A 144,179-nucleotide genomic window follows, 5' to 3' on the forward strand; every position below is an offset into this window, starting at 1 on the left:
TGTTGCCTCGCCCTGACCCAGGGCCTGGGCCTGCTAACATTGGGCTATTTGCTCAGCCTCTGCCCAAGGGCCTGAGCTGCTATTTGGTGCCCTTCCCTGACTCAGGGCCCGGACCTACGGTGCTCGTTCTAGTTACCACAAGGGCTGCCGAGGGTGACTCCGGTGGCCGGACAAATTCCCCCAAAGTCAACTGTGTGTAGCGAGCCGGTGTGGCTCCCTGCTGCCCCAGAGAGGGTTGAGCCCTGGCCTAGCCCCTTTACAGAGCCGTTTGAGGCACATACTGTGGACACGTAATGTAGCCTTACATTATCATCCCTATACTACTGTCCAGGTTTTGTGAATCCTATTAAATTATAATATGTAAGAGCATGGAGATGAATCTCCAGTTTGGTGACTGACATTTCTGCTAACATTTTACAATCTACATTAATTAAACTTATGGGGTGATAAGTAGAGCAAGAATCCCAACTACCTAGTATCAGCTAAATGAAAATGAAGGCTCTGTGCACACTGGGCAAGAGAACATGGATAAGTGTTCAATACTGTAGGGTCTTGTAGGAAAGAGATAGGCACTTCATAGAATGCAGAACAGAAGTTATTAATGCCAGGAGTTGTACAAATGAATATTTTTCATTGCCATTTTGATTTTCTCTTCAACTGCCCATTTTGTTACAGAGTTAATTTAAAGAAATAAGGTGGATTAAAATATCTAACCAGAAAAGATTCATTGGCAGGTGACTATTGCTTATAAGTATCATAAAAACCCATCTTTGCTCTGTTACCATCTCATATGGATCTGCAATTCTAAACTCTTCCCCAAAAAGGAAACCTTGTTTAATGGGGACAATTGTTCTAATCTATACTGAATGACAATTTTCACCGGCTTCTCACTTGACTACCAACAACAAAGGGTATATGCTCCCCTCTGCTGCGCAGTATAGAGGCAAAACAAATCGGAGGAAACCTACTAGAATGAGAATGAAGGAGAAGGCACACAAGGCCACTGTGCAGCTGCACTCTCCCTATTTCCCACTGCCTATCTGCATGCAGTTCCTTACTGATATGTCACAGGAGCAAGGATTGGAACACCTACTGACAACACAACACCCTGTTCTTACTTGGAGGACTCCCATCCAAGTACTGAACCTTGGTCTAGTCTTCTAAACCTTGTTCAGGGAAAATGTTATTGAGTCCAGTTTGTGGAGGAGTGGGAGGTTACTTGGGTAAAAAATGCACCTAACTCAGCTGTGTTAACTATAATGTGATTGGAATATGAAGTAGTATGGTCACTATAAGCCTCTTTATGAGGTAAGCATATTTAGCATGCCTTGCCACGTTCACTCAACAGATATAGCTTGGGATTGATAGTGCATGTTCCTGAGTGAATAGAGAATAAGCCACAGGGACAAACAAGAGACTAGAACAGTGACAGAAGGAGATGTTGATATTACACATGCTGTAACCAGGGCAAGAGGAAAACACCATAGCAATGAGGCACTCCATAACCTTTGTGGAAACAATCTCCATAATAAAAGGCTTATGGAGGTAAGCAGCTAGAAAGACTCTGCAAGAGGAATTAAAATCATTTGACATTCAGCTTTATGCCTTACAGCATCACCCAGTAGGCCTGATTCTCTTCCCCATGCACACCAATATAAATCAAGAGAAGTCAATGAAGTTGTAGTGTAAATTAGGCAAATCAGTCCCTACACGTGCGTAATCTCCTAGGATTTGTCATTGCTTTTTGATTGACCACTGTTCCCTACTTTTACAAAAGCATGATGATGCTAAACAGAGGTCTTTCATACACAAAAAATTAGAAGTGTACTGCATAAGTTTATATCTCAAATCACACACTGTGTGAGCATATCCTCAGATGGTGCAAACCAGCACAGATCAATTAACTAGAGTACACCGATTTACACCAGCTGAGGATCTGGCCCCACTGTGCCTTTTACAAAGCTCTTAAATGTAACAATGAGAAGGGGACAAAGTTATACATTTTATTTGTCTAATAAAATGGAGTACCATATTCCTGTTTTATAAGTCATATCCTAAAAGCAGCCATAAAAATCTAAAGATTGAGGTAAGACTTTGGTTACTTTATTAATCTTCCTGGTTTTGTGACCCAGCACTCTCAGACTTGCTTGATTTAGCGTAGCCCTATTATCGTTAACAATGGAGCAGAAGTAGCTTTTTAGGTTATACTAGTGCTGCTTCACTACACACCTGTTTTGCAAATTGGGAAAGGAATGGTTGTGAGTATTTAAAAGAGGTATAGACCAAAATCTAGATAACTGTTCAGATGTGCATTTTTATAGAGTAGTTATCAAAGAAATTATGTATCTCAGGAAAAAAAATACTAATTTCTGAACTTTTTCTTCTTTGCTCAAGATAACACACATAATCATTACCATCCTGGACCTAGTTTGCTCATGTTTGCCTCAGAATCCTCCTTATTTATAAAAAATAAACAAAAGAGACAGAGCTGGATTCTGGATTCTAATCTCAATTTTACTGGTGTAAAGTCCATACCAACTTCATGGACCTCAATGGTGTTCTTTGGATTTAGGCCCTGATTCAGGACAGCATTATGCCCATGCTTAACTTTAAGCATGTGCTTAAGTGCAAATGACTTCAGTGCAACTTAAACCCATGCTTAAGAGCTATCCTCAATAGGGATGTGTAGAAAAGTGACTTACCAGTTGGAACACCCTCTCATGTTGGGCATGGCATAGCAGGCTCTCCTCCTCTGGTGTCCCATGCTGACAGCTTCTCTGACTCTGCTTCTCACGACTCAGCTTTCTGGTCAGATCACTTTTAGTTCCTGCCCCACTTCCAGGGTAACAGATACTCCCACCAAACCATAATCCAACCACCTACTGCCAGGTCTTTGTCCCAAACCTGGGCTCAATGATCATTACATCCCTTATATCTATAGGCTTTCACACCACCTTCTTTGGTGGCTAGTAGGGGAACCCAGACCCTCTGTCTTCTCTAGATCCCAGTCCAGGGATCCTGTAGCAAGCCGTGATGGTCTGCTCCCTCAGACTCCTTGCTCTCCCCCGAACTAATTCCTTCCTCACCCTGTCCGTAGTCCCTTTTCACCAGCCTCTTCCAGGGTTTTCTAAGGCTTTTCACACCTTCCCAAGCTATCCAGAGTTTTCTCTTGCTCTTCAACAGAGCAAGGCCTTCCACAGCTTTTTCCCTTATTTGTCTCTCCTTAGGTTCTTTTGTGATGTCTGTCTGTCCTGGGGTGCTTCCCTGATGTCCAGTCTTATGTCAAGGCTTACCACAGGAGTTCACTCCACTCCTGTCCTTCCCTCGTCCCCCATTCTCTTGCCAGAACTTCCTTCTGAGGGGAGGATTCCAAAGCCTACTCACTTTCTCTCCCTGGACTTCCTACCTCCATTCTACTCCCCTGAAGTCCTTCTTTTATTAATCACTCGGCTCCTCCCAGCTGGGCCTCAACCTAAATTGGGCCTGGCTTGCCCTCCAGGTGCAACAGACTGCACTAAATTGCTCTCTAGCTCCAGTGAACTCTGCCAGCAGGGGGTATACATTCCATCACAGGATGCTTTCCTGTATCACTATTGTATTCAAGATTAAAATTTATCCATTAGCCTTTTCTGCTTGGGAATTCAGGAATTGAGTATCAGCAGAATAATGCATTCGGGAATCCTCCATAATTGTGACACTATCTCAGCCTTCACGTATGGTTATCAAGGTGAAGAAACAAAAATATAACCACTGGTCTATAGATTGGTATTTTAGGCAGCTCATCAAGATGAGAGATTTAGCTTTTATTATTTGGAATAGAGCTTTCAACATTCTCACTTAATTTACAGTATATGTGAAGTGAAGAAAGTCAGTTTGCAGCCCAATTGTGTCTACATGTGAAATCAATTCTCCAGATTTGCATCACTCTGACAGTACTGTAAGAGTATCTGAGCTTCTGTAATTGATACAAGAAACAAAAGGAAAAAACATTAACATAAAAAGGGGGGTTCACAATGCAAAGGCACAAGTGGGTGTAATTCAGTGGACAAGGTGGCCATTGTAACTGGAATGCTTCACAGACCAGGTGAATTTTATTCCAAGAAGCATAATTTTTATCTGCACCCCAACAGTGAACTCTTCAATACCATTTGGTTAGAAAGGTGCGCTGAGAAGAAACACAATGTGGAGCATTCTAATAGCATATGCATGTTTACTGATTCAATTGTTAAACTCTCAATGCCCCTACTCTTAGTACATAAGACTGTCGTTTATTTTCAAACAAATTTAGATCAGGAACAATTTATAATGACATATAGGACAGAACTTTTTAGGCAATGTCTTCAAAGGGGAAAAAGAGTCCAGTACACTTATTCAAAGTGAAATTTTAAACAAGGTCTTTATGATTATGCTAATCATTAGAGAGGTTACTGTGGCTTGCTCCTTGCTGTGAAGAGCAAAAAAAATCCTGAACACTGAGTCTAGCATGCACAGTAGTATGCTGTTTATCTGTTCATTAACATTTTGTACTCAAGGTGAACCTCCTTAAAGGTAGCTCAGGAAGGAGGATTTACATATATTATAGCATTACACACTGTATGGTCTTCAAGAAGTACAGTGCATGGTCTGTTGAACATTCTATACAAAGCCCTTTTAAAAATTCAATGCAAATTGAGAACATTTTTATTACAGAATACTATATTATACCATTATTCCTCTGGCCAAAAATTGCTGGCATTTTCTTAATAACCTAGATAGGTTACCTGTAAAAACTGCTTAAAAATTAAACTGGGCAACAACAAAAATCACACAGGATAGTACACTTTTAATACTAAATTTCAGAGACAATACATTTGGCTTTTTTCAAGTGAAACAACTTGGACATCTAATTCTGTCCACACATTATTGGCTCTTAAACTGTGAGCCACAGGAAATCACTTGTAAAGGGGCAATGGAATTGGACTGGCACATTATAATAGTATATATCACTAAAGTGACGTTTCCTACTAGTTGTAGCTTAGTCCAGGTTTGTTTTCTCACAGGTAATTTTGACCACTCTTCTCAAAGAAGGCAAGCCTCTCTCCATAGGTTGTGCAGCTGCTTCATGGCTATTTTTTTGCCAACAGTGTCTTTGATGTAAATTCAACCCATATTCACACCAGAACTGGAGGTACACCAAAGATAGAAGAGGACAGAACCCTGGAGAGGGTAGAACAGTGGAAGAATCAATGTTAATAAATGTAAAGGCTTACAAATCATCCAGGGGGAGGAAGTAAATAAATTGATCCAAAATGGAGGAAAAAATACAAGCAGCCTTCACCTCACCGTAAATTTGTTTTCATTCTGTTTCCTTAATATGGTCCAAAAATTACTTTTTCATGCAACCAAGCACTCTTGGTGCTGCACGGAAGGTATCAGTAACTGGATCTGAGAGTGCATAGAGCATGAGAGAGCCAGTGCCTAGGTTTTGTCTTTAGTCACAAATAGCCCTAATTCAGGAACTGATAACCATTAATTGGTGTAGTTGCACCAGTGCTTGCCCCTGAGCGTAGAGAAGGGTTAGCTGAGGTCTGTCATCTACTTTCACCTAAGAAGATATGGTAGGACTTTCTTCCAAGTCCATTACATCCACTTCTTATTAACAACAAAATTCACAGGCAGTATTAAGGGAGGAATACTACTTCCCATGCCACAGATCAAGAGATTGAATTCTCAGAACCTGTTATAATCAGTCGTGTAGCTAGCTGCCTTGCTACTGCAATTTTAAACAAGTGTATATTAAAAACTGGATAAGATATCCAGGTTTTAACCAAGCAGATCTATTATATTTTGTATCTTCTAATATAGCAAATTATAAGATACATTATTTCACACCATAATTACATTGGTTAAGTGTCAAAATTGCACATTCTAATGATGTGTTTTCACATGTTAACGACACTAATTGCAAGACAACAATTTCCATGACTAATTTATTTTAAAAAGCAAGGAAAAAATCAGAAGTAAGCATTTTTACTGTCAGGAACTGGTAACGTGCAACACGTCCTGAAGTTAATGTTTCCATAATCAGCCATATTGTGTTTAAGTATTCAAGGTGTAGTAACTACTGCTGTTATCATAAAGCATTTGTGGCTTTGTGAATCATATTACTGCCAATTTACTAAATATCACAGAATCACAGAAATGTAGGGCTGACAGGGACCCTGAGAAGTCATTAAGTCCAGCCATCTGTACTGAAGCAGGATCAAGTAAATCTAGACCACCCCTGACGGTGTTTGTCCAACCTGTTTTTAAAACCTCCAGTTATGGGGATTCCACAACTTTCCTTGGAAAACTATTTTTGAGCTTACCTACCCTTTTAGTCAGAAAGTTTTTCTTAATAGCTAATCTAAATCTCTCTTGCTGCAGATTAAACCCATTACTTCTTTTTCCTACCTTCAGTGGACATGGAGAACAATTGATCACTGTCCTCTTTATAACACCTCTTCACATATTTGAAGACTTATCAGGTCCCTGTCTTCTTTTCTCAAAACTAAACATGCCCAGTTTCTTTACCTTGCCTCATAGGTCAGGTTTTCTAAGCTTTTTATCATTTTTGTTGCTGTCCTCTGGACTCTCTCCAGCATGTCCACATCTTTCCTAAAATGTGGTACTCAGAATTAGACCCGGTAATCCACCTGAGGCCTCACCAGTGCCGAACAGAACAATTACCTCCTGTGTCTTATATACAACAGTACTGTTAGTACACCCCAGAATGACATTAGCCACTTTTGTAACTGCATCACACTGACGACTCATTCAATTTGTGATCCACTATAACCCACAGATCCTTTTTAGCAGTACTACCACATATCAAGTCATTCCCCATTTAATAGCTGTTCATTCAATTTTTTCTTCATAAATGTAGTACTTTGCACTTGTCTTTATGGAAATGCATCTTGTTGATTTCAGATCCGTTCTCCAATGCCAAGTTTGTTTTGAATTGTAATCCTATCCTCCAAAATCCTTGCAACCCCTCTCAGCTTAGTGTCATCAGCAAATTTATAAGCATATTCTCCACTAAATTATCAAAATCATTAATGAAAATATTGACTAGTACCAGTATCAGGACCTAGGACTGACCTGTGCAGAACCCCTCTAGATAAACTGGGAGGTTATGATAGCGAACCATTGGTAACTATTCTTTGAGTACAGCCCTTCCGTTAGTTGTGCACTCACCTTATAGTAATTTCATCTTGACTACATTTCCCTACTTTGCTTAGGAGAATGTCATGTGAGACTATCAAAAGCCTTAATTGCTAATGGTTCCAAGATTAAAGAACTAACTGAAGTAAATACCCAAGGATGAATATCAGGCTATACTACTTGAATACGTCTATCTTATCTAGATATTCTATAACCTGTTTTTTCCCCCTTATTTTGGTTTGCAATTCCTTCCCTTTTTGTTAATATTAATTGTGAAAATTATCTGGCCACCATTAACCTTTTTAGTGAAGACAGAACAAAATAAGTGTTACATCCCTCAGCCTCCTTGATGTCATCAGTTAATAGCTCTTCTTCCCTGCTAAGTAGAAGACCTACACTTTCCTTCATCTTTCTCTTGCTCCTAATGTATTTAAAGAACCTCTTCTTATTGCCTTCTATGTCCCTTGCTAGGTGTAACTCATTTTGTGCCTTAGCCTTTCTGATTTTTTTCCTATATGCTTGTGCTATTCTTCTGTACTCCTCCTTAGCAATTTGTTTCTCCACTTTTTATAGGATTCCTTTTTTGATTTTCAGTTCATTAGAGTGCACGATTGAGCCATATTGGCCTCTTACTATTCTTCCTATACTTCCTTTGCATTGCAATAGAAGACCTTTAATATTGTCTCCTTGAGAAACTGCCAGCTGTCCTGAATTCCTTTACATCTTAGATTTTCTTCAGCTTTTATCACCTGCCTCTAACTGCCCCCTCTGAACCTAGTTCAAAGCCCTGCGCACTAGGCTGGCAAGTACAGAATATACAAAGATAAGAATCATAACAGACGCAGAGAGCACAGTCAGATGCTGGTTACAGAGGTTTGGCATGAAGGATGAGGGATATATCCCTCATTATAGTTTGCAGAGGAGAGCTTGCTTTAACAGATGTATGGGCTAAAAATTGGAGAGCAAAGTTTAGCATCATACTCAAATTACAATATGTTATGAAACACTAGTTTATTTTTAAGTGTGCATATTAATAATCACTCATGTCTCAGGTGACTAGACTAAACAAAGGGCCTAATTCAAAGCCCTCTAAACTCAATGAAAATCTTCTTTTTAATTGAGCTCAATAGGCTTGGATCAGGCACTAAGCCTGTAAAGAATCAAGTACTTTATTTTTACAATATTTTCCCTTTCCCTGATGGGGAGAATCCAGAGAACTACAGACCTGTTAGCCTCACCTCAGTCCCTGGAAAAATCATTGCACAGGTCCTCAAGGAACCCATTCTGAAGCACTGGAGGAGAGGAAGGTGATCAGGAACAGTCAGCATGGATTCACTAAGGGCAAGTCATGCCTGACTAACCTGATTGCCTTCTAAGATGAGAGAACTGGCTCTGTGGATATGGGGAAAGTGGTGGATGATATATCTTGACTTTAGCAAAACTTTTGATACTGTCTCCCACAGTATTCTTGTCAGCAAGTTAAAAAAAGTTTGGATTGGATGAATGGACTGTAGGGTGGATAGAAAGCTGGCTAGATCGTCAGGTTCAAAGGGAAGTGATCAATGGCTTGATATCCAGTTGGCAGCCTGTATCAAGTGGAGTGCCCCAGGAGTCGGTCCTGGGGCCGGTTTTGTTCAACATCTTCATTAATGATCTGGATATTGGGATGGATTGCACGCTCAGCAAGTTTGAGGATGACACTAAGCTGTGGGGAGAGGTAGATAGGATCCAGAGTAACCTAGAGAAATTGGAGGATTGGGCCAAAAGAAATCTGATGAGGTTCAACAAGGACAAGTGCAGAGTCTTGCACTTAGGACGGAAGAATCCCATGCACCGTTACAGGCTGGGGACCGACTGGCTAAGCAGTAGTTCTGCAGAAAAGGACCTGGGGATTACAGTGGACCAGAAGCTGGATATGAGTCAACAGTGTGCCCTTGTTGCCAAGAAGGCTAACGGCATATTGGGCTGCATTAGTAGGAGCATTGCCAGCAGATCGAGGGAAGTGATTATTCCCCTCTATTTGGCACTGGTACTGGTGAGGCCAGATCTGGGGTACTGCGTCCAGTTTTGGGCCCTCCACTACAGAAAGGATGTGGACAAATTGGAGGGAGTCCAGCAGAGGGCAACAAAAATTGTCAGGGGGCAGGGGCACATGACTTATGAGGAGAGGCTGAGGGAACTGGGTTTGTTTAATCTGTAGAAGGGAAGAGTGAGGGGGGATTTGATAGCAGCCCTCAACTACCTGAAGTGGGGTTCAAAAGAGGATGGAGCTTGGCTGTTCTCAGCGGTGGCAGATGACAGAATAAGGAGCAATGGTCTCAGTTGCAGTGGGGGAGATCTAGGTTGGATATTAGGAAACACTATTTCACTAGGACGGTGGTGAAGCACTGCAATGGGTTACCTAGGGAGGTGATGGAATCTCCATCCTTAGAGGTTTTTAAGGCCCGGCTTGACAAAGCCCTGGCTGGGATGATTTAGTTGGGGTTGGTCCTGCTTTGAGCAGGGGTTGGACTAGATGACCTCCTGAGGTCTCTTCCAACCCTAATCTTTATGATTCTATGATACAGCAAGAACTGAATGTTAGAAAGTATACCTTTGTGGTTACATTCTCCATATCCTGGAGCTACTGATTTTATACATGTACATTTAGTGCTACAGCATCTTCACAGAATGAAAGAATGTACTAGAATACAAAAGATTTCCACAGCACAAATACTGAATACCCTTCACTTCCAATGTCAGCTATATAATAGCAGAAGTGTGGCTAAATATCCTGCATCAACACACAATGCCTTCATTTTCTAAGTAGCTCATTTAATTCAGGTACTTGATATATTATCTAAACTAGCAGGTGATTAATTTGTTGCATTAAGTGCACAAGACTGCTTTGTTTGCGCTGATATAGAACAGCTGTAACAAAGTACAATGGAAATTATATACTTTGCTCTTATCATGACACCAATACTTATCTCCCCAATACTTGACTTCTGGTATTTCTATTGACAGTCACTTAAAATAAAGCTAATTTGTGCACCTGTATGGTGACCTGAGACCACTTCAGTAATTTTAAAATGTATTTCAAGTGTCACCGAGAATAACAGCAGAACCAGAGTAAAAGGAGAAAAGAAGTTTCAGATTCCATTCTGCAAAACAGGTCAACATGCATATGACTATTGCAAGACAACTGCCTGAAGTATGGATAGCAAGATCAAGAGGCTAATGAGCAAAGCATGACTCAACTTAGCTATAGAGTGGTAGCCGTGTTAATCTGTATCAGCAAAAAAAAAAAAAAAAAGAGGAGTACTTGTGGCACCTTACAAACTAACAAATTTATTTGGGCATAAGCTTTCGTGGGCTAAAACCCACTTCATCGGATGCATGCAGTGGAAAATACAGTAGGAAGATATATACACTCAGAGAACATGAAAAAATGGGTGTTGCCATACCAACTGTAATGAGACCAATCAATTAAAGTGGGCTATTATCAGCAGGAGTTAAAAAAAAACCTTTTGTAGTGATCAGGATGGTCCATTTCAAACAGTTGACAAGAAGGTGTGAGTAACAGTAGTGGAAAAAAATTAGCACGGGGAAATAGTTTTTACTTTGTGTAATGACCCATCCACTCCCAGTCTTTATTCAAGCCTAATTTAATGGTGTTGCAAATTAATGCCAATTCTGCAGTTTCTCATTGGAGTCTGTTTTTGAAGTTTTTTTTATTGTAGTATTGCCACTTTTAGGTCTGAAATTGAGTCACTCAATTAGTCACTCAATTTCAGACCTAAAAGCTGCAATGTAAGCTTGTACAGACTTTCATTAGTAACATGAAATAAATTATACTGTGATTACAAAAAAAGTGGTATGTGTGCAGACGATTAGTCATAAAATAAAACATAACCTGTAGTGCGGGGTCCCCACAAGTCTATCTCCCAGTCTGTGCAAAACAACCAGGGGAAGCAAAGTCATCCTCTCATCCCACAAACTAAGATGAAGGGAGCAGAAGCTGGTAATTGACTGCTTTTTCAACAATCTTGCATAAGAACATACTGGGTCAGACCAATAGTCCACCTCTGTCCCAGTGTCCTGTCTTCCGGCAGTGGCCAGTGCCAAATGATTTAGAAGGACTGAAGAGAACAGGGCGATTTTGAGTAATCTATCCTCTGTCATCTGGTCCCAGATTCTGGAAATTGGAGGGTTAGGGATGCCCAGAGCATGGGGTTGCATACCTAACCATTTTGGCTAATAGCCATTGATAGACCTTGTGACAGTCTGGACCCTTATGTTCACCTGTTTTATAGAACTATGATAAAGCTTGTACAAAATATGCCTCATAAGGTATCATTTGAAAACGCATAACTTACTGATCATTGTTGTCCTGGTAAAATATGTGTGACAACATTGTATGTAAATTTATAAGATTCTACTGTGTGCTATTAAAGACATGTTCCAAGTCTGGGGGAGCAGCCATGAACCAGTTCCCAAGGCACAAAAGGCTAGCTGATGCCTCAGCCAGGTGTTAAGTGGCCATTCTTTGGCAGGAAAGAGGATGTGGCTGAAAAATCTACATCTTGAAAAAGGAACAGTTGGGGGTTCCCATTCACACAGACTGTTTCCTGAACTTCCGGTGGAAATGATTCTCAAATAAGACAAAGAGCTATAAGAAGGCAGAGCAGATGCCTCAAATTATTTCTTTCTTTCTCCCTATCCACAGCATCCACAACACTTGAACAAAAGAAACAGCATTGGACTGAGGGAATGATCCTGACTGAAGGAGATTCAGCCAGTAAGACTGCTGAAACACATGGTAAGAGAGACCTTTGCTTTGAATTTGCTTAGCTTGTAAAGTTAGGTATTGCTTTTTACTTCTGTTTTCTTGTAACTAATCCCAATTTATGTCTCATTCCTCGTAATCACTTAAAAATCTATCTTTTGTACTTAATAAACTTTTTTTATCTAAACCAGTGTGTTTGGATTGAAATTTTTGGGAAATTCATTTGGGATAACTGGACTTGTGCATATAATTTTCTATTAATAAAATGGACTTTTTATGAGCTTGTCCAGGAGAGCACTTGGCAGTACAAGACATACATTTCTAGAGGAAAGTCTGGGACTAGGAATTTGCTGGTGTTGCTCTGCAGTGTAATCTAAGGGTGGCTGGCTATAGAACTCATACAATATAACCAGGAGTAATTTATATGCTGTAGGCTGTGTTTGAGCAGAATAAGAGTGGTAGCTCTCATAGAAAAGCAGCGTAAAATGCACCTCAGTTTGGAGAATTGCGGGGACACAGCTGTTCAGTCCAGATTGTACACTGGGTAAAGCCACAGCTATCCTCCATGCATTTATCCAATCCTTTTTTGAACTCAGTTATACATTTGGCCTTCACAATATCTCATAGCAATGAGTTCCACAGGTTAACTGTTGCATGAAGTACTTCTTTGTTTGTTTTAAACCGACTGCCTATTAATTTCTTCAGGTGACCACTAGTCCTTGTGTTAAGTGAAGGGGTAAATAACACTTCCCTATTTGCTTTCTCCACACCATTTTGATTTTATTGGCCTTTATCATATCCCCCCTCTCCCCCTTACAAGTTTCTCTTCTAAGCTGAACAGTCCCAGTCTTTAACCTCTTTCATATGGAAGCTGTTCCATACCACTAATCATTCTGTTGTCTTTTCTGTACATTTTCCAATTCTAATATATATTTTGAGATGGGATGAACAAAACTGCAGTGTTCAGGGTGTGGAAGCACCATGGATTTATATAGCAGTATTTTCTGTTTTATTATCTATATCTTTCCTAACTGTTCCTAACATTGTCAGCTTTTTTGACTGCTGCTGCACACAGAGAGAACTACCCACAACAACTTGAGTGATAACAGCTAATTTAGACCCAAGCATTTTGTATGTATAGGTGGGATTATTTTTCCCAGTGTGCATTACTTTGCAGCACGTAACATTGTCAAACACCCATCGGGGACGGTCTAGATCAGTGGTTCTCAACCAGGTGAAGGATTCATGCAGGGTTCATGCGCTTGGGAACATTCAGGGCACACCCTGAGTGTTGTGTAGGAGCAGTGCACACACGACTCCTCTCAAGGGCATGAACTTTAGAAACTCGCCCAGATGACATGAACCGTGGGAAGCCTCCCAGGACTGGGCTCAAGGCCCGAGAGCAAGGAATGCGGTAGATAGAAATTGGTAAATAAGAATATTAAACAAAGCCAGTGTTTTCCTTTTATCTGTTAGAGTATGTAATGCGCAGGAGGAGAGAGAGAATAAAAGAGAGGGTGGAAAGCTGACAAGGCAGACCAGCCTGCTTGCTTGCTTAAAGCCTTGTTCTGTCTTGTATTTGGACCGCAACAACTGGCTCCCAAACATGGGGCCCTCAGCACTCACCTCGCCCGGCAAGGGTTTCAGACGCGTCACTCATCCGCTTCGCGGATCCCGGTGAGTATTTTTCGTTGTGGTAAGTATGGGAAGCTCCCTCTCTGCTTTGCAAGTGCAACACCGCAGTGAGCTACAATATTTGCTGCGTAAGGCTCAGCATGACTGCCCCACTCGAGAACTCACTCTCCTGCTACAGGAGGTGAGTGCCCAATGACCTGTGGTACCCTGAAGCCGGAACCCTTAAGCTAGCGGACTGGGAGCGGTTGGGCCAGACATTGCACAAAGAGCCTTGGGCGCCCGTACAGGCTTTACATGCCTGGCACCTCTGCTGCGAAGCGATACAAAGGTCCTCCCTCGCGCCAATAGAGGGCCTGCCGATCTCGCCACCCCCGTCCGCTCCTGCAGCCATCCCTCCCCCTGCTTCGCCCCCAGTGCCACAATTACTACCGCCTCGTTTGTCTTCTCCTCTGGAGCCGGTGAGTGGTCACCGTCCCCCCGTGGGGCCCCATGCTCCGGGGCCCCCCAGGGGGTCATCCACGTCTGCTCAGGGGCTTTCGCTGGTGCAACAAATGGTTCACGCAGCGAAGACTCGCCCAGATCTTACAGCAGAGGAATTAGCTGATCTGGTCTCAGTTTGCCTGGTGACCTGGCAGGATGATGGCCAGGGCAACCAGCTTGCAAACTGGGTCAGTTTGCCTTACTCGGTGATCAGAGAGGTAAAGAAAGCGATTCGCGAGTTCGGCCTCACTAGCACGTATATACGTGGTCTCCTTGAAGGGCTAGGTACTGGGTACACCCTGGTCCCTGAAGATTGGAAGGCGCTGTTGCGCATGATGCTGACGCCCAGTCAGTATGTTATTTGGCTTAGTGAGTATCGGCAGATGGTGGAACGCCAAGCCCAGGTATATATAGCGCAAGGTGTCACTTATGAGCAGTTAGCAGGGGAGGGCCCGTTTGCTACCGTTCTGATGCAGTCTCAACTCCAGCAGGCTGTCTTCCCCATTATTTCTGCCTGCGCCCAGCATGCTTTCCGGAAGGTCCCGGATTCAGGCAAGCCTACCAAAAGCTTTGCCGGTATCTGTCAGGGTGCATCAGAGTCCTTTATGGATTTTACCAACAGATTGCAGGAGGCTATCCTCCAACAGGTGGATAACCCTGCGGCAGCTCAGGAGATTCTGTTAAAAATGGCGGTTGAAAATGCGAACGAGGATTGCCGCCGTGCTCTCCAGGCGGCACAAGCCGCTGGCGTTCTAGAGCTGTCGGACATGCTGTGGGCGTGCCAAAACATCGGAACTCAAGCACATAAAGCTGGGGTTCTGGCCGCCGCCCTGCGGAAAAGCGGGAAGCAGGGGAAGTGTTGTTATCGCTGTGGTAAGGAGGGTCACTTTCACCGGGAGTGCCGCTCATCGACGGCACCCGCCCCTCAAAGAAGTGCCCCAAGTGTCGGAAGGGCTATCACTGGGCTAATCAGTGTCGTAGCGGGTCGGGAAACCGCACGACGGGTCCCCGCCGAACCCAAGGCCAAACGGGGGTGTTCCTCACTCAGACAACTGTTCCTCTGCCTTAAAATCCATAGACTCCATGAGGGCAGCGACTGCCGGAAGTGCAGGGCTTGATTTGATTATGCAGGAGGACGCTGATTTTCAGTTGCCAGGGGGAGGTTTGCGCCATACCTACACAGGTGACGGGACCTCTCCCTGCCGGATTTGTGGGTCTGGTTCTCCCTCGCTCACACGCTGGGAAACAAGGTTTTTTTGTCATCCCAGGGGTCATTGACGCCAATTACACCGGCGTTAATTAAGGTTCAGGTGTGGACCCATCTTCCGCAGTCACTCCCGTGTGGACGGTCAATTGCACAATTGATTTTAGTCCCCTATCAGGTGCCAGCCGCAGAGGATCAAGCCCGGGGCGGACGCGGCTTTGGATCGACGCTGTCTCAGTCGCTGCCTCACGACACGTCCTCTCAATTTGTTGCTGTAACAATGTTGCTCCACCCCTCGAAACCTCAGTTAACACTTCTTTTAAATAATGTTCCTTTTACAGGGCTGGTGGACCCTGGAGCTGACGTTACGGTGATTCACGATCAGGAGTGGCCGGTCAGTTGGCCAACAGTTCCTTCTAAAGAGTTGTGGGGGATCAGGGGTAGCAAACCTGGGTGCCAAAGCTTGTCTTGGGTCATGGTCTCTAAACCAGGAGGCCGTGCCCTTGCTACGATCCGCCCTTTTGTGCTCCCTGTCCACCTCAATATTTGGGGCCGTGACTTACTTGTAAAGCTGGACACTACCCTCGATATTAATATATAATGGCCCAAAACCCTTCCCCACCCACCTTGCCCTCCGCATTACCATTAGTATGGCAATCCTTAGAGCCCGTATGGATTGACCAGTGGCCCCTCCCCCTAGAAAAGCTGAAAGCGCTTCATTCACTTGTACAACAACATTTGCATGCACAGCGCTTGGAGAGCTCCACTAGTCCTTGGAACTAGCTGCTGTTATTTTGGCCTTTCAATTTTTTGCTGATTGTCCCTTTAATTTGATTGTGGACACGCATTATGTTTATCAGGTAATTGATTATTTACCCCTTGCCCTCACAACCCCTCAGATTGATGCGGACCTCCTCCGCCTGTTTTTGTCCTTACAGTATCTTCTCACCACTCGTACTTTCCCTTATTTTGTTGCTCATATTCGCAGTCTTACCCCTCTGCCTGAGCTACTTACTGAGAGCAATGCGCATGCTGATCACGTGTTACGTGGTCAGGTAAATTCCCTTTTTTCTGACCCCATCGAAAGCCATTCCTTTTTTCATCAGTCTGCCTCTGTTTTGGCCCAACAGTTTCACATTCCTGCTGATTATGCACTTTCTATTGTTCGTTCCTGCCCCCACTGTGCCGCTGCTGCCCGTACCTTTTCTTATGCCGTTAACCCCAGAGGTACCGCAGCGAATCAGCTGTGGCAAATGGATGTCACTCATGTGCCACAATTCCGCCCCTATTTATTTTTACATGTTTCCATTGATACCTATTCGGGATTCCTCTGGGGGACCCACAGCGTGGGGAAGCCACTCCCAAAGTTATTCACCATTTGCTAGCCTGTTTTGCTGTTATGGGTCGCCCAAGCCAGATAAAAATGGATAATGCCCCAGCCTATTGCTCCACAGCCCTCTCCACCTTTTGTGCCCAATGGGACGTCCGTCTCAAACACGGGATCCCTTATAATTCCACAGGCCAAGCTATTGTTGAACGTGCAAATCACATGCTAAAAACCTTGCTTGACAAATAATTAAAACAAGGGGAGCTGCGTCTCCGAACCTTAGGAGACATTCAGCAACAATTGCGTGTCCTTTTGTTTACTTTAAATAATTTAACACTGAATACAGATCAGCAGACCCCCACGGATCGGCATTTTCACAAATCTGAGGTACTGGAAAGACCGCGTGTCTATTACCATCAGCTGCCCGATCCGCAATGGTTGGGCCCAGTACCTTTAATTACTTGGGGGCGGGGATATGCTGCTGTGTCTCTCCCTGCAGGACCGTTGTGGGTTCTGGCCCGGTGTGTGCGACCGGCACTGAAACAGCATGGCGTGGCACCAGGGGCTGTCAAACCCCATACCGGAGTTTCAGCTGACCTTGGAGGAGAACGCGGTGCTTCCCAGGTCGACAATGGCGGTACGGAGACGGAGGAGACGTAGTGTCCCAAGCCAGCCCGTGACATGGGGAGCAGTGAAAGCATTGGTTGCCTCGGCTCAACGAAGACTGGCAGCAAACCAACAGCCAGAGACTCCTGAGACTCTGTTTGTGGTCATTCTCGCCCAAATCACTGCTAATTCTGTATTGATTGTGTGCCTTATGTGCCTGCTATTTCCTGTAGGGGTTGACTCAGGAGCGCCTCCTCCGTTACGGGCCCGAATGACACATAACCTATGGGAAAGATTGGCTTCAATAGCAAATGTTACCCACTTTTGTTTATTTGATTTTGTAGCAGCTGAAGAATTGTTAGGTACGTGCCTTATTCCAGTATGTCATCACCCTGAGGAAATAGGGAATGAGACGATGCTCGCTGCTTACGCAAACCTCTCTTCCCAGTATTCTAGCATGGCTAATTGGGGCCTGGCCAATTACACTTTACCTTTTTGGGCTTATTTTTTGCTGTTGCTGTGTGCAATGTATTTCCTTTTTGTTAAGGCTTTGTCAAGACCCGCGCTGGCAGGCTCCACAAGTTATGACCTTGTCTGTCTGGGAGTTAATGGCTTGCAAAAGCAAATTGATGGCTACCATGAGATGGCCGAGCACAAATAAACAAAAAAGGAGGGGATGAAGGATTCATGCAGGGTTCATGCACTTGACAGCATTCAGGGCACACCCTGAGTGTTGTGTAGGAGCAGTGCACACACGGCTCCTCTCAAGGGCATGAACCTTAGAAACTCGCCCAGGTGACATGAACCGTGGGAAGCCTCCCAGGACTGGGCTCAAGGCCCGAGAGCAAGGAATGCGGTAGATAGAAATTGGTAAAGAAGAATATTAAACAAAGCCAGTGTTTTCCTTTTATCTGTTGGTGTATGTAATGCACAGGAGGAGAGAAAGAATAAAAGAGAGGTTGGAAAGCTGACAAGGCAGACCAGCCTGCTTGCTTGCTTAAAGCCTTGTTCTGTCTTGTATTTGGACTGCAACAACCAGGGGTATGTGTACCCCTGGGGGTACATAGAAGTCTTTTGGGGGTACATCAGCTCATCTAGATATTTGCCTAGTTTTACAAACAGGCTACATAAAAAGCAGTACTGAAGTTAATACAAACTAAAATTTAATATAGACAATGACTGTTTTATACTGCTCTATATACTATACACAGAAATGTAAGTGCAATAGTTATATTTCAGTTAATTTATTTTATCATATGGTAAAAATGAGAAAGTAAGCAATTTATCATTAACAGTGTGCTGTGATACTTCTGTATTTTTATGTCTGATTTTGTAAGCAAGTAGTGTAAGTGAGGTGAAACTTGGGGATACACAAGACAAATCGGACTCCTGAAAGGGGCACAGTAGTATGGAAAGGTGGAGAGCCACTAGTCTAGGTAATACTTAATCCTGCCACACGTGCAGGGGACAGGACTAGATTACCTCTCAAGGTCCCTTCCAGTTCTATGATTCTATGATTGAATTTCATCAGCTATTTTGTTGCCCATCATCTCACAAAAGTAGCACTATTATCAGCACTTTTAATGTTTCAACTTTTACATAAAATCTTCCATAATTGTCAATTTGAATTCTCAAAACGAATGCCCCAAAGAATTTTCTATTGTATTATATAAACCAATTTTAATAATAAATTGATGAACAAAATTCCCCATTAGAGTGAATATATAACCGGTAGAAATTATTGCTGACTTATTTTCATATATATTTGGGGTAGAGAAGAATCAGCTACAACATGGCTGTTCTTTCCACACCTACATTTTCTCTGTCCCTTCCCCACATAAGGTGTCCAAACCCTGCTGAGGGGAATCCATGGGACAATGAAAGAGCATGAGGTGGAATTGTCACATTCCGTTGCTTCTGAGGAAGAATTCTGTCCACTCCCATAAATCCTTAGAGTTTATCATTACACTAAAACAATGTATTCACTGTTATGCTGCAGTTTAAATTATAGTGCAGAAAGGACACTACCTTTACAGACATATTTGACTTCAAGGGGGTTGAACAAAGGATGAATCGGGCCTGAAAGTTTTCCGTGCATTAACTTTGATTTATTTTTTTCTCTGTGCTATCCAGAATTGCAGCCTCTTTCCAAAGTTTAACATAAAATGAACATTTCAGATTTTTTTATTACAATACTTTAGTTCATTAATTTTTTCCTAATGATACGTTGCAATTAATCAAAAGCAAAAGGCACTCAACTCAACTATAATTTAAAAATGACAATATCAGTCGTCAGCCTATGTATCTATGGGTCTCCAAACTCTACATGCCTAGGAGAAAAGAACTTTTGAACCCTTCCTTCCATTTAGTGTTAAGGATCTTTCCTCAATAAATGGTTAAAGGACTGACGGTTTTTCCATGATGTACGTTTGTTTCCATGATGTTTGCTGTGATGTTATTTAAAATGCCTGTCAATTTAGAGGTGCTAGAGTTCTATTACTGAAAGTACGTGGTTGTGTAATGGACACCAAATGTTCATTTCATAATGAGATGCAAAGTGCCTATTCCCTTCATTGGTTTTACTGAAGTGACCACCAGCATCACTGAAGTAGTAACTTTCCTGCCTTAAAGTTTTTTTAAATTTCACGCTATTCACTATTTGTACACCAGGGTCTCACTGATAAGGATGCAAAATATATACCCAAACAACTGTCAAACAGAATTTTGATGCATTAATGTCCATTCAACAAGGAGAAAAATGACTTGTCTCCCATCAGATATTTAACATATCTAGATATTGGACCAGATCCTAGCTGCTGTTAGTTGGGGTAGTTCCACTGAATTAAACATTGATTTAAACCAGCTTAGCATCACTTTATGGCTAGATCTGTGATAAAGTTCCTTTCCAGAAATACTGCTGAAAGAGCAAGCATTAGAATGACGAAGAAAGTACCATCAAATATAATAGCTGACATTTTCAATTAGCTAAGACTTTTCAGAGGAAAAAGTCACTTGAGAATTGATAGACCTGTTAGAACAAGTGGGGGGGGGGAGGGGAGGAAGCAGTCAGTGATATTAGAAGTTGCTTCAAAATCTCAGATACAAAGAATACAATTCTATACAAAAAATACCCAAATGTTAAATGAATTTCCAGGTTACATGGCTGCTACAAGTCAAGATGACCTCTAACCAAAATAGAGCAGCAAAAAGATTCCATATGCTGTCTAACGTCCTATAGTAACCTTTAAAAACAAACAAAACAACAACTTATAACTAGAACCTCTGCTGGTGTAAACTGGTGTAGCTCCATTTAAATTAATGGAATTGGAGCTGAAGATCTGGCCTTTAGAATCAGATTCTGGGTAAGGGGCTCAACTTGGTTTCCATTTTGTTGTTCTAATTTCTTACACACAGCAAATAAATGAAGATGCACATGCATTTATAAATGTCTAATTACTTCATTGTCAGCCATAATCAGGTAATTAGATACAGACCTTGTCTGCAAAAACAGAAGCCTCTTTTTAGTATGGATTGCTCAATGGCCTGAATAATCTGTAGATCTCTTGTAATGTTACTATCCTGTCAAATAGGAAAAAAAGCCAAACAAGAAAAAGTAAAGGCTAGTTCATCACATGCCCTTTGATGAATCAAACAGTTCATCCTTTGTGACATGCATGAAAGACCTTGGCCTCATCTGATGAGTTGAAAAAAGAAAAAAAAAAAGTCCTCGACATTTAAACAGCTAAATGGGAAGCATTAGCTCAAAGACAAAAAACTTGTTCCATTTTGGAAATGTTTATACTTTGTTACTGAATTTACTTTGAATATGTTAATACAACACAGCCTTCAACTGGTATAATTTGAAATAAGGATTGGGCAGGTTGAGACCTGGCAGGGAGGTATGGGAATTCCCTCCTTGAAGATTTTAAAAGCAACCTGAAGCTTGTGAAACAAGTGTCTTCATTGGTCAGCAACAAGAACTGAAACTGTGATCTCCAATGCTAAAAAGTATGAGCTGCCACACCAATTGAGTTCAAGCAGTAACTCCTTTAGATGGTGACCTCTTCTGAAGAACACCCACTGAAGCAGGATGCGTAACAGAGTGCACAGTGAGGTATTCCAAAGCTAAAGAAGTGTGCTCTTCAGACGCATGAGCCCCAGGGGCAAAAGTCATTTTTGGCAGGGATGATTTGGCAGTATCAGGGGAGGGCTTCATCAGAGGCAGGGATAATCACTCTCAAATGACCTATCAGTTAGGCAGCAGAATTATAACAAGGGGCTCCTAGGAACCATTGCCTGGTTGGACATTCCTAGCTACCAAGCTCTGTCATAATGATATAGCTGTTTTTTCTGCAGCAGTCACCAAGTGGGAAAAGCCAAATGACTATATCAAACTCAGTGGAAGGTAAGATGTAATCTTTTCTTTTGTGTTCTTATATTTATGAAAGAAATTATCTTGAAGTAGAAGATCCATCAGTGAAAATTCACCAAGTTCCACTGAAGTTTGCTGTCAGATACATAATTTGAGCAGCATCTTATACTGTACAAATACATTTAATGGAGAATTAAACACTGTTGATGGATCTTTCCATCCCCTATAAAAATTGAAATTTCTTCATAGACTATTGGACTGTTATCCTCAGATCAAGTGAATCTGACTCAGCGTTGGCCCCATATATTGAAGTCTTTGAACACAGCAGGTTCTTCTATACATCCCAAGAATACAAAGATGCATCATTAATTTATATAGCTAGACAGCACATCCCTCTTTGATTAAAGCATCCAGGAACAATAAGTTTATTTGGGATTCAAGTTGCTGCCCTAAATTATGGAGCCAACAGGAAACTAATGACACATGCCAAATTCTGACATGCCTAAGCTCCTTCTGCTCCCCTAGTGATGATTCTTAGTTCTTTTAAAGCATTTTACATCTTAAAAGCATTGTGCAATATTAGTTAGCACAACATACCTGTGAAGTAATCCATCATTCTCATTTTTCAGATGGGAACACGGAGGCTTGTAGCAGTTAAGTGGCTTTCCCAAGGCCACACAGCGCAGGCCAGAGTATGTGAGGGGTTGCTGATTCACTCAATGCCATACATCATGTGGACTCTACTAGAAATGTGTTTTGGAGTAACCATAGGAATGCAGATGCAGGAATAGAGTCTCTCTCCCCCTCAAATACCTCTTTCCCAGAAAAGTCCTGCCACTTAACTAGAGAAAACTGGTGGGGGGAGGGAAAGAAGGGGTCAGAAGAGGACTTTAGTCAAATGATACAGATACAATATGAAAAAAAAGGTAAGGTATTGAACCATATAATAAGGATTGTATGGTGCTAAAAGCATTAGCCACTTCAGAGAAGTATTTTAGCACCCATTTTAATACAATGACTGAAATAATAGAATAGTTACAATTAGAATCATAGAATATCAGGGTTGGAAGGGACCTCAGGAGGTCATCTAGTCCAACCCCCTGCTCAAAGCAGGACTAATCCCCAATTAAATCATCCCAGCCAGGGCTTTGTCAAGCCTGACCTTCAAAACTTCTAAGGAAGGAGATTCTACCACCTCCCTAGGTAACGCATTCCAGTGTTTCACCACCCTCCTAGTGAAAAAGTTTTTCCTAATATCCAACCTAAACCTCCCCCACTGCAACTTGAGACCATTACTCCTTGTCCTGTCCTCTTCTACCACTGAGAATAGTCTAGAACCATCCTCTCTGGAACCACCTCTCAGGTAGTTGAAAGCAGCTATCAAATGCCCCCTCTTTCTTCTGCAGACTAAACAATCCCAGTTCCCTCAGCCTCTCCTCATAAGTCATGTGTTCCAGATCCCTAATAATTTTTGTTGCCCTTCGCTGGACTCTCTCCAATTTATCCACATCCTTCTTGTAGTGTGGGGCCCAAAACTGGACACAGTACTCCAGATGAGGCCTCAGCAATGTCGAATAGAGGGGGACGATCACGTCCCTTGATCTGCTCGCTATGCCCCTACTTATACATCCCAAAATACCATTGGCCTTCTTGGCAACAAGGGCACACTGCTGACTCATATCCAGCTTCTCGTCCACTGTCACCCCTAGGTCCTTTTCCGCAGAACTGCTGCCTAGCCATTCGGTCCCTAGTCCGTAGCGGTGCCTTGGGTTCTTCCGTCCTAAGTGCAGGACTCTGCACTTATCCTTATTGAACCTCATCAGATTTCTTTTGGCCCAATCCTCCAATTTGTCTAGGTCCCGCTGTATCCTATCCCTGCCCTCCAGCGTATCTACCACTCCTCCTAGTTTAGTATCATCTGCAAATTTGCTGAGAGTGCAATCCACACCGTCCTCCAGATCATTTATGAAGATATTGAACAAAACCGGCCCCAGGACCGATCCCTGGGGCACTCCACTTGACACCGGCTGCCAACTAGACATGGAGCCATTGATCACTACCCGTTGAGCCCGACAATCTAGCCAACTTTCTACCCACCTTATAGTGCATTCATCCAGCCCATACTTCTTTAACTTGCTGACAAGAATACTGTGGCAACCCCCATAGTTAACCTTCCCATCATAGGATGTTGTACTAGGTAAAGATTTCAAAATGTATTAATTACTAAATGAAAAGGATATTAAGTAATTGTCATGTAGTTAACATTCTAGCTACAAGTATCATTACAATATAAAAACCATCAGTGTACTGCATTGTCCATGGCATCTGAAAATGCAGTGTAACTACAGTTACTATTATAAATTACAATCACTGTGTTATGAAGTGTAACTATACAGTGGTATGGATAAGTTGAATAATTACTTAGTCCACAGCCCATCATTACCATTCCTCAGTATCAAAGCTTCCTAGCAGATGTTTTACAATTGATCCTAAATCAGTGACCAGCTGTAGTTTCCTCTAATCTGGGTGAAATACTGGCCCCATTGAAATCAATGACATAACACCCATTAATTTAAATGGAGATTTAGATTTCAGCCTCCATCTGGAAGGCATCTGACCTTTTCTGTTAAGTGGAATTAGTCAATGCTATGAACCTGAAAGAAATTTTAATTAAAAACATAGAGGTGTGGTGATGCATTTGCTGAGAATTTAGGAGTTAACCATGAAGAACCATTATTCTATAATGGGAATTGATATGTCCCTTAGTTGAGTAATCTCAAAAAGTTGCTAAAACAGCTATTGAGGTAATTGAACCACTAGCCTCTTGGTAAAAAGGACAAACTCTCAGGCAGAAATCAACCATAAGTTTAAATGACTTTTTTTCTCTTGATTAGTAAAAATGAAAAGCAAGCCCTTCAATATGCCTTTAATATCTCCTGCATTGAAAATTGGTACAAATAATTATGCTCAGTGACTTAATGGTAATCTTGAGTTATTCATTAGTCACGGTATCACTCTGTGGTTAGAATAGGAGAGCCATCAAATTGGTGGCCTTGGTATGGTCCACTTGCATCTACTTTTGACGGTCAAGGCAGATGTTTCTTGTACAGAATCCCATGTTTCATGTGGGATTTCTATACACGGGCTTTTTTTAAACGTTATATAACAAGTGCAGTGCATAACAATAGTGGTGGGGAAACAGCAAGATTTTTCCTCTCCCCTGCAAATGTTACTGCTCTACTGGGAGGCATACATTTCACTCAGAACAAACAATTCCATGTCTGACTAACGATGCCTCCCCTGTGAAAATCACAGGATTGTTCTGAGACTGTTCCTTATTAGCCAGATCTTTACACTTGTGCACACTGAAGTTTAGAAGCCCACGGCTAGTTGGCTAGACTAGAGTGCTGCTGTAGCTGGCACTCTAATATTCTGACATTTTTCCTTGATTGCGCGGTATTTTACCTGCTCCTGACGGTCAGGTTATTCCATTTCCCAGGTTAGGCCGGTTAAGGATTCAGTTTGCCTCCCAGCCAGATTAGGTGCTTTGTAAAGCCGTTCAATTAATGAAAATGTTTCTTCACAAACAATTTACTCAGCCATTGATGGAGACAACTGTTGAATGAATTATTTGCTGAATATTATTCAATGATCTGTAGAGCTGGTCAAGTAAAGGAAAAAAGCATTGAAAAATTTGACAAGTACAGCAGTCCTTCTCCAGATAAGTGATACTTTGACCAGTTCTGGCTGGTGCTCTGACAAAATGACAGTGTATATTTCTGCTTCCCCCAAAAAATATTTAACACTGATGGGCCATGAATAAGGCTGTGTATTTGTCACAGCTGTGGTGCATGTGACAAATCATGAATTTGGTGGGTTTCTACAAAAAAACACTATGGCCTTTGCCACCTGACCAACTTACTACTAAGTAGGGCTCTTCCATGGGTTTTTGCACATTTAGCTGAATGCAGAAGGGTGAAAATCCCAAGCCATATCAGAGAAGTATTTAGCACAGCTCAGAAATGAAACATATGCAAAGGTGGCTTTGAGACTCTTTTACTCTGCTGATCATGGACCAACCTGCATCAGTCTTAGAGCAACCCAAGGGAACTACAGGTAACAGAGATCAAGGAAGGACACCTGCACCATACCCCATTTGCCTGGCCACAGCCTTTCATATATAAGTGGATACTCAAGGGACATGGGGCTGCCCTAGTAGAACCATTGGTGTATCTACCTATGCTGGGAGTTGGTTATGCTGGCTTAAGAGAAATCTTGTAGTTGGTTAAGCTGTTTAAGAGAAATTGTGCAAAGCTGTCCTCATGCAGCACAGGACTGCCATCACTGTGAAGGACTGCTATCCAGTGAAGTGGAGTAAGGAGTTTTTTAAATGGTTTTGAGCTGTTCCCTAAATCTTATACACTGATTTTTAAGCCATTTAATTGAAAATAAAGGATATTCTCCTTAAAATAATGTGACTCGTGACTTTTCATATGTTTCTATATATTGTGACAGACCCAGACCAGTGGGGTACAGGAGTCTAGTAGAAGGCAAATATACTGGACACTGGATGAATAGTTTTCTGTTCCCTGAGTGCCAGAGCAGGGGCTGCACTAGAGTAATCAGGAACCTGCTAGAACCAATTAAGACAGGCAAGCTAATTAAGGCACCTGAAGCCAATTAAGAACATACTAATATCAGTTATCCTATTGGGATCCAGGAAGTGGGCAGGCAAAAGTCCACCCACTGCTAAAGGACGCCCCCCCAGCCTAACGGTAGGATCCACAGGACCTGGAAACCAAATGATTCCGGGGGACAACTAATGAAATAACAGGGACAGGAGTGCGGTCAAAGGGTCAAACAAAGGGAACCTGATGGGGACACCGAGCAGAGAACCCTGGACAGTGCGCAATGCTCCTCGAAGGCGTCAAGGGAGTCAGTGGACGCCGCTCAGAGGAGCTCTGCCCGGATGCATGAGTGGGCGGAGGATTGGAAATAGGCCCCACAGTCATAGGAGACCCCATTGTCCAACCTCCTCTCCCTGGTTTTATAGACGGCCATTTTAGCCAGGGCTAGAAAGAGGCTGACCAGGAGGTCCCGTGACTTTGTGGGGCCACAGATAGGAAGTGCATAGATAAGAAGGTGAGGGAAAAAGTGCAACCAAAAATGTAACAGGATGTCTAAGAGGAGCCGGAATAGGGGCTGCAACCTGGCGCACTCCAGGTAAACGTGCACCAGGGTCTCCCTCATGCCACAGAAGGACAGGTGTCCAGGATGGGGGTGAACCACGCCAAGTATACGCCCGTGCTCATGGCCCCGTGAAGGAGCCGCCAACAGATATCCCCGGCAGGCCTTGGGACCAGGGTGGAATATAGGCTGGCCCACCAGGGCTCCTCGCCCCCCAGAGGTGGCAGGAGGTCCCACCACTTTGTGCCGGGGTGGGACGCCAGGGTGAGTACGTGAAGGGTGTGGAGCATGAGTGTGTATAGACGTTTCCTCGGCATGGTCTGGAAACGAAATGGCTGCAAATTGTGCAGCCGTCTCACAGTGGAAGGGGGGGGGTCCACGGGGCTAGAATCAATTATGGCAGACAGACTAATCGGGATACCTGGCTTAAAAAGGACCTCCCATCAGTTAGTGGAGGGCATGCAAGGAGCAGGGAGTGAGAAAGCGTGCTGTTGGAGGACTGAGGACTACAAGCGTGATTAGGCTTCAGGAGGAAGATCCTACAGTGAGGATAAAGAAGGAGGTGGGGGGAGGCTATGGGGAAGTAGCCCAGGGAGTTGTAGCTGCAGCTGTCACGCAGCTGATATCTGCTGTCTACGTCTCCTGTATCCACAGGGCCCTAGGCTGGAACCCAGTGTAGAGGGCGGGCCCAGGTTCCCCCCAACTCCTGATCGGACACAGGAGGAGTTGACCTGGTCTGTGAGCAACACCAGAAGAGAAGGTCTAATTTGGAAAGGGATCTGGCCTGTCCCCAACCCACTAGGTGAGACAACAGAGAGTGCAGAGATTGTTCTCTATTTCTCCCCATGCCGGCCAGTGATGGGGTTAGCTGAGTGAACGGCAGGTTTGAGCCTCTAGCAGAAGAGGCCAAACTGAGGGCTGCCGTGAACCTCTGAGGTGAGCAAATCCGCCAAAAAATGCAGGACCCACTAAGGCAGAGGAGGAACTTTGTCACAGTATTTATGATTTTTGTAATTTTCCCCCAGCCAGAGCAGGACTTTTCCTTATAATTTTCCATGGTAAAAGACATAATATTAATTAAAACAGTATGTTCTATGACTTCCTTTAAAAAAAACGATAGGAACTTTTGTTTTTGTCAGGACAAAACCTTGTCTTTCCATTTTTCTGACACGATAGCTAGCCAGCCTTAACAGTAAACTTGCTGAAATCTAAAGCTCAGATTTATCCATCAGATCTCTGTGCATTGGCGCAAATGGCATTCTGTAAGAGAAGTCATTTCTCACCTTTGAATCAATGAGGGCTCACATAGAGATCAATGAAGCATATTCATTCCCAGCAGTAAGCATCACCTTCCAAAGCATTTGCAGTGATTATCTTCCTTGGACTTTACAGATCTTAAAAATTCTGAATATCTTGTGCCACTGTAAGGGTGTATGCCATTTCCAAGACATTTTCCAGTGAACACAGATTCCAACATCCCATTTAATATATTCAGTGTCCACATATCTTCAGAATACCATCAACCAAAACCAAACAAAACCTCACATATTTTTGTACTTACAGAAAAGAACTACACTTGATTTTAGGCAGTTTGAAAAACGTGCCCCAATACTGCAAGGAGCTTCAGGTTATTAATTCTTTATTTGTATTGTAGCAGTGTGTAGGACCCCCAGACACAGATCAGGACACCGTTGTGCTAGGCACTGTACAGCCACAGAAGAGGCTGTATTTTAAAATCTCAGTAAGGTGAGCAATCCCGAATATTTTAAAATCTCAGTAAGGTGGGCAATCCACCTGTGCCAATAAGGGGGCTCTGTGTAGTTGACTGCCTGCATGGAGTTCATTATAGTAATAAGGCCTAAACAATGTATGCCATAGCTATAAAAACAGCATGTGGCAGGGAGCCATTATCAGGACATTTCCTTATGCCACAACGCGGCCTTGCAAGTGCACTGCCCTCAGCTTTCTCTGGGGGCTCTTGTAAGATGTCAGTTCCAAGCCAAAATACTTCATACTAAAATTCCCCTGTGAGAGGTCTCATTTACTAAATCTCTTACACCAAATCAAATTACTCCTTCACCCCTCAAGTCCAACCTTTCCTCCCCCGATTCAGGGATCTTACAGCCCTCCTCTGGGGTCTCTTCAATATTCCCCTCCTTGGATCAGGAGTCCCACAGGCCTCCTTCCCAGGCTACTAAATCAGATATGTTTCACCTCCTCAAGTCAAGTACCCCACAGCCCTCCATCTGAAGTCTGTGTGGGTAATTCAAGCCAACTGCAGCCATCACTCAGCTTCTCTAAGCTGGCTCCTTTTAACTCAGTCCCTTCCCCCTCCACTGGGAGTGGTCAGCTGTCTTCCCCTTAAAAAGAGAAGCTTCCAGGGTGGATATCTTGAGGCCTGGACTGATTTAACCACATGATGTACCTGTCCTGTACCATAATTTTCCCCACCTGGAGAGTAGATCTGAATGAGTCACAGGTGGGGCTGGATCCTTTATCTAAGTGTGTTATAACAGACTATATTTGATGGTATACCATCAAATAAAGCTGTACATAATTCTCTGCAGCTGAAAAAAAATTGCTCTCCAAGCTTACATCTCACTTAAGGTCAGACCTACATGTGTGCTAAGCACCGGCTGCCAGGCACTGCCACTTCCCAATTATCTACCTACGTTATACTGGGCCCATCACTTTGTCAGTATCCTTTCGCATCATGTACTCAGCCCACTCCATGGCCACCTCAGCCTCACGACTGAACAATGAAAAGCCAGTTCCAGGGTACCAAACCCCTTGGCAGTTGCCAAAACATCCCCAGCCTTTCTATCTTACAAAATCCTTCTGATCACCCCACAGTGAAGTATCTTGAACCCCTTCTTTAATTGTTAACGCTTCCCCAACACCCCATGATAATTAGCATCCCGGGCCCACCCAACTGCCATACCCAGAGTGCTGTGAATATTATGGAAGCCCACATTAGGTCCTGCATGTCTTGCACAAGGCATCCAAAACTTAGGGCTGATTCTAGCCCACACTACACACCCAAGGCATACGCAAGAGCCTTTATTGTCTATATATACACACACACACTCACACACTATTCTTCCTATTAAAGGATTCTTCGGAGTTAAGTAGTGGGCGCTGATGGGGGACTAACATGAGCTTGTGCCTGTAGCAACTAACACCACAGATCCACGAAGTTACTTACCAAATTTGTACAGTAATTTCCTATGTTTTGTTTTTCCTGTGTTTTCCCCATTTGCATTGCGAAGCTCCTCTCTGCAGCCTACAGCCAGAAGCTAATTTTCTCCCTCAGTGAATCAATCTTTCACACACATCTGCATATGGAATGGCTGTCATGCTAAGCAGTGGGTGTCAAAAAAAACTTGAAAGAGTGGTTTTCAAAAACTAAAAAGCCTTAGGGCTCTTGAATTATTCACTAGAGGATCAATTACAAATGGATCAGTTTTACATCCCCCCCAAGTTTTGAAGATACTGTAGTGCCATGCCATCCTCGCTGCTTGGCGACCGCCATGTGCACGCACAGAGAAGAACCCTGTTAAGTTCTTCAGGCCAATAGATTTCTGAGGGAAATCAACTCTCTCAAAAGACATCAAGCTCTATCTGCTGCCCCAGCTGGAATAGTATCAATGTCAGCCTTCCCGAAGGCTACTGTATCTTTACCCTCTCTGCCAGAAGTAAGATTCCCGAACACGCTTGGGGAACAGTGGTAGGCAGAAAGCTGAATTGAAAGGGATGGGTGGTAGGAAAGAACCACTAGGGTAAATGGTGGACTCTCTGTAACAAGTCTAATCATGCTTTGAGGACTTCAGTAACTCAGCCAGATGTTAGGGGTCTATTACAGGAGTGGGTGCGTGAGGTTCTGTGGCCTGCAATGCGCAGGAGGTCAGACTAGATCATCATGATAGTCCATTCTGACCTTAAGGTCTATGAGTCTGTTTGGGTCACAGTGCAGTAAAAAATATTAAATATAACATGTAACAAGTGATCTTGATGCAGGAATCACTGGGTGAAGTTCTACGGCCTATGTTATGCAGGTCAGACTACTAGGTGATCATAATGTCAAGCCTTGTGACCTTAAATCTAAAAACGGGAAGCTCATTGTTTGGCTATCTAGGGTGTAATTGCTTGGTGGTCAAGCATATCATTAAAAAGGTGCTTTGAAAAAACACCCATGTGTTTGGTCTCTGGAGGCATATTCAAATTTGAATACAGAGTGAAGTAAATGTTAACAAAAAAATTAAAACATAAATACCCCCACCACCTGCCTCTGGCAAAAGAGAATAGCTTTGAAATGCAATATTAATGATTAATAGTATTTATTACGTGTATTAGAATAGTGCCCAGAAACCCCACTCAGCCTCAGGGCCCCACTCTACTGGGTGCACTACAAACATTTAGCAAGATATGATCTCTTCTAGGAAGGGCACACAGTCTAAAAAATATTAGGAAAGGGTATACGCAAAAAGAAAAGGAGTACTTGTGGCACCTTAGAGAATAACCAATTTAGGAAAGGGTATGATATTATATAGGTTCACCAGATTCTTTTCCTCTGAAAATACTGAAGGATAATTTAAAGAAAAAGCATCTGGTAGACAACACTATTAATAATATTACAGTTTAGAGAATTCATCTATTTACTAATTGGTATGTTCAATTCTACCCTAGGCAAATATGTTTGGTTGGGGAGAAAACAAGGCAAAACAGTTTTAACCTAGCGTAATTATATGGGGCACTTATATATATTCATATAACTACCAATTCTGTGCAAAATTAGTAATTATTTGCTTTACTGCAGCATCTCAGGGCCCCAACTGAGACCAGGGCCTCATTGTACTAGATGCTGTACAGACAGATGGTTTCTGCCCCAAAGAGCCTACAGGGTAAGTAATATTTTATTGTACTGCAGTAGTGCCTAATGGTCCCAATCAGAACTGGAGATCTAGGGGGGTGGTAGCATATGACGACGCGGGGGGGGGGGATAGATTTGTCTGAGAATCACTCAATTTATATTAGGCCAAACACAAATGTTGTGTCAAGAAAGCATTTTAACACATGAAGGCAATTTGAGACATTTCTTCACTAATCATGGCTAGATCACATTAGTCTAAGCTAAATGCATATTTTCTGTATCACACAGTGATTGGGCCTACCCAGAATAACATTTAATGGTGTAAGGCTCATTTGATTTGCGTGTGTAGCACTTGAATCCAAGCAGCTTTGACTGTCATTTTTTCCAGCGCCACATGGAGTTTTTCACCTCACCCTCTAGAAACCCTGAGGGTGGGTGTCAAGAGGTTAATACAGCTTTGAGGTTGAACAGAGCATCCACGTGTGTGGAAATCGCTCCCACTTCCACTATGTAGTGGTATCAAGTGCAACTCCCACAGGGAAATGGAGAACTTCAGTGGACAGGAGAAAGCTCTGGCTTCCAAAAGATCTTGGGGATCCAAGTGTTCCATCTTTTGGGAACTTCGTAAGGGAAAGCAGTTTTCTTTCCCCTTGGATCCCTGCCATGGATCTTTCCATGGGGTGAGGAGAGTAACCCTATGTAACCTATAAACAAATATTGCTGTACGTGCTCTATAATAGACACCGATAAAATTAAAATTAAAGAAAGCAAGATTTGTAAGAAAGGGCCTGTGAAAATGAAAAGGCCATAAACCATGTTTCCAGTAGTATGTTCTTGAGGATCTTCAGCATTCACATTTACAACAGGGTTAGCTTTAGTGGCGAAGCCATTCCTATGAGTAATGAGCACTGACTGGGCAGCCATTTTTATATTATCTTATAATTATATAGAGCAGTGGTTCTCAAAGCCGGTCCGCCGCTTGTTCAGGGAAAGCCCCAGGTGGGCCGGGCCGGTTTGTTTGCCTGCCGCGTCCGCAGGTTCGACCGATCGCAGCTCCCACTGGCCGCGGTTCGCCGCTCCAGGCCAATGGGGGCTGCGGGAAGGGCGGCCCGCGCGTCCCTTGGCCCACGCCTGTGCCATGACAAACAGCAGACTAACTCCCACACACATGACTCCCAAGGTGAAAGTTATGGAGGTGCAAATACAAGAAGAAGAGGTATCACTAGCTTTACAGCTGAGTGACAGTGGTTTTAAACAATCTTTGCTCACTGAGTTAAGCTTTGCCTTGGTTGAAACAAAGCCACCCCAGAAATTAAAGTATTGCGAGAAAAAGCAGTTTCAGGAAAACAGAAAATAATTACCTATAATTTTTAACAATAAACAGTTCCCTAGCGTTGAGAAGGAGATGGATGGTTTGTGATTAAGGCACTACACTGGGATTCAGGAGATTTGGGTTCAAACTCCTAGTTCTGCTACAGCTCTCCTATGCAACCTTAAGCAAGTCACTTCATCTCTCAGAGCCTCAGTGCGCCATCTCTAAATTGGGGCTATACTACTTTGCTCTCAACTTTGGTAGGCTTAGAGAAACTTTTAGTAAGAGATTTTGTAAGCCCTGCTCACAAAATGTACATACATCTAGCAACTATGGGGTCTTGATCTCCACTGAGACCTCTAAATGTCACTGTAATAAAACTACTAAGAAGATGGTATTAATACTAATACTAATGAGAGAAAGCAAAAAAATTCCAGCTAAGCTCTCATTCTTGTGCACACACACTTTTTAGGCAAACCAGACACTCATTTAAGCTCAGCTTTCCTAACTGAATACATTCTGATTTTTAAGTGTCTGTGCAAAGGCATAGACACCATAAGAGCATTCCTCAAGAGAATATATGTTCCTTTTGCCATCTCATTTCTTTTTTCCTTCATATTATTAATAGGTCAGATCATTTAAGAAATTTGTTGTACTTCTATAGAAAATAAAAAAGTCTATTATAATTTTCCCCAGGGCATTGATTCACTGTTTTCTAATTGTCTGCCATAAGTGATCTTCGGTAGTAAGCACTAATGGGTAATTCATCAGGTGGAGCACTTAAAGGGAGCAATTTTTCATTATCGGCAGGTAGAAGAGGATAAACCTTTGAAATATTTCAAACCACACACATCTTTATTAAAAGATTTTGAAACAATTATAGCACCCTATAGCAAATGCAGTTTAAGGCACAAAGTAGGTATACTTTTGTTAAGTAAATTCATAGGACTGGAAGGGACCTCGAGAGGTCATCTAGTCCAGTCCCCTGCACTCATGGCAGAACTAAGTGTTATCTTTCTAGACCATTCCTGACAGGTGTTTGCCTAGGGAGGTTGTGGAATCTCCATCACTGGAGATTTTTTAAGAGCAGGTTAGACAATTTACTCTGTGCTTAACCACCCTGACAGTTAGGAACACGGGTGGCAGGTAAAATAGGCCAGGGAAGGCAAAGCCACCCCTGGCACAGCCACCCCCAAGGGACACCTGAGCCATGGTGGCCCCACCGCTTCTTCAAGCCCCTCTCCTGGGCCTGCTGCTGCCCCTGCTGCCTACAAGTGCCTATCTGCATTCCACCTCCCCCACCCCAGGTCCCTGCTGCTCACCAGGTCACTTCTCCTCGGAGGAGGGGGAGTGAGAAGGGATGCTCCGAGCAAGCGGCAGGCACGGGGATCTTGCAGGGGAGTGAAGCAGCTTGGCCAGGCATTGGAACCACTGGCTCTACCTAGCACTCGAGCAGCATCCCTCGCAGGTCATGTTTTGTAGACCTTTAATCATTTTTGCTGCTCTTCTCTGGACTTTCTCTAATTTGTCCACATCTGCTGAAATGTGGCACCCAGAACTGGACACAATACTCCAGGTGAGGTCTAATCAGCGCAGAAGAATTATACTTCTCCTGTCTTGCTTACAACATTCCTGCTAATGCATCCCAGAATGATGATTGTTGTGGGGGAGGAGGGAAGGGAAAGGAAAGCAGTGTTACACTTGACTCATATTTAGCTTGTGATCCACTATGACCCTCAGATCCCTTTCTGCAGTACTTTTTCCTAGGCAGTAATTTCCCATTTTGTACATGTGTAACTGATTACTCCGCTTTAGAAGGAGCAATCAGTTGCACACATACAAAAAAGGAAATGACTGCCTAGGAAGGAGTACAGTGCAAAAAGTATCTGGGGGTTATAGTAGATCATTGGAGTACTGTGTCCAGTTCTGGGCACCACACTTTGGGAAAGATGTGGACAAATTGGAGAAAGTCAGAGAACAGCAACAAAAAATGATTAAAGGTCTAGAAACCATGATTTATGAGGAGAGTGAAAAAATGGGTTTAGTGTGGAGAAGGGAAAACTGAGGGGGGAAGATGGAAAGTCTTCAAATATGCAAAAGGTTGTTATAAAGAGGAAAGTGATAATTGTTCTCCTTAACCACTGAGAAGACAAAAAGTAACAGACTTAAATTTCAGGAAGGGGGATTTAGGTTAGACATTAGAAAAACAGTTTTCTAACTGTAAGGGAAGTTAAGCACTGGAACAAATTACCTAGGGTAATTGCGGAATCTCTGTCTTTGGAGGTTTTTAAGAACAGGTCAGACAAACACCTATCAGGGACAATCCAGATAATATTTAGCCCTGCCTAAGTGCACTGGACTAGATGACCTATCAACGTCCCTTCTAGTCCCGCACTTCTATGTCTCTGAACTAGGTTTTAGAAAAACAGTAGGAGAATTTTCTGATCCTTTCTGAAGATTAATGCAGCATTCAGAACAGAGTGAAAATAGCTTTTAGTAACCTTACTGGGATATTACCCTGGGTTTATAGTCATCTATGGTATGGTGGTTAGTTGACACGTTCACCCTGTGATGGTTTTTAAAGTAGGAAGTAAAACCGATTGGTGTTACAGTGGGGGGACTCCAGTCACCACTAGATGGCACCACTTCCTGGCAGTTCTGGAAATTAGCTCAGTCAGGCTGACACCCCTTCCAGCTGGTTACACCCCATCAGTTGCTCCTCTGCAGCTCCTCTCTCACTCCAGGAACCACAGCTTCCTTGTTCTGACTCAACCCTCCAGCCAGGACACTCAGTAGGTTCCCCTTCTGCAGCAGTCTTTCAAAATCTCTTCTGTCCACATGATATCAGGCAGCCCTCATGTCCATTGCCCTGACCCTATCACTCCAACAGAGACTCAGGACATCTTCCTGTTCACTGCCCCCAAATAGTACCACTCTACAGTGACTGGGAGGGGACCTGAGGCCTGCCCTCTACTCTGGGTTCCAGTCCAGGCAAGGTGTGTAACTCTACCATCTTACTGCTCTCACTCTTGGAGTCCTTCCTACCAGGCTGCTTCTTCTCCCCAACCTCAGAGAGGGCGATTGTAGGTTTCTTTCCTGCTACCCATTCTGTTTCCAATTTTCTGTCTTTTGTAGAAGCCCGGCCTATCCCTCACAGATGAACTTCTCTCTAATTAGCTTCCTCCAGCCTAAAGCTCCCCCGTTTGCAGCCTAATTAGCTGATTGGGCCCACTTAACCTAATTCAGCTCTTGCCTAATTCAGGGCCTGTGTGGAGAACACACACTATCATGCTTGGCTAATGTGTGCCTACGGTTACATGAAAACAAATTTTTATATTAATCATAAAAAAAAATTAAAAGGGGCTCCGTCAGCTGCAGCTAACCACTACAGAAGCTTCAAATCCATAACAACTGGGCCAAAGTGGTATCCAAAAGGTTGGATTAAGACAAGACTCATCCATGAAAAATGTATATGTAGGTGCCGCTTGCTTAAGCAGGGTGACACTAATTCTACTCACACTTCCACCAGTTCTGAACTAGTGTGACATCACTAACTTCAGTTAGTGTAACTGAGCAGCCTCAGGTCCTATGGCTTATCTGTTTGTTAGGCTGTTTATAAACAAGACCATGGCTTTATATGCTAGTGGAATACTAAAATTGCCATTGTACTGAGTATAGTATGGGAAGTTTGACATGAACTCTGCAGCAATCTCTCCAGTGCAGCAGAACAGAGATTCTGAAACAGTGCAAATAAATTATAATTTGAAGTAGTTTCATTGAATTATGTATGAAAAATAATGAAATAAAAACATAATAAAATAATGTAATCCAAACAGTATTTAATTCTCGTGTTAATCTATTATTGAATGTATTTTCTGTTGTCACTAAATTTTTAATTTAAAATATGTGGCAGAATACTGCATTGAAATTAAATAACTCAATGGAAGAAGTTTTCAGGAAGGAACCTGGAAGATTTGGGTGCTGGAGCTTTTGGCTTCTAGGAAAGTGTGGGAGGAGACTTGGATGAGATCTTGACTCCATTAGAGTCAATGACCAAACTACCATTGATTTCAACAGAGCCAGGATTTCATCCTTGGTATTGTGGAATATGCATATTATCTTGGTATGTCCACTAACTCTAACCAGCCATGAAATAGTTAATGATTACATTAAAACTGGATATTATTAGACTTCAGGATCAACACCCCAGAGATATGGTTTTAGGATGTCTGCAGATCCAGACAAGCAACAATACATCAGTTTACACTCTATTCACATGCACATTTGGAAGAATTGTTCGCAACTGTAAGGACTACAAACCTAGAAATTAAAATTAAAAATGAAATTAAATTAGAAGTTAAATGTCGCAGCACAATTCTGAAGCAAGTTTTGAATTTTGTAAGAAATTCTACAGCTACAGAACCATGATGTATATGGAGTTCTGTTAATTGTCCATACAGGGCAATGCAATTGCACTTTTAATACTCCTTTTAAAAGTGGGATGCAAAAGAATTTGCAATGGCTTAAAATAAAAATATAAAGGACTTGTATGGAATATGGAAATTGTGGGTGGAGTGCTATTTTACTATAAAATGCTTTTGGTAAGCTCTCATGAGTAGGTGATCATCATAACTATGTTACTCTTAATGGAGATAAATTGATTTTTTTAAAAGATGGCCTTCATAAACAAAAAAAATCCAAATTGGGTTTGTACTCAGTTTTGCTTGTTTTTGGTAAACAAGGAAGACCTGAAAGGTTTATGAAAATACTATGCATGTGTTTTACCCTAAAGTCTCAGGGATGTAAATCTGGTCTTCCCTACTTTTCCCTCTTGGGAATTATATGTTTGTTGTGAATCCTAGCTAATTAACTGAAAAGCAAACAAAAGACAAGAAACAAACAGAACCCCTCCCCCACAAAAAAACACTTCAGTCCTTTAAACAAGCATTAATGACCCAAAACAATTCTTTTTCCTGGCAGGTCACCTTTAAAATCGTAGGTGGGTCGAAGATAAACGGTGTTTAACAGGACCAAAGAAGAGCCTTCACTGGAGTACAGAGCTCCTGTTAGTGTACCACACATGATTAGGTTTAACCATGCAAGATGAATACTGTAATGGAGACAGAGCCCAGCTTTGCCTGAAATTAACCAAACAATAAAAGGTCACTGGTGGAACAATATTTGCAGCAACTGTTTATCTTCTGGGCACACAAGAGACATTAAAAAGGTAGGAAGTGATGCTTATTTAGGAGGTCCACATCCTCAAGGAATAAGAGACCCATATACTTTCCTCTTTCTTAGTAGATAAGAAAAGGCCCTCCCATGCCCTCTTTAGCAGATAAGTCCTCCCTGTAGAGCTGATAATAAGCAATCCTCCAGACCTAGCCATATGTCAGAACACTTCACCACAGATTCTCTATGCTCACTGTTAGAAGTTCATCTCCTTCCCCCCATGGAAGAAAGGCAGCCCCCTCAAATCCTCTCTCTTTATGACTGTCTCTTAATAAACCATAGATTGAGGTCCTTCCCTCCAGGCCTCATAACTAAAACAGTCCTCATAGGGAAGAGCAGATTCCCTTTCTCCTGTGAAGGAATTTAACTCTTTTTCTGTGCAGCTGAGGGTAGGTCCTACTGTCATCCAGAGTGCTTTCACTGACACTCAGGAGACATCAAATCACATGCTGCTTATGAACAGAGTGGGCATGGCTAGCCATCTATTTGCAAAAAATTTTAGTGACACTTCAGTGGAAAGAAATACTTTAGATATCAGTTCAGTCAAGTGGTGCGATTTTTAACAAGTCAAATACTCTTAAAAATGCAGTTTTCCAATTGAAATATTCAATTTTAACTTAAAAGAATCAAGAGTATTACTGAAAGCCCACCCCCCCTTTCTCATTCTCTTTTTTGATACACAAAACATTTTAATAAATACTGTAATGCTCCAGCAGAATATCTTTTGTCCTCCACTGGGAGTGCATGACAGATTTAAACATAAGCCTACATACAAAAATAAGCAGACTACAGCACTCCAGAGACCCCTAGTCATTGTTAATTACTGTTATAAAGGTATAATCAAGTAGACATTGTGATCATGATCAATTTAAAAAGAACACAAATTGAAGAAAAGGAAATTGTTTTTCCTGTTTTACTGAATTTATCTGTTTATTTATAGCTCTAATGTATTCTTACATTTGGTTTCAGTTTAGTCAAATGGTATATTTCCAATATGTCTTCTGGGAATATTTAATTGTATTTGCCCCCACTGAAATGACATGTTTTGTGCTTTATTCTCTCTCTCTCATCTGTTAGAAAACCAGGAAACTGCATCTGTATAGTACTATGGGTCTAATCAGTTTTGAGAAGGCTTCACCACACTCCATATGAATACATCAGCAAGGTCTTACACAAGATTACAAACAACCATGTTCTCAGGAATTAATTTTTTCATCTATGAGATACCTAGAGCTAAGAAATAGGAGAATGTTTCACTCAAATCCTGAATTGTAATACTCCGCAATCTGTTTGCTATTTTATCTGTTGTGTTAAAGAACTTTGGTAGCTATGGAAACATGCTACAGTTCAATCTGTTTCCTTTTTTTTTTAAATGCCAACTTATTTTTTCTTTTATTACTCCATTTGTCCTTTTGCTACAGGTCAGTAAACTACGTTTTCCCTCAGTCAAAGAAACTCATTATCCGCTGGATGAAATGTCAAATGAAAGGCATTTATAATAATGCAGTTCCAACCCCTCACAGGAGAAAGGTCTGATTCTCTGGAAGGTCACTGCCCTTGTGTGCCCGGACATGTGACCTCACATGTTTGACTTGATTCTCTAAAATATCAGGCACACTTATTTCAATTATTTTGAAACAAGCCAGCCAGCCAGACATACACAAACCCACTCCCCCCCTTTCCTGTCACAGGGAAGTGTTAACAAATGTGACAATCAGTAAAACACTATATACAGCAATTTCTTTTAGAATTGTGGCACTGAGAAAGCCCATGCTCTACTTAATCATGCTACTGTTTGCTGCTTTTCAAACCCCCAGTCCCTCACTTTTACAGCTAGGGCCAGATCCTCAGCTGCTGTCAATCAGTTGACACCACTGCCATCAATGGAGCAATGCCATTAGCTGAAAATCTGGCTCACATACGTAGATATTAATGATTATAAGGTCATTAACCATTGTCATTCACACACACAAAACCCCCTAACATTCACATACTGGAAGGATAAATGCCATGTTGATAAGAAAAGTCTAACTGACATTCACACTGGGTTACTTGAAGGAGTACCTGAAGTTTAAGAGCATTAGTATGAAGACAGGGAAAAGACAGAAAATACAACAAGAGAGACAGAAGGAAAGGTAGAGAGAAGGCTGGAAACAGGATGTGGATAAGCAGAGAGATGTGGACAGGTTATATAGCTATTGCTTGGCAGGAGAAAATCATGGCCTATGTGACGCTTTGTATCAGCTCCCTAGAAAGCCAGGCTATTGTTTCTTGAAGATAATTTTCTCCGTGATAAGTTCTGAAGATATATGCTGCTTCCATTGGTGCTGCAATTCTTTAAGGTGATGAACAATCCCATGCAGCAATGCGTGCTCCCAACTTCAATAGGCTTTGGTAACACACTGCACCTTACAGGATTTAGAGGAAGAGCTTTGGTATTTCCAATGACATAGGAGAGGTCTTTTACAGAGGGTCCTCTAGAGCCGAGCAAAATTTTTTGGACAAAACTAAGTGAAAAATGAAGATTTGGCAACAATGAAACATGACATGAATTCATGTGGATTTCACCCAGTTGTTCTGGTAAAATAAAAAAGCCATCAAATTATTCTGAAAAAAATCAAAACAGTTTGTTTCAACATTTTTTAAAACAAAAAGTTCTGATTTTGTTTCAAAATGTTCTTTAATTTTATTTTTAAAATATTTTAAATGTAAAAAGGGCTCAGTTGAAACAAAATATTTAGTTTGACCCAAAACAACATTTCTGATTTTTCAATTAGCCAAAATTTTCAAAATAGTCTGGTTTTGGTTTGACCTGAAATAAAACTCTTTTCTATTTTTCAGAATTGCCAATGAACCAAAAAATCTGTTGCTCACCTACCTCCAATCATTGCTGCTAAAGCCAGATAGATTTATAGATTATCTTATTAGATAGTAAGCTCTGTGTAGGTTGTCTTCATGCCTGTCAGTAAAGTCATGTCAAGAACATTGTTAAGGACTATACAAGTTTAAGGAGGGGATGGTATGATGGGACTGCCTACAATGGCATGTGGCCCATCGGCAACTGCCCGGAGGAAAAATCTCCAACTGCTGGAGATGGGACACTAGATGTGGGGGGGTTCTGAGTTACTACAGAAAATTCTTTCCCAGGTATCTGCCTGGTAGGTCTTGCCCACAAGTTCGGGGTATAACTGATTGCCATATCTGAGGTCGGGAAGGAATTGTCTGAGGCACGGGTGGTTTTTCGCTTTCCTTTGCAACATTAGGCACGGGTCACTTGCAGGTTTAAACTAGTGTAAATGGGGAATTCTCTGTAACTTGAAGTCTTTAAATCATGATTTGAGGACTTCAGTAACTCAGGCAGACGTTAAAGGTCTATTTCAGGAGTGGGTGAAGTTCTCTGGTCTGCAATGTGCAGGAGGTCAGACTAGGTGATCACAATGGTCCCTTCTGACCTTAAAGTCTATGGAGTATATGAGTCTATTCAAGCTTCAGAAAACGTGTGAAACCTTGCTCACCTTACTTACAAAAACTGTCCCAGTTCCTTCAGTGGGACTTCTCATGGGGGTGAGAAAAGTGCTCTCTGTTAAAATTCAACCAACATCATCCTCTCCTGACAACTAAAGGAGAATTTTCGGTTGAGAAATCCACATCACTGAGTCATTCACATCCCATTCTACAGCTGAGTCATATAAGGTTCCTCCAGCAAAAACAAGCAAGATAAGACAACATGTTTGTATAAAGTAAAAAACAAAAAGTCACAGCCTGTCTTCATAACAAATATCGTAAAGCCTAAAAGGGTACAAACTCATTTTCCCCCTGCAGGTCCCAATTAAATAGCAAGGATCGACTGATTTTAAGTTTTAAAAGGTAACCAGTGCTAAGAGCGGTCGGTACTTTGGCCCAGATCCAAAGTTCACTGAATTAATTGGCGTCTTTTTATTGACATCAAGTAAATAGATCAAGCCACTGGAGAGGACACCAATGGAAAAAGGTATCTACAGAATATGTGTACTTTGTGAAAGAGACTGCTGCTTTTAGGCCTCACATACTGTAGAGCTACTAACAACAGAAAACATAATCTTCTTTATCTTGATAGATAACTCTGCTGCTTCGGATGCAGAAGTCCTCTATTCAATTTCTTGCTGGAATTAATTCTTTACCAGTAAGGATTATTCTTCATTTGTTGTTTGCTCACTTGGATAGTTTCCTGTATTCTGCATTGTCCACATGAGGCTTTATAATTTTTGTTTATTCTTGCCAGAATGCATTAACTTTTATTATTGTAACACTTTCATTCTACAAACCTATTTTCAGTGTCTTATAATTTTCCACAGTAATTTTTGTTGTTGTAGTGGTTGGTTTAGGTGTTCATTTGGGGTTGGGAGGTATTGTAGAAATTTGAAGAAAGTCCATTGATCAATAAGTAAATATACATGCAGGTACAAAATATTTATTGAAATATATTACTTTCCTCTTGGAAATTGATTTTTATCTTAAAAAATAACCAAACAAATGAAATGCAGGGAAAAATACCCTATGTAAATGGGACCCAATCCTACAAAAGTTTTGAGTGGACAAGAAATACAGGAGCAGATCTCTATGATTTAAATCACACAGAAGTCACACCTTAACTCTGCCCCCTTGCATATTTTCATTACTTTAAGGTCTTTTATTATACTGATATACTTATGCTGTTATATTATAAAAAAAAGGCAACACAAAGACTGCCTTGCCGTACTGACACAGCTGCAGTCAGCAGAGATGATTGAGCTGGATCCAACTCATGAGAAGGGTCAGGGTCAGGGTGTTCTCTGTAAGGACTTTGAGACTCTGGCAGTTGCTTTGAATCTTGGTCTGAAGTAGCCCAAATTTCATTACTTTCTTAGCACACTGCAAAATACATTTGTTTGATAGGGTTTTTGGAGAGGGTTGGGTATGCTTCCTAGGTAGGGTGACCAGATAGCAACTGTGAAAAAACGGGACAGGGGGTGGGAGGGTAATAAGTGCCTATATAAGAAAAAGTCCCAAAGAACAGGACTGTCTCTATAAAAATGGGACATCTGGTCACCCTATTCCTAGGTGATGAAAGGGAGAAAGGAGTTTTTGTAGAGTTCCTGTTGAACTGATGATGTAATGCCGCTGAGATTTAATGGCATTGTTAGTAATGTATTGGGACTCCAATGCTTGGATTAAGTGTCTCTGTAGTTATTTAAACTGAAATAAAGTTATATAATATGACAAATTAATAATTCATCAAATTTTATTATAGAAAATAAAGAGTTTTCTTCTATACTGTTATATCAATAAGATTGTTGGTAAGCTGAATTGTGGACTGCTTTGCATCTAACCTTTTTTCTATCATTTTAGATGCACATATGATGCGTGTGTTTTGTGATTAAAGAAAAACATCTGAAAGGCAGCCTCAACCTTTCTTCTTCCTCAACCTCTTCAACTTCCACCTCAAGTTTTTAGCATGTATTTCATTGTAGTCCCCTTTCAAACATGCACTAGGGAACTTTTACTGCATGCCAACAGGGTCCACATGGGCAAGTCAGTGGGCAATACTTTAGTGTGCACTACAATTTATGGTCCTTCAGTGTGGACTAAGGCACCGTATGGACAAGCCCTTAGCAGGGCCCTAGGCGAAACTTCCACCTTGCACCCCTCCCGCCCCAGAACCCTGCGGCAGCTCCCCATCTCCCTCCCCCATCCTGAGGCGTCCCCCCTGCAGCAGCCCCCGCCCCCCGGCCCGGGGAGCCGTGCAACAGCTCCCCCCCTTCCTCCCTTTGGCCCAGGGAGCCATGTGGCAGCTCTCCCTCCCCTCCCTCCCCTCAGCCCAGGGAGCCATGCAGAAGCTCCCGCGCCCCCCCACCTCCAGCTCGGGGAGCTGTGCAGCAGCTCCCCTCTCCCCTCGGCCGGGGAGCCATGCAGCAGCTCCCCACCCCAACTCACCTCTGCTCCGCCTCCTCGCTGAGCATGCCACCGCTGTTCTGCTTCTCCCGCCTCCCAGGCTTGTGGCGCCAATCAGCTGTTTGGAGCCACAAACCTGGGAGGGAGAGAAGCAGAGCGGGGCGGTGTTCAGGGGAGGAGGCGGAGCAGAGGTGAGCTGGGGCGGGGAGCGGTTCCCCTGCGCGCCGCCCCCCTGTTACTTGCTGCAGGCAGCTCTCCCTGCGACCCCCTGCCCCAGCTCACCTCCGCTCCACCTCCTCCCTGGAGCGCGCTTTTGGCCGCCCCCAACCACTTGGCGCCCTAGGGGGCCGCCTAGTTTGCCTATTGGTTGCACCGGCCCTGGCCCCTAGTTACCCGCACATAGACTAAACAACCAATATCATGAAGTCTATGGTTGCATTTCCTGACCAGATTATGAGAATACATGGTAGTTCATGTATTCCGGCATTAAAAAAAAAGATGGACGTATTGCAAGGTTACTTAAGTACACTGAAGTGCTGGGTGTGTCATCTTCTTCTCTTTCCTTACTAAATTGCTCCTGTCAGGATGCAGTTTACAGCACTTCTTTTGGTATTAGGGACCCATGCCATGCCATTTAAGACAGTGGGAGTCTTTTAATTTATTTCAAAGAGCACTGGATTGGGTCCTTAGAATGAAATGCTCCGGCCTATGTAAAGACTGCCATAGTCCCTGAATACAGAGGAGCAAGTATGTCCCACCACACTGAAGATGGGGAAGAATATAGGCCATTTAAAAGAAATTTGGGAAATGGGCACACTAGTTTGAGACTGGGGTATGGACTTTTTGTATGTGTCACAAGTCAATAACTAGATAGGCCGTTTTTCTGCTGCATTACTGCGGATAGCAAGGGATTGCAGTCCATCCTCCAATCTTGTAATTGTGCACTCCTCCTCCACATGCTTTACCATCTCCATTGCTGCCCCGCAGTCCCCACTGTGGACATGGGGCTAAGACAAATACCTGCATTATGGCAGCCACTCTGGCTATGTCTGAGGGACATGTCTACTGCTCTCTCATGATGCCCTTGGTCAGCAGCGTAAAGAAAAATGAATGTAGACAAAATGGGGAACACAGGCTTACATTCTAAGTGACAATCAGCCCGAAAGAGCCATCCTCCAATGGGGTCCCTTTCAGGGCCAGTGCCACAAACCTACCACTGGGGCCAGTTCAAGATGCTATATTTCAATATTGAGGGATATCGGCTTTAAAAAGGGATATCTTCCTCAACCTAGCTACAAACATTGAGACATGCATAATCTTGCTTCAGGAGACACTCCACCACCGATGTGCAACTTTCAGTTCCAGGCTACACTGTCATGGCTCATCACCATCTCAAGTTGTATGGGATTGCAACTCACATTAGAGAAAGGCAGTCCTCTGTCACTATATCAACATCTGCTCCAAATGACATAGTAGAATGACAGACAATAAAGGTGAATGAGCTTATGCTGATCAATGTCTATAAGCCTCCATCTGTTAAATGGGATTCCCCCACTCTGCCATCTTTCCACATCTTTCCATCTACTGTGGCAACTTCAGTTACCACCATGTCAGTTGGAAATACCCTGACAACAACACACAGAGAGAAATAGAGTGGGGATCAGTCACTAACCCACAACTGCTCTACAGCCCAAAACAAATGCCAAGCTTTCACAGTAGCAAATGGGCAACAGGCTCTTCATCCAATATCACTAGGGCCCCACCAAAATCACGGCCATGAAAATTGCGTCATGGACCGTGAAATCTGGTCTTTTGTGTGCTTTTACCCTATACTACACAGATAGATTCATAGATACTAAGGTCAGAAGGGACCATTATGATCATCTAGTCTGACCTCCTGCACAACGCAGGCCACAGAATTTCACCCACCCACTCCTGTGAAAAACCTCTCACCTATGTCTGAGCTATTGAAGTCCTCAAATCGTGGTTTAAAGACTTCAAGTAGCAGAAAATCCTCCAGCAAGTGACCCGTGCCCCATGCTACAGAGGAAGGCGAAAAACCTCCAGGGCCTCTTCCAATCTGCCCTGGAGGAAAATTCCTTCCCGACTCCAAATATGGCGATCAGCTAAACCCTGAGCATATGGGCAAGATTCACCAGCCAGATACTACAGAAAATTCTTTCCTGGGTAACTCAGATCCCACCCCATCTAACACCCCAGATTTCATGGGGGAGACCAGCATTTCTCTAATTGGGGGTCCTGCCCAAAAGAAAGTTGCAGAGGGTTTTTTAGGGGGGGGGGTCATGGTATTGCCACCTTTACTTTTGTGCTGCCTTCAGAACTGGTCCGCAGAGAGTGGCGGCTGTTAGCAGGATGCCCAGCTCTGAAGGCAGCGCCCTGCCAGCAGCAGTGCAGAAGTAAGGGTGTTAATACCATACCCTGCCACTCTTACTTCTGTGTTGCTCCCTGCAGAGCTGGGCCATCAGTCAGCAGCCGAAGGCTCTGAAGGCAGCAGTGCAGAAGGCAGCAGCGCAGAAGTAAGGATGGCATGGTACGGTATTGCCACCCTTACTTTTGCACTGCTGCTGGAGGGGCGCTGCCGCCTTCAGAGCTGGGCTCCCGGCCAGCAGCCGCTGCTCTCCAACTACCCAGCTCTGAAGGCAGCTCTGCCACCAGCACAGCACAGAACTAAGGGTAGCAGTACCGCAACCTCCCCTACAGTATCCTTGCAACCCACGGCAGCTCCTTTCTGGGTCATGACCCCTACAATTACAACACCGTGAAATTTAAGATTTAAATAGCTGAAATCATGGAATTTATTATTTTTAATATCCTATGACCATGAAATTGACCAAACTGGACCGTGAATTTGATAGGGCCTAAATATCAATTTTCATTTTCCGGGCAACTGCTGACAGTGGTCAGAGCAGAAGGTGCTTGAAGCTTCCCAAAATCTCAATATAGGCCATCTTTGATCACAACTGGCCTGCAGATATCAAACAACAAACAGCTTTCAGAAAGTCTGGTGGAATTTTCAGAAAGTTTGGTGGAAGATCTTTCAAGCAGAACTAGAGACATCTGTCAGCGAAGAGCATGAGTTACACCTGACATGTCCGGCCAGTATAAATGACTCCAACCAAATTTTGTGTGAATTAGGGAAGGCAGCTGCTAAGAAATCAATCCCTAAAGGCTATTGCCAACAATAATCCCTGGCTGGTTGTCACAGCTAATTAAGCTCTACCAGCAGTTCAAATTTTCTGGCAATGAACAATTAAATAGAGAAATGAATTTATTCAACTGCTAGATCAAACCAGGCACGTTCTATAGAGAGAAAGAGTCAGAAAGATGGACTTTATTCATTCTAGCCAGAGAGCCTGGGAGATCATCCAAAGACTTTCAGAAGATTCTAGCCTTGGCAAAAGGATTTTCCAGTCACCACAAATACTGTTGCATCCTAGCTAGTGGTTAATGGATTACATAGAACTTGGATGAGTCTTTCAGCTGTGCAGTCAAAACTGAGATTACAGAGAGGTGGCAAGCTCCAAGTGTGGATTCAAACCTGATTACTAATTTTTCAGACAAAGAGCTGGAGCAGACCATAAAGATTATGAAAACAGGAAAGGCTGCAGGCCTGGATCATATCCATATACAGTTCCTATTCCACCTAGGCCTAAACTTGGCTGCTTCGGTTCCTCAAAAGGTGTTTCCAGGACAACTGCATCCCAAAAATCTGGCGCAGGGCAAATGTTGTAGCCATTCTGAAATTGCAAAAGCCTCTGGGAGATCCCAAGAGCTATCAACCAATCCCTCTCCTTTGTGTCACATACAAATTTACTGAGAGACTTATTCTGATGTGCAGCAACAAGATTATTGAACCACAAGTGCCCTTTGTTCAGGCTGGCTTCAGACAAGGACACTGTACCCAGATCAGGTCATTCACCTAACACAAGACATGAAAGATGCCTTTGAGAAGGGCAAGAAAGTTGCACTATTCTGGTCGATCTGTCTGATGCATATGATGCTGTTTGGCATATGGACCTGACCACCAAGTTGTTGCAGACTATTTCTTGTAAGTCCATGATGCAGTTCATCATGGAAATGAAAATGAACCAGAGCTTCAACTTGCAAGCTGGAGACAAAGTCAGGCAGCTTAGGCATCACTCCTTTTCAAAATACATGATTGCAGCCTACCAAAAACTAAGGCTAACAAGTATGTATAGGTGGATGATATCTGTCTCATTGATGTGGATAACAATCTACATGACATTGAAGGCTCACTCAGCCAGGACATGAATGCTCTGGCCTCTTACCTTCATCAGTGGAGACTTACATTAGGAGAGTCTAAGAGCATGGCTACAACATTGCATCTGAACAATGCAACCTGGCCAATCAACCCCTTCCGGGCTGTGTTGAGGATCATCCACTCCCTTTCTAGCCAGTTGTCACTTATTTAGGAGTCAAACTGGACCATAATCTAACATACTAGTTGTTAGGGGGCTTATTCCTTCACCCACTTACTTCCCTGGTCCTTCTCGCATCAACAGAGAGCAACAATACCCGAAGTCCAAAGGTGCAAACAATTCGATGTTTATTGGGGTGAACTTCCAGCAAGCATGATTCCAGTTTCCTTCCTTAGTATCCTCCTTCCCAGCTCTGACACCACAGAGCCTTACACCTGTGTCCCTGTTCCGATTCCTGCCCTTAGCCAAGCATGATTCCAACTTCCTTACTCCCATTCCCTGTTCCCATTTCCCCCTTTAGCAAAACATGATTCCAATTTTCTTACCCCCATTCCCTGTTCCCATCTCCCCCTTTAGCAAAACATGATTCCAATTTTCTTACCCCCATTCCCTGTTCCCTTCTCACACACCCACATGCCCACCCCCACCCCCACCCCGTCACTTCCTCATTGACTACAGATTATATAGTAAAACTTGAGTTCTGCTTAGCTATACCTTAACCAATCATTTTCCTGAAATTTAACTAACCAATCCTAACATATTGTAACATGATTATGTAACCAATTATATCCCACCACCTCAATTAGTTTACACCCAGTAAAATTAATTATACAGCAGACAGGAACAATCACAGAACCAGACAGAGATTATACAGACAAACAACAGCAAAGTGGGAACTATAATGACAAAACAATACAGAAGTGAGGATTTCACATCCCAGCTATTGATAAGTGAGTTCTTGCCAGACAGGATGCTATCAAACTAAGTTTCCTTTTACATTTTCTAGGCACTTCCCTTTCTCTGGAGGTGATAGGGATACAATCCTGTCCTGATAGTGCCTAACAGCCCAATAGCACCTTATTTCAATGTGACTAGTTTGGAATGTGAGGATGTGACCGTTCGCTTCCCAGCTTATGGCTGCCTCTGCTGCTTAGCCAAAGGCCTTAGCCTAAGAACAGGGCCTCAGACTGTCACAGTAAGAGAAGGCCCTTACACCAGCAGACAGTGATTTTGATTCTTTCTTTTATACCTCTATCACTAGCCAAGTGATAAGAATACACCTAAATTCTTAGAGTACAGGCCTTTGCAGACAGGCCTGAATATCTATATCCTAACACTAGTCCCATCTAGAACACAAAGGAAAAGATCACCTCCTACATGGCCTTGATCCAGAAGCTAACAGGAACCTCTTGGGGAGCAAAGACAAATGTTCTGCAAACCTCACTCCTGACACTGGTATTCACTCCAGCAGAATATTGTGCAACAGTTTAGGGCAGATCTAGTTGAATCAGTGCTAAATATAGCCACCTGTATCATTAATGTTTGCTTTAGACACACATTTACATCTAATATATGCGTTGGCTTGTATAGATCCCCAAAACTTTGACAAGATGCCATCACCCTTAAAACTGCCCGCAGGGCTATAACAGATGAAAACACCCTGCTGCACACAAGGCTGACAATGGCTCCAGCAGGTGTAAATAAACAACACGCTTCCCACAAGAAGATCTGCCTCCCTTCAGAAGAAAACACCTACATCTGCAGTTCATGCTGACTTGCCATGATTGATTTCACAATATCTTTTTGCTGCAGCCATTCATGCATTGAAATCTAGTGCTGCCCATCCAGTGCCAGTCTTGGATGAACAGCAGCATATCAGGGCCAACAGCTATGTCCTTGGAAAATGGCAGCAACTCTGGGATGAGGGTGATGGTGGGGGACATGTCCACTGGGTTTATGGCTAAGCAAATTTGCCATACAACACTCTCACAGAGGTGAGGGACACAATGGCTGTGGAAGCTACGTCAGTCTTGTGTTTAATGGGCCTTAAGACTGTATAGGATTGCCATAGCAGTGTGGAGCTCTGCCATAACCACTCCCCTATGTCAGGGCTGAGTACAGGCCTAGGGCCAGGCAGTGGCATAGACAGGTCAGCAGAGGATTGCCCCGCTGGTGATTTGTGGCTGGATTACAGCCCTTTTCTGAAACCTGAATAGCACAAAAGGATTAAGACTGTGGCCCTTTGGCTCTACATACACTATTAACAGAGCAGTGTAAATCAAATATAATTATGCTGGTCTAAAAATAAGCATTAGAAATTATTCAGCGTGCTGAATAGGATTTTGTATCCTCCTCATACTTTGTCATAAAATTCTTTAATAAATATTAATGTTATAAAACTAGGCACATTTCTGCCTCTTGCAAAGGACCAGAGTATAGTCCATAAGGCAAATGTAGTTCTTTATAAATACTCTATTTTTCTGAGGACATACAGTACTTCGTGTTGCTTTAGTTGCCATGGTAAGCATTCATTTTCCCCCCTTCAATTGCAGAGTAAGTAGTTTCTAAAAACCCACATTAATTGCTGCCATGCATTGTAAGGAGCTGAGAAATTCTTCCCAGGAGATAAGGCTCTCAGCCTGCAGTACACTAAAATTGTTTAACAGGGAAGGGTTCAAGCCACAGAATTTGGATCCAGATTGTTTAAAAAATGGTGGTTGTTATTAAGATCCAGGGTTTTGGCTGGGGCCAATTTCTAACTCTGCAATGTATCTGTTTTGTATTTTATATGTTAGGTCCTATTCTACTTTCCCCTATATTTCCCATATCACAGATGTGATGGAAAAGTACAGTAATATCAGTGCTAGTAGTGTTCTAGGGTTCCATCCTGCAAACATTTGCTACTGGGAGTAGTGCCTGCTACTACAAATAGTTCTAGCAACTTCAGTGGGACTATGGGTTGAAGCCTACACTACTGAAATCACCAGGAATTTTGCCATGACTTTAAAGGAAGTTGGATCAGGCTCAACATTCTATGGTGAGCACTATGTGCATTAGTATCTATTGATAGAATTGGATACTTTCTTAATAATTTCCAGTCTTCACTTGGTGTTTTATACAGAGCCAAGCATACCGTCAGGGGTCAAGACAGACTACGTAATAATAATCATATGAGTGAAGAGATGGGGAAACACGGCCAGACAAAATAAGAACTAACCAAAAGCTTTCAAGAAATATAAATGAATCCAAAGTAGACCTTTCCTGAACTCTGAAAATGCTTAGTTTAACTTCTATGCAATATTGTTGTTGCAGTATTGGTCCCAGGATGTTAGAGACATATGGTGGGTGAGGTAATATCTTTTATTGGACCTACTTCTGTTAGTGAGAGAGACAAGTTTCTGAGCTTACACAGTGCTCTTCTTCAGTTCTGTGTAAGCTCAAAAGCTTGCCTCTCTCACCAACAAAAGTTGTTCCAATAAAAGATATTACCTCACCCACATTGTCTCTCTAGTTTAATTTTGGTTTATTCTCCGTTTTCTGCACCTTTCCCTTTAATACTTTTGGCTAAGACTGGTGTAAATCAGCATAGCTCCATTAAGATATGTCCCACAGTAATTGGCATCTTGCTGGAAGCTAGTATCAGAAATCTCATGCAAAGGTCTGTTCCTATGACCTATCCTGCCTGCGTTGTAGCCCAAGGATGCTTTGGATAAACTGGGATAAGCACTTGGGGCCATAATCCTCCATGATATAACTCCACTGACTTCAGTGTATTTGCACCAGAGGTGAATCTGCGGCTTGAAACTGTGGATGCTTCTCCTAAGCCAACCCTCCTAGATTCTGAAACATCCCTGATTCCTCTTTCATTTAAATGATACAACATTTGGTGGTTCTGCTCTTAAGTACATATGGTACAGCAGGGTTTGAAACAGTATTTTCTCCCTCAGTTGCAAGAAGATTTGAAGTACAGGAATAGAGGGGCTGGTGCAAACCAGATTCCAGTAAAAGGCGGATGTGATGGACACTGGAGAGGGACACAGGACACCTTGGTTCAGTTCCCAGAATTTAATCACGGACATCCTTTGTAACTGATAGCTCTCCAAATGTAACTGTAAATGGGGGGTTGTCATGGAGAAGGTGTGATTCTACTGGGGTCCCACAGGAATCTGTTCTTGGCCCTATGCAATTTAACATTTTTATCTATGATCTGGAAGAAAACAAAATAATTGACTTAAAATTTGCAGATGACACAAAGATTGGGGGAATGGTAAATAATGGAGAGGACGGAGGTCACTGATACCGAGCAAACTAAATCATTTGGTAAGCTGGGTCCAAGCCAACAATATGCATTTCAATACAGTCAAATGTAAATGTATATATTTATGAACAAAGACTGTAGACCGTACTTACCAGATAGGTAACTATCCTGGGCAGCAGTGACTCAGAAGGGGACTTGAGGGTCATGATGGATAACTAGCTGAACAAGAAACTTCCAGTTTGACACTATGGCTAAAAGGGCTAATGATCTCTCTGAATAAACAGGGTAATTTTAAGTTGGAGTAGGGAAAATATATTACTTCTGTATGGGGCACTGGTGCTAGAACTACATGAATACTGTGTCCACTTCTGGTCTCCACACTTCAAGAAGGATGGTGAAAAATTAGAGAGGATTCAGAAGAGAATCAAAGAATGATAGAGAACTGGAAAACGTTCTCATAGTGACTGACTATCTCTTTAGCTTATCAGAGAAGGTTAAGGAGGTTGTGCCAGTACCAGACCAGGTGCCAGCTCTTGTCAAAGTTGCCATGTCTCAACTGAACACTGAAAAATGCATAGCTGGAAGCAGTCTGCCTCACTTGTGTGCTGTCAGGGTTCCTTCCCCACTCTGAACTCTAGGGTGCAGACATGGGGACCTGCATGAAAGACCCCCTAAGCTTATTCTCACCAGCTTAGGTTAAAAACTTCCTCAGGGTACAAACTTTGCCTTGTCCTTGAACCCTGTGCTGCCACCACCAAGCGTGTTAAACAAAGAACAGGGAAAGAGCCCACTCGGAGATGTCTTCCCCCCAAAATATCCCCCCCAAGCCCTACACCCCCTTTCCTGGGGAAGGCTTGATAAAAATCCTCACCAATTTGCATAGGTGAACACAGACCCAAACTCTTGGATCTTAAGAACAATGAAAAAGCAATCAGGATCTTAAAAGAAGTATTTTAATTAAAGAAAAAGTAAAAGAATCACCTCTGTAAAATCAGGATGGTAAATACCTTACAGGGTAATCAGATTCAAAATACAGAGAATCCCTCTAGGCAAAACCTTAAGTTACAAAAAGACACAAAAACAGGAATATACATTCCACTCAGCACAGCTATTTTACCAGCCATTAAACAAAAGGAAATCTAAACCATTTCTAGCTAGATTACTTACTAATTTAAGGAGTTCTGAAGAGCATTCCTGATCTGTTCCCGGCAAAAGAATCACACAGACACACAGACCCTTTGTTTCCCGCCTCCCCTCCAGCTTTGAAAGTATCTTGTCTCCTCATTGGTCATTTTGGTCAGGTGCCAGCGTGGTTATCTTAGCTTCTTAACCCTTTACAGGTGAAAGGGTGTTGCCTCTGGCCAGGAGGGATTTTATATTCTGTATACAGAAAGGTGGTTACCCTTCCCTTTATATTTATGACATGTGCTAATATTGTTAAAATAAATATTAGAATGATACGAGTATGCTTAGTGTTTAGACTTTATGGAATGCTTGTGATTTGCTGCATGCATTAACCTCACTTATAACTCAGCATCCCATTTGTAAGGTAATATTTGAGGGATTGTATTGTGAGTCTCTGTGACTGTGTAAATTAACAGACAGGAGAGAGACATTAACTAGTGTGAAGTGCTGATCTCCAAGAGAAAGTGTTACGTCCTTCCCAACAGGAAAAGTCGATCAACACCAGATGGACTATTGTAGGACATTAAAGGGGACAAAAGCATTGGTTGTTCTGCCATCCTTGACCCTTGAAGATGAGTCATGGCAGTGGATTCCTCCCATCACCTGAGTTTGCAGTTCAAAGCACAAGGGAAGAGGGGAGTAAAAATCCCTAACAAGAAGGAACTGGATCTCTGTTCTGCTTGGACTGTGGGGGGCAAGGTTTTCTAGGCATACGCAAGAGAGCCCCAGCTGCTCAGCCTAGGCTAGCCCTAAAGAACATATAGAGTTTGCTTATTACAGAAGCTTCTATTACCTTTTGAAACTTAAGATTGTAACTTATTTGTGTACATATGTTTATCTGCTTTAACTTTGTCAGTACCTCTCTGGTTTCCTTTTCCTATTTAATAAGTCTTTAAATAGTTTATTATAGGATTGAATACAAGTGTTGTCTTTGGTCTTAGATCAAACATGCATCTGACCTGGGGTAAGTAACTGGTCCTTTGGGACTGAGAGTAACCTTGCTGTGATGGTGTAAGAAACCATCTCTCACAAAGGTAGGCTTACCTGGGTGACAAGACAGATAAACCCAAGGGGACTGTCTGTGACTCTATCATTAGGTTGTTACAGTGTCTGAGGGCTATACACTTGATAATTGGTTGGTGAAATCTAAGTATAGAATGCACAATCAATTTGGGGTTTGTGCCCTGGTTCTTAACAGTCTGCCCTGAGGTTGATACTCAGGCTGTTGCGTCACTGCAGGCAGCATTACAGGAGTGACTTAATCACAGTCTCTAAGTACTTACACGGGGAACAAAAATTTGGTAATAGAGGGATTTCAATCTAGCAGACCTGAAGGAAGCTTGAAAGCATGTCCAATAAGAGATACTTCCTCACCCACCTTGACTCTCTAATGGCATAACAAGATCAAATGACTGGAAGTTAAAGGTAAACAAATACAAACTAGAAATACAGCTCACATTTTTAAGATAATTAACCATTAGAACCATGTGGTATATTCTTCATAACTGGACATTTTAAAATTAAAATTGGATGTTTTTCTAAAAGATATGCTTTTAGATATGCTCACCCACAGCTACTGAATCTGAAACAGAAGTTAATCTAGGGAAGTCTGATGGCCTGTGTTATCCAGGCCAGATAAGATTATCACAATGGTCCCTTCTGGCCTAAAGTCTATGAAGTTATGAACCTTTGGGCAAGTCACTTAATCTCTCTGTGACACAGTTGTCCATCTGTAAAATGGAGCTAACAGTACTTCTTTTTTCTAAGCTCTGTCTCTCTTGGCTGTTTAGAATATAAAACAAATGAGGGACCGTCTCGTACTCTGTGTATGTACAGCATTTAGCACAATGGGACTTTGATTTTGGTTGGATTCTAAGTACTATTCTCCTACATACAATTTTTATATAATTACTACTAATAATGTCATTTTCCAAAACCTTTTGTTGTAAACTATGTTTAAAATATTCTGCAAGATGATGCAGCAGCGCAAATAATACCCATTACTGCAATGTGACATTATTGGTATAATCGACAGTTACGTTAAAAGGATGCACCGGTATAAGGGGCACTGCCGGCCCCCTCCCTCCTTCAGTTCTTTCTTACTGCCAGTGTCGGTGCTGGAACGCTCCCCTTACTTTAGCAAATGGCTTTCCTTTCAGTGACTGAATAACTAAGTACACTAACACTAAAGAACACTGATAACTATTTAAAACTATTTACACAACAAAAGTTCAAAGAACCACTGAAAGGAAAGCGACTTCCAGTGAAGTGAGCTGTAGCTCACGAAAGCTTATGCTCAAATAAATTGGTTAGTCTCTAAGGTGCCACAAGTACTCCTTTTCTTTTTGCTAAAGCAAGGCGAGTGTTCCAGCACTGACACTAGTGGCAAGAAGGAACTGAGGGAGGGAAGGAGCCGGCAGTGCCCCTTATATCGGCACATATGCATGCCACTCCAGAGGGCACCAGAGCCTGTCCCCTATGGATACCACTGAGGAGAAAACTTCCAGCATTGGTGCATGTGGCGAGCACACACACCAACCGTGGAATGGACATGAGCAATCACTCGAAGAAGAAGCCCTCATTCAGGTGAGTAGACTCACTGAAGTCAACTGAACTATTCAGGTTAGTAAGGGTTTTGTTGGATCAAGCCCACACACTGGACTTGTAACTTATGCATGACATGTCCACTATTTTGTTTATGAACATTCTCTGATGACTGTTTCCTATCTATAAATAAAAATTCCCACTAAAAGTGATACCTGCTGCACAATACTGATGTAGCAATACTGGATTTGGAGTAAAACACTATTACAAATCATGATTAATTATTCATATAATGGTACAGCATTTTTGAAAAATAATGGCATGGGAGTGGCTAAATTGATGGGTTGAATTCTCTCTGGGACTTTACAGTGGATTATTTGCCAGTTAAAATAGAAGAAGATTTTCAGTGGCAAAAAAATAAAAAGTAAATCACATTTTTGATGGCTATAAAATCTAAGAATCAATTTCATAGTCATATTAAACAGGTTATGAATAAACATACTGAGTTCATTAAAATGAATTTTTTATGTTAACACTTACTTTTACCAGTGTACAGAGTATTCTGCTAAAAATGTAGGAAGTCATGCATCAACAAGTTGCAGCGTGCGTACATGAGAATAATAATACAGGAACTGTTTTCTCTATGTCCACTGTTGGTGATAAGAAATCAGAAAAAGATAAAGCTAGTCCAACTTTACATTTTTGTTACGTAATCGATTTCCTTTGCAATCGAACAAATTGAGAGAGCGAGAGAGAGATGCTATCAAAGAGTGACAGTTCAGCAGATTTTAGAGTAGCAGCCATGTTAGTCTGTATTCGCAAAAAGAAAAGGAGTACTTGTGGCACCTTAGAGACTAACCAATTTATTTGAACATAAGCTTTCATGAGCTACAGCTCACTTCATCAGATGCATGCAGTGGAAAATACAGTGGGGAGATTTATATACATAGAGAACATGAAACAATGGGTGTTACCATACACACTGTAACAAGAGTGATCACTTAGGGTGAGCTACTACAGCAGGAGAGCAGGGGGTGGGGAACCTTTTGTAGTGATAATCAAGGTGGGCCATTTCCAGCAGTTGACAAGAACGTCTGAGGAACAGTGGGGGGTGGGGGTGGGGGGAATAAACATGGGGAAATAGTTTTACTTTGTGTAATGACCCATTCATTCCCAGTCTTTATTCAACCCTAAGTTAATTGTATCCAGTTTGCAAATTAATTCCAATTCAGCACTCTCTCATTGGAGTCTGTTTTTGAAGTTTTTTTATTGAAGAATTGCAACTTTTAGGTCTGTAATCGAGTGACCAAAGAGATTGAAGTGTTCTCGACTGGTTTTTGAATGTTATAATTCTTGACGTCTGATTTGGGTCCATTTATTCTTTTATGTAGAGACTGTCCAGTTTGATCAATGTACATGGCAGAGGGGCATTGCTGACACATGATGGCATATATCACATTGGAGCTCCTAGGCCTGGAGGGTCTCCGTGCACCGCTGCCCACAGGCACTGCCCCTGCAGCTCCCATTGGCCACAGTTCCTGGCCAATGGGAGCTGCAGAGTTGGCTCTCTGGGCGGGGACAGTATGCGGAGATACACACATCCCAACCACAGGGATGTGCCTGCCTTTTTCGGGAGTGGTGTGGAGCAAGGCTGGGCAGGAAGCCGTCTTAGCCCCATTGCGCTGCCAGTGGTGGCAACAGCAGCTGGGGGCCTCTTGGCCCTTTTAAATCGCCTGGGGGCGGCAGCAGGCCCAGGAGACGCTCCGAGGGAGGTGTGTGGGGGCTGCAGGTGGGGCCAGAGGAGAGACCTGGCCCCGAACATTGGTGGAGCCAGGCCCCCGGGCCCTTAGTATTCCTGGACCATGGGCACCACGGGCCCACATAACTTGCCACCCCTCCTTGTGTTACCTAGTCAGTTACAAAAACTGCTCTGGGTTTCCTTCGTTCTTCAACGCCTCAATCCGACACTCCATGTACAACCAAAATTCCCATTGAACTCAGTGAGAGGGGAGGGTTGGCAAGCAATGCAGAATCAGGTTTCAAAGAGTCTATGGTCCTCCAGTTGTAGGTTAGATGAAGTGTTATTATATATTTGTATGCAGGCCAACCAAGACCATTGTGCTAGGCACTCAGTATTGCCAGCCCCAAGCATTCAAAAATTATGAGCCAACCCCCACAAAAAAATCAAGGTTCATCTGAAAATCCTGAGATTTTTAAAAATAGTAAAACAGAAGGTTAGTAAGAATCCAAAACTTTTCAGTCTGTAGGAGTCATATTTTCTAGTTTTTCTCCAGAGCTATCAGGGATAGAAACTTAAGAAAAGCTGAGTTTCTCAAGTAATTACTTGACTCCAGGAGCTGAGGCTTTAAGAAAAAACACCAAATACCAGGAGATTTGCAGTAAAATTGCAAGAATTGGTAATACTGGGCACTGTTTAGAGACACAGTAAGGGAGAGTCTCTGCCCCAAAGAATTCACAGTCTAAATACGGAAGACAGAGAAAGGAAACATTACAATCTCCATTATACAGATAGGGATGTGTCATGGTTACATGGTGCTAAGTTGTCCATAGTTCACACAGTCTGTCCCTTCCATTTGGCTGCAGGCTTTCGCCTTGAGTAAGGGAGTAAGAAAATAGGCCCTGGAGATCGCTCTATCTGCTTTTAGACACATGCCTTCTCAAAGGTGGTGAGATAGGCATCTATACCCCCTACCCTCCCAGTCAAACCTTGGGGTAGCAATTTAACATCTTTGCTCTCTACAGAGTTGACACTCCAGATTCTGTTCCAGTTTACCACACTTATCAGGCCCTGGTTCTTTGGCTGCACGAGGTCCAGATCCTGCTGTTGCTGTATCTGCTTGTGCTGGCACTGTTTCTCTGAGTCAGCAAGTTGCTGGCATTCTAGTTGCAGCATCTCTTTCGAGCTACAGCATTTTCCTCATCAGCTGCAACCTCTGTCACACCTGAGCCAATGGATTCAGGGAACCTGGTAGGGATGGAGCCTGGCTGCCACTCCAGCTGCTGCATATGCTCTGATTTTGTCCTCTACATCTTCTGCTAGGAAGTCATCCTCCTTAGTCTCTCTGTCCCACAGGTTCATTTTTGCCTCTAGCTCCCCCAAATTTTACTGCCGAATGGTGTCTTTCAAGTCCTCACACAGTTCTGGACCACAATTACTTTGCTGGTTTTTGAAGTACAGTAGATTCACTAGCTGTGTCTTTTCCAGCATTTAAGAGGTTAGCTTCCTTTCTCTGCACAACTTTGCTAGCTGCTTTTTCATGAACAGTTCATATCTAATTCTTCTGGTCTATCTTTTCCTACTTCTTCCCCAAAAGACAAGACACTTTTTTCTTCTACAACACTTTTTTCTGTGTTTGTCACTTAGAGGAAATTTACCACTGTCACATTCATCCCACCACATTACCACCAATATTGTCAGGGTTACAGGGTTAGCTTCATCTCTGACCCCTCTTCTGTTCTCACTGTGTGCACACCATCTGGTATCTTGCCTTTACCTGTCCTGGGTGTCATCATGAGATTCTCCCATTCTTAGACCAGACCATGGGCTTTACCACCTGGGATTGTGTACTCTAGACCCAGCTGGGTTCAGCACCTGGAATTTTCTCCTTCAAGATCTTAATACAGTTGACCAGGCAGCTTTCTCAAACCAAAGTAATGTTTAATCTTAACAGCAGGAACAAAGAGAAAAAGTATTTTAATTCAACAAAAGGCTTACATGCTTGTCTGTCTTATCCTAAGCCACAACACCCTGTGTTAGTGGTCAAGATAGATTTTGTGTCCGCAGACCCAGCGGATCTATCTCTGTCTGTTCTTCATGAACGGCCCTGTGATACTTGTCTGTCCTCTCTAGAGAGGGGCTTAACTGTTTTGTTTGTCCAAAGCCTGGAGGCAAAAGATCAAAAGGACACTAGTCTTATAACTTTGGCTGGAGCTTAGAAGTAGCATCTTCCCAACTGATAGCTCAGACATTGTTTCATAATGACCCCTGTCTTGTTTACTGGCATGTTGTTATGCTGGAGCTATTGTATTGCCTTTCTGCTAGTTTCCCAACAGCCCGGCTGTTAACTAGACCAACCTGCATGCCTTAAACTTTCCAATAGCCCAGTAGAGTAACTATTTTGATAGCCAGTTTACATCCAGTGTTCATAAGTTATTAGAGATCAGCCCCGCATCGTTTGCAGAGAACCAAGGCAGCGTGTGAATAAGTGACTTTCCTGAAGGCCATACAGAATGTCTGTAGCAAAGCCAGGAACTGAACCCACCACATTTGGAGACCAGTCCAGAGCCTTAATCACAAGATCATCCTTCCTCACTATGTCAGTGCTGATGCCCTTTATATGTGCCAGTGTTTGCTGAGGGGTAGCCTGTTTGCTCTTGACATTATTTAACATCAGTATTTGATGGATTCATTACAACTATTAAAATAATGCTATAATTTTTCATTAATTATTGTATGTTGAATGTAATAAGTAGGTTGACAATTTCTTTTATCTGCTCATAAGGAGCACAAAAAAGAAGGGTCCCAGTAGATGATAGTTTAGCGTTAAAGAAACATCTTGAATTAAACAGTTCAGTAATGTAAGGATACTCTTGATAACAGAACACTACAAATATATGTTAAAAACATCTGTTTAAGTAAACCCAAAATATATGGCAAATGTGTTACCATGTGAACAGATATCTGGATAGTTTGGGGGGAGGGTGGGCTAGTGAGTGCACCTGCAAAGCGTTACTGCATTTCTTTATTTACTATGAACTACAAGCAGTGAGGCCACTGATGCCCAGAATGCTGCTGAAAAGTAACATCACTTATGACAACAGCAGTGTTTGGGCACAATTTCATAGATTAGAAACTACTTTCCATTTAGCTTTAATTGACAATGTCATGACACAGCTTGGAAATGCCTGTTCTCAACAGCCTTCAGATATTCAAATTGACATGAAGTGTGGTTGCCCATCTATAGAGATGTGCTGTCAGACCCTGAAAGCCCTCCCAGATGTGGACACATTGTTGTCCTCTCAGAGCTTAACCCATCATCCATGTACACCACTTTCCACATAAGAGGCACAGAGTATCAGCAGCAGTTTGGTCAGAATGGAGTGAATTGCTGTGGACAAGCTAAGAGATTGACTACAGAATGGGAGAAAGAGAGATTGTTCTTCATCAGGTGAATCAGGCATATGCTCCATGGTGCTGTAGAAGATCACTGAGTTTCCAAAGCCAGCACTTGCATTAAATTAACTTTGGCTAAATAGGGCTCAAAAGGCACCAAATGTTTTTTTCCTATTCCTCAGATAATATATGGCAGTGTATCCAGGGTCGGTGTTTCCACTTAAACTAGCATGTGAGTTTGGTGGAGTGCTGTCTCAAATAATATTAGGCAGAAAAATGGCAGCATACAGAAACATTCAGCATTTATATAATTTTATCTTTAAACATGTTTAGAATGAAGGGTTTTGATTTTTTTTGTAAAGCATTAGTATTTGAATAAGTTTTCAAACAACTTTTATGGGAAGCATAATCGGGGAGAAGAGATTTAACCCAAAAGAGCCAAATTCAGACAAGGTATAAGTGAATGTCAGTGGAAATGTACTCCTTTACAAACGAGTCTCACTATTGCCCAACACATGCAAAAAGCCAAAAAATACAGAAAATTCATATTAAATAAATATACCTTTAGATAACTGCAGAACATTTAGGACCTCTAAGACAGACCAAATATTCAAACATCCCAAAAACCAACAGAGTTGTACAAATATCTCAAGTTAGGGTGTGCATGGACATGTAGCTCTGCATCTCTATAAACTGCAAATGAAACATGTGCATCACATATTTGCAACCTCACACCAGACTCCAAAACAAGTGTTTGCGCACTTTTGCATCCAGTTGAAAATTTAGGCTTCTATCTGGCAAAGATTTATATCAATGCTTAACTTTATGCACTTTTTGAGTAGACCCGCCAAAGCCATACAGCTGTTCACAGTGTTAAACACATTCTTAAGTCTTTGCAGGATCATGGCCTTAGTCTTCTGTTTTTAAATGTAGCTACTGTATAAGCATAGTAGCTTCTTCCTAAATTTTTACAGCTGAATGTAACTTTTATTACCTGTAATGGGAATTTATATCACAAGCGTTAATTAAAATGCTATTCCCAGATTGAGTGGTGGCTTGTTGATAACTTAAAGTTTCTAAAACTCTTTTATTGGCTTTTACAGTTTTAAATATGAAATCCAGTTAATACATTTAGAAAATTCTGAACATGTCCATGAAAATTCTGAAAATAGAGAAGGAAATGATGGCAAGATTCTGTTTTCAGGAATAATTTTATTCAAGGTGACAGATATGCTCTGTTATACCAATGTACATCAAGAGCAAAATTTGTCCCAAAAGCTAGTTGCATGTGCACACACATGAACAATTCCATTTAGAATAAATACATATAAGGATGTAAGCACTCTTAAGAACCCTTGGGACTAGTTCTGCTCCCACTGACTGATATGGAAGTAGGATCAAACCTTCTACTGACCTAGAACCTCACAATCCAATCCTGTATTCCTTGCACTCTCACTGAGGCTACTATGAGCTGGGAATCACACTCCTAGCTTGTAGAGTAGGTGTAGCCTGAGAGTTCTGTTGCAAAAGAACCCATAGAACAGGTCTGGTGTCATCTTTATGACTTGTCCCTTCCTTTTACCTATTTACTTCCCTGACAAACTCTTCTGAACTTTTTTCAGAGTAGCAGCCGTGTTAGTCTGTATCTGCAAAAAGAAAAGGAGGACTTGTGGCACCTTAGAGACTAACAAATTTATTTGAGCATAACATTTTGTGAGCTACAGCTCTCTTCATTGGATGCAAGCAGTAGAAAATACAGCGGGGAGATTTTGAACTTGGAATTCTACTTCATTGAATTGCACTTAATGGAGGCATAAGACCCAGTTTTGAGTTGATGAAAAGAAGGCATTTTATTTAAACGAACTCTTTTAATGAGGGCTTAGAGGTAACAGAAGCAAGTGCCTCAGTCTTCCTGCCTCCCCCCTCACAGCAGGAAGCAATATCAGAACATTTCTTGCTGTTACAAGTACATGTACAATCCTTCAGATTAAGAAGGAAGAACTCACAGAATTTCCCTATCCCTTCATATTTTGTAGATTCTGAACTATACCCTCAGATTGCATTGATATTCACTAGCTATAAGAATTTTCAGCAATTTTATGCCAAATATTAAAACAACAAAAAAAGGCAGTCTAATAAAGTATTTCAATTTGGCAGATATTCCTGCTTTATATTAACTACAAAGGTACAAAAACAATGAGGAGTCCTTGTGGCACTTTAGAGACTAACAAATTTATTTGGGCATAAGCTTTCGTGGGCTAAAAACCACTTCATCAGATGCATGGAGTGAAAAATACAGTAAGCAGTATATATATGAAAAGATGAGAGTTGTCTTACCAAGTGGGGGGTCAGTGCTAACGAGGCCAATTCAATTAAGATGGAAGTGGCCTATTCTCAACAGTTGATTACTTTTGTAGTGCTAACGAGGCCAATGCAATCAAGTGGACGTTATCAATTTCCAACAGTTGACAAGAAGGTGTGAGTACCAGTGTTGTTGTGAGTTGTTTGTTAGTCTCTAAGTTGCCACAAGGACTCCTCTTTGTTTTTGCTGATAAAGACTAACACGGCTACCACTCTGAAACCTACAAAGATACAATTATTCTACCTTGATCTGTACAAAACTGCATTATATTTTGTTGGCTCCGATTTGTAAATAATCCTTTGCAGGGGGTTCCCTATCTCACTGGTCTAATCTTCATTATTTGCTGTTCATCTTCACCTACAAATGTTGAAACTCTGTACCTCAAAGCAGCACCATGAAACCCCCATATTCACCCATCATATAATTATGATATACTGCATACAAAGCATGCCATGTAAGATAACATATGAAAAGTCATGATCTGCTGAAACCCATTGTTCTGTCAAAATATGCATATCATTAATGTGTATGACGTTATGAGACTTTTCTGTATGGTTGTTATGGGAATACGTTGTAAGTTTGAGAGTCCCCTCTGCTAGTTTTTCAGTGACAACAAAGGAGAGGGTCCACTCCCAGGAGGGTGTTAACCAACCATTTATCAGCAGGGGAGTTGTAAACAAGGGATTTACAATGCTGTAAGAGTGCTGCACAATGGGGGATTGCTCAATTCTGTGACTCAGCAAAGCCCATCTGGACTAGTGTTTTCCAGGCACATGGACTGAAGGTATAAAATAGGGGACAGTGGCATCATGCTTTTGCCTTTCTCCTCCCCCACTTATGCTGGAAACAACAAGAATGCTGGGAAGACAAAGACTGAGACTGCTCCCAGGCTTAGAGGAAAACCCTGTGTATAAAGAACTGTAACTTATCTGAAACATCCAGTTGGGTGAGAAAAACTGCTTGATCCAAGAACCGCCTACTCTAATAAGGTTTTAGATTTATACTGTGCACTTATTTTATTTGATAACTATCTCTGACCTTTTGTGCCTACCATTTATAATCACATAAAATCTATATTTCCGTAGTTAATAAATCTGTTTTATATTTACCTAAAACAGTGCATTTTGGGTGAAGTGCTTGGGAAATCTCAGCTCAGTTTACAAAGGCTAGTGTGTGTCCTCTCCATATTGAGGGAGGTGTATACTGGGTAATAAACTTACGTTGGTCAAGCTTCTGACCAGGGCAAGATTGTATATTTCGGAGGTGCAAGGCTAGGGGCTTGGGAAATTTGCTGGTGCCTTTCTCTGTGTGATTTGTGTGTGGCTCGGGGAGCATTCATGCAATTTAGCTGGGAGCGGAGCTACACATGCTGTTGTACTAAGTGATAACAGCTCCTGAAAGGGTTTGCTGCTTGTCCCTAGCAAAGCATTGTGAGAGACAGCCCAGGCTGGAGATTTAAGGGGGCACAGGAATACCCCAGTTCCAGGTTGTACCCCAGGGATCCCATCACAATAGTGTCATTTAAGTCACTTTTGTTGATAAAAGGCCTGCAAGGCACTCAGATACAAATAAATCCAGATTGGCAGATTCTTTACATTTGGGGAAAAACTCCATCAAAAATACTCTTAATTTCCTCCTTTTTACCTGATTTTCTGTCCAATCAGCTAACTTTTCTCTTATTCTGAGATATATTTGCCTTAGATCCAGTATGAAACTGTCAGGCTTGCAGAAAATATAACTACATGGTACCACTGTGGGCCCTCCTTTGCCTACCCTGGGTGAAATATCTTCAAAGAATCTCCAAGAGTCACTGAGATTTCCTATTCCCAAAAACTACATTGGATATCCCTGATCTAAACTGTGCTTTGCTAGGTGCTCTCTCTCTCTCTAGTTCCTAAAACTTTTCTCAAACCAAAAGTTCAGCTGAATGACCTGTAATATCCTGGTGATTCTTTAGCTTTATTCCCCTCCAATCACGGCACATACTGTATTAAGTTTGGCCACCTGTGAGACCAGAAACTTCCTCTGAGCTCTGTGCATTTGTGACAGTATCTCCTGCATTTCCTGGTCTTTTTAAGATGTATACTTCTTTTTTCTGATTCTAAACCCTTTACTGGGTTTTAAGAGCTGTCAATGGCCATTTAGAGCATGATATTACTTCCCAGTTTCTCCATTTATGCCTCCTGACAGTTCTATTTTTGATTTAGGAAAGAGTCAATCCTTTTCATTTAATATCTTAACTATTTTCTCAACCCCTGCATTAATTCTCCACTTTCATTCTGAAGGATTATCCTTCTGTATTTTTCTGTTGCTTTCTATGTAGACACATACCATTTCTTCAGTTTAATATACAATGCTTAAAAATGAAGTTGAAGTTTAACAACATTTCAACAACAGGCCGTGAGCAATAGTTGTTCAGATACAATGAATGCCACACGGTATGGACTTTATTTTGGTAGTTTGATTCTGCAACATCAGAGCTATTGGCAATTTTAGGTGCTATTTGAGAATGAGCAATGATAAAATGAAAATTGTGATAAGAATCTTCTTATCCCCATTAATATTCTTTAGCCTGTGTTCTCATCTTGCTTATAAGTTTCATTTTTTACCAAGTTTGTCTTTCGCATCAATCCAAACCTCCCTGCTGGTAAAGCCAGTATATTATGCTATTCCTATCTTCAGGTGTAATATTGTTCCTCATCCATATTGTAACACCCCCTCCTGTCTTGTTGAATCTCTTTTTATAGTTTTCATTCCTGCACTTTAATGTCTCACTCATCATCCTGATTTAGACAAATTTCAGCTATTCAGTGATCTATGTCTGCATTCCTGACATCTCACTGCTTATTCTTTTTGCCTTTGTCAGGAAAGGAGAGAGGGAGTTTTAATTTTTCATTACTTTTGCTCTTCTTTGTGGAATATTAATATTTTCCCATCTTTCCACTTACTGTCTTTTCTCCTTAGTAATTCTCTGGTCAACACTAACCTACTGGAAGCTTTCATCAGAGTAGCCGTCACTGTCTTTTGCATCCTCTTCTATTGCACATATATTCAGTTACATAATTATTTTCATAATGTTTAAAGGCAGCACCTCTTCTCTCATTCATTTTCCTGTTGTGATGCAGATCACTACTTTTGGTTCATTTGGTAGACTACAGAGCAGGCAGCTAAGCACTACCTGCAGCCTTTCAGTTTTATTCCCTATCTCTCAGGTAGTAAATTCTATTCAGTTACAGCTCCCATACTCCCCCTATGAAGCTCACAAAACCAGTAAGCACAACTGGTCTTCTGATTGAAGTACGAACTGAGGCCTTGTCCATGATCCCATCCCAATATCATACTTCAGTTTCCCTTTCCCCAGTATGAACTAGGCCAAACTAGTGTTTCCTTTTAACAAACCCCTTGACCCAAGGGCTTCCTTTACTGACAGTGGAAATTAACACAAGTAAAGCTTACATTTAAAACCAGTCCTAGCCTCTAGTCCATTCTTTCTGAACTTTTGCTCTTCTCTCCCCAAAAGCCCCCACAAATCCCTTGCCTTCCAGCCCCAACTATTCTCCCTCATCTGAGCTGGGTTACCAATCTCTTCTTCAGAGTTGTCTCTCAAATGGCTTCTCCCACCTTGGGAGCATATTCCATCAGAGCGTCCTTCTAGTTTCTGCTCCCTCCCAAAAAGCTACCTTTTTTGTTACAGACCTCTTCTTATTCTAGAGGCACTGCCTCCCTTCCTGCCCAGGGAGCCGCTCTTTATACTGCTCAGATAGCTGTCTTATAGGGATCAGATCACCCCTAACTGGCCAATAAACTACCTGGAGTACCCAGGGGTGCTGGAACAATTTTTATATTGGGGTGCTGAGAGCCACTGAACCAAACTGTAAACCCTGTATATGATGGAAACCACTTCAAGCTGCGGGGTGCGGCCACACCTCCATCACACCTACTTCCAGGACCTATGGGAGTACACAGTTGCTCCCAGTTGGAGTTCAGAGGGTTGTCATGGGTAAGACAGGGTCTTAATCCCGTTGAAGGCTGCTTACCCCATGACAGGGCCCAATTCAGCAAACATGCCTAAATTCATCACTATTCAGCATAACAACTGAGTGTTGTCTTTACCGCTGTTCTGAATCAGAAGCTCTGGATACTGTTTATGACTGCTCTAGACTTCTTCTGGGACCTGAGGTAAAAAAATAACTTTATCTCTCTGTATTTCAGGTTCCGCATCTATAAAAACAGGATAATAATACTTAGTGGAGCTGACTGAATATTGAAAATAAAAATAAAATTGTAAAGTTTAACAACTGTGAATTATAAAACTGATGAATATTATCTGACTATCTGAGCTCTAACTGGCATCATGGAGCGGCTGAAAGACCTCATTCATTCATATTTGTAAAGCATATTGAGATCTTCAAATGGAAGATGGTAGAGAAGTGAAAAGCATTATTTTTATCCCATTCTCCATGAGATGTTTTGTTGTCAAGTTTTAAACATTTGTTTCTTTATGCAGCTACAGCTGGTTTCTCGCTTGCCTGTTGAATACTATTTACTAAATAAAATCAGTGTTTTTGATCATGGTTCTTGCAGTCAAATCCCCACCACATTTCTTCATATCCTTTAGGAGAACAGTGTCTAAAAAGTAACAATAACTTTCCAAGAACTGTCATCCTCCTGCTCCTCCTAAATTCTGTAATCTACTTCCTTATCCTTAAATATAACTTACAGGGTTCTCATTGATATTTGGAAAGTCAAATACTGTCACATTTACCTTACCCCTGCCTCAACTATTTACTATCTTTTCCAATTTTTGTTGTCTCTTCTTATAAACTACCTAATTCCTTCAGCCTTTCTTCCAAATTAGAAAATAGCTATTACACTTCTCTTAATTGTCTATCTTCTTCCAATTGCACCTGCAGCAATTATCATGTCCCTTTGATCAATTCTTCATATTCATCTTTAAATATAACCATTAGCACAGCCAGCAATCCTATTTGCTTCTCTTTGTTAGCCAATGCATCACGGCCCTGAGAGCAGAGCATCTGAGCCATACATGTTCTCCTGCTAAAAGAACCTAGCACACTATGATGCACTCAGTCATCTCAAAGACACACAGTGGCTTTTGTCACTTAAATTTCTTATCAGTATGCCTCTTGTTTTAGAGTAACGTTCAGCTACTTATGTTAAAGATAAATATGGTGTAACATGGAATGCTATGACCTACATTTTATGTATATCAGGTCTTTGATGCTGACAGTGAACTGAGAAACCCTGATATATTATCACTTACAGTGCATTACTTTTCACATCTTCAGCCGTAAGCCGATCTATGTTATTTGTAGTGCAGAGATATTTTCTCTTAATTTAGCTGGAACATTCATACCCCATAGAACATTAATATTTTTAATTTATCAGTGCACAGTCTTTGACTCACACCTTATTTTATTTTAATTACAAAGTGCTTAGAGCACTGCAGACATTCACATGAAATGCAACTAGTATAAAATTAAGAGGAAACGTATTCGACAATAACAGAGGTGACCATGTGATCCCTCTGTCTTAGTTATATTATGCTTGTGTCAATGAGCCCCAGCCATGGATCCGAAGCACATTGTACTAGCTGCTGTACAAAAACAGAACAGAAAAACAGCCCCTGCTTCAAACAGCTTATAGTCTAATGGGAGCTGCTAAAACCCTGCACACTGCTTTAAAAGTTTACCTGATCTGCTTTGGTCTCTCTTTTTTAAATCTAAGTAAAGTTTGAGGACCTGATCTTGCAAACTGTGCAACTGGGGACGGGGGAGGGCTCCACATGGCAAGGATTTATAGGCTCAAACCCAAACGGGTGTTGAGTACCCACAGACCTGAGGCTGAGTCTAATGGAGAGATAGAAGAGAGAGACACTTCCAATCCACCTATACACCTTCAAAACATCTCATTTTTTAACTTGGGACAAACTATGCACTTCTTAGTACTCTTGCTGTGCCCCCTACACAGTGAGGAGGCTAGGTCAAAATTTTACTTAGGGCACTGAAAATCATTTTAGCGCAGATGTAATTAACAGCACATTTAACAGAACTCCTCAGACCACTTTAGCTGCCAGAATTTGTGCAGCTCCTGTTTTGGCACCCCATACTGGAGTGTGTACTATATAGCCTGGAGCACTGAACCGCGTCTCCAATGGATTGTTCATCTGGAAGAGTAAATCTGTTCAGATTAGCACATTACTATGGAATGAAGTTAAAGCAAGGTAAAATAAATGTTCCCCCCTCCCATATTCTTTGAGTGCCCCAATGGCATAATATTAACCACTATTGCATGCACAGTCACTTCCAAATTTGAACTGCATAACAAAAAGTGTTTTCCCTTTACCTCTACCTTCCTTTGTATGAAGACAGCCTCAAACTATAAACTAACATTCTGTTTGCTTGTTATTTTTTTTTTATTTTTTATTTTTTTAAGTCAAGGATATTAGGCACTGACTTGCCTCTTTGCTGGAAGAACAGAGGGAGGCTGAAATCTGGAGGACTTAAACAGTGATGTCATACATCAGCTCTCCCTCCCTGATGTGAGCGCTGATGAGTGGAGTGTCTCATATTTATCATCCACTGAAACAAGGCTCACAATATTGCATAGAGAAATAGATTGAAAATAAAGTAATTTAACCATTTTTTCAACATAATGTAAAGAGGACCACTTGCAGTCTGGGTCTACAGACTTAAACAAAATAGAAGAAAGAAATCAAAGTAAGTAAAAAATGTCAGCTTATCTGTACCTGTACTAATGCAGCTGCAGTCAGAATAAGATTGACATCTTTCTCTATTATAGTGGGAGATTTTTCATTTGAGCCATGTCTTGACTGATACTCAGTTTGGGATGGTCTTTTATAGGACAAGATAGTTTTGAGAATCAGCTTGTAGAATGGTGGAAACAATGTCTTTCCATTTGAAGAGAGCAAACAATCTCTGAACAGCCTGATTCATTATGAAATACATCTCTGCATTCCCCAATTATTTGTGACTAGGGGATGAGACTGTGAATAGGAACCTTTTATAACTCAGAATAAAAATAAACAAACTTAATTAACTAATTCCTGAGTAAGGAAGTTCAGGAAATGAATAAATTATTCTCAGTATATGGATTTTACTAGTTGAATCTACATGTGCTATCCCAGGTGCTTTGTTTTTCTTTGTAATTTAATTTGAACAATCTGGCTTTTGAATTCCATTTTGCTGTGCCCTATTTATCAATACCTGTAGTCAGAAGAAAGATTCTGTAGTTTATACTATAATTAATAGGTCCAATTCCTCTCTTTTTTTCACTCAGAATCAGTCCCATTAACAGTGTCTACACTAGCATTTTTTTCATACTTCCAACCTTTGCACTGTCACCAATGCTATCAACAATGGGAGAGTTAGTGTAGGCTGGCTGCTGACATTTTAGCCATCATGTTATCTATTCATGACTAGGTCTAGACAAGACAAGGGTTAAAATGCAATTGATTGTGGGTTCATATTTACATCAGCACTCCCACTATTGCTACATCAAAGGAACTAAATTGGTGCTAGTGACATCTGAAGAAAAAATGGATTAATGAAAATTATGGAAAGACAATAAAAAAACCCCACACTGCTATACACAAGGCCAATGAGGTTAAACTGCTATAAAACTAGTATGAATGAGAGTAGAATCAGGACCAATAAGCAGTGATTTTGTGTAGCATTTATATGTAATCCTGTCCATTTCTATTCCTACTGTATTCTGAAGGGGATGTAACTAGTACAGACTAGATAAATGATTGACAGTGCAGAAAACTCCAATTCCCTATTCATTTCCTGAGGCATATTAAAAAATAAGTTACCCACTCAACATTTTTATATAAATACACACACACACACTCTTAAATAAATGTCCTAATGAAATGCTTTGCCTTTTTCTTTTAGATTAATCACCAGTCAAGCATACAACAGTTTTAAAAGTTGAATTTTAAGATCAGCCATGATACTGAAATGTCAGCTACACTCAGAAAAAAATATCTATTCTCTGGAGATGAAAAGTTCCTTCATTCCTTAAAGTCAAATACTACTGGGTCTTTCTGTTCAACATAGTCAGTGCTGCTAAATACCTTAGGATTTGCATTAGAAACAACTTCATCCTCACCATCCTCTCAATCATTCTCTCTCTGCATCCTGGCAGAGGGGGCAGGGGGAACACTTTCCAAAGGATAAAGCAGTATTAACATGCAGGAGTTAAATATCTTTTCCTCAGTGGGCTGATTACAAACAATGTATTATACTCATCACCATATCTATTTCTGCTCACATGAATGTTAATTAATGAGACAGGTTACCTAAAAGAGCAGTGTAGGAAGTAATACATTTTTAAAACAGCACATACATGAATATATATATTTTCTCTGGGAATGAGAAAAGCGAAAAGTAGAGTAGACAATTCACAAAAGCAAAATCTGGAAGTACCTGCTGAAACCTAAATCATTTACAATTTCATTTCTAGTTCATAAGAATGGCACTAGCATGAGATATTATACAATGTTACATACTAAAAATAAAGATGTGTGAATATTAATTCCCCTAAGTGCCCTGAAGGTTCCCATAAGCATTGAACAGAGTATGAAGCAAAATGTAGCATGGAAGAGCTTGGTAATGAAGCCATTCAATCAAAGCCTGGAGTAAGGAGGATTTGAAAGACTTTATTTAGCACATCATGTGCCCAATTTTCCTCTAAGTTACGCTGCTGTAAATCAGGAGTCTCTCTCCTGAAGTCTATGAAGTTACACTATTGTAAAACAGTTAGTCCTTAGGTTTAATATTTATCCAAGCCTAAAACAACTGCAGACTAGGTGCAATCTTTACTTCAGATTTCAGATATTCTGCAAAAGACAAGAGAGGTGCTACTTTGTGTCTCACAATAACCCCTGTGTTTTGGAATAAAGCTAGATTAACACATTTCCTTAACTCTTTTCTTGACTTTAACAATGAACTGGACAGGCTTATTTGAATTTTGGATTTACTTTATGTATTATCAATTGAATTTTAATCACACAAAATTCTCTCAATGAGCTAGTTTTAAATTTGCACACTCAAGGGCTGGTAGACAGCAAATTTAAAACTCTTACACACGAATATTTGCACAGAAGTGATCTATTTCCTGTAGTATGGGGCTCTGTTTGAAAAAAGCAAGAGGACAGGAGTAACAGAACCCTGGAGCAGGGGCAATTACATAAGCCTGCCAAGGTTCCAAATGCCCCCTTCACAGCTACAATTGCACAAACATGAATTACTCCATACAAATGTCACAAAGTTACATATGTATTTTACAACCAGTCTGCAAATTTTGCAGACGCTTAATTTCTCTAGAAATGTTGCCTCAGGCAAGACTTCTATGGTCCAGAAAAGGTTTAACATTTTCTAAAATCCCCTGTCTGCTCATCCACTCCCCGAGTGAGGCAAAGATCCATTACATTAGTTTAAGTCGTCCTCTTGATTGAGGGATTGATCCAAATCCCACAGGAGTCTTTCCATTGCCTTTCAGTGAGTTTGGGTCAGGCCCTATAAGAGTTGTATTAATTCAATCCCAAAAGCAGTATCATGTGACAGTTCAGCTAAGTCATAACTAACCAGCACAGACTGAATTTTGAATGTTAAATATGAAATACACAAGTGAACTATGTATAATCAATCCACAAAATAAAAATAAATGTAAAAATCTCCCCAAAACTGGTTGAGCAAATTGAAACAACAGCTGGGGAAATCTCAGTTTGTTTACAGGCAGTCCTTGAGCAAAAAGAAAAAGTACATTTTTTGTATAAATTATTTGTTGTGAATTATTGACTCACTTCTATTTTGGATCCTTTTCAGGGGTTTGATTTAACTCCCACTGAAGTCAAAGAAAGTCTTTCCATTGGATTAGGCCCTCACTTAAAAAGGAAGAAATTGAAGAAATAATTCAAATAAAACTTTGAACTTATTAAAGATGGTTGTTTATTTACCCATAGGAAATCATTGGAAGTAAACCAACTATCCACACTCTGGCCTCTCAATTTATGGGGAATAAACAGGATGAATTGGAATTCTCTATAAATTAGCTTAATGATGATTTAATTGGCATCACAGAGACTTGGTGAGATAAGTCTCATGCCTGGACTATTAGTATAGAGGGGGATAGCTTTTTTAGGAAAGGCAGGCAAGGTAAAAAGGAAGGAGGTGTTACATTATGCATTGAGAATATATACTCTTGTTCTGAGGTCCAGAAGGAGTTCGGAGGCAGACCAGTTCAGAGTCTCTCTAAGTAAAGGTAATAGGGGTGACATCAGGGTAGGAGCTACTATACACCACCAAATCAGGAAGAGGAGGTGGACGAGGCATTTGTAGAATAAATAACAGAAATATGCAAAACAATGTGGAGAGTCCACAGGAGAGTAACAAAAAATGATAAAAAGACTTAGAAGACCTGACTATGAGGCAATGATAAAAAAAACTGGGCATGATTAGTCTTGAGAAAAGAAGACTCAGGATGGACCTATAACAGGCTTCATATACATTAATGGCTGTTATAAAAAGGATGGTAATCAATTGTTCTCCATGTTCACTGAGGGTAGGAGAAGAAGTCCTGGGCTTAATCTGCAACAAAGGATATTTATGTTAGATATTAGGAAAAATTTTCTAACTATAAGGTGTGACGGGGCAAGGCCAGATGGCTATAGAAAAGTAGTGGGAGATAGCTATATTAGCTCCAGGCTAAACAAATCCTTGGTACCAGGATAAGTGAAATGGCAGCTGCTCCAGGTCAATTAAGACACCTGGGGCCAATTAAGAACTTTCCAGAAGGCAGGGAGAATGCTAGGTTGATTGGGACACCTGAAGCCAATCAGGGGCTGGCTGAAACTAGTTAAAAGCCTCCCAGTTAGTCAGGTGGGTGTGCATGTCAGGAGCTGTGGGAGGAAGTTGTGCTGTTGGAGAGACTTAGTAGTACACACCATATCAGGCACAAGGAAGGAGGCCCTGAGGTAAAGGTGAAGTGGAGCTTGAGGAAGTGAGGGCTGCTGTGGGGGAAGTAGCCCAGGGAATTGTACATGTCATGTTTCTAAAAGGTCAGCTACCATAGCTGATGCTATTGGGATCCCTGGGCTGGGGACCGGAGTAGAGGGTGGGCCTGGGCTCCCCTTTGCCCCCTGATTAATCACTGAGACTGGGAGACAACAGAGACTGTGCAAGGAAGCATAACTTCTCCTCACCTCCCTCGCTGGCTTATGATGAAAATGGCTCAGTAGACTGTGACCCTTGTCTCTAGAGAGAGAAGGGTTACGTGGAGGGTCACAGTGAGCCTCTGAGACTAGCGAAATCTGCCAGGAAACGCAGGACCCACAGAGGCAAGGACAGAGCTTTGTCATAACTGGTGTTAACGGTGGGATTTTGTTCACAGCGTGGTGGAAGAAAGAGGTTTTTTTTAAAAAAAAGTGCACTGGGGTTTTGGATTTTTTTTTGTTTTGTTTTGTTTGTTTGTTTGCTTTGTACCACAATGGAGGAGGTGGTAAGAGCTCTGGTACAAGCCACAGCAGCCCAGCAGGAGGCCACCCGGGTTCAGGCAATGGCACAACAGGAGTCTATGCAGCTACAGTAGGAAACCAATTTTTGATGAGCCAGGTGACCCAAGATGGTGCCCTCTTGAGAGAGGTGGTGGACCAGCTGAAGATCCTCACCACCCAGGCCCAGGGGTCCGACGGGACGCGAACCCTGAGGGCCACTGGTTGTCTGCCAAAGATGACGTCAGGAGATGACTTAGAGGCATATCTCCTCTCATTCGAAAGGACTGCTCAGCGTGAGGCGTGGCCCCAGGAGCAGTGGGCCAGCATTCTTGCCCCTTTTTTCTGTGGAGAGGCCCAGAAGGCCTACTTTGACTTGCCTGCCATGGATGCCACTGACTATCTCCATCTGAAGGCAGAGATCCTAGCACGATCAGGAGTAACGGCAGTGGTAAGGGCCCAGAGGTTCCATGAGTGGAAATACCAGGAGAACAAACCCCCGAGGTCCCAGCTATTCGACCTCATACACCTCGCGCGGAAGTGGTTACAGCCCGAGGTGTGTAGGCTGGAGGAGATTTTGGAGACCCTAGTCGTAAACCATTACATGCAGGGACTGCCGCCAGATCTCCGCAAATAGGTAGGCCAGAATGATCCGTCCACATACGATGAGATGATCATGCTGGTAGAAAGACAGATGACAGTCAGAAAACTCACCCAACTACCCAAGGAAGGCCCCTTTCGAAGCAAGCACCCGACCCCAACCCTGGAAGGTTGGGCAGCCAAACCCCCAGGGAGTCCTAGGTGGAAGGGGGGGCCAAAAACCAATGGGGACCCCAGAAGGAAGGGATTGGCCTGAGTGGGGGGAACCCCGGGACTAAACCCCCTAACCCCCGGGATAGGGGAGTGATTAAAAGCAATTATAGATGTTATGCATGTGGGGAGTGGGGACACATAGCAACACAGTGTCCCAGCAACGATGTAACTTGGGGGATTGGGAGATCCCATTCTCCCTTATCCACCTCGCAGGGGGTCGCATTAGCCCCGCATAATTACACCAGGCCAGTGAGGATAAATGGAGCACAGACTACAGTGCTTGTGGGACTCTGGGAGTGCTATCACGCTCCTATCAGGTAAGCTGGTAAAAAGTAGTCAGCTGCTACAAGCCAAACGCGTAGAAGTGACATGCATGCATGGGGCCGTGAGCCATTACCCCATCATCCCAGTGGAGACAGAGGTTCAGGGAAACCCCATTGAGGTGACCGTGGGCGTAGTTCCTAAACTCCCATATCCTGTAGTCATTGGGAGGGACTATCCAGGGTTTGATAATTTACTCCCCTTGGAGAGGCTGGAGGGAGGTGGGGACCCTGAGGACAGCGACTCGTCACCGAGGGAATGTCAACCCCCGATGTTTGCTGAGATTTCTCAGGATCTGTTCTCAGCCCCCCGAAAGACAAAAAAAGAAAGGAAGGCCGCAAAGGCCTTGGGAACCCAGATCCTGACCCAGGGCCAGAAGACCTCCCTAATAGGCAGATGGACACGAGCAGCCAACAGAGAAACTTCCACCACATAAGGTGAGCAAGAGGCTGCCCCCAGCCATGATGGCAGCAAGCCGTTGGAAGATGCAGAAGCCAGCCTCTGGGAGTTTGGGCAGGTTAGTCCTGGGAGAGAGACTTTTGGGTGGGACCAGGTGGAAGACCCCAGATATGATAATGCCAGGAAAGAGGTGGCCGAGATCGATGGGATACCCATGGATGGGCCCTGGACCTTATTTTATAGTGAAGAAAGATCTCCTGTACCATGTGGTGCAAATACAGGAGCAAGAGATACAACAACTTCTGGTGCCACAAAAACATCAAAAAGCCATATTGAGTCTCACCCACAGTCACCTGTTTGGAGGACACCTAGGAGTAGAGAAAATCCAGGCACGGATCCTGTGGAAGTTCTTCTGGACAGGAGTACATGAAGATGTCTGGCGATACTGCACCTCTTGTCCAAAATGTCAGTTACATAGCCCTCGCCCACACTTGCGGGCTCCTTTGATACCTCTTCCAATAACAGAGGTTCCTTTCAAACAGATAACCCTGGATCTGGTACGGCCCCTAGAGAAGACAGCTCGGGACCACCAACATGTGCTTGTTGTACTGGACTGTGCAACCCGGTACCTGGAAGCTGTTCCCCTACGCAACACAGATTCCAAGACAATTGCTAAGGAGCTAGTACAGATCTTTGCCCGGGTTGGGCTACCCAAGGAGATACTGACTGATCAAGGGACACCTTTCGTGTCCAAGTTGATGAAAGTTCTCTGTTCATTGCTCCATGTACAACCCCTACGGACCTCTGTATACCACCCGCAAACAGATGGCCTTGTGGAAAGGTTTAATAGGACCCTCAAGGCCATGATCAGGAAAGTGGTGAGCCGGGATGGGAAAGAGTGGGATACCCTATTGCCTTACCTCATGTTCGCCATCGGGGAGGTTCTGCAAGCCTCCATGGGTTTCTCTCCATTCGAACTACTATATGGGCGCCACCCTCGGGGTATATTGGATATAGCCAGAGAAGCCTGGGAAGAGGAGCCAAATCCCGGAAGGAACATAGTTGAGCATGTACTGCAGATGAGAGATCGGATAGCCCAAGTTACACCCATTGTACAGGAACACTTGGAGAGAGCACAGGAGACCCAACGAACCCATTATAACCACCAAGCAAAGCTTCGATGGTTCCAACCAGGGGATTGTGTGATGGTACTGGTGCCCACAGCAGAAAGTAAACTGTTGGCCCAGTGGCAGGGACCCTATGAAGTAATCGAAGCCATGGGAGAGGTGAACTATAAGGTGCGGCAGCCAGGCTGCTGGAAATCGGAGCAAATTTACCACATCAATCTTCTAAAATCTTGGCATGATCGAGAGGCATGCTTAGTAATGCAGGAGACCCTGCCCCAGGAGGATAACTTACACGAGCAAGTGAGGATATCATCCGACTTGACGCCGATCCAAAAGATTGAAGCAGCTGACATGATTAATCGCAACCGAGATGTGTTCTCTATAAAACTAGGGCGGGCGACTGAAACCTATCACCATATCCGCACGATCCCCAGAGCCAAGGTAACACTGAGACCCTACCGAATCCCAGCAGCCAAAAGAGAAGAAATCAAGGCCGAAGTAAAGAAAATGTTAGAATTAGGAGTTACTGAAGAATCTTACAGTCAGTGGTCCAATCCAGTTGTTCTAGTGCCTAAACCTGACAGTACCATGAGATTTTGTAATGACTTTCGCCGACTGAGTGAAATATCCCAGTTTGATACATACCCCATTCCACGCATCGACTAACTGTTTGACCGACTGGGTAGTGCCCGATTCTTGACTACACTGGATCTGACAAAAGGGTACTCGCAGATTCCTCTGACCAAAAAAGCTAAAGAAAAGACCGCATTCTCAACCCCGGATGGGCTATTCCAGTACACCGTCCTCCCTTTTGGGCTACATGGGGCCCCAGCCACATTCCAGCGCCTCATGGATAAGCTGCTGCGCCCCTAGGTGATGTCGTCATCCATACGCCAGACTGGGGAACCCACTTGGAGAAAATTGAGGCAGTACTGGCCCCGGCTGACCCGAAAGAAGCAGGTCCGTGTGTTCCTAGGCATGGTAGGCTACTACCGACGTTTTATTCCCCACTTCGCCACTAGGGCAAGTCCCCTAACATACCTGGTGAAGGCCCGAGGTCCAGCCATGGTAAAGTGGACCGACGCAGCAGAGGGGGGCATTCACAGACCTTCGGACGGCTCCCTGTACTCATAGCCCTGGACTTTAACAGGGAATTTATTTTACAAACAGATGCTTCCGAGGTGGGGTTGGGGGCAGTTCTGTTGCAAATGGTGGGAGAAGAGGAACACCCGATCCTCTACCTAAGCAGAAAGCTTCTCCCAAGAGAACAGAAATATGCAGTAGTCGAGAGAGAATGCCTTGCTGTCAACTGGGTTATGGAGACACTGCGTTATTACCTCTTAGGCCAGCGATTTACTCTTGTGATGGACCATGCACCCCTCCAGTGGATGCAGCTGAATAAGGAAAAGAATGCAAGGGTCACCAGGTGGTTTTTATCCCTCCAACTATTCCAGTTCCGCATATGGCACAGGGCTGGATGCCACCATGGCAATGCTGATGGTCTGTCATGAGCATACTGCCTGACGTCCCAAGTTGCCCAGCTCTATGGTGTTGAGCAGAGGGGGGGATATGTGACGGGGCAAGGCTAGATGGCTATAGAAAAGTAGTGGGAGATAGATTAGCTCCAGGCTAAAACAAATCCCTGGTACCAGGATAAGTGAAATGGCAGCTGCTCCAGGTCAGCTACCATAGCTGATACTATTAGGGTCCTTGGGCTGGAGCAGAGGGTGGGCCTGGGCTCCCCCCCGCACTTTGCCCCCTGATTAATCACTGAGACTGGGAGACAACAGAGACTGTGCAAGGAAGGATAACTTCTCCTCACCTCCCTTGCTGGCTTATGATGAAAATGGCTCAGTAGACTGTGCCCCTTGTCTCTAGAGAGAGAAGAGTTACGTGGAGGGTCACAGTGAGCGTCTGAGGCTAGCAAAATCCACCAGGAAATGCAGGACCCACGGAGGCAAGGACAGAGCTTTGTCACAAAGGGTAGTTTAGCTCTGGAATAGGCTTCCAAGGAAAGTTGTGAAATCCCCATCACCAGAGGTTTTTAAAAACAGGTTGGACAAACACCTGGCAGGGATGGTCTAGGTCACAGCTCAGGGGGCTGGACTTGAGGACTTCAAGGTCCCTTCCTGCTCTTCATTTCTATGATTTTTATGATAAAATTGGTGTTCTTCCAGAAATTGCTTCCACTGAAATGATGTGACACTTATATTGGACATACCCTGGCTGGACAACTGAAGTTCTTGGATGATGGAAGGCTTTCCTTTCTACTTGCCTCTATCATTTTCATCTAAGAGAGAAAGTTGCCTCCAGACTTCCTGAAAAAAGCACCTTGGAGTGCATCATCCCTATGCTGAAAGAGTTTCCCTGGCTTCCAGTGAAACAATAGATACATTTTAGAGTGTCATGCAGACCCTGCATGATCACACTCCACTATATACAGAAGATTTTAACCTGGGTGAAAAAGTACAAAATACCCTTTCCCCACACCTGTCTCTCCCCACCTCTCAGAGAATCTTGAAAGACATCAGTATGTGCAGTTACACAATGCTTCTCACCTATGAAACTCACTTCCTGCACAGATGAAGTTCTATACATCGGTTAGCAGCATTTAAATCAAGCCTGAAGATTTTATTTAGCAGTCCCTTTTTAGAACGTGCTATTTTATTCCAGTTGGATTTGCCTCTGGAAAGTGATCAGATGTTCACAAGAAAGGTGCTATTGCAGTTTAAATGAGTGATTGATTGGGCCCGATAGAAGTAATGTAGTGACTTCTAGACATGTTTAGTCAGTGATCTGAACCTTGAGGCAACTACACAATTCTCTAACTGACTAAACACACAAATCTTGAGTGGGCTAAATCCTGAAGTCCTTATTCAATTTCTACTCAGATCTTACTCTGGAAATATTCCTGTTGATGTCAAAGGGGGTTTGGGCCCATTATTAACAAAAGTGGGAAGCTCTGAATTTAAACCAGTAATGTTTTCATGACACTTAAGTCAGATTTATTCATTATGGGCAAAGTAGTCTTGAAGTGACCCACAATGAGAAGAAATTTTACCCCAGCAGTTTCAGGGTCAAATTTTCTATGATGTGCCCATGACTTAGGTGTGCAAATCCCTGAAGGACATACACTACCCCAGTTGCACATGTATCAGTGGTTGGTGTATTTAAACTGGGCACAGAGGTCCTTGAAACTTTTGGCTTCAGTGTCTCGGTAATTTCTTGTTTTACTCACTTTTTTGCATAGTAGTTGCCATTAAAAAGTGAGATGCCACCATGAATTCCTATAAAACTATTGGGAAAACTATGGTTTCTCACATAACACTGTGTGGTGACTCTTAACAATTTATGAATATTGACTGGCAACAACTATAATAGGAAAAAATAGTCAAACATGGGTGCCTAAAGTTAGGTACCTACATCCGTAGGTAGGCATCTAATTAGGTGGCCTGCGTAAATAAGAAAGATTCCGAGCTCCCCCAGCTCCAGATGACTTCAGTGATGCTGTGACCTTTATATTGCATGTGAATTCAATGGGATCTGTAAGTGCTCAGCACCTTTGAAAATCAGGCCACTTATTTAGGTGCTTAATATGGATTTTGTAGCCTGATTTTAGGCTTCCAAGTTTGATAATTAAGGTCTAGACCATTCTGTCAGATTCACAAAGCAGTAAGTAATAACTGCCACCTGACACTCTCCCCTCATTATTTAGGCTTGTTCATGAGGTGTTTTTTAAATTATAAATGCATGAGTTGACTGATGTTTGAGAAAAAGCTAACGAACTCATTTCCATAGAAATGAAATCACTTGCTGCAATGCCAATTATTGATCTCCTCTGATTACAGGCTTGAAATCACAACAATGGTTCCACAGTCAAGCAAGAAGTCATAATAGTCCAATAAAAATGTTTTAAAAGCAGCACTGTACAGGCTCATGGGAAAGATTCTGGGTGGGCTCTCTGTAGGCAACCCTACCCAGGACTACAGCAAGAGGCGGAACCTGAAACCTTCAGCACTAAAACCATGAACCTTTGCTACTCGAGGTAAAGGGCTACAACGTGTAACTGCAGCAGGATCAGACTTCTGAACCTCTGTGGATCAGCCCCTAGATAGAGACATATATTTGAAGCTGTGGATCACATGTTCATGTTTCAAAGTTTCATTTAGAAAACTGTATATTATTTTTCACCGCTACAGATTCACCTTCAGCAGCAGCACTATGACAAGCTGTGCTGATGCCTCATGTTTATCACTGCTTTCCTCCTTTATCACCATTAGGCAATATATAAGTTCTTGACTCAGATAGTAAGAGATGTCCCCAGGCAGTGAAGAATAGAATGGAGGTAGAGGATGATGAAAAAAGATGTCACAGCTGAATCCTAACCTTGCTTCAAGGTCTTTAATTTTCTCATTTACACTTACAGAGACCAAGTTTCTGATCTGGAATTCTCCCCCCCCCCCCTCCCCAGTTCATCTCTTTCTGACCTTCCAAAATCTCCTTCTGGTTGTCCAACTTCATCTCCAAATCAAACATGGCTAAAACTGAGTTCCTTATTTTTCCTTCTAAACCATCTCCTTTTCTTTCACTGCCACTAATACCACCCTCCTTATCTCCTAAACTCACAACCGTGGGGCTACTTCTGGGGACACCCAGAAATTTTTCACGTGGTATGCACAATTCACAGGGCCTCTGGGGGTTCCAGCCCAAAGTTTCTTCTCCAACAAAACTCCAGACCAGAGCAAGAAAACAAAATAGAGTTACCTGCCAAGGAATGGCGGCTGCTGAGTCCAACACAAGAGGACTGAGGGAGACTCCAGGCATCACCACCAAACCTGATGAAGCTGTTTCTGCCTCAGCCACTGGCCCCAGTGCCTCACCCATTGAGTGATATTTACTCTTCTCTCATTAGTGGCTCCCAGTAGCTGCAGGTGCACTGCAGCGCTACATCCTGCTACATCTTGTTTCAGCTGGCATGCTAAATCTAATGAAGGTAGCTAACAACAGCAACCCTAGTGAAGGGCACATCCAGCTTTTCAAGTGCATGCCCAGGGGATTGTGATCAAATACTTATTAGAATATTAGACCACAGAAACCAAATGAAGAATGGAAAATACTTCTATCGTCCTATTGTAATTGATGAGATGGTGGATGGGAATCAAAGATGACACTGTAGCACTTATATTTATTCATTTACTTCTAAAGTGAAGCAATGGGGTGGTACATCTAGGCTCTAGCAATCAATCCCTCCACAACCATCAATTCATTTTAACTTGTGTCTTCTGGATCTATACAGCTTGATCCCCATTTTCCCAATAATTGCGTCAGCTCTAGAAAAAAAGTTTTACTGCATTCTACTTTGAAAGTACATGCAAGTAAACTGACAGATAACCTTTCAGTTCAGCAAACCCTTCGTAGTTGGATTTACTCAACGATTAACAATTCACTCTGTGAAAGTCACATTAATACTTGAACTTTTTCTACATTTCACTCAGTAGCTGTGTGTGTGGGGGGGTGTCATTTCTCCTCAGAATGCAGAATGAGGAGTTGTTTGATGAAATTGTTCAGCTGTTAAAAAGACTATAGAATAGTCGGGGAATCATGCTCTAGTAATGGATAGGACACTATGCTAGCGAGCCAAACGACTTGTAGTCTACACCCACCTCTGCCTCTGACATGTTGTATGTCGTTGGGCACGTCACTTCACCTCTGTGCCTCCATTTCCTCATCTGTCAAACATGGACAGTTAATGATACTTCCCAATTTACCAGGATTTAGTGAAGCTTAGTTCATTAATGTCTGTAAATGCACACAGACCCTTTCATGGAAGATTCTAGAGACATGCAAATTATTGTGATGGATTGCAAACCAGAAGACTTCAATTCTCATCAGCTCTATTCCCACTCACCCCAAGACATCCCCTTCCTCCCACTAAGCAGATCCTACATTTCCCATCAGGCCCCTCCCCACTGCAATTCCCCTTCACCTGGCCAGGGGAAAGGTCCTGTGTTCTGTTCAGGAGCAGGAGCCACATGACAGCAGGGATAGTTCCTGGAGAGATGCCCCAGCAACTGTGGACAGAGCCGCATGTGGAACTGGCTGTGATTGTTGGATATCACAGCTGCAGCTCTGTGTGGGACTTCTGGGGGAGCAGCAGCAACTGGACAGGGAAGCTGGGTAGTGGGGCCCCAATGAGAGACACTAACTGAGCCTGGCTTGGAAACTCCACAAATGCTTATTTGCTTGAATAGACTGGACAGGAGAGGGTGCCCCAGAAACTAGGCCCAAAGAGCCCGGAATCTCAGCTGGACTGCCCCAGGGACTCAAACAGGAACTGCTATTGCTCATTTGAACTGTAACAGTTTAAGCCTCTGTACCTAGTGTATTTGCAACCTTTCCTCCTTTCCTGCCAGCCCAAGTAAAAACCTTCCCTTAGCCATAAGAACATCATAAGAACTTAAGAATGGCCATACTGAGTCAGACCAAAGGTCCATCTAGCCCAGTATCCCGTCTTTCAACAGTGGCCAACGGCAGGTGCACCAGAGGGAATGAACAGAATAGGTAATCGTCAAGTGATTTCCTGTCGCTCATTCTCAGCTTCTGGCAAACAGAGGCAAAGGACACCATCCCTGCTCATCCTGGCTAATAGCCATTGATGAACCTATCCTCCATGAATGTACCTAGTTCTTTTTTGAACCCTGTTATAGTCTTGGCCTTCACAACATCCTCTGTCAAAGAGTTCCACAGATTTACTGTTCGTTGTGTGAAGAAATACTTCCTTTTGTTTGTTTTAAACCTGTTGCCTATTAATTTCATTTGGTGACCCCTAGTTCTTGTGTTATGAGAAGAAGCAAATAACACTTCCTTATTTACTTTCTCCACACCAGTCATGATTTTATACACCTCTATCATATCCCCCTCTTAGTTGTCACTTTTCCAAGCTGAATAGTCCCAGTCTTATAGTCGCAGTCTTACTGATCTCTCCTCATACGGAAGCCGTTACATACCCCTAATAATTTTTGTTGCACTTTTCTGAACCTTTTCCAAGTCCAATATATCTTTTTTGAGATGGGGCGACCACATCTACATGCAGTATTCAAGATGTGAGCATACCATGGATTTATATAGAGGCAATATGATATTTTCTGTCTTATTATCTATCCCTTTCTTAATGACGCCCAACATTCTGTTCGCTTTTTTGACTGCCACTGCATATTGAGTGGATGTTTTCAGAGAACTATCCACAGTGACTTCAAGATCTCTTTCTTGAGTGGTAACAGCTAATTCAGACCCCATCATTTTATATGTAAAGTTGAGATTATGTTTTCCAATTGTGTGCATTACTTTGCATTTATCAACAGTGAATTTCATCTGCCATGTTGTTGCCCAATCACCCAGTTCTGAGAGATCCTTTTGTAGCTCTTCGCAGTCTGCCTGGGACTTATCTGGAGTAATTTTGTATCATCTGCAATTTTGCAGGCAGACTGTGAAGAGCTACAAAAGGATCTCTCAAAACTGTCTGACTGGGCAACAAAAACCTTACTGTTTACCCCTTTTTCCAGATCATTTATGTATGGGTCCCAGTACAGACCCCTGGGGTCCACCACTATTTACCTGTCTCTATTCTGAAAACTGACCATTTATTTCTACCTTTTGTTTCCTATCTTTTAACCAGTTACCAATCTATAAGAGGACATTCCCTCTTATTCCATGACAGCTTACTTTGCTTAAGAGCCTTTGGTGAGGGACCTTGTCACAGACTTTCTGAAAATCTAAGTACACTATATCACTGGATCCCCCTTGTCCACATGCTTGTTGACCCCCTCAAAGAATTCTAGTAGATTGATGATGCATGATTTCCCTTTACAAAAATCATGTTAACTCTTCCCCAACAAGTTATGCTCATCGATGTGTCGGACAATTTTGGTCTTTACTATAGTTTCAACAAGTTTGCCTGGTACTGAGGTCAGGCTTAGCGGCCTGTAATTGCCAGGATCACCTCTGGAGCCTATATGTCTGAGTGGCTACTAGGGGCCTACGATACCTCACTGCTGAAACACTGCTGAAGCTGTGGTACACCTGGCATGCGATTGTCATCCTATATGTTTGGGGCACAGAGTAACCTCAGGAATTACACTATTCTATTATTTCACCATTTCATAAACAAACTCAACAAATTAACATTTTCCTCCTCACATTGTGCTTGTAATAAGCCACTTTATATATACAAATTATGCTTTAGCAAAGGTAAACAAGTGTTAGGCCCAGTCTGAGGTCCTTCTAAAACCAGACAGAATAAGGACCTCAGGATCTGGCCCTTTGTGTGTTACAAATTACTTTGTTGCTTGTATTTTTTGCAAACTGGTAGTGAGCATGGCAGACTCTTGGCTAATTCTCAATTGCCATTTGTAATGGAATGAATCAAGTGCTTCCCCCATGACTTTTTTGCAACAAACAAGTTTCTCTCCTCAGTATCCCAGTAGGAGAGAAAAGGGGGGGAAATGTTCTAAAGAAATAGTATTGTGTGTTTCGTCATTGAATCCACTCAGTTCAAAGTCAGTCTGTTTCTTTCTTCTAAGAATATATAAAAAGTTTCTTAGCTACAAAAACATAAAACTGCTTATCAGGTAATACATATTGAGCTGTAGCTCCTCACCTAATTTCACTGGTTTATCTTGAAAGCAGTCCTGAGGACCATTTTGATTCCATTCAGTCTAACAAATGTCATTTTCCCCAGTGAAATGCAAACAAGTTTCAAAGTAAGAGAGTCTTTTCCTCTACCATAGTATGATGCAATACTCTTTCTCTCATTCAATAATATCCGATTCTGCCACTATTCCCACTGGCCTCACAGGACTGGTCCTGGTGTAAGGTACAGTTTAGCATGTGTAAGGATAACATGTTCTGGCACAAAACATGGACACAAACATACATAAACACTCCGACAGGGATTCCCCAACACTTCCTCTTATACAGCAGTAATTCTTAATTTTCCAATTTTCCATTAGATAACTAGATGATGTTACTGTCATGGGGCACACTCACATCTCCTGAGTTCCTCCTGTCCCCTGGGTGTAGTGCTGCAGTCTCCTTTTTCTCCTGGAGCTCCGATAGGCTGCTGATCTCGCTAGGCAGGTCTTTAGTGGCTCAGCCATCCAGCAAAGTCACACACCGTCAATGGGCATGAATGAGCCCCTTCCAGGGTAACAAGGTTAAACAAATGGCTGACCCTCTCCAAGGTCTTCAGCCCTGTTTTCTGGGCTTGGTCAGCCCTCACTGGAGTCTTCACCCCATCTCTGGGCCTGTTTAAATTCCCGCCCCTTTCTTGGGCTTTTAGTAAAGAATTGTGTCCCCTTTCTGGGACTCAGGCCACTTCCCCACTGGCTGCTGGGAGAACCTGGGCCCACCCACTACTCTGGGTCCCAACCTAGGGACCCTGTATACAGCAGCCACAAACTGCTTCCCTGAATAGTTGCTGCTGCATTTCCTGGTCTGCTTCTCAGTCGGTCCCATAACCTTCACCCATTGCCTTAGGGCAGTGGTTCCCAAACTTGGTTCACGACTTGTTCAGGGTAAAGCCCCTGGTGGGCTGCGAGACGATTTGTTTACCTGAGCGTCCGCAGGTATGGCCACCCACAGTTCCCAGTGGCCATGGTTCGCCGTTTCTAGACAATGGGAGCTGCAGGAAGCAGCGCAGGCTGGGCCACCGCTTCCCGCAGCTTCAGTTGGTTGGGAACGGTGAACTGCGGCCACTGGAAGCTGTGGGCGGCCGTACCTGTGGATGCTCAGATAAACAAAGCGTCTCACAGCCTGCCAGGGGCTTACCCTGAACAAGCCGCGAACCAAGTTTGGGAACCACTGCCTTTGGGTTACAGTCCTTGGGCTCTGTCTTATCCCTGCTTGAGAGCAGGGTCTCTCTCTGGCCTCTTTGCCTGGAGACTTTCTGTGTCTTCCAGCTTTCCTCACCCTTCTGGTCCCAGCCAGCAACTGACCTGGTCAGGCCCTGCAGCTCCTTTTATCTCAGCCTGCTACGCTCTGATAGTCTGCTTCCCTGCAGCCTTTCTAGGCAGGCCTGGAGGACCAACCTTACTGCTTCTTTCCAGGGATAGGGTATGGTAGGACCATGAGGCCTCCAGCAGGGGGCCTCAAAGCATCTGGTATAACTCACCAGTTACCTCAATATCTGTAGTAGAACTAACCCCCCAAAATTGGTCAACGTTTTTTCCATTGAAAAATGGCTTTTCAACCATATTGAAAATTTCTATGGAAAATTTTCATTTTGGTCAACATTGTTGAATGAAAATTTTCAAAAAAAGTTTGTTTCTTTTTGGTGGGGAAAATCCTCCTCAATTTTTCGCTCTTTAAGGGAAAAAAAGGCTTAATGCGAGAAAATCTTTTTCTCCGTCAAAATGAAAATTTTCAAAATGTTTTTAAAATTTTTTCATTTAGTTGAAAATAATTGATGAAAATAATTGTTGAAAATAACAAAACAAAACAAAACCCAAAAATTTCAAACAAAAAACTTGTTATTCTTTAAAAAAAATAAAAATCACAAAATATTCTCTTTTTAACCAGCTCCTACATGCAGTATTCTCTGAAGAACACTGCTAATATTCATATAATATTATAGATGCAGCAAAATTCATAGATCTTGTGAACACCATCCAGCCCAGAAACTTGTGGCTGAACTGGCGTATACCTTTTAGAAAAAATACCGAGGAGTCCTTGTGGCACCTTAGAGACTAATAAATTTATTTGGGCATAAGCTTTTGGGGGTTAGAACACACACAAAAAAGTTATTTTTCCTCCCTTGGTATCCTGCTGTTAATTGATTTATCTTGTTAGACTGACCTCACACTTGGTAAAGCAACCCCCATCCTTTTATGTATGTATACCTGCTCCTGTATTTTCACTCCATGCATCTGATGAAGTGGGCTCTAACCCACAAAAGTGTCTGCCCAAATAAATGTGTTAGTCTGTAAGGTGTCACAAGGACTCCTCGTTATTTTTGCTGATACAGACTAACATGGCTACCACTCTGAAACCTGTCACCTTTTAGAAAGACATTGAGTTTTGATTTAAAGATTCTAAAATGTTGATTAATTTGTCTAGTTAATCAAATCAATTGGAAAATGATACAGGGTGTCCCCTCTCTTAAAATATTGGGCATATACTGCTTATAATAAACTAGTGTTATTTACTCCTTTTCATAACACAAGAACTAGGGGTCACCAAATGAAATTAATAGGCAGCAGGTTGAAAACAAACAAAAAGAAGTGTTTTTTCACACAACGCACAGTCAGTCTGTGGAACTCTTTGCCAGAGAATGTTCAAAAAAGAACTAGATAAGTTAATAGAAGATAGGTACATCAATGGCTATTAGCCAGGATGCTGTACCTAGCCTCTGTTTGCCAGAAACTGGGAATGGATCACTTGGTGATTACCTGTTCTATTCATTCTCTCTGGGGCACATGGCATTGATCATTGTAGGAAGACAGGATACTGGCTAGATGGACAGTTGGTCTGACCCAGTATGGCCGTTCTTATGTAGTTCTACTACTATAGCTTTTTCCTTGCCTTTGCACAGGGGGCTGGGAAGAATTCCTTCCCCCCAACCTACCAGCTACACACCTGGTACATCAGTTCATGACCCAGGCCTCTCTAGCCTCAAGTTTTATTCAATCCTGGCTCAGACGAAACTCCTATTGACTTCAGGACTTCAGGACCAGAACCTAAACTGTAATTACCTTTCAACTTAGGTGACACATCCTTGAGTACTGCACAAGAGCAAAGGCTGCTACAGTTAAGGGCACTTTAGATATGATTAGATCATTACATTTAGCTCTGTATGTAAATAAGAGATTGAAAATCCCTTAGTTCCTTCCACACTGGAGCGATATATATCTCTTCTCTCAGATTCAGGATGATGCTGAGGGACAAATTCAGATGCAATTCTGAGGCAGTGTAAGCTGGTGTGACTTACATGCCAGAGGCCCAGAAGAGATAAGTATATCAAGAAAATCAAGTAACAGGAGAGCATAAGAAGGTATAAGTTAGAGTTAGGCCCTAAGGGAACTGTAGAGAACTTGTCTTCACCTCACCAGGCACAAATGTCTTCTTTGCTGGATGTGAGCCTAAGGGGTGCTGCGACACTGACAAACAGCTCACTGTACATGAGCTGGAGTCATCAGTTTTAGGATTGACAGGAAGAGATACTAAAAGGCAGCTTGGCTGATCCCTTTGCCCACATGTACCACCCTTCTTCCTCTTTACCGTTAGACATGGGATGATCTGTGGCAATTCAAGCTGAAGCTTCTTTATTATGCACTCATTCTTAATGCAAGACTGTTAGTGTTAATTGCTCCTTTTAATATACATTTTGCCACTTGGAAGCTACAACTGCCAATATGCATGTTCTGACAATACTTTGTCTTCACAGAACCTTTCATTATCTACTTGCCTTTTGAAGGGACACAGAGGGGTGGGGAGGTCAAGTAAGCACAATAGCCTCTCTCCTCTCACCCTTTGCGCTCCCTACACAGGAGCAGGAAGCAAATATGAACTCAAGGACTACTGGTGGCTAGTGCCGCTGCAAGGGCTTGACTCCCCAAAGGGAGCAGGGAAGGAATGAGGCTGCTCTAAGCTTGAGGCAGAGGCTGTACTCCCCCTCCATTACTGGAGGTAATGTGGCTGTGGCTGTGTACAGTACAATTGCAGCTGTGTACAATACAATTCCTCTAGAAGCCACCTCTGGGGTGGAGCACCTCACATCCTCCTCTACCACAGAGGTTATTATAACTGAGCCATAACTGTATAATGATTCTGCCACAATTAAGAGGCCAGCTCTTCTCTGAGCATTGACTACACACAGCAGCAGCTTCTTGCTCAACAGATCTGATCCCTGTGTGCACCAGAGTCAGCCATACTGATTAAGTGTCAGAAAATTAAGTTTTTATTATGGTCTATCCCTGTTGGCCATTTGGAGCTAAGGGAGGAGCCAGTTTCTGCTTTGGTACATGCATCACCAAAACAATTGTTAACTCATTTCCTAGTGTGGGGGCCAAATGCTGCCTTCATTGACACCTGCACAGCTGCATTGAAGACTATGGGATAAAATGGCCTATCCCCACCATACCTGACATCTTTTATTCACTATCAAACTGTCAGCTCCCATCTCAGATAAGCCAACGTCATCACCTTTCATCTGCCACTTGTTCAATTTTTAAACAAGCACCTTTGTGCTTTCCCCAGTGCGGCCATTCATGCTTTGGATGAGCTCCCTGTAAACATCTGCAGAACTAAGGCATTATCCTCCTTCAAGATCTTTTCCATGATGTCCACAAAAAAAACAACAGTTGGGTCACTATATCTCACTGTACTGAGACCGCTGCCTATCAGGATGACCTATACTGTCTCACTGGTTTTTTATACTCCCCCATCTGTCTGTCTCCACCTGTTGTCCTGTAATTAGATTGAAAGCTCTCTGGAGCAGGGACCATCTTTTTGTTCTGTGTTTGTACAGCGCCTGGCACAAGGGGGTCATGGTCCATGACCAGGCTACTAGGCACTACTGAAATACAAATAATAATAAAAATAATTGAAGGAAGAATTCAGTCTACATGTTCTTTTTATATCGGTGGCAACGCACTAGCCAGACAGCTGTACTTTAGATAGCAGATTAAGTTTGCAGGACTGGCACTTACAAATAAATGTCTTCTCACTTGAAGAAACAAGCAAGAAGTTGGAACCCCACAGTAACATTCTAATACAGTCATTTCTCAAAACACTTTAAAAACCAGGAATCTAGGATTCCAATCCCTCTTACTGTGTGCAATCAGGAGGCCTAGTTCTGCAGCTGTTTCAGTTCTGCAACTCCCACCGCAGTCACTGAGAGCTGTGTGCATGCAGAAGTAGCAGCATGAAACCCAGGCCATCTGTCAAGGTAAAAGGGGTTAAAAGGAGAGTGAGACGACTCTGGAAGAGTATGCATACTACTTGCTCTTGCCTCTGTGAAACTTCCCAGTAGAGGTAAATATTCCTGCTGCTTTGGCTGAAATTGTGGAGGACGGTATACTCCCCACCCAGATATTGATTGGCAAATTGCCCCCGTCCACACAGCAAACTGGCATGGGTATGGGTTCATGCCACAGCTAACACACGTACTTACCCACACCTCTCAGGTGCGCTAGCTTGCTCACCCTCTACTTGATTTGAGACATGTGCTCCAGGGGGTTTCAGTGTGGACAATGCGGGGAGGGGTTGGCACAAGCTAACACATTGACTCCTGTACAGTTGCTAGTGGTAGACTATACCCAGAGAGGATTGAGAAAGGTAAAGTCACGCATTTCCAACTGTGGTCCTCAATTGCACTGAAGATTATTTTAAATTGCGCTTTTCTAACATGAACCTTGATGTAAAGCAAAAAATTCTTAGTTCACAAGATTGCCAGCCATGTAGAGATAGAAAGAGCATGACACAAAGATCCTTCTTATGGAGAAGGAAAACTGAAATAAATCAGTTTTAATATTTTACATATAGTAAATAAAAGGAGGAAACAAAAACACTCTTAAAATTCACAGGGCCAAATCTAGCTGTCCTTTCAAAGGTAAACTCCCTTATTCCCTCTGTCTGAGTAACCACTGCAGAATCAAGAAGTCTCATTTATCCAGCCAGGGGAAAAGACAAACAGGACTTGCCGACATTGAAATTATTGCTTCAAAAATCAAGGAATTGCCATTTTACCCCTATTCAAAAATTGATGCCTGCAATAAACCCATATTTATTTTGTCTCATTTTGTGAAAATCTAATGTAATTACTGTGGTGTGATAATGCCAGGCTGAACAGGAGAAAGCAGAGAGACATTTTGTACTGACTCACACTGCAATCACAGAAACATTATCAAGAGTCTAGGAGTCAGGGCTTGCAGTCTACCCTCGGAAAGAAAATTAAGTGCTCCTGTGCAGCCACTGCAGCTTTTGGCTCTGTCTAATACCTTAATCTTCTTTACTGAAGCCCAACTTCTAATTTTTAATTATGCCTCCCTTTTTGCCCTGATTCTTTCTGCTCGCCTGTCCATAACACTTGCAATAGGAGTCTCTTTGTGTAACAGTTGTTTGAATTACAAATGCAATTCTCTTGATCTAGTCCAGTAATAAAAGGATAAGGGTGATAGTCACAGGATGTAGATGGGTCATCTCACAGAACAGCAGTCACACTGGGAAAAACACAACAAAACCTTTCAGCAAAGGTTCTCCAGTCCTTTTAAGACCCACGTTGCACTACTTCCATTTTCTTTTTCCTTTAAAAATTAAAGGTATCTCTTTTCATGCAATACACAATAGAATCATCCTGTTCATTCTGCTTCATGGGGACCATGTTGCATAGGAATATGTTTCCCCATGTGTCCCTAGAATGCATCATCAACAACTCATTTGGGCTGGATGAACTTATTTATGTCTGTCTGTGAATCTGGAAAGAGACAGATTCACCAGCTCTTACAACTCCCCCTTTGGCCTGGGCCTCAAGCTCAAAGGGGGCTTCAAATTTAAACACTTGTTAATTTTTTGGCATTTGATAATTTTGCAACTTCTTTTTATGCGCATCCATATCAGACCAAAATGTGACACACTCTCTCGGCTTGGAGCTGCAAATTTAAGCAAATAAGAGATGTGATTTGGTAAAAGACATAATTTTTTTGTTAACTGATATAGATTTTGTCATATTGAAGAGTTTAAAATGTTCATAAATATTAATAAAAATATATCGGCTCTGATGGCACAAGATTAGACCGTGATGAACGTGTCCTCTCAGATCAGCTGATTATATAAACAAACTACTAGTAATGGCTGGTGCTGGATCAAGTGCATGTTGCAAGGCAGAGAATTGTTACATTTTAGTGTTTTTATAGTTTTACGTTTAGTTGACGAATGAATTATTTATGTGTGAGAATTCCTCATTATTATCTTCATATGGTAGCTAAAAGAGGTGACTGGTTGGTTGGTTGAGCCCTAGCCTGGTAGCTTGGCCTTCATCACAGGCTTTCATAGTCTATAGACCCAGATTCAAGGTGAAAATTTGTGAGGACAATCTTGTACAGTGAATTTTGTGAGGACACATGTTTGAAATTTTTGGACATTAACCCTCTGTCTGTATCCGTGTCTATGTTTACTATATATATGTCATCCCTTTGTCTTCAGCTCAGCCTGTTATATTATACCTTGCGTGCTTGAGTTTTGATTCAGTGATAAGGATAATAACCTGACTGTTTCATTTTGTGTTCTTAATTAGTATTACTTCATTTTAAGTCTTTTCAGCATTTATGTACCATTCAGCATTAGTGTACATGTTTACAGTAGAAGATTCAAGTGTAGATAAGCTACTTATTTATAGCAGAATATTTCAAGTGTGGATAGGCTACATATTGATCACTTTGAAGAGGAGATTTGAAAGTGGTATAAGCAAGAGATGGCGAAAACAACGGAGTGAAGCTGCAGCTAAGAGCTCAAAGCCAATAACTTTATTTCTTAAACCACTGGAAAACACACCTTAGCCAACAAACAATACTACAGATAATAAAAACTGCCCAATTGCAACAGGTGATATTTCAATGCCAATACCTGAACATGAGGATAGTAGTAAAGAAGGAGATGTGCCAACAGTAACAGATGCAGCAGAAGATCCTATGTTCCATCAAGAAACTCAACAGCAACAGGAAGATGTAGATCTTATGCAGCAAGAGCAATTCATGAGTACTACAGGTTTGACTGTGACTGACATTGGAATTATTGACAAGAGAAATGCTGCCCAAATGATGCTGATAATCATGCTTTCCCTACTCGTCTGCTGACAAAAACTCTTCCAAATGGTGAGACCTACACAAGAAACTGGTTATGCTGGAAACAATCTCTGTACTGAGCATCCTGCTTCATTTTGAACAAAAGTGCTGCAAATGCATCAGTTCTCTCTGATCCATCAGGATGGAGCATCAACAGAGGTTGGAGGAAGTTGACAGACCAAATACCATCACATGAGAGTTCAACATCACACAAAGAAAACTATGTTGCATGGAAATCAACCAGTAGGGCAGTATCAGCTGAAAGTTCAGTTGAGAATTTACTTTTGACTGAACTATCTACAGAAACTAATAACTGGAAAAAACTTGAGCGCATCCTGGATGTCATCCTTTTTCCTTCTGAGCAGGGATTGGCTTTCTTTGGTTCCAGTCCATGTATTGGTGATCGTGCAAATGGAAACTTTCTAGGCATAGTTGAGCTCCTCAGCAAATATGACCCACTTTTATCAGAGCACATTAAATGTGTTCGAGAACTGCAAGAGAGTCAAAAGTGCATGCAAGTCCATTATCTCTCCACACACATACAAAATGAGTTTATTGAGCTATGTGGGTCATTCGTACAAACAATTCTTGATGAGATTTGAAATGCCAAGTATTTTTCAATCGTTGATGCCACTCCAGCTTGTTCTCACAAAGAACAGACTACTATGGTTATTTGATATGTTAAGATTGTAGACAGCTTAAAATTTTCAATGAAAGAAATGTTTATTTTGTTTGATAATTTCACAAGAAAAACTGGAAAAGAAATTGCTGCTCGAGTACTAGCAATTCTAGAAGGTTTTAAAGTTAGATTTTCAAGTCTGCACTGGTCAAGCCTATGACAACGGATCTAATATGGCTGGGAAGTACAAAGGTGTACAAGCAGTTCTGCTTGAGCATAATTCAAACTGTGTTTTCTCCAGCTATGGAAATCACACACTAAACCTTGTAGGTGTTGACTGTGCTGAATCATGCAAGGAGGCAATTACTTACTTTGGAACCGATCAGCAAATGTACAATCTCTTCAGTAGCAGTCCACAAAGGTGGGAAATTCTGAAGCAATATCTTCCTGCTTCACTGCATGGGATGTCCAAAACTAGATGGTCTGCACAGATTGATGGTGTTCAACCAGTTGCGCAGCATCTGAATTCAGTGAGAAAGGCTTTAAATGAGCTTGAATCTCTCAATCTCACTGCACAGGCTCGAACTGAACGTCAGTCTATTCAGAAGCACATGTCCAGATTTGTACATATCATCTTTGTGGATGAAGCTACTTACAATGATTCACCAAACTAATCTGGTAATTGAAGCACGCAATGCTACACTTGATGTTGAGAGGGATAACACTGAAAGTCTTAACAATGACATTCAGATTTATGAACAATGCAACACAATCCTGACTGAGTCCAAATTAGTAGCACAGAATATTGGCATTTCATCTGAGTTCTCCACCATTCGCAACTTACCTACTGAATCCAATGCCGAGCAGCATTATAGGGTCAATGTCTTCCTTGTTATCATTGACTCTATTCAATCAGGTCTTACATGTCGATTTGAGTCACTCTGACTAATTTGTACCCTTTTTGGGTTTCTTTGGCAGGTCAACAGACTGAGTAATGAAGATCTACTTTCTGCAGTTGAACAATTTCAGCAACAGTACAACAAAGAAATCTCAAAAGATCTCAGTGACGAGGTCATCTTCCTCAAACAAGTATATTCCACAAACTTTAAATTGGATTGCAAGCCAAAGGAATTGCTACATGAAATACTCTAACTTGGACTCTCTCAGGTGTTTCCTAATATCACAATTGCATTGCGTATTTTTGTCCATTTGCCTGCATCAGTGGCTTCAGGTGAATGCACCTTCAATGTGTTGAAGCAGGTAAAGAACTATCACTGTTCAACTATGGGAAAAGAGCATTTGAATGGGCTCACCATGCTTAATATCAACTGTGACATTGCATGAAAGCTAGATTTTTCCTCAGTAATTAGTGCATTTGCACAGAAAAAGGCTAGAAAAGCATCTGTTAAATAAAAAAATATTCAATTTATGTCTCACTTTTTTGGTGCCTTATTTTGTTTTCATGTGCTGTCATTTTTTATTTCTATTATGGCCTCAAAAGCTGGAAGTGGCCCGGGCCTCTCAGGACCTCTGAGAGGGCCCGTAAAGCAACACAGAAAGAGGTGTTTTCTTCAAAAATGAATTAGAAATACGGAAAACAGGATTATCTCTAAACTTACTGCATCTGTGTGTCTCTCTGTTCAATAGTATCTCTGCTCCATAGATCTTTCTTCAGAGCCACTCCTGATACGTTTAAAGGAATAGTACACATACTCACTCCAACCACCACCATCTGAGAATGAATAGGTCACTATAGTCACACTCTAGGCCAAAACACTGTAGTCCTTACCCAGGGAAAATGCTCATTGAAACCAATGGCTTAAATGTTTTGCCTGAATAAAAGGCCTTGTAAGGACTACAGGATTTGGCTTTTAGGTTGTAGGCTCTTTGGGCCAGAGATCATATTGTCTGTTCACATCTGAAGACTGGCATGTTACCCTATGGTGCTTCACTACCAACTAGTACCTACATTCATCCTGTGTTCTAGAACTCTCAGAATTCCCAGCTAGTGATGTGATCTTACAGTGCTGCTAAGGTGGCATTTTCTTGATTACCTTACAACTTTAGATGAATGTATCCATATTTTCCATAAATCATTAGACATGTGATGGAATTGTTCAAAGTAACTTAAATTTTATGTCCTTTTTTATGCAGCTGCCCTCCTAGGCCTCATGTAAAGCCTGAAGCTAAGTCACAAGCAAAAGATCATTCCAGTAAAATATTCACAAGACCCATCCACACTTTGTCCCTTGCATAAGGAATAGGAAAAGAGGTAAGCACGTTAATAGGTATGTTATACATTATGACCAAAGGCCTGCAGAGGTCACCATTAAGATAGCAACACTTACCTACTATTTAGTTTATACAACATAGTAAAAACACTGTGATATCTTCATTACATAGAATCATAGAATATCAGGGTTGGAAGGGACCTCAGGAGGTCATCTAGTCTAACCCCCGCTAAAAGCAGGACCAATCCCCAAATAAATCATCCCAGCCAGGGCTTTGTCAAGCTTGACTTTGAGAACCTCTAAGGAAGGAGATTCCACCACCTCCCTAGGTAACCTATTCCAGTGCTTCACCACTCTCCTAGTGAAAAAGTTTTTTCTAACATCCAACCTAAACCTCTCCCACTGCAACTTGAGACCATTACACCCGCCCCGCCCCCATTTGAAAAGCATGTTGCAGCCACTTGAATGCTGGGATAGCTGCCCACAATGCACCACTCCCAATGCAGCTGCAAATGTTGCAAATGTGGCCACAACAATGCGCTGTCAGTGTGGACAGACTGCAGCACCTTCCCTACTCAGCTGTACGAAGGTGGGTTTAACTCACAGTGCTGTACATCTGTAAGTGTAGCCAAGGCCCAAGTGTGATTTGGCCTTTCTGATTTCACACCTGCATGCCTGAGCAATATTTTTATACTTCTCCCTGGTCATTTGTCCAATCTTCCACTTCTTGTAAGCTTCTTTTTTGTGTTTAAGATCAACAAGGATTTCACTGTTAAGCCAAGCTGGTTGCCTGCCATATTTACGATTCTTTCTACACATTGGGATGGTTTGTTTCTGCAACCTCAATAAGGATTCTTTAAAATACAGCCAGCTCTCCTGTACTCCTTTCCCCCTCATGTTTTTCTCCCCAGGGATCCTACCCACCAGTTCCCTGAGGGAGTCAAAGTCTGCTTTTCTGAAGTCCAGGGTCCGTATTCTGCTGCTTTCCTTTCTTCCTGTGTCAGGATCCTGAACTCGACCATCTCATGGTCACTGCCTCCCAGGTTCCTATCCACTTTTGCTTCCCTTGCTAATTCTTCCTGGTTTGTGAGCAACAGGTCAAGAAGGGCTCTGCCCCTTGTTGGTTCCTCCAGCACTTGCACCAGGAAATTGTCCCCTACACTTTCCAAAAACTTCCTGGATTGTCTGTGCACCGCTGTATTGCTCTCCCAGCAGATATCAGGGTGATTGAAGTCTCCCATGAGAACCAGGCCTGCGATCTAGTAACTTCTGTTGGTTGCTGGAAGAAAGCCTCATCCACCTCATCCCCCTGGTCCAGTGGTCTATAGCAGACTCCCACCACGACATCACCCTTGTTGCTCACGCTTCTAAACTTAATCCAGAGACTCTCAGGTTTTTCTGCAGCTTCATAGTGGAGCTCTGAGCAGTCATACTGCTCTATTACATACAATGCAACTCCCCCACCTTTTCTGCCCTGCCTGTCCTTCCTGAACAGTTTATATCCATCCATGATGATACTCCAGTCATGTGAGCTATCCCACCAAGTCTCTGTTATTCCAATCACATCATAATTCCTTGACTGTGCCAGGACTTCCAGTTCTCTCTGCTTGTTTCCCAGGCTTCTTGCATTTGTGTATAGGCACTTAAGATAACTCGCTGATTGTCCCGCTTTCTCAGTATGGCAGGAGAAATCTCACCTCCCCTCTCGTGCTCTCCTGCTCGTGCTTCTTCCTGGTATGCCACTTCCCCACTTACCTCAGGGCTTTGGTCTCCTTCCCCTGGTGAACCTAGTTTAAAGCCCTCCTCACTAGGTTAGCCAGCTTGCTTGCAGAGATGTTCTTCCCTCTCTTTGTTTGGTGAATCCCGTCTCTGCCTAGCACTCCTCCTTCTTGGAACACCATCCCATGGTCAAAGAATCCAAAGCCTTCTCTCTGACACCACCTGCGTAGCCATTCGTTAACTTCCACGATTCGACGGTGTCTACCCAGGCCTTTTCCTTCCACAGGGAGGATGGACGAGAACACCACTTGCAGCTCAAACTCCTTTATCCTTCTTCCCAGAGCAACGTAGCCTGCAGTGATCCGCTCAAGGTCATTCTTGGCAGTATCAGTGGTGCCTACGTGGAGAAGCAGGAAGGGGTAGCGATCCAAGGGCTTGATGAGTCTCAGCAGTCTCTCCGTCACATTGTGAATCCTAGCTCCTGGCAAGCAGCAGGCTTCTTGGTTTTCCTGGTTGGGCGGCAGATAGATGACTCAGTCCCCCTGAGGAGGGAGTGCCCGACCACCACCACCCACCTCCTTCTCTTGGGAGCGGCGGTCGTGGAACCCCCATCCCTAGGACAGTGCATCTCATGCCTTCCAATCGGTGGAATCTCCTTCTGCTCCCTTCCCTCAGACGCATCATCTAGTCCACTCTCTGCATTAGTACCTGTGGAGAGAACATGAAAACAGTTGCTCACCTGTATCTGCATTGCTGGTACATGGACACTCCTCTTCCTTCTTCTGGAGGTCACATGCTGCCAAATTTCTTCACTGTCCTTCTGTCCCTGCTGCACAACCTGCTCTGATTACCATCCAATGTGAAGAGTTTAAAAAAAAAACAGTAATTTTTTTTGTTTTTATTTGCCTTCTGGTTTTTGGGCCTTCAGCATGCATCTGGGTCATGTTTTTCTCTGCAATGAAGTGGTCTAGAAAGTAAAAAAAAAAAAGCTAAGATTCAATAGATGCCAGGAAAATCTTAGCTTTTTTTTTTTTTAGTTTCTAGATCTATTGAATCCAGGACATAAAGAAAATCACTGTAAGGAACTAGGGCATAGGCAGACTGGCCTAAAGGCCAGGGTCAAAGTTGGACTCAGGAGTTGAGCCAAGGATCAGAGCTGGAGTCAGATTTGATGATCAGGAGTGCGGCATAGGGACAGGAACCAGGGGAAAGGCAAAAATCAGTTACAGAGCAAGAGCAAGGCAGGAACCAAGATCAGGATGGGTGCAGAGCAGGAGTCATGTTGGAGCCAGATCGCAGGAGACAGGCAAAGAGTAGGATCCAATGCAGTAGCAACAGGACGTCTGCACAGTCACTCAGATAACCTACCCAGTTCTCTTCCTGTCTTAAGTATGGGTGCAAGCCAATTAGGTGCCCCAGGCTGTGGGTATCCCAATAGGATGTCCTGTAGGATCTGATCTTCCAAGATTACTGAGGTGCTGCTTTATCTGTATTCCTTTCTGGTAACAAGGGCATGTCAGAGACCTCAGGCCCTCATGGTCCCAGACCTGCTGAAACCAAGGACCTGCACCCTCAGATCATTACAATCACTAAATATTGCAAGACTCATGATACAATTGTTTGAGTTAGCAACATTGAAAAATTAAATAAATGATCATGCTCTCCAAATAATTTCTTCTCCCCTCTTGTTTTGTCACCCCACAATCCACCTACCCAGAACATGCTATTGTCTTGACCCATTGCACAGGTTGACAGTTGGCATATGCAGGTGGCATGTCTCTGATTTCAGTAGAGTAGCACTCAGTTACAACAATGGTGAACTTGGCCTACAGCATTATCTGTACTTTAGACTGTAAGCTCCTCGGGGCAGCAAAGAGTGCACAAACTGTTTTCAATTATTAGGCTTTCTGATTTGCCTTAAGAAATAGCCAATGTGATTATAAATGAAGCACTGACAAGAATACAATGGCTTCCACTTCCTTTTTCAAGTAAATATGTTTTTTTAAAAAAGAGATCTACAAATTTTAGTTAAAAAAAAAAAAGAACTGAAGAAAACAGCTTAACTAACTGTACAGTTTATCCCCCTGCATTCACAGAGTGGAGCGGAGGAATGAATTAAACAAAAGCATGAGCAATTTCATCCAAGTGCAAAAAGCCCTTTGAGAACCCAGGAAGGCGCACTTGGGAATTCCTTCCTATGGAGTACCCTCAAGCCCTTTCTCACACACACACACACATGGGAAGAGCTGAGAAAGAAAACAAAGGAAATCAGCTGTTGCCACCAGCTAATTAAACATGTGCACAAACCTCTTAGGACACAAAATCCAATCCTGCTCTTTAAAAAGGTAAATTTTATTAAAAACAAAAGGAAAGAATACATTTGAAAAACTTGGGCTATTGCTTGATTTAAAAAACCCACTTCCAAAAATTCAGCATCAAGAATAACTTTCTTGGGATCCAGCTAAAAGGTTACAAGCAAAACAAAAGCATTTGAGGTTAGCACAGAGGAATCCACAAGCCATAAAGAAATAAAGGAAATAAACCTAATCACATCTTCCTAGACATTTCCTGATCTACTTACATATCTGGGGTTTCAAATGAGTAGTTTTTAGGTATGATCTGATGATTTTTCGTACCTGGCCCAAGCTTTTTACAACATAGTTCTGCCCTGTCTGCCTCTCCCAGAGAGCAACACAGACAGACAAAGGAGAAGGTTTTTTTCCAATTTTTAAAAGTTCTAGCCTTCCCATTGGCTCTTTTGGTCAGGTGCCCACTCCCTTCCTTTTACCTATGCAGGGAGACTTTTTCACCCTTTACAGGTAACGCAAGTAGAGAACAACTACTAAGAGGAATTTTTATAGCTAACTGGCTGGCTGGGTGTCCATAAAAGGGAGCAAGCAATTCCCTGCCCTTCATTTATCACAGCCCCATTAGTGTGATCCTGTTGTATTTTAACTGTGCTGAGGCACAGTTTACAGTTTTACAAATCTCGGTGAGATTAATGGAACGGCCCTGGACCCTTCAACTGGTGCTTTCAGTTCATTTAAAATTTCCTAGAAACTTTAAAGGAATTAGCTTTAACTGGTGGTTCACATTAGATACAAAAGGCCTGTCTGAAACTTGAAAGATGCTGAAAATTACATTATCCACATGCATGCCATCAAATACTGGCCAGATCAACTCACAATTGTCAGTTCTGCAAACCATGCTAGGGCAAGAGAGATTACAACATCAGTATAACATCCTTGAAATGGAAATAAGCTCTTTAGTGCATTAAAATGAAGATTATCCTAAAATAAGGAGGTTACTCACCTATTTGCAGTAATGGATGTTCTTTGAGATGTGTAGTGCATATACATGTTCTTCAGCTGATGATTGCATGTTCAGTGCACATACATTATAGAACATTCTAGTTAGCAGTGACTGTGGGGCAGCGCATGCATCTTTCACTGCCTCATGCATTCAGTGAAGGTATAAGGGGCAGAGAGCTGCCCCACTACCCTCACTTCCTTTCCCACTCCCGGAGCCCATGACTTGTGGACTCCCAAGTGACGGGGACAGAATGTGGGTCATGGAATATTACACAGACTACACATCTCAAAAAGCATGAGTATTGTATAGGTAAGTAATCTCCTTTTCTTCTTTGAGTGACAGTCCATATTATTTTCCACTGCTGGTGATTCCCAAGCTGTAGACCTTTCTGGAGGATGGTATAAGGAAGTCACACCAACAGGGGCTGTAGTATGGCCCTGCCAAACTTGGCATCATCTCTGGTTGCCTGCACCAATGCATAATTCTTTGTGCATGCGTGAACAGATGACCAAGTTGCTGGCTTGCAGATGTTCCTGAGGGGTAAGTGCACTAAAGATACCACTGAGGCAGCCTGCATCCTGGTGCAATGTGTTAGCAATGTGCTGACAGGGAGATGTGTCTCTGCCAATCAATATTTCATGCACTGGGCTATCAGTTGAAGATTTCTCTAAGTGGATGTCACTTGTCTCCCAGGAACAAAGAGCCCGTGGGATTTCCTGAAGGGCTTAGTTTGCTCCAAGTAGAACAGAAGACCCTTCTCACATCCAGGATATTCAACTTCTGTTTGGCTCTTCCTGCGTGAGGCTTCAGGAAGAACACAAGTGGATTGATGGTTTTGTTTATGTGAAATTCCAACACCACCTTAGGCAGGAATCTAGGATGGGGTCTCTAGATAACTTGTTCTTATGTATAACCCTTCTGCCCACCAGAGTTGGCAGCAACAAGGGCCGGGTTCAATATCTAGGGGTTCCATTCCAATAACACAATGCAAAACCGGCTCGAGCCCCCACCCAGTGACCTGGGACAAATATATACCACCCCCCGGGCGCCTCGAAGAGGCAATACTTCCCCTCTCGCAAGCACAGAGTCTAAGTGTAGCAAAAGCCTTTTAATCACAGAGAGAAACAATGTGGCATTATGTTGGGGAAACATCACCAACAGGATTCATAACACAACCCATGAGCAAAACCCCACCCCAAGCAAATTGGGGCGTGTCCTTTCCCTTTGGTACTTAAGTCCAGCAACCCAAAATCACCCAAAGTCCCAAAAGTCCAACAACCCAAAAGACTTCAAAAGTTTATCTGCAGAGTTTTACCTCCCAGCCTGGGTGGAGATGGGGGGGGAAGGGGCACCTTACGTGGCCTGAAGCCGACTGCCCCGCTTCTCCGTGGGGCTCCACTCCACTCTGCTTCACCAGCCGTCCCACGAATTGCTCTGCTTCGCCAGCTGCTCCATGAGCCACTCCGCTCCGCCAGCCACTCCACCAGCCACTCCGTGAGCCACTCCAGCCATCCCGCAAATTGCCCACGCCACTCCACCAGCCGTCCCGTGAGCCACTCCAGCCATCCTGCAAACTGCTCTGCTCCGCCAGCCACTCTGCTCCACCAGCCGTCCAGTGAACCCCTCCAGCCATCCCGCAAACTGCTCTGCTCTGCCAGCCGCTCCACAATATATCTTCAGGGGCCCCCCACACTACTTAACACAGCGCTCAGTGATTTCAGCTCTTAGTAATTTTAGTTCTTTAGTGATTTCAGCTTGTAGTAGGGGAGCCTCAGTGGTGGTGCAGAGGGGAAGACATTGATCACTGGCTAAAGCTGCTTTGCTGCTGTTGGTGCTTCACAGGATGGAGCCGGTCCCAATACCAGGTTTCAGAGTAACAGCCGTGTTAGTCTGTATTCGCAAAAAGAAAAGGAGTACTTGTGGCACCTTAGAGACTAAAGTGAGCTGTAGCTCACGAAAGCTCATGCTCAAATAAATTGGTTAGTCTCTAAGGTGCCACAAGTACTCCTTTTCTTTTTGGTCCCAATACCAGTGGCCACTCAGGTGCTCGTGAGATCCATGAAGCCAGCATGGCTGATCCAGTACTAGGCGAGACCTGTGATACATCTGAGTCTCCTCAGCTAATGCTCACATCAGGGAGCTTTTTCTAAGCGTTGAAGCAACCTTGATATTGGATGGCCTTGTAGTTTAATGAGGATTAGCACCTGAGCCTGGGGAAGGCATTCTATGACTCCTCTCCCCTGAGGACTTCTGCTCAGTGTCCCAGAGTTTCCTCAGCACTGAGCTCAACTTGGAGGGCGCCTCCAGACATTTTAAAGATGTCTCCACCATGGACTTCAAAGACCTTAGGTCTCCTGAAGATCTTAAGGTCTGGCGTACAGGGTTGGTGTCTGGATGCATGGACCACACCTGAAGGAAGGCTTCAAGTGAGACCCCCTTGAATGCTGACTCCGTTTTGAGAAGAAGCTGCAAATTTCACACCAGTCTGGAACGTGCGTCTCACTGCGACTGTCACTGAGAGGCATGGCAACCTTGCAGGAGGGGCACTGCCTGAAGCTGGGGGCCATGCAGTCCACTATGCAGAACCATCAGTGGTACCGGCCCCACAGACAAATGATGGTCCTGAAGACTCTGGTCCAGAAAACGTGCTGTAGCAACTTACTAACCACAGAGGTAAATTGCTCTGAATGGAGTTGCTCCTTTACATCCACAGTGGTAAGAGGAAACTGAGGTGGCTCCACCCTTTACACCCTTGCTGAACACAAAAGGGAGAAAAAGGTGCATGCCCCATCCCCTCCCCCACCCAGGCACTGCTAACTAAAAAGTTTTCTGACGCACGCACATTCAATGGTCGATCGCCAGCTGTGGAATAGGGTATGGGCTAGCACTTGAAAAAGAACTGAAGCCTACTGTATGTACCACTAGTTATCAGAGAGGAGATGAAACAGAAATACGCACTGTGCAAATGTTCACCTGTACTGATAGATGCTCCTACTAAAATACCTGCCTCCCTCCTGGGACTGGGATGCTCAGAGTTGACAAAGGATAGGTTGGCTTTCACCTACAGGGCACCAGTACCATGGATGGTCCAATCTAGCCAAAGTAAAGTGCTTCCCGGCCTATGTGAAATGAAGGGGCTGTCTCAATCTAGTTACTAAAGAACAGCTGGCCACATCAAAGGGGGACCTTACTGGCAGTCTGAAAGAGTAGCTAATGGTGTGAATGGGCATGGAAAATGAACTGCCTTTGTTGTACTTATAAAAACAAGGAGAGTTTGTAATCATCAGTTACATTATTATATTCTTTCTTAACATCTTCCTAACAGGACACAACCCAGAGCTTGCTTGCAGCTGCAACATGCAACTCTCTGTTCTGCTCAATCTGTGACTCAGTGTGAAGGTTAACCCTTTGAACTCTCCAGCCACCTCCAACACACTTATTTAACCATAGCAGCCATCCTCTAATCATGAGCAGTGCCCCTCCTGGTTAAGGTTACAATGTTTTGGTTGGGTAGTGTGGGGATGCTTGATTAGCCACTGCCAATGTTGTGCCTGTTCTGTGAATAAACAGAGATTTCATATTCCATATTGATCTAGGAACTTTCATACACATTAAATTCACTAAAAAAATGAAAATATCTACAAAAACATAGGTGGAATGACTCTACAGCATTGCTATTTCACTCCCTTACACACATCCTCCTAAAAATAGATTTAATAGCATTAAACAGTCAGCATTTTCAAAACTGTAATTTTCATAAGGACAATTTAAGGGCCACTACTTTGGGGAATCATCTCACAATATGAGGCTCAAGCAAGGTTTATTTGGAAAAATATGTGTTCTTTGTGAGCCCCTACTGCTACTTGTATTCTTGTTTACAGATTCCTCCTATTTTCTGTTATAAACTCTGTTAATTGTTGTGTCATTTGAAACACTATTCTACATATATTTCATCTTTGAGTAATAATAATAATACCATCTTGCACTTCCATAGCAGCTTTCAACCATGGATATCAATGCACTGTGCAGGTGTTATTACATGAACTCTCAAAAATCCCATGTTGGTTAATTACCAGTAAATATTATTTTTCTCATTTTAATTATGGGGAAAATGAGGCACAGAGAAATTTAGTGGCTTGCCCAAGATCACCCAGCAAGTCACTAGCAGAGTTGGGAAAAGAATCCATGTGTCCCAATTCAAAGACTTCTGTTCTGCGCTGGCCTATCTTCATAAAGAGATGAACGATGCAATGCAAATTAGAAGTGCTGGTAAATCTGATGGTTTCCAGTCATCATCAGATTATAGTAATGAATACTTCTTTCTATTATACCAGAAACAGTAAGCCTGATTCTCCATTGTCCTACTCCAATTTTAAACACTGACCTACTCAGAGTCACATATATATAACTGTTGTACTAGAAGAATCAGGTCCACTGGGTATAATTCTCCTTTCAAACCACAGCAGTTTTATAGCATTGCATTGGTTGCCAATGCTCCCTAAAGGGCCATTCTGCCAGCTGGAGATTGCTAAGGTATAGATGTGTCCTGGCCATGCCGCCTAGAGATGCCTACATGGGATTCTGGGAAAGGGATCCCTTAGGAATTTCTCTGGTGACTCCATGCTTGGGGAGTCCTTGGGGGCTGATCTTCTGGCTCGGATCTGGCCCATTTTGTTCTGTTTTTAAGGGTTTCTGGGATTTAGTTTATGTTTCCTATTTATATTCTGATTGCTTCGTGAGGTTTGTATAATGTCTCGAACAGTTTGCCAGCTGGTAAAGCTCCAGTATCAACAAATAGGTCATTAACTAAACCACTCATATTTTCCCCTAAAGAACTTGTTCAGGTACAGACAATAGAAACTAGAGGAGGAAACTGATTACAACAGTGGGTGCAGAAATGGTTTCCACCAACATTTTTCTTTCAGAGAGACTAAGCAAAATTGCAATACAGTTTAACAGTACCCTTCTTAACTCGCTCTAGGTTACCATGGAAACTAGAATCTCAGCGCAACATGAAAGGCATTCAGGGAATCTGTTAGGCTTTACTATTAGCATGATCTAAGCATCCTGCACACCACTAACAAGTCTAGTATCTTCTTCAGAATATCATTAATACTTATTAAATTTCTCTGCATGGGATTTCTGGACTCTTCATGCTACACAGAATATCTTTTTTGCATTACACTTTCATAGTGATGGAAGAATTCTATATTATCTAATTATTTTTAACCTTGTCAATTATTTTCTTCTCTCTATAGAACAACATTCCCAGGAGATAAGTAGTTGGGGGATGTAATATGGTGGCCGCCACCTGAGTGCCCTCTCATGGCCAAAGGTCACTTTGCAGGCACCATGCCTCTGTTAGCCCCTTCTTGCAGGCCCCTTAAGAACTCCACAGAGTCTCTCCTGAGGCTAACAGCACCCCACCTGGGCTGGTTTAATAACAGAAATTATTTAAACATTCAATAAATCTAAACTCATAGCACAAAAGTTCATACTCAGCCTTGATTCTTCTGTCATACGTGGAGCTCTTTCTCTGTCCCAGGCTGCTCCCTTCTCAGCCAGCTTTTAACACCTCACAGAATCAGGCCCACATTTTGTAGCACCTGTCTTTATAAGAATTTCCCTAAGACAAGGTTCAGATTTAAGGAGATATTCCAATACATCTTATTCAGATCTTCTACTCCAGCCTGGTGTTTTCTATTTTTTGAAATAGCTCAGGAGTCAAATTAGGATCTCAGCTCCATGGGTGTAGAAGCAGAGTAATTCCACTGAAGTAGGGAAGAGGAGAATCTCATCCTATGACAACAGAAGTTCTTCGAGTGATTCTTCATATTCCCATTTATGGATATTGTGCCCCTTGGTGGCAGCTAACAGTATAACCTTCCCCAAGCAGTGCCCATTACAGCATATGTGCACCTCTTCCTGTCCTTCTCCTCAGCATTTCTGAACGTTCTGAAGGTCAGGCTACATAAGGGAATGCTCCACCATCTAGAGCCTCAGTTCCTTCCAGACCACTGCGCCTACAGAGGAGAATCACTCCGGTCCTTTGGATCCGTTTCTTTATCCATTTATAGTTCCTTGATCATTTATAGCTGTTGTTCTTAGTATAGCCTTTTGTTTTAAGTATAGATAGTTTAAGTATACTTTGTAAGGCTAGTGATGAGAGAACTGGAGATAAGAAACCAAGCTTTACGGATGCGCTTTGCACCCAGCTGGCATCAGATGAACATGTTAGGTGCCTTGCGTGCCTGAGAGAAGGTCACTCTCCCTCTGGGTGCTCTATTTGCTGGACTTTCATGCCCAGAGCACACAAAGACAGGCAGAACAGACTACAGGTGCTTCTGCTTAAAGAAGCTCTTGCTGCTAAGCCATCCGGTTTTGAAGGGTCATAGGATCTGAAGAATAAGAGGCCTGTTTCAGATCTTGCAGCTTCCTTTAGGTGTTTCAGGTCTTCAGGATTGTGCCTTCCGATCCTTCTGTCAATTCTTCAAAGGCACAGTTGGTGGAAAAGGGCTGACTGCCTAGGCACCTAGAGCCATTTTTGTTCTGTCTGTATCGGTTACAAAGAAGAAGATAAGGGAAAAGACAGCTACTGTTAGCAGTGCCAGTTCCCATATGTTAGATTTATCTGATATGTCCAGTTCTGACATAGCATTCATGATTCCAACTTTGAACCTCAAATTGGTTCTGGGTTTCACTCCGAAGTCCAGAGTTGTTTTGCGGATCGCTGATGGGCATCGGTTTTTTGCAGCAATCACAGGGCTTAAAGCTTGGGGACCGGGGCATGCCCTGTCGCTAGGCTGAGTCCTGTTTAGGACTAACCAAATAAAACACACTAATACACTAAGGGATAACTGTTAACTATGTACAACTATTTTACAAGAAAAGTTCGTAATACCAAACAAAGTGAAAAGGCTAGCTGAAGCAGCAGACAGTCCAGCATCATCACTGGAGACAAGAAGGAAGGGTGGGGGGAGCCGGTGGTGCCCCTTATACTCCAGAGGGCACCAGAGCCGGTCCCCTACGGATACTACTGAGGGAAAAACTTCCGGCACCGGTGCATGTGGTGAGCACACACACCTAATATGGAATGGACATGAGCAAGCACTCGAAGAAGAACCTCACTTCAGCAAAACCCCTTTTGGTAACTCAGGCCAAAGAAATCAAAAAGAATAAAAGGAGGTGGCCTGTTCCAGCCAGTCCCCAAAGGAAAACTGTCAGTAAATCATTCTGTCCACATGGAGCACCTCCAGCTACTTGCAATGTCGCTCAGCTTGAATGCCTTCAGCCTTCCTCCAGGGCTCTCAGGAACAACTTCCTTCTCTCCTGCCGCCTAGATACACATGCCAAGTCAAGCTCCTTCAAAGTGTATTGTAATTGAGCCCATCTGGTCCCCTTCCTAGCCCTGCATTAACCCTTTTCCCTGTTCTCCACAGGCATGGGGTTTATACACACCATTACACCTTCACTCACACTATCAAAAGGTAGGACATAGCATATCTCACTCCTGCCAGCTTTACACTAGTTAAACCATTGTGACTTCAGTCAAACGTCTGCCCTGTTTTACACTGGCATCAGGCCCAGTTTGATTTTAGATAACTGCACTGCTAGCTCTCAACTCTTATCACAAACTGGAGGTGGGAAATTCTTATTTGGCCCCCTGGTCTATCTCCCTGCTATTCCACAATGGTCCCTACACTACGGTCTATTCTCCAGTACTGTGACTTCCCATTTTATACCATTAATTCTGCATTAGTCATTCCTGGTTTACTGAACATTTACCTGGTTTCTTCTAGTACGCTCTGACACAGTCTACCGGAAATAGAATAGAAGGATATTTTACTGATTTATTGCTCATCTAGTTTTCAATGAGGCCTGCCAACATCATGGCAGAGAAACCAACTAATCTGAGTGTCACTTTGAAATCTATTGGACTATATCTGGCTATATTATAAACTATTAGAAATAACTCCAAATAATTTAATTACTTTCTTCTAAGATCCTTGCTGTTTCTGCTCCAAAAATTCTGATGAGAATGGGCAAAATTCAGTAGCAACATAAATGCAAATGTAGGTTATATATCTCATTCTGCTCTCATAATCAAAGCTTGTGATTCCACTTAGCCAGATCCTCAGTGGGTATGAATTGACATAGATTCTGGATTATTGCAGAATCAGACCCAGTGGATAAACACTGGTCACTAAATGGGTGTAAATGGCAAAGCAGTGTACCTTGTATTAATTTGGCATTGAGTGGGTATACAAAATGAGTGTAATTTATACCAGTTTGGTATTCTGTGGGACCTAACTTCAACTCCTGGAGGAAACAAGCACTGTATGGCCAAGTACTGACGGTTGCTGAGAGATCTAACAATGGAGCTGTATTTTCAATTAATGTAGTTCTATCACATTCATACGGAATATCTTGAAGATCAGCAGTTTCTCTCTGTCTGCTTTGTCAGACAGAACCGATGTAAAAGTCCTCCAGTTTTCTCTGCTCTGAAAACCTACTAGAGACCTAGCAGTAGTTGTCAGTATAGAACAGGTTATATTCCATGGTGATGTTTAAAAGCTGTATAAGAGTTTTCCTTATGAAGCCAACTGGGTCTGTTGCTTTAGAAAACACTTTTTCCCCCCCTAAAACTGAATTTAGTATATTTCTGGTCTCTATTCCACAGATGGATAATGGGAAACTCATAATTATCAATCATTTTGGCTTCTCAATTTATCTTCTGACCACTGGTCACCTAAACTACATACATCCTCCTTTATTTTATTTTTTTTATCAAGTACCCTCATTCTAATTACCCAGGTCATCACATTTCATTAATAATGCTTCATATTTTTCTCAAAGAAGAATAAAGTGTCCTTATGCAAGTGTATCAAATTAATTGGGCAGAAGACTGATCAGTGACTTAAACGCTACCTCATGCTGGTAGGCCAATCACAGAGGGGATGAGTATGGGAAGATAGATATACCTGACATGGCTTGATATTGTAGAAGGCGAGTTCTTTGTTTTTCCAGCAAACGTACTGTCTGTTAAATAAACAAATAAAGAATAAATAGAATAAAGTCTATTAAGTTTCCAGAGGAACAGCCTACTGCATCACATGCTAGAATAACTGAAGCTTGCCATTACCAGCTATAAACTAAATAATGAAGAAACAAACCCAAGAATTTGTCAGATCATTTTTTTAGGGCATGATAACTATTAAGAATGGCCTACTCTACTGTATCCTGTTAACACAGTGAAAGAAAACCAGGTTCAAGCTCACTGTAATGCTATTCTAAAACTGCAGAAGTTCAAACACACCTGCATATAACTGGTGGGGTCTCACTGTCAGGCTAGTTTTTAATACTGCAGCTATATATGGGAAATTATAATACTCTGTTAACAAGGACGCAAATCTGACAAACAGAACAGCAGAAAATCAGCATTTGCTAAGCCTCAGGCATTGCACATTTCTACAACACTTATAACAGAATTAAGAACGATTAACGGTGGCAGCAAACAAATGTTTCTTTGCCCTGTTCTTAAATAAAGATTTGGACTGGGAGTTTCTAATGGTTAAAGAAGAGTATTCCACAGATAAGGCATGTAAGTTACAGAAAGTTTTAACTCCCATTAATACAAGATTGAATTCAGGGCAAATTTAAATAGCTGGGTAACACTCTTAAAGAGACATTTGTCATGTTAAAATCATGTATTTAACAAAAAGCCCACATTTCTACACTTGTTAGTAATAACATCTTACAGTATTATAATGGAAACCATGGAAACATGGTGTTACCACAGAAACATCAGAGAAAATGGAAAGGCATTTAGGGTTAGTTTGATATAATTTCTCCTGAGTGAGGAATTAAAGTCTCAGGCTCTTCTCATGAGTGGACTGAAGAGCTGAGTACATGTCCTTAACTTAAAGCACACCATTTCATATTCAATTAAGAATATATTAACATGAATCAGACAGGTATCTGACAATATAATATTAAATGCTGCCTATGTGGATAAGCTTACGTAGCATAATATGAATACTTAAACACAGCTATTATGGTTTCTAGCATATCTATCAAAAAAGAAACCAAGGAAAAGATTTATATACATGAGTTCTACTTTGGTGTATCATAATTGACTACTATGGAGTTATGTCCAATTTATATCATTGTGAGATCAAAATCAGGCCCCCAGTAACACTTTGTAGAAAGCAAGGAATTGCTTCAATCACATCAAACTTTCTAACACACAATCCAGTGCAATTTCTAACAGCCGACTAAGTACAGTAGAAACAACACACTCAGGTATTCAGGTACAATTTTCAGTTATTGAAGACTCTGGTTAATCCCAAATGATTGCTAAATCACCGATCATTCCGTATCAACACCATGCTTCATAAGGACTGGAAACAATAGCAGATAGAGCAATGGAACTGAGAATGGAGCTACATTTGATGTTAGGATTCATTCCTGTTCAAGTCCCAGTTAGAGAATTTGTACCTATGTTGATACATGTAGATTAGGATAATTTATTAATTTTGTTTCTGTTCTTCTGCCATTTTCTGTCTATTAAATCTATTCCCTGGCTATAAGGACACTAACTGCTTAGATCTGTGATGCAGAAAGTAGACTCAAATGTTTACAAATTTCTGCATTGATATTTTTCTCAGTTTTCATTTCCCTCTTCATCTTAGTAACCCAGTTACACTTGGTTCAAACAGTTCATAGTCACTTTTTTGGCTGCAGTTGTTATTCAGTTAGAAAAGTAATATTTTAAAAAATACAATAATCTAATAAAATGAAAAGATGGATGAGCGTGTACCGAACAAAAAACATCAAATGTTATTTTCCACATGACAAGATAAGGATCTTACAGATTTGAGTTGGAAAGGGTGCAGATACCATTCTGTGCATCACACTCATTTCAATAAGTAGCTATAAACTAGACTAATATCAAATATACTCACCCATGCATAAGAAAATGGAGAGAAGGGGGTCTGAGATATTTAAACAGAAAACATTCAGCTTTTTCATTTATCTCAAGTCACCCCCAAGATCTTCAGGGATGCAATGTCTCAAGTGGATGATGAGCACGGGGAAACTATATTTACTTGAGGAGAATGAGTTCTTCCCCCTAGAAACCATGAAAGTACAAAACACTACACTGCATCCTGGCAATTGTTTTCTCACATTGTAGCTTATCTATCAAATGTTGCTGTGGTTACCATGTTAAATGCTCAGTCTGAATAAGTGGGAAAAAATAAATAGTCTTGTAATGTAAAATCTCTCTCGCTGCTTCATTTGGGCTCAGTTCTACAAGGTTCTTGTCACCAGCTGCTACTGACTTCACTGGGAGTTGTGGGTGGAAAGGCGATGGACAGCACTTTTCAGAATCAGGCCCTTAGGCTACAGTTGTGTTCAATTTGTGAACACACAAGCAAATACAAGCATGCACACAGACAAATGCCTGTTTCAGAGCTGAATCCAAGGGGAAATTTTTCAAGCGTAAGTATCAAAGTTTCATCTTGAGATGCTTTCAAACACCACTGTGACGATCATGGGGTAAGCAGCTGCTGAGAACAAAACAGAGGTGGTTCTCCAGCTCAGAACCAGCTGGACAGCATGGGGAAACTGCCTGTTATGTGTGTACATAAAAGGGTTCAGTGTCAAGATCCACCATAAGTGTGGTGTGTTTTCTGTGTACTGTGCCTTAAATGGAGCTATCTTCCCCCTACTCTGCTGCAGAGGCCACAGACATTTTTTGATCAGAAGCAAGCCAGGACACTTGCAAATTTTAGGTTAGGTTAGTTCTTATGTGGTCACTTGGACAGTATAGAGGCCACCAAATGCATTATACACCTCCCTGATGTTGTGTCTGAGCCAAATCTAATTATGGGGTAGGACTCCTGTGATGGACTGGTGTCGGTTGTCATTGTGTCTTAGATCTTCCGGGGGTATTTTCCATCCTGCTTTCATTGGGTCAAAGTGGAAGATGATTCTCATAGGGAAGTTAGTAGGCATTCAGAGCAGATGACCATGCCACATTAGAGAGCATTTGGAAACTATTTGAGAGAGCAGGACCTTTCAAATTTGCTTCTGATGTTTTTCTCAAATTTGCTTTAGTTTTTTTCACTGTGGCTGCAGTTATGTGGTTCTTCTTTGTGAATGGAAAACCATAGCTATGCATATTAATTTATAAAAATAAAATAAATGTTTTTTCACATTCATACTGGGAACGTATTTCTCCTTTCACTTTGCTCCGTTTTTGCCTTGCACAGGCCTAATGTCAATACAGAAAAGCCAGGATGTGCGTAACAGTGATATGTAGGATATTTAAGACACTAGAGTTGGATAAGGCAGATTCTCAGCTGGTGTAAACCATGGAGTGATTTAATGTACCAGTTGAGGGGCTTGCCACATATTTTTCATTTCTTCTGAGTCAGTTCCATAGTAGACTCATAGACTCTAAGGTAAGAAGAGACCACCATGATCGGCTATGTCAATGGTAACTATTGCTTTTTAAGAATTGAGCTCTTCATCTGTGTCTGTTTTCTACTAGATTAGTATAAGAAATTGAGACAACTGTGTAAAAAATTGAAAGAATACCTGTTTAATGTTCCATGACAGCAAGAATTTTAGCACTGTACTTGTCTGAAGCAAAATCCTTGCCAACAAGTGGCTGAATGTGCATTTAACCACCCATTTGCTACTTGAGCCCATTATGCAAATAGAAAACAGTCCATTTTGCTAGTGGGGAGGAAATAAAGTACTAGCTTGAAAGGTCATTGTTTAAAGGAAGAATTATTTTAAGGACTCTCTTATAAAAAAAGGTGCTCGTGCCAAAGGCTCTATAAAGATAACTTCTTTTCGTATTTGTAAAATAAAAGATAGGATTACCTTTCTTGCAATAGATTTCCAGTGTCCAACCCAATTAAAGGATTGATCCTTGAATATGCTGAGCTCCCATGACACCCACTGACTTCAGTAAGAGTTGAGGGTGCTCAGCAACCCAGACAAATACTCAACGTGTTGTAGGGTCAAGCCCTTCAAGCTAAGGATGCATTTTGTACATGTCAAGAGTAGGATATGTCCCTTTGCAGAAGCTACTTGATTGGTTGTCAGGTATATGAAAATAATAGTTATTTTTAAAAGGTTATTGCAAGCGTTGAAAAATAAATGTGATTTAGCTTCATGTATGGTACAGTAGTTCTAGCATTAACATCTCTGGTTTGGAATTAGAGCTGAACTTTATCTATCCAAATAGATATAATGCAGCTTTTTCTCCTGCTTGGGTTTTTATTTATCTATTTACAGTAGAAACATCAGGGCATGTCATCAGCCTTTGCTTGGAGGTTCTCTGCCTTTTTTCAAGATTCACTCCAGTGATGTTACCGTTCCCATTATTATTTGGATAAATGTAATACTGAGAGGCCTTAGTTAGTATCAAGAGCCCTTTGTGTTATACAAGGGACAGTCCCGGCCCTGAAAAGTTTACTATCCAACTTAAAGACAAGCCATGATAAAGTGGGTTTAACCAACAGTGGAGGGAAAATGTGGAGGATGACAAGTGTAACAGTGATGAGAACATATGCCCAGCACACAAGAGGAATGTAAAGGCTCTAAAGAAAGGCAATCACTCTTGAATATACTGAATGACATATAAATGGATAGCACTTAGATACCATGGTGAATGTATCTTAGAAATACCCAAGACAGAGTATTTGCACATCGATCAACTAAGAAAGGTGCCATATATAAATAAAAAGACACAACCAAATTAATATTCATTCCCAGACTGGAGTCTAATCACCCAGAGGGACAAATGTAAAGAATCTGTAGAGATAAGAAAATCCTTTGCCACAGAGAATTCACAAGTAGCAGTTTTACACTCTGCAAAATGAAAAGCACTTCACTAGAAGTGAAAATACATCTTTTGGGAAGAAAGACCTCATAAAAAAACTAATTGGAACAGAATGAAGTCAGAAAGATATGGAGATAAATTGGATAGTAACACATTAAGGACTGGAGTTTGCATTGCTGGGACCTGATACTATACTTCCTTTCAGCAAATCTATGGCAGTATAACTACTGATTTCAGTTGAGTTCAGTATAAAACCCCACTATGAAGGATTAGATAATCAACTGTGAATTAATCAAGGGAATGCAGCCTTTACAAAGTTGTGTACGGTGCTAGTATATTGAAATAATCCCTACTAAACTAGTAGGAGAACTGCTAATCTCCTGCACTGGGAATTAAATTTTACATGAATCAGAAATTCTCATTACTTCTGCTTAGATCTTAAATGCTTAGATTCTTTACAGCTTACTGTTCGTCTGTAAATATGCCTCCCATTTCTCTTCCTTCTCAGCCTCTGTGTAATGAAGGATGGACAAACATTAGACAGACTGATTCTTATCTCATAATATGTAAACTAGCTATAAACTCTACACTGGTGTAAAACTAGTGGAGGTGAAGGGAAAACCAGGACAACATTATTTACACTTGTTTGCAATCTCTACTCCCAAATGAAATTACTAGGATTGTGCTTCAGGAAGCAGTATAAAATATTGATTTCTGTTCACAGACTATACCCTTAAGGTATCAAATATTAAACTTTAGTTATAATTTGAGTAGATATGAGTCTTTTTATTATAACCTAAAGTGATGGGATATGGTTGTATTATATTTTTATTAAATGTAAAAAGACAATGAAAGATAATTAAAAAACTAATGGAAGTACCAATTTACGGCCTTTTAGAATTAGATCTTTTGGAGGGATTTATTTCCCTTTAGAGCAGTTGAATTTTTTTTTTTTTTAAATCTCACAAATATTTAGAAAGCAATTACTTCCAAACTAATACTATGATGTAATTTTTAAACTTGCCTGTCACTTAAGGGCAACCATTTTTATATTTTGGTTACATTTTGACACCATTACTCACATTCATGCTCCTCCCTGGCGCCAGTGGGACCACTGCAGGAGCAAGTTAGTGTTCTACACCAAGTCATGTGCATTGTTTGTTACAGAGGGTCAAATCCTGCTCACTCCACTGATGCAAGGAGTCCCAGTTACTCAACTGACTGAGTAAGGCAAGCAGGATTTGGGCTTCCAGTTGTAAAAGTATAGCTTCTTAAAACTAAACAGAACAAAGCAACTGCTGACACTTTTAAAAAAACTTTTGCTCCTTGTTCTTACAAGCTCATGAAGGGGTCACTTACCTCTCAACGACCACATGTAACTTTTTGGGATGGGGCATGTGACATTGGTAAACCAAGTGCCAGCTCTGGCCAAGGCCGCAGGTGTTAGCTAAGAATTGACAAACTCATAGCTGGAAACCAAGCCAGCTCACCTGTATGTAAGTTTTGTTCAAAATAGGTATTAATCTTATAAGAATGTATTTAGTGTTTAGACACTATGAAATGCTTGTAGGTTGCTGCATGCATTAATCTCATATGTAATGTCTGTACTCCATGCTACAAGGTAAAATATAAGTTTGCTTATAATTGTAAAAATGCCTGCTCCGAACTTGTGAACTCAGACAGGCAGAGTGGCTCCCCCCACCCATCCAGGAGGACTATCAAAAATTAAGTGAGCCGTTGTAGGACAAAAGCGTTGTTGATTGCCACACTCACCCATGGAGAAGTATGTGCAGAAGGCCTGGTCCCATCCGTTTGAATCCTGAATAGGGGAAATAAAAATAGGTAACATGAAGATTTTTCATCTCTCTGCTGTTTGCACTCTTACAAGGGCTGGAGCTAAGAAACAAATAAGCAGAGATCCCCAGGGTTGACCATCTCTGTCACCTTTTGAATAACAGACTGAAACTCATTTGTTACTATATGCTTGCTTGCTATAACCTGTAAATAACTCTCGGATTTCTTTTTCCTAGGTAATAAACCTTTAGTTAATTTATTACAGGATTGGCTACAGGCATCTTTGGTGGTGAGATCTAAGGTACAAATTGATCTGGGGTAAGTGACTGGTCTTTTGGGACCAGAAGCAACCTGAATATTTTGTGACTTTTGGTGTAAATGACCATTTAGAACTAAGTCCAGCTTGCCTGACTGGCAAGATAGTCTGGAGAGTCTAAAGGGACTGTCTGTGACTCATGGTAAAATAGTTACAATAACCTAGGAGTTTGTATTTGTTACTGTGTTGATTAAATCTAATTATAGAATATACAATCAGTTTGGGGTATCTGCCCTCCTTTTGACAGTCTGCCCTGAGGTTGGCACTCTCATTCATGAGCTGCTCCAGACAGTATGACAGTGCATTCACCTCACACTAGCCCTGGAAAGGTTAATATAGGCAAAAGAGGCCAATTGGCCATAGGCTGTACCTGGAGGGGAGCTAGGACACAATGAGGCTTAATTGGGGATGAAGTTCACTAGGGCAGAAAAAGTGGGGCTTCTATAAAGCCAGGAAGCTGGCAACAGAGATGAGGCGGGCCTGCTGTGAGGGCACCTACAGTCTACACACCCTGATATAAGTGGGAGGGAGAGTAGGAGTCTGCAACAGGGAGTGTAGGAAGCAGTCGAGGGAAGAAGCAGTAAGGCCTGGGAGAATAAAGACCTGAGCTGCTAGGTCAAGGGTGCCTGGATTGGGACCTGGTTTAGAAGGTGGGCCTGGGTTCTCACTGTGGGAGTGGTATGCTAGGGGCAGCCTATTTGGGGACTTCTGAGGACAGTATGGAAAGAGACTGTGATAATACCCCAGAAGTGGTGAACTTTATTGTGACTTGGCTAGAGGGCAAAACCATGAAGAGGAAAGTGTTTCAGATTCAGGAGCATGAGAGAGGCCAAGGAGCGAGTGAATTGCATGAAGAGGCACCAGACCAAGTGGCATGCTAATCCTCAGATGGGCCACTAGGGGGCGCCAGAGCAAAAAAAAAAAAAGTTCCTCCTGTAAGAGTATGTCTACACTATGAAATTAGGTCGATTTTACAGAAGTCAATTTTTAGAAATCAATTTTATACAGTTGATTGTGTATGTCCCCACTAAGCCCATTAAGTTGGCAGAATGCGTCCTCATGGCTAGCATAGACTTACAGAGTGGTGCACTGTGGGTAGCTATCCCACAGTTCCTGTAGTCTCTGCTGCCCATTGGAATTCTGGGTTAAGCGCCCAATGCCTGATGGGGCAAAAACATTGTCGCAGGTGGTTTCGGGTACATGCCGTCAGTCACCCCTCCCTCCACGAAAGCAATGGCAGACAATCGTTTTGCGCCTTTTTTCCTGGGTTGCCTGTGCAGACGCCATACCACAGCAAGCATGGAACCCGCTCAGCTCACTGTGACCGCTGCTGTTGTGAGCATTGTAAACACCTCGCACATTATCCTGGACTATATGCAGAACCGGGCTAAGAAACGCCAGCATGAGGAGAATTTTTATGAGGACATGGACACAGACGTTCCTGAAAGCACGGGCTGTAGCAATTGGGACATCATGGCAGCAATGGGGCTGGAACACCGATTCTGGGCCAGGCAAACAAGCACAGACTGGTGGAACCGCATAGTATTGCAGGTATGGGATGATTCCCAGTGGCTGCGAAACTTTCACATGCGTAAGACCACTTTTCTGGAACTCTGAGTTGCTTTCCCCCACCCTGAAGCGCGGGAATACCAAGATGAGAGCTGCCGCAACTGTTGAGAAGCGAGTGGTGATAGCCCTGTGGAAGCTTGCAACGCCTGACGGCTACCGGTCAGTCGGGAATCAATTTGGAGTGGACAAGTCTACTGTGGGGGTTGCTGTGATCCAAGTAGCCAATGCAATCACTGACGTTTTGTTGTCAAGGGAAATGACTCTGGGAAATGTGCAGGTCATATTGGATGGCTTTGCTGCAATGAGGTTCCCCAACTGTGGTGGGGCGGTAGACAGAATGCATATCCCCATCTTGGCACCGGACCACCTTGCCAACCAGTACATAAACCGCAAGGGGTACCTCTCAATGGTGCTGCGAGCACTGGTGGATCACTAGAGACATTTCACAAACATCAATGTGGGATGGCCGGGAAAGGTGCATGACACTTGCATATTTAGGAACCAGGCTGTTCGAGCAGCTGCAAGAAGGGACTTATTTCCCAGACCAGAAAATTACCATTTGGGATGTTGAAATGCCAATAGTTATCCTTGGGGACCCAGACTACTCCTTGCTCCCATGGCTCATGAATCCTTACACAGGCACCCTGGACAGTACTAAGGAGCCGTTCAACTACAGGCTGAGCAAGTGCAGAATGGTGGTAGAATGTGCCTTTGGACGTTTAAAAGCTCGCTGGCACTGTCTGCTGACTAGGTCAGACCTCAGCGCAACCAACATTCCCATTGTTATTGCTGCTTCCTGTGTGCTCCATAATATCTGTGAGAGTAAGGGGGAGATGTTTATGGTGGGGTGGGAAGTTGAGGCAAATCACCTGGCATCCAGTTTTGAGCAGCCAGACACCAGGGCAATTAGAAGAGCATAGCTAGGCGCGCTGCACATCACAGAGGGTTTGAAAACCAGTTTCGTGACTGGCCAGGCTACAGTGTGACAGTTGTGAATCTCCCTGATGCAAACCTGCCCCCTTTGTTGATTTTAATTCTCTGTAAGCCAACCACCCTCCCCCCTTTGAAACAAAGTAACTATTGGTTTGAAACCATGCATTCATTCTTTATTAATTAAAAAAAAATGAGATAATGGACAAGGTAGCCCAGGTTGGGTGGGAAGGAGAAAAGGACAAAGCCACATTGTTAGTGTGACTACAACGAACAATCCAACTGTTTGAATGACAGCCTTCTGTTGCTTGGGCCATCCTCTGGAGTGGAGTGGCTGGGTGCCCGGAGCCTCCCCCACCTCCCCGCATTCTTGGGCGTCTGGGTGAGGCAGATATGGAACTTGGGGAGGAGGGCATGCGGTTATACAGTGGATGCAGTGGGGGTCTGTGCTCTTGTTAGCTTTCTTGCAGCTCCAGCAGATGCTTCATCATGTCCGTTTGCTCCCCCAACAGATGCTTCATCATGTCCCTTTGCTCCCCCATTAGCCTCAGCATCGCGTCCTGCCTCTGCTCTTCGCGCTCACTTAATTCTTTCCTGGCCTCTGCCACTGAATGCCTCCGTGCATTAAGCTGTGCCCTATCAGTGTGGGAGGACTGCAGGTGCTCAGCAAACATGTCATCACAAGTGTGGTTTTTTTGCCTTCTAATCTGCGATAACCTCAGGGACGGAGATGATAGGGGGAGCACAGAAACATTTGCACCTGGAGGGAGATAAAAAGGGAAAGTAAAAGTTAAGATGATACATTTCTAAGAACAAAAGGGAGACTCTTTCACAGTGAATCAAGCCATTCACAGCAGATAGCACATGTGCTTTAAGTACAAGGTCGCATTTTGCCTTTTATATTGAGCACCTGCTGGTATGGTGACACATCACACACACACACGGCTGGGCAACAGAATTCGGTTTCCAGGCAGCTATGGTAAGCCTTTTGGTACACGGGGTTGGCTTCTTACACCTTCATAGCATTTGGGAATGTTTTCAAACTGCAGTGCCCTCCTTTCCCAGAGCAAGCAAAGGGAGGGCTGCGGTTTTCAGGTGGATGTGCAGCACACAGCTCCCCACACACCTCCACGTGGCTATTTTCTGGGATGATCCCTTCTCCCTTCCCACAGTTGCATGGCTATTCACTGGGATGATTCCTTTTAGCCAAGCGCAAACAGCCCAGCACGAATGGGGTTCTTTTACTGTTCCCTTATAAAAATTCCCCTATTTCAACCAGCTGACTATGAATGATATCACTCTACTGAGGCTAACACAGAAAGATATAGACCGAATGTTGCTTGAATGCGACCAAAACCCAGGACCATTCGCTGCCATGCTTTGCGCTGCAATGATTCCAGAATACTTGCTACTGGTTTGGCGTTGTAAAGTGTCCTATTGTGGAGAACGAAAAAAGGCAGCCCTCCCCAGAAACCCTTTGCAAAGGCTTTCAGAGTACCTCCAGGAGAGCTTCATGAAGATGTCCCTGGAGGATTCCCGCTCCATCCCCAAACATGTGAACAGACTTTTCCAGTAGCTGTACTGGCTGCGAATGCATCCCAATTCTTCAGGGCAAATCAAACATTAAACATACTTGCTTTTTAAACCCTGTACTGTAGTTACAAATGTGCACTTACAAGAGGTACCTTCTCCGGCTTCAGGGTCAGGGATCCCGCCTTGGGAGGGTATTGGCTCCAAGGTGATGAAAAGGTCCTGGCTGCCAGGGAGAACGGACTGACCGCTTGCCTGCTGCGCATTCTCCTCCTCCTCTTCCTCATCCACAAAATCCTCCTCCCTGTTGCGTAAGACTCCCCCCTTTTAGATGTCCACAGACAGTGGTAGGATAGTGATTCATAGATTCATAGATTCATAGATATTTAGGTCAGAAGGGACCATTATGATCATCTAGTCTGACCTCCTGCACAATGCAGGCCACAGAATTTCACCCACCACTCCTAAAAAAGACCTCACACCTATATCTGTGCTATTGAAGTCCTCAAATTGTAGTTTGAAGACCTCAAGGAGCAGAGAATCCTCCAGCAAGTGACCCGTGCCCCATGCTACAGAGGAAGGCGAAAAACCTCCAGGGCCTTCCAATCTGCCCTGGAGGAAAATTCCTTCCCGACCCCAAATATGGCGATCAGCTAAACCCTGAGCATATGGGCAAGATTCATCAGCCAGATACTACAGAAAATTCTTTCCCGGGTAACTTGGATCTTACCCCATCTAAAAACCCATCACAGGCCATTGGGCCTATTTACCATGAATATTTAATTACCAAAACCATGTTATCCCATCATACCATCTCCTCCATAAACTTATCGAGTTTAATCTTAAAGCAAGATAGATCTTTTGCCCCCACTACTTCCCTCGGAAGGCTATTCCAAAACTTCACTCCTCTGATGGTTAGAAACCTTCGTCTAATTTCTAATCTAAATTTCCTAGTGGCCAGTTTATATCCATTTGTTCTTGTGTCCACATTGGTACTGAGTTTAAATAATTCCTCTCCCTCTCTGGTATTTATCCCTCTGATATATTTATAGAGAGTAATCATATCTCCCCTCAACCTTCTTTTAGTTAGGCTAAACAAGCCAAGCTCCCTGAGTCTCCTTTCATAAGACAAGTTTTCCATTCCTCGGATCATCCTAGTAGCCCTTCTCTGTACCTGTTCCCGTTTGAATTCATCCTTCTTAAACATGGGAGACCAGAACTGCACACAGTATTCCAGGTGAGGTCTCACCAGTGCCTTATATAACGGTACTAAAACCTCCTTATCCCTACTGGAAATACCTCTCCTGATGCATCCCAAGACGACATTAGCTTTTTTCACAGCCATAGTGATAGGGTCCCCCCCTAGAATGCCATGCAGCTGATCATAGAAGCAGCATGTATGGGGCTCTGACCTGGAGTGACCGTTTGTCTCCTTTGTCTTTTGGTAGGCTTGCCTGAGCTCCTTAACTTTCATGCAGCACTGCTGTGTGTCCCTGTTGTAGCCTCTCTCCAACATGCCCTGTGAGATTTTGGCAAATATATTTGCATTTCTTCTTTTTGATCGGAGTTCAGCACAGATACTTCTCCCCATACAGCAATCAGATCCAGTGTCTCCCTTTCGGTCCATGCTGGAGCTCATTTGCGATTCTGGGGGAACTGCATGGTCACCTCTGCTGCTGAGTGCTGCTGAGTTCACCATGCTGACCAAACAGGAAATTAAATTCAAAAGTTCCCAGGGCTTTTCCTGTGTACCTGGCTAGTGCATCGGAGTTCAAAGTCCCATCCAGAGCGGTCACAATGGAGCACTCTGGGATAGCTCCTGGGGGTCAATACCGTTGATTTGCATCCGCACTAACCCAAATTCGACCCAGCAAGGTCGATTTTAGCACTACTACCCTCGTCGGGGATGAGTACAGACGTCAATTTTAAGAGCCCTTTAGGTTGACGGAACGGGGTCGGTTGTGTGGACGCAGTCATTTTTAAATCGACCTAACATGGCTAAATTCGACCTAACCCCGTAGTGTAGACCAGGGATTATTGACATTAAAGAGAATTATGAACATGAAATAAAAAGGGTGAAATAATTCTATCAGCCATATATAGACCTAGTGAAAATAGCTTCAACTGCATTAACTTCAGCAGAGTTACAGCTGCTCATGCTAGGGCTGTATACAACTAGTTGAAAAGGCCTCTTTTGGGGGGGGCAGGGGGGGAGGAGTAGGAGAAGAGGGAACAGTAAATTTTGAAGTTTCCTGCAATTGTTTGTTTTTTCAAATCAAACAATGTAACTAGAAATAAAAAAAATCTGTTTGTGTAAATTATTGTCATTTAAAAAAATCACTTTTTGATAAACATTTTTCACTTTCAAAAAGTTTTTTTTGTTTGTTTTTTACTGAAAACCAAAAATGTTTACAGAAAAATCTTTTGGCTTCCAGTTTTTCAATGAAAAACCAGAAAAATTCACCCAAAAGGAACATTTTCCACACAAAAAAATGTATTTTGGTGGAAAAGCCAAAAATTTAACCAGCCCTAGGAATGAATCTGGTGTCTTGATCCCTATTCATCACTCATTACTTCAATTTAAAAATCCCATTAAAGTCCAGGAGTCAAGAACGTAGGATAAAGACTTTTATTTTCATTATTGTACTGACAGCTTATTCCCTGTCTGCTTTCTTGCTTGCTGAGAGAAACAAAGGACTAGACTGTGCTTTTACAATGGGCCCTGTGTAAGGGGCAGCAAAAAGCTCATCCACTTCAGGAGCAGCAGAGGAAGATACAATTCTGCTCCTGTGGGCAGGCTGAAATGTGCTGGCCAATGCGTTCAGGAGTGGGAATGGAGCCTTCACTCCATCTGGTCCCGACTCCCTCCACCCACTTGCTCAGAGTGGGGCGCAGACTGGTCATGCAGCACCTCTTTAGCTCTCCACACCCAGACCTCAAGTCTGAGGAGGCCACACAGGGGTGCTAAAGGTTTCTATGGAGGCCCCTGAGTGGTTGCACAAGCCAGGCCATGATCTCACATGAACACACATGCAAGGAGTGACTATAGCATGTGCCATCCAAAAAGCTGTTCCTGACAGTGGACCAACCAGTCTTTCACAGGGCAGCTATACTGCCAAGGATCATTCACTATCTATCCTATGGATAGAAAGGATTTCAATCTCCAAGACTGCCAGCTGAGACTGCTATTATCCTTACATCAGCATCTCTTACTCAACCCTTGCCCTGGTTGTAAATTGACTTCAAATACTATAAAGAAAAATCTAGCATAGGTTTAATATAAGCACTGTAGGTTAAATAAACTTGGACTTAAACTGGTTTCTGCGGAAAACGGATCTGGTAAACATAGATCAGAACAGAGTAGTATCCTTCCATCAGATGGTATCAGAAGCAATAAGGGCACGGTTCAATATCTAGGGGTTCCTCTTAACATTACAAAACAGAACCAGCGCAAGCCCCTACCCAGAAATCTGAGGAAATTGACCACCACTGGGTGCCTCTAAGAAGCAATACTTGCCCTTGTCGTTGCTCACACCACAACAGTTAGGGCTTAATGATTCCCTTTAATAAGAGGGGCCACTTTGATCCCCTTCTTACAAAATTGTTACTGTTCTCTATGGGCCTCCTCCTGCACCATCAAAGTTAATGGGAGTTTTGCCATTGACTTCACTGGGAGCAGTACGTCCCTTGGCCCGCGCTACTTCCAGCAGCTCCCATTGGCCTGGAACAGCGAACCGCGGCCACTGGGAGCTGTGATCGGCCAAACCTGCGGACACGGCAGGTAAACAAACTGGCGCGGCCCGCCAGGGGCTTTCCCTGCACAAATGCCGGAATAAATTTGGGAACCACTGCTATACTGTCTTCTAACTTACACATTCTGTAGTCATTTTACTAATGTTTTTATTTTGAAAACTTTAGAGCCAGAGTGATACCTTTTACTCTTGTTGAACAGTAGTTTGCAGCATGAGTTGTCCCACTGGAGTTAATGTGGAATAAGGTACTACTCCATGCGGCTCATAATAAATATCTATTGCTAAATATATAGGGACAGATTTTGTTTGCTTATGGAGCTGAGCAAAATTTCACTGAAATCAATGGGACACATAGAGTTAGGTTCTGCTCAGCATGAGCACACATATCAAAATCTACCGTATAATAAATAAATACTTTAGGTTTGATTCACCATTACATTACTCCAGTTTTACACCAAAGCAGAACTGGAATAACACAATGCTGAATCAGGGCCATCCTTAATAATAAATGTGTAAATACATCACACTTTATGGAGTTATTGTTTGAATGCTTTTTGAACTGACATTCTAAACACAGCTAAGCCTCCATATTTAATAAAAAAATTCAGCAAAAGAAAGCTTATCAGAGAAATTAATGGAAGTCAAACCCCTCAATGTTGTTAGTTTTGTATACAGAAAGCCTTATGGATAATATCTTGGCAAAAAGTATTTACTTGCTGAGATATTCCATAAGCTAATAATGTAGGTACTGTAGAATAACTATGGCAATTATCCACCAGCAGCATGACATTTTCCAATTCCATTTTCCAGGTGGTGTATCTGGAGTCTCACTCATTTTTAATAAATGACTTAATATAAATCATTTTAATAACAAGCTTATGAAAAATGCCACTTTCAGTCTCTTCCTGCTTGCGCCTACCTGGGCAAAGACTTTCCCAATGAATGTAAAACACCTTTGGATAAGGAATAGTACGAGCAAAAACAACTCACATTTCCATAATGCTTTTCATATAACTGAATGTTTCAGTATGCTTCACCAAGCATCTAATTACATATTAGCAGTGGAGAAAATGCTGCATGTTGCTATGTGCCAGCAACAACCCACATATAGCCATGAACGTTGAACTAGCTTACCAAGTACAAGTAGTGCATCAACAGAAGTATCAGTCACAGCTATTTTGCTCAGAAAACATTCAAATGTGCATAGTCTCTCATTCTTGAGAATGAATGTGGGAATACCTGATGTTTTCTAGGCACCCAGCTCTACAGGGAGACTGTCACATACACATGCCATTTAACCAAAAAGAGTAAATCAACAACAGGACTATAATTTAAATCTTCAGACTTCTGAAGTGAGTCCTCTGCCACTGATTTGTGCTCAAACTGTAAGAAACTGGAAGACAACAATAAGCAGGACAACAAGGTACACTTGCTGCACCTGGAATCGGAGGGAACCTACAACATTAGAGAGCCCAAGAGAACGGAGAGCTGCAATTTGAAATGAACAGACCAAATACAATCTGTAACCCTGAGTACTGCCAACTGTAAACATTCAAAAGTCATGATTTTGGATGGTATGACTCATGAGATGAATTTACAAATCACAAGATTTTAAAACAATAAGTTTTGTGCTCTTTTTACTTGCCTTCTGCTTTTTGAGGAATTAGGGTTCGTGTTTTAAACTTCACTCTGCAGCCATGAAGGGAAGGAACTTTGTTCTGTCTTAAAATGAAACATGAGTCTCACAATCACTTGACTCCAAGAGCTTTAGGAAAAACATCAAACAGGGTGAGACTGAATAAAATCACAAGCATTGGTGATACTGAACCCTGGTTTTACACTGTCTTTTCCCCCCGCTTTCAAATATTTTTATTGTTGACGCACAAACAACAATTAATCAAATACCAGAATAAAGGGATGAAGCACCCTTAATCAAGTTCCAGACACAATTTCAAGTAATCTGATTTAGCCCGGTGCGAGAGCAGGATCAGGACTAATTGCACAGTTATCACAGGAATTATCCTGACTGTAGGTTTGTAACAGTGTTTTGTAAATTCTCCTGTTGGTTTGGATTCGGATCTCACTTGCACCAATGTAAGGCAGAGTCAAGGTAAAAGTGGTAGAAAAGAGATATAATTGTGGCTCCATATGTTTGCCCTGAATCTATTTGTTTACCTTCTATGTGGCCGTTTAAACAAACATTAAGAAAAATCCCTTTAATGGGAAGTTAATGACACTAAAATGTGGGAAAGCATGTGTTACTTTGAGATAGCTTAGTGCAGGCCTCTGAGGTGAATCTTACTTTGCAGTAGCAAATGCTATGGCTTGTTGTATTTTATTAAGAAAGCCAAATTGAATTATAAACAACATTTATAAAATAAAAGTCTGTTAGTGAAGTGAGGCTTTCGCTGCTGTACAGTATTTCTAATTTAAGTAGTATCATCATACAATTCCCTTTATTAATTTACTGAAGTTACTTCCTTTTCCAAGGACTAATATTTTATCCAAAATTTTCCCTAAACTTAGAAATATGTTTAGAAGGAACACAATAGGTATGTTTATAGATCCTCGTGGGTGAGTACAATATCTTAAGCACTGATATATTGTATAGCAGCTGTTTTTAAGGCCCTGACATAGCAAAGAACTTAAGCATGACTTTCACTATGACTGGGTCCCATTAAACACATACTTAAAAGATCTGATCTAGTGCCCACTGAAGCCAATGAGATGCTTTCCACTGACTTCAATGGGTGTTGGATCTAGTCCCAAATGCTTTGCAGTGTCAAACCAAAAGTAGCTGCACTTCAAAATATGAGAATATAAATGAATTGCACTGAATCACTCCCTTTGGGTTTTTAGAGATGTTTTATGACGCTCCCAGAAAAACAACAAGAATTTAAATTTTGTACTATAAAGTAACTATCTCTTTCTGAACATCTACAGATTTGGAAGTCCAGTTGAAGGAATTCAGAACACACCTGTGGTTCGTCGACTGATTTCTTGAGAAACAACACACATAGAAAATTGATTAATGAGACTTCACAGAGCCTTGCTTTCTCTGAGTGTTCAGAAAATCTACCAGACATATGTTGGTTTTCAGAAAATTAATTGCAAAAAAAAAAAAAAAAGGCAAGAGGTTATACCTAAATCCTGCAATTAAAGGCCAAATCCTAAAGACCTTACTACTCAAAGGCCTGTTGACCCAATCAAAAAAGATTCCAGTTTCCTACTTTCTGTGCAGAAAGGCTGGGGAGGGTCTCAGACACCACCAAAGTACTGTTGCCCTCATTGGGTCCCTGTTCCATACAGGAAAAAGAGTGAGGGTGGAGGGAGATGTGAGTGGTCCAGACGTCATGAAATGCCATGCTGTGACTTCAGTGATATTATTCTGGGTTTAAACTGGTGTAAGTGATATATCACAATCTAGCCAATTTACTGGAAGCCTCAGAGAAGGTGAGGTAGTCTTCCTGTGAAAATTTCTTCATCTTTGCAAACCAGAACTTCAGAAATCTATAGTAGTTTTGATCTAATAAAAGCATTTGATTTTTTTAAGACTCCATTTTTACCTTAAAAACAGAGATTTACAAGCTGCCGCTCACAGGCACACCGAACCAAATAGACAGTTGAGTTTCCCTACATTTTTCATTTTTTATTAGATTTTTGTGGCAATTTATGTCAACATTTTATTGATTTTTAATGGAAATGATTATTGAAAGTTATTGAATTTTTTTGAAGTTTTCAATAAGAATGTATACAAATTAATTTTTTGATAAAGATTCGATTTTGAACCCTGTGAAATGAAAACAACTTACAAAAATCCAACTTTTTTTTGTAATTTCCACCCTCTCCAGCCTGCTTCCATGCAGCAGCCTTAAAAACTAATTATCTCTAAATTCATTACAATCAAGTCTGTCTCATCCCTGCCACAAGGACAGTACAGTATCTAATGCAAATGACACTTCATCTCTCGTTAAGTTTAATAAAACCTCATGGGATACAAAGCAACTGAACACCGGAACGTTTTTGTATGTATGTGCCGTTATACAAAACAATTCCACCAAATTCTTGTATCCAGAAGTTGTAGTCAACAATGTAAATACTATTATTTAAATCTTTCATTTTCATAATCAGTAGTTAATTATTATACAGTATGGGCCTGAGCTCAGGTTGAGTTTCCATTGATGGAATGCCATTGATTTCTGCAGAGTTACTTCTAATTTAAACCACTGCAAGTGAGAGCAAAATCAGGCTGACTATACCTATACTAAGGACAGGTCTACACTATTGCTTCAGTTGATCTAACTTACATTGCTCAGGGGTGTGAAAGACATCACCTCAAGTGATGCAAGTTACAGGGATCTAAGCGCTGTCCACACTGGCGCTATGTCTGCGGGAGATGCTCTCTCACTGACATAGCTTCCACCTCTCGTAGAGGTGGAATAATTATGCCAATGGGAGAGCGCGCTGCTCTCCCGTCATCTTAGAGCGTCTTCACCAGACATGCTACAGCGGCACAGCTGCATCTATGCTGATGTAGTGCTTTTAATGTAGACTTGCCCTAAGATGTCATGTTAAAATGTACTTGGGCTTCGTTTGGAAGGAGATTTAAAGATGCATTGTTAGAAGGTGTGCTAAATTGAGTCAAAGGCCAGAGATTTGGTTTAAGCCATAAATCTCAATCTCCCTCCCACTCAGATGCACCTCTGCCATTGAAAACCCTGAATAGGAGGAGAGAATTAATTGGGCAAACTTCAGGTGTTTCAACTCACATAATTCCCATGTCATTATTCTCTTAGTGGGAAGGAGCTAGTGTCAGCCTGAAGGAGAACAAGGCCTCCTAACCACACACACACAAAACTGAGGATCCCCAAGAAATCCTAGACCCAACACTTGGGGTGGCATGTCATCCAATCAGCTGACTGCTCAGGCTCGGTCTTCCTCCCAGGCAGAATGGCAGGCGCACTGGCTGTGCTGCTATTGGGTAGCCAGCCAATGCTGTGCATTAGCCCCACTCTGAGGAGGGTATGAACCACAGAGAATGGGACTTTCCCCTGGACAGACAGGTGATTTTGGAGGAGAAAATGACTGCTAGAGCAACTGTACCCTACCTCTAGTCTCTGTTAGGCAAAAACCTACATTGTATGTGCAGAGGGATTTTAACCCTCTCAGGGAGATGGGCCATTTCACTACTTGCTGGACCGATTTGTCTGGTATTTCCACTAAGTGAATCTTTAAGCACCGCAGAGAGAAATGGATGGTATGGCTCTATCTAAAATCGAGTGGCTTCTTATTTCTCCAGGTACTTTATAATTAGGGTGACCATACATCCCGTTTTGGACAGGACAGTCCCTTTTTTAAGCCCTGTCCCAGCTGTCCCGACTTTTTTTGGCAAAACTGGGCATTTGTCCCATTTGCTCTTGCCAACTGATTATCAATTGGCAAAGCAAACAGGACAAATGTTCAGTTTTGTGAAAAAAGTGGGGTGCTACCCCTAACGGAACATGGAGGAATGTACAGGAGGTGACGCCAGCCCTACATAGGGCGGGGGGAGCAGCTTGGGCTGGGTGTGTGTGTGTGTTGAGCAGCACAGACTGGCCCCATGTGGGCAGGTTGAGTGGATCAGGCCAGCTCTGTGGACAAGTGGCGGGGTCTCAGGCTAGCCCCACATGGTGTCCCAGGCTAGCCCCACCTGGTGTCCCATTTTCCCTTTTGGGAAATATGGTCACCCTATTTATAAGGAACCTTCAGTGAACTCAATCTGGTAAAAACTCAATCTACAAATTGGACAGGTGTTGAGACTAGAATTCAATCCACCAATTACAATTCTATGTTGTATTAATAAATCTTTTAAGAAAAATTCAGCTGGAAACCTTTGATCAGCTCATATATGCTAGATGAAAAGGATGTGTCATGCCCACATTTAATTTTTCCATAGATATACTGGCCTGAACCTTCATGACAGCTTCACGTGAATGGATAATGTGCCAATTGATGTGTTTTATTTAAAATCAGTACCGACTGCACATAGACGTATCAATCAAGAAGCAATATTATTGTGATGAAGGCCATATGGAATCAGGAGATATGAGTTCTACTTGTGGCTCCAACACAGACTCCTTGTATGATCTTAAGCAAGTCACATAATCTCTTTGTGACTCCATTTCTCCATCTTTAAAATGGGGCTGAAAATACTTTCCTATCCAATAGGGCTGTTTCAAGGATTCATTTATTAATGTCTGTGCAGCGTTTGGATGCTACAGTGAGAAGTGGCCTGGAAATACATATTAAACTCCCATCACACTGTTCCATTAGAAAAATGTGGAATGTGCCAAGAACCAGTGAATTCTTCATGTGAAAATCCTAGACTATCACTTCATAACCAAGTGCTGTAAGACTCAATGCCTATATAAATGGCAGTTCAAATTCTAGACATAAGGAAATAAAGGAAAAAATCCACAGATTTGAATTTGAAAGTGAACTGTGATTAAATTCTCTGTAAACCTTACATTCAGGCACTCTTCATTGGCATGTATGTGTGAAGAGTTAATGCTCAAATATTCAACAAGTAAATTTTCAAGTGTATATTTTTATACATGCATCAGACTCTGCTGATGAGTTGTCCAATCAGGAAACAGAAAGAACACATCATCACCTATGTAACTAACCTTAGACCATCTGCTCCTTGGAGCAGGGAACCTTTTTCCTAAGTGTTTTGAAACATATCTTATCAGAGTGAGCCATACCACAGATATATAATAAATGGTAATAATCTACATAGCATGGATTTTGAATAGTATATTTGATTGCAAGTCCTATGAATGTTCCCTAAACTAGCCTGCTGTGATGGGGTGTTCATCCCACACTAGCACTGAAGGAGTTAAAGTGGCAAGGGACCCAGTTAGTGATAGGCTGCAGCTGGTGGGGAGTTAAGGGGCAATGATACTAATTGGGAATGAAGCTCACTTAGCCAGAAATAAGAGTAGAGGACAGAGGGCATGGGAGCAAGGTGAGCCGGTAGACACGCACATGGATACAAGGGGGAGAATAGGAGCCTGCGAAAGGCAGCATAGGCAGTCCAGGGAAGGAGCAGTACAGTCAGAGAGTACAGACCTGATCTACAGGTTCGAGGGTTCCAGGACTCTGGAGTAGAGGGAGGGCCCGGATTCCCCTACCAGCCACTGTGGGAGTAGTGCAGTGAATATGGAGACTGCCTGAGTCTTTATGGAAAGAGACTTTGACAGTATCCCAGAAGGGGAGGACAATTGTGACTTGGCCGGAGGACTAAGCCACAAAGCAGAAGCAATGCAGCTCCTGACTAACGAGAGAGGGGCCACAAAGTGAATGACTGAGGCAACAAGCAGATGGAGCATGGACAGCGGAGAGCTAATTCCCCAGAGGAGCCAGCAAGAGGCACCGCTGAGCAGTGAGTAGCTGACCCCATTACACCTGCCTATTAGGAATGGATGTTGATGTCTTGGCTACCATGCACTATATGAATGTTTGACAGTCGTGGACATTTTATGCTAGCCAGGGAACAGAACGAAAGCAGACATGAAAGGTCGGTTCTAATGTTACATCACAAAGTTCTATATAACATGAATACCTACAGTGCAGTACAGTGGCCTCTGCCGGTCAGTATTTTTATATCTCACACATCACAGTGGTATCTGAGAGCCACTATCATATTTATTTTGAGTGTCAATGACTGAGGTCAACATAACTTAAAATTAACTGTTTGTGACCAATAACTCATATTGTAAACTCGTCCTAGAATGAAAGGTCTTCCTCAGGTCAGAGACTGTGTGTGCACTTTACCAGAATAAAACTAAACAGAAAATAATAATTAGCTGCTGATTCTGCTTTTAGGGGCCCAAGCTGATAACCAGTGTCTCCATCTAACCAATTATCAGTACTGGTGAGTTCTATAAAGCTTTTATCACAGCAGGATGATTTTTTTCTTGTCAAAATTGGCATCAATTATGCTAATTACATTTGAAGAGTTCATTAGCTAAATGGTAATTGTGCTAACATGCATTAAAGAAATGATGATATACAAAACTTGCTTTCAAGAAAATCACTTTCCCCTTTTCAGATAACCTTCAAAAAAGCTTGCAATGAGTAGTAAGAGAAAGCAAGATTTCAGAAATTATTTTTTTTTATGAACTGTTAATTTATTCAATACCGGTTTTCTTTCCTCATTTGTATTTTTAATTTTACGCTGTCCAGGACTTCTAAGGTACACTCTTTTTCCCAAAAATTGTTTTGTGTAATGCATTTGTCATACTCATCAATTCTTGGGCAGACTGATTTGGATACACAGTGATCACTACTAAACAATTAGTTATTACTGTTATTCCCTGTCTGTAGCATGGGAGAAACACACTGTGTGATAACCACCAGCAAGTGATGACTTTTTTAATGGTAACCACTGTACTGTGCTTTACAATGTAACTTTCCTCCAAGTAATGCTGCAACAGTATTAAACATAAGTGCTCATTTCTCCTTTTGTTTAAACTAGTGCAGATCAGGAGTAATGACACTGAAGTCACAGTGGTTATGGTGATGTAATAGTGGTGAAAGAGGAGAGGAGGCCCTAGATATTGTTATGGCAGGGTTCATCAGTTAAGCTGTTACACGCTGTCTTCAAGTTCTTTTTCTTGGCATGCAAGACAATTGTTATTTATGTGTGTCACAGTAGTGGCTAGGAACCTCAGTCACGGACCAGGATCCAATTGTGCTAGGCACTTGTTGATTTTCTGGGTTTCTTCTGCTGTAAACTGTCTAACTAGATTAAACTCTGGGGCAAATTGCTCCGGTGTTCGGCTTAAATTCCTGAAAGAAGGGATTACACCACTTTCTGTCTGTGACCACCTCTATTGCAGGACTGGCGAATATGTGTAAATAAAACAAGTTACACTAAGAATATCTCTAGACTCCACATCACATTACTACCATAACCCCCTTGACTTCAGGGGCATAACTCCTTATTTTGCCTCACATGGGAAACTGAACTGCAAAGCATTAGACATCTGCTACTGCTCAGCAGAGACCATATATATCCAGTAGCTTTAAAAAAATCCTGTTGCTTTCCTGGTTGCTCCACAGTGAGGGTAGGCAATTGCTTATATTGTGTATCTCTATACTGTCTGCACAAATCCAAAGAGTGGTACCTACTGGGCCAAAATGCCAAGAGAAGACAAATGACAATGGAAAAGCTCTATGACATCGTTTGACTATCATTAATTATGTCCTTGGGGCGGGTGGGGTGTTGCTCATGAAAGTGGTGGACTGACAACCCTGGGCAGATGATGTACTATTCTTTTTTTTTATTTCTTTTGCAAACCTTTTTTTAAAGACTCTCACTTCCAGTGAAGGGATCTTGTGTGTGTTTTCTGTGAATATTCTGGCAAACAAGTTTACTGGCAGGATAAGTGTATGTTTCAGAACGTTTCACAGTGTATGTTTCAGAACGTTAGCAGAAAGTGCTGAACATGAACACCGCAAAGCTGATGATTCTAAACAATTTTCTCATTCAATAAGGGAATAAAAACCTACCCCATTACATACATATCTGATCAAAACATTTCAAACTGTTTATATCCTATTCCCAGACCCACAGGACCCTCAGTAGGGTAGATTGTGACTGCTGACTCATTTATGGGTGGATCAGAGTAGAGGAGAGCAAAGACCCCTTTCCCTTACCCTCCTCCCCCTGCAACTTCCAGAGCCTGATTAAAGTCAGCTACCATTGCAGCTCCTACATCTGTCACTGGGCTGGATAGAAGATATTTCTGGCTTCAGAGGCTGAATCCTTTGTTATTTGACATACCAACATCCTGCTGCTGATTCATATTTAGACAGGCAGCATCATGCGTGTGGTGCTGGAATAGAATTCTGTCTCCTCTGTCATCCCATATTGATGTTGTTGAATGACAGAGGAGAGAGAATTCTATTCCAACTCCAACTAGTCATTTTAGGTAAGTAATTCTGGTCCCCCTGAGCAGGTTTTTTTAAAATGTAATTTATAGTTCAGGTAGCCAACCAGCAGTGACTAATTCTGTGGTGCTTTGAAACCCAAGAGGTCAGAAAGGAACAAAATATTTCACTTCCTGTATGTTTTTAACATCATGTTGGAACAGCACCTGTACCAAGCTAGGCTTGTGTAGTTCAGGGACCTTTTGCACTTCATTTTGGTTGACTTCACACTAACAAACACCCCTCAGTGAAATCTGCATCTGGAAGTTTTCTGTGCGTGGAAAGTTTTAGCATCACAAGTTGATGGTCCCAGGTTGAAGTAAAATGTCACAAATCAGCAAACTAGAAGAGGATAAAAGTGGATAGTGTGATAGAAAACTAGCTCAAGGGAAATACTTGACCTGTAAAATGCTCCTGTTATTAGTCTCTCGCGTTCATAATTTACAGGCAATGGTGAATGAAAACATGCCTGGTGATATTTATAGATTGCAGTTTTGAAGAGTGGTTGATTCATTTGCCCACAGCACTCTAGTAGTGTAACTACTAAATGGGCCAAACCCTGAAAATGAGCCCCTGCAAACCTCAGTGAAGTTAATGTGAAATCCAGGCCCTCAGCATGACTCAGAATTTGGATCAATAATGAATACTTAGAGTAAGATGGTCACAGCACTTACTCAGCTGCATGTGGGAATAAGGCCTCCCTCTTACTCGGCTCTACTGAGATTTTGACCCCAGCCATAGCATAGAAGGCAGGACAGAAGGGGATAAACTGTGACTGAGTCAATGCAGGAGGAATTGTGATTGAGTCACCATTAGTTCCCGGTTTGCTCCTGTGGCTTTGCAGAATGCGAGATACTGCCAAATCTCATTGGATATACTCACCTACCTTTGCTTCTTAGCTCCAAACATTAGGGCACATGTGCTAAGGTCAGTGAACTAACCATTACACACAAATGAAAGCTTATTTTACAAGATACCTGAGACAGCAAGGATGAAGGCCAAATTGTGCCCTTGGATGTCTGTGCAGAACTCCATTATTGTTAATGGGAGTCAAGCACATCCAAGGCCAGGATTTGTCCCTAACTCTGTCCTGATTTACACACACCGTCTAACCCCACCAAAGGAAAAGTTTGCCACTGGGGCTCAATCCCAAAAGATCTTATTCCCTATTAATTTCTGCTGATCAAGAAAGTTCTGTGAAATCTTAACTTATAGAAAGAGGAGGACAGAGAATGAATGGCAGGATTTGGGCCATGGGTAACTTACCTGGTTAAAAAAATTCTGCTACAACTTCTAGAGAGTTTGTGTAAGTATGACAGACACACAAAGTCTGACGAGCATGGATATGTTTCCATTTTGTTACATCCGTTTTATGCAAAGGTAATGCCACTGAAATGGAGTTCCGCTGGAGTAAAATGAGATTAAAGGAGAGGAGAATCAGGCCCTATGGGTATGTCTACACAGAGATGGTAATGTGCACCATGGGGGCGTGATTTCTAACGTTGTGCATCAATTGGTCCATGTACAATCTGCTGGTGCACAAGCAAAGTTCCATAGTGCACTTTAACATGGTACTGTTTCAAACAGAAATCACACCCCCATAGTGTAGTGCCACTCTGTGTAGACAAGCCCTAGCCCTGTGTGTTTACGGCTAAATATTTAGCTGGTGTGAGGGAGAACTTTTCATATAATACTCATCCAAAAGATGCAATTTCCCATAGGCGTCAATATTCTACAAAAAGTTAACATACTCCTTGTTGGTACCTCCATTAAGCATGGATTTAATTTTTATCTAACTAGACACTTCAAGAAAATATGGCACTAGACATTGGTCATATAAGGACTTAGTGTCAGCCATTAATACCACTATATTTTTGGTGAAATTTTTCATAGATCCTCTTGACTGTAGCCAGTAAATGTAACAAAGTGTCACTTTATCCTTAAAAAAACACAATAGAATCCATAGGATGTGAAGTACATGTTATAATTGCTTAGTGTACAAGCTATGTAGGACACAAAGATGCAAGTGTTACAAGTAATGGCCTCCATAAACAGAAGCAGAGGTAGAAAAATAGTCAATGTAAATAATTTAAACAAACAAGATCTAAGACAAAGAAAAACATTGAAGAACATGAAGAAAAAAGAAATTCAAGAGTAGAGATGCCTGTGATTGGAACTTCTGGATACTAAGATCACTGAAAGAAAAGGAGTACTTGTGGCACCTTAGAGACTAACCAATTTATTCGACCACAAGCTTTCGTGAGCTACAGCTCACTTCATCGAATGCATTCACTGACAGCATTAAAGTGTCTCTACCTAGCTTTCTACATTTTATAAATTTGAAGCTTCCATACTGTGCTTAATGGGATAACTCTAAGCTCTGAAAACTTGTGCATAGTGTGTTGGCAGGACAGACATATTAATGGCATTCCTGCTCTTTGGTTCAATTCCCTAACACAAATATGAGTACCCACATAATGATATAAAATTTTATAGCTGCCACTTTATAACAGTTTCCAATTACTAAGTGTCATGCACTCAAGGTTAATTAATTTATGAGTTTCAGCAGGCAATAAATGGGGCTTTTCTTCTCATCAAGCACAGGTGTGGTCACAATTATAAAGCAGTTAATGGCCTATGCTTTGGCCCACAAAGATAACACCTTAACAGGCTTCATGGAAACAGAATTCTGGATACAAGCCTCTTTTCAAAACTATTTTGGATTTACTGTGTATCAGGTGCCATTTACAGTTGAATTTAATCAAAAATCAATCAATAAGATAGAGGCACGTCTGTCTAACTGAGCTAAATTTTATAGAATAAACACAGATTTTTCCAACTTAGTTATTAATGTTTATTATGGTAGTTAAAATCTTAGGATGAAATATGCACGTGTGGGGTTATGTTCTAATGGTGCTGCAAAGGGAATTATGTGCAAGGGGCCTGATCCTGCTCTCGCTGAAGTCAAGGGCAAAACTCCCACTCTTTTCAGTGGGAGCAGAAGATGGCCATAGGTGAGAATATACATGTACAAGGCAAAGTATGTTTAATTGTATTTTTTCTGAGGCTTATGGCATCCAGATAGCTGAGTATGTTTAAGCTGTGTCACAAAGGAATTAATTTTCTGGTGTATCCTGCAAGACTAATCATTTTGACTTGTGACACTAATAATAGTGTTATCTTGCTGATGTGGCTACAATTAATACAGCCTTTTCTTCTTATTCAAAAAGTAAATGACTATACTATATCCCGGGCGGATTGGCTGCGACCCACGCCCAGATGCCATGTTTCTAAAGCACAGGGCACAGAAGACAAGACACCACCTCCTTCCCCTCCTCCTCTTTCAGCTGTGCAAATTAGTGTTGGTTGGCAGTGCTGGTGTGCTTCCAAGCAGCAGGGGTGGGGTTGTCTGGCTGTCTTAATGCTGGGTAAGCTTATGGTCCTCCAGCTCTGTCTCATTGCTGCTTGCCACCTCCTCTTTGAAGAGCTGATGCCCCTTGTTATATTTTGCTATGGATTATGAAGCAGCCCAGATCAGATCCCATAACCGATTGGGCAGTACTCCTATACTGCACCAGATTCTGGCACAGCAAACAGGATGCAGCATGGAACCATCAGAGGGAGTAAAGGAAGGCTGCCTAGTAAATGGTTTGTACAAGAATTGCTGTCTGGTTGGGCATAATTAAAGACTGGACACAGCCAGCGAAAATACAGGCAATTTCCCAGTGAAGCCAAGCACCCCAGACCAACCAGCCCCTGACTAACTTGCTCCAAAAATGCTACACTATGTCATTCATTTTAATTCAGAACTCAAGTTGCACTGCAGCAGTTCCTCCTTAAAGGTCTGCAGCCATAACACTTCAGGTACAACCACACATATATGAATATATAGTATGAATATACTATACTAAATAAAGCTATGATGTTGTATCAGATCTCAGACGCTAAGCAAGTCAGGTTTGGTCAGTACTTGGATGGGAGACCTTCATGGAAAACACACGCATTAGTGGTACTCATCCCTCTAGCATGTGCCTGGTGGCAGTGTATTGCTAAAGCCTTTGAATTTTGGCTAGAATATAAAACAGAGATCCTGACCAGCGTTGTGATGTTTTTCCCTAGGAAAAGGGGGTGGTGAATAGCTGGGGGAAAGGGGCATAAATACCTGAGTGTTGCTTTTTTTCCCTTCAGACATGAGATTTATTATGAACCAATAGTTGCTGCTGTCACATAATATAATATAGCAACCAAAAATCTTTCCACCATTCAGAATATTTGGCAAGAAAGAAAGACAACTGATGTATTAAAGATACTGACAGGCAGGGAGCAAAGCAAGGTTTATTTAATAACCACCAGGGCTTGGGAAAATGGCACTTTTCAACTCTCTTGGCTTGAAGCACCGCAAAGAACGTTTTTCAATATTGTCAAATACAACAGTGAAAATTAATCTTAATACATTAAAGAGTAAGGTAGATCCTAGTGCAAGATAACTTGACCTTCCTAGTTTGGAAAGGACTGCTCCAGGCCAACACCTAAACTGGCACTCATCTCCCCAGGGAGTTGTGGGGAAAGAACAGACTGGACAGGGCTCCTTCCTTCAAAGGGCATAGGAGAGGTCATGTTCCCTTGTACTTCCAGAGGCCCTATGTCTGGATAGGGATAATGAACCCAAGAGCTCCTTTGGGGTGGTCTGACTCTGTACCGCCTCTACCTGGGACTTAAAGCCTCTATGTAGCCTTATTACACAATGATTATTACTAAATTTTAAAACAAATGCCTAATTAGAAACTTGTATTTAAAGACCTGTTCCAAAGCTCCTGGACTCCAAATGGAGTCTTTCCACTGATTTCAAGGGGCTTTGGACCAGGCCCTAATTCATCACTTATGTCCACAGCGATTCTGTACTGTGGAAAGGTTCATATTGAAAAGGAAAGTGTGATCGCTATCTAAGTTCCCTCTAAATTGTGTGGCAGATTAAAAGAGGCTGCACAGGAGTGCAGCGGGGAGAGGCGTCTCGCTCCCAGCCCCAGAGCTGCTGCAGTGGGGAGAGGCACCTCTCCCCCAGCCCCAGGCTTCTGCGGCAAGAAAGGGCTGGGGGGAGTCCTCTCTCCCCGGGGCAGCCTGCAGCCAAAACCTCTCATCCCCGGCCCCACCTCAGAGCCCGTACCCCCAGCCACAGCCTTTATGCCCCCCCACACAACCCTCTGCCCTAGCCCTGAGCCCCCTCTCACACCCCAAACCCCTCATTCCTGGCCCCACCCCAGAGCTTGCACTCCCAACCAGAGCCCTTAGCCCCCTCCCCCACACTCCAACCCTCTGCCCCAGCCCTGAGCTGCCTCCCACACACCAAACCCCTGGGCCCCGCCCCCGCCACACATCACCTCCATATTGGTGCACATAACAAAATTCATTCTGCATATGGATGTAAAAAATTAGAGGGAACACTGATCGCCATTAAGGGTAACAGGAAACGATACTCTAGATCGCAAGTTCCCAGTCTGTACTTCCCATACCACGAGTTGTATATGCTCTTGATGTTCCAGCAATTCACTTCACAACCATTTTTGAAGGTGGTGGTACAGGATCCAATAAAGTTTGGCATAAAACTTTAAAGACAGAAGATAAAGTGGTATTTTCATTGCTAAAACCTGAAGAATTGAGTCTCATTAAGATTCAAGGAACACGTTTTTCAGTTTGTGCTCAAGGGAGACTTTTGTCTATTCTTAGAGAAGCGGAAGGAACATTACTGTCACAACAAGTAACGAAGGAGCTAAAAAAAGAGCTGAGGATGACTTCATTTGGATTTTACTTACACATGGTGTTTATCTCATAAAAGCCTTCGGTCTCCTCTGACAACCTGTAGGCGTGACTTTCAAAAGGTGCACATTATATGCAGGTTAAAAAAACACTTAAATAATCAAATAAGTATTTGGAATTCAGAAAACTGGTATTTAATGGAAGACATTGGATAAAATCCCACATCACATACCACAGCAACAGAATTTAAATTCTGCTGCAAATGGGATTTTAATTATTCTACAAATTTGCACATTCAGAAAAGTTCTCATGTCCTTTTGTAACAGAAAAAGACCACTGAATATAAACCAAGAATTCTAAAACACAAAACAGACATTCTTTGTAAATTACCTTTGATCTTTATCTGGGGGCATCCAGGCAAGAAAAGGAGGACTGGACAGCAATTTCAACCAATGTTATATTCTCTCCTCTCTGCAGCTGTACAGTCTAAATCTTCAAGAGTTGGGAAAACTAACATTTGATATCTTAAAACTGGGCTTTGCACAAAATTAGAGCGAATATTAAAGTAGAACCTCAGTTACGAACACCTTGGGAACGGAGGTTGTTCGTAACTCTGAACAAAACCTTATGACTGTTCTTTCAAAAGTTTACAACTGAACATTGACTTAATGTAGCTTTGAAACTTTACTATGGAGAAAAAATTCTGCTCTTTTTTTTTTAAGTAGTAGTTCATGTTGAACACAGTACTGTACTGATTTGGTTTTTTGTTTTGGTCTCTGCTGCTGCCTGATTGCGTACTTCTGGTTCCAAATGACACATATGGTCAGTTCATAACTCTGATGTTTAACTTTGAGGTTCCACTGTACATGCATTGATTAGATGAATGCAATATGGAAGCTGTACAAACATTACTGTTCCCACCGATGAAAACCAATTATACTCAGCCTCTAATTCCTGAGTGGATTAAAATTTAAATGTGATGTACATCACCACTAAGCTGTCTTTAACGCATTTAACATGATGCAAGGATAAATACCATCAGCATTGTCTTCAGCATCCTATAAGGATTTGTAACAAGCTATAATTACTCACCTAATGCACTCTACAAGCAACTACTCTTTCAAATATTGTATCATAAGGTATATGAGTACTTCCCAGTGCCAAAGGAATATCTCAGGGCTTTGAAAACAAATATCAGTATACAATTACATTACTAAGAGCAAAGCAAACCCAAAACAGAGCATATCTAGAAGCGTCCTTGTCTCTTGCTTGCACTTCTATTTTGCAAAGTTCAAATTTAAATTGATCCGAATGTGTGCCTAGGAAATTCAGCGTCACAGACCGCAACTGCTATTTTATTCCCAACCTGAAAGATACATAATTTAGTCTGAGCAGCAGATTTGTGACAGGCTCATATAATGCATTACAGTAAGCAGGACAGAAATGAAACCTCATTTGGATTTGCAGAAAAGCATGAGAGGTGATCCCATTATTTTTTAAAAACAGACAACAATGTCATATGTGCAACTCAAAAACTATGGGCCACAGAACAAGTCAATATAATTCACAGGACAATTTTTTTGAGAGGAAGTCTCTAGACACCATTTTGTCTTCTGTTACTGTACAGATATCAGACTACAATGGCAGTTCCACGTACTGAATGAATGTAAGCTAGGACTGCAAATGTAACTGAGTGAAATTCTGGTCCCCATTGAAAACAATGGCAAATCTTCTATTGACTTCACCAAAGCCAGGATTTGACCCCATATAAGAGAACATGTATATTTCAAGAATCTAGTCACTAGCGGACAAACAGCAAATACATTTTGTGTCAGTTCCCTATATGACAGCCTGATATATTGATGTGATGTCACACAACCATATATAGGCAACAACTTAAACAATGCATTGAGTTCCAGGTTTCAGTAGTTTTAGTGTTTTACTGCTCATTCAATAGTAGATATAGTTTGAATAATCTTC

General features: G+C 42.2%; 1 long non-coding RNA gene across 1 annotated transcript; it reads right to left on the reverse strand.

Moving 5' to 3' along the window:
* Positions 1-4,714: 4,714 nt before the first annotated feature.
* On the reverse strand, positions 4,715-113,814 carry LOC140916581 (uncharacterized). The gene is made up of 3 exons (XR_012160558.1): positions 113,686-113,814; positions 111,703-111,760; positions 4,715-5,196 (listed from the first exon to the last, which is right to left on the reverse strand). It is a non-coding gene; the product is annotated as an uncharacterized LOC140916581 (long non-coding RNA).
* Positions 113,815-144,179: the final 30,365 nt, after the last annotated feature.

The sequence above is a fragment of the Lepidochelys kempii genome, chromosome 8 (assembly GCF_965140285.1).
Source record: "Lepidochelys kempii isolate rLepKem1 chromosome 8, rLepKem1.hap1, whole genome shotgun sequence".
Taxonomy (NCBI): domain Eukaryota; kingdom Metazoa; phylum Chordata; order Testudines; family Cheloniidae; genus Lepidochelys; species Lepidochelys kempii.